This window comes from Coloeus monedula, assembly GCF_965178545.1.
Source record: "Coloeus monedula genome assembly, chromosome: 10".
NCBI lineage: Eukaryota > Metazoa > Chordata > Aves > Passeriformes > Corvidae > Coloeus > Coloeus monedula.
This window is the reverse complement of record NC_138790.1, coordinates 58,455-173,210: the sequence shown is the minus strand read 5'-3', so window position 1 is coordinate 173,210 and position 114,756 is coordinate 58,455. Positions and strand designations below refer to the sequence as shown.

The window sequence follows — 114,756 nt, the reverse complement described above, 5'->3', positions numbered from 1 at the left end:
TACGGTGCTGGTGTCCTGCCCCTTGGTTTGTCATACAACACCTTCATTTTCTAGGAAAATACAGGTCAGTGTGAGACAGATAGAAAACTGCTGCACGTGTCCTTTGGTGTATTTCTGAACAAACAGTGACTTTTATAATTCTGCATGCTACACTCTTGTTCAGAGTCGTCAAAATTTAGTAAGTTGAGAATTTGGGGCAGAAGAGGTCTATTTCTTCTGCGCTAGAGGCACCTTGCAGTGGATGACCGAGAGGTTAAGCCATTATTAACTAACACTTTCCGTCCAGGAGCAAGCACAGTTATATGCAGGGAGTTCAGTGTACCAGGCTAAACACAGCTGAACTCTCGGGACTGAGTCATTATTCAACATCTTCTACAGTGAAACACTTAGAAGGAGAAATTGGTAGTGGAGTCAGATGTTTCTCGGATACGATCCTAAATTCTTAGCAAAAATGCAGAAAACCTTTTTTCCCCCTGAAAGCAGCTGACATAAAACACAGATAATATCTCTTTGTTTACAGCTCTACTGGTCTTTTCCACATAGCCACAAAGTTCCTTAAGTGAGCCTCAGGACCATGCTCTTAATGGTATCATGTCCTTTTTTCCTGATCCCACAGGATTTTTACTGCTTTTAGGTCTTTGCACTCTGTGGTTTCACAGAGATATTTTCTGGAAGGAGCAGGCACGTATGCCAATATGTGATGGGAGGCTCCTGTTGTTGCACTTCTCTAGCTTCCATAAAGAAATGGAATGGCTTTACACAACTGACTAAATAGAAGGCAGGATGACAACTTTACAACACAATAAATAAAGTAATAAGGAAATAACTTGGGAGTAGTGTAACAGAAAGTAATGGACAAGGGAAAACATAATCAGAAACTAACATAAAAAAAAAAAAGGTTGGATAATGTGTACCAAGGTATGTGGAAATTGTACCAAGCTGCCTGGAAAACAGAAATCTATCCCATACTGAAGTTTGAAGAGGATCAGAGTATGATGATAGTCTGCCTTGGAAATTAGTCGTTTATAGATATGTGTCATGTTCTGCAGGGAGCCACTGTCCCAAATTCCAGCTGCTCTGAGACCGCACTGATGAAAGAATAAAGATTTTGTGCATTTACTGAGAGTGGAAGGAGGTACAGAGGTTCCTTCCTAATTGTTATGAATTCCCGTCTTTCTGAAATGAAACCTCCTAACCTAGTTGTGACATGCTTGTGCATCACACAGGGGAGGGAGCACCTGTGTGTGAAACAACCTCACCTCATCAATGCTGAATAACTGGGCATCCATCCCAACCCTCATTCTGCAGGTAACATGCGTGTGCACACTAACGTGCACATGCCTTTGTTCCTCATGAGCCAGAGACTGGCAGATAGCAGTCTGTAATATACTCTTGTAATACCATCCTGGCTGCTTCCCAAACGGAAGGATGGAATGACAGTCAGACCATAATGGGATTGCACAGTGGGGGAGAATGACCTGTCTTCTACCAAGCAGCGTAAGCAGCGCCCACTTGGCGTGTGTGAAGGTGCCCAGAGCCCCTGCAGTCTGCCTCGTTGTGCAACTCCGTGAACTGGCTGGAATGAAATAAGCCTTTCCCTGAGGAACAGAATGCTCAAGAAAACCATGCAATGCACTTGGAAATCCTTTACCGGTATGTGCTTCTTATTTAGTTCGCTTTGTTTCCTGCACTGTGCCTTTCAGAGTTAACAGACATCAGTGACTTAGAGCTACAAATCTGCTTAGAGGAAGGAAGGAGGTTAGTGTAGGCAGGAGGACTGCTGAATGAACAGTTTAAATTGCAAATTGTTATATCCAATCCACCTCGCTTCAGAAACCTCAGAGAAATAACTAGTTTAACATAAAATGGTGTTTGATATCCAGGACCTGGTGATGCAGAAATGACAAGGCCACTTTGATTTAGCTGGAGAGAAAATATGAAAGGTAGTGCCATGTGCAAATTAAACCCTTTGATCCTGACATCAATCTCTTAATTAGGAAGGTGTCAGGACGAGGCAGTTTTGTTAATACATGTCTATCTGGACAGACCTATTGCTTTGAGCAACAGCAGGATTAAATTCACCTGAGTTCGTCCAATTTTATTTTGTTGCTTTTCTCAATGCAGCATTCATCATAGAACCACAGAATAGTTTGGATTGGAAGGGACCTTAAAGCTCATCCTGTTCCACCATAGCAGGGGCACCTTCCACTATCCCAGGTTGCTCCAAGCCCTGTCCAACCTGGCCTTGGACACTTTCAGGGATAGGGCAGCCACAGCTTCTCTGGGCAGCCTGTGCGAGTGTCTTGCTACATACTTAATAATTTTTTGAGCTTTATTACTTAAGATGTGACTTCACAGTCTTCACCTTCAGCAGTTGCTTACAGGAAAGTTTACAACAATTAATCAGCATAGACCATGCTACAGATTACCCCTAATTACCACTACAAATGTTCCTGTGCTCTGCACAGTCCCTCACCAAACTCTGTGTTCAGCAGTACATTGCATTGCTCATTCCTGGCAAGTTCCTCTCCCGTCTTTCCCCGTCTGCACAGCTCAGTGCCTGCCCAAACCTGAGCTGCCCCTGTGCACCCACAGGCCCTTCTCTGGAGGCACCTTTAGCCTGCTCCTCTCTCATTAGCTGCATGTGCTGCACAGAGCATCTTGGCTGCTTCCCCTTGGTATATCAAGTCCCTGCTCCCTCAGCTTTTGTTTTCTACCTCTTGAATATATCAACTGTGGAAATCAATCTCCCTTCCAGTACATATTTCAACTGTACAATGAGTTGTACTTTTCTTTCAGATGACCTCAATTTCCCTATGATTCCATCTCATACAGTTTCTATAGGACATAAATCTTATACTTCTCTCTGAAGTAGCACAGGCACTGCATCTTGGGCACAAGTGTTAATAATGTAGTTATTTTTAGGATGAGATTCTCTGCCCCCAAACAGTGCTCCATTTGGAATTTTAGCAGGTATGTTTTGTTTGCTGAAGGAATATGCATGGCATTTTTTTGTCCAATTACACAAAAAGCTTTGGGTTTAGATATCTGCCTTGGCAATATAAAGGTATGTACTTTGATTTCTTTGCCAATATTTGACCTTTACCTAATAAAATCAGTACTTGGAATTTTGTTAATCACATACAGCATATAGACTTCTAAAAACTGAATCAAAAATAAGTCTGCTAAAGAACTACTTTGAGGCAAAATCTTTGAGTAGGAATGATTTGCAGTTAGAAACTTGAAGAAAGCTCTCTGTGGCTTTCTGTTTCTCTGAAAAAGTCTCTGAGCCCTGAAGGGCCTACACTCTGTTTCTGCACCTGTATCTGCTGCTATAAGACTTAAACAAAAATTCAGGTAAGGAGGCTGACATTAAAACACAAATATGTGACGTTGATAAACACATGCAACTCCTCACTAATTATTGCCATGCCTGAATAAGTATTCTAATTTGGACCTCTAATTTGGACATGGAGCTACAGCAGGGGCCCCATCATACAGTGCAGCCACACTGAACCTAGGAAACAAGAAAATAGGATATTAGGTATACTAGCACATGCTCACAATTATTGCACATTTACATTTGCATGTTTAATAGTGAGCACACAGACTAGTGCACAGTGTTGTGCACAGGACCCTGGAGGAAGGTGACACGGCTGGGTTAGGGTACATGGAGAAAATCTCATCCTCACTGTTTGGGCTCACCATAAGGGTTGGAATGTTCCTGACTCCTGAGTTCTTGCTTTGGCTGGAGAAACCCTGTATCTGCCTCTCTACAGATGTACTATACTTCTGTTTCTTTCCCATACTGGAATTTAACCAGATTTGCAAGAAGGACACAGAGAGTACATATGGAGCCAAGAGAAAGAGGAAAGCTCTTGGCCATTCTGTCCTATTTCGGAAAGAGAGAAGTGGACAAATAGGGAGTTAACATGCACCTAGATTGTGGAACACAAGGACAGAGTGTTTGTTGAGAGATAAATTAATGATAGTGAAACCAGGACGTTTTGTCCCATTATATGGGTGTGTATATGAATTTCGGTTAAGTGTGACAAGTTAATTTTGGTCTGAGCTGTAGATACTGTGAAACACAGACCACACAGGACACAGACGGATGGGCATTTTCTCGCAGAAAAGAGCTATGGAAAATCATGGGGAGGTTTTGATGAAGAGATGAGGGTCTGATTTTCTTCATACCTAACAGGGAGACAGACAGTTCCAGGGCAGTCAGTTGTATTGGAGCAGTGTAAGACCAGATGGTAAAGAATTTTCTTCTGGGAGTGCTTTCCAGAAATCTGAAAGGATACAGGCCAAATGGAGGATTGAAGTTTAAGGTTCACCCAAGCAAGAATTATGCTTCGTGCTCACTGGAACACCTGAACTGGAAATGACATATACACTGAACTGGGAGCAAAGTCCTGTAATAAATAACCGTCCTTCAGTCACTTCCTCCTTTGTGCAGCAGAGAACTGGCACTTCATGGCACCAGGGCCAGTTTCACCTTCCTTTCCCTTGTTACTCCAATGCTTATGAAAAAGAGGGAGCTAAGCTGCAAAAGCTACACAGTGAAGATTTCTTCTGGAGAGGTAAATTCCCATCCTGTGGGGTGTGATTTGGTTTATGGGCAGCATTACTTTGTCAAGTAGAGCAGCAGAGAGAGCCAGGCTTGGCCACGAAGTGGCCATGCAACCAGGTGCAGGGGGGTGGCCACTTACAGCTTCTGTGGGAATAAGCATTTTAAATGTTGGAATTGCATATCCTGGGATTATATGGGATCTCCTCCCTACACGTCTGCTCTTGGCTGCTGTCAGACCGGATCCAGAGCCAGCTGTCCCTTTGATGTGACACTGTGTGGCTGTCTCCGTGCATCTGCCACTCCCTCCTTGTTAGGGGTCAACATTTCTACTCTTTTGCCATATTCTGGTTTATGGTACAGGTGGAAAAGTGCCTGTCAGTTGTGAATCACTGACTGTGGCCCATCTTTAGCCTATGTTTGCCAAGGACTGTACTGCTGTGCCACCCTGCACCACTCACAGCAACAGGCCATCCCAGTGTTGAAGTTGATATGCAGGTCCTGTCTCTGAATCCTGAATAAGAACATGAGGACTTTGCCGTAAGAACAATAGAATATGAAAGACCAGCTGGCAAATCATCCTAGGCATGGAACCACTCCCAAAATTGAGCTCTGTCTGTGGGACAGAAAGTGGCTTTGAAGACTTCAGTTTCTTGGTTAGGACAGCCTAAACTGCATCATCCCTTAACTAAAGCAGTGCTGTAGATTTCTGGCCACTGATATTTTGACTGTTATGTTCTTGACAGTGAGTTCCTAATTTTATTATGGTTCCCTCCAGTCCCTTATTTTGCCGTTCATGCCTTGATTGCAATTCCTCCCATTCCAGCCAAGGTAGGTGAACTCTAGGCCTCAGTTTCTGTTTGGTGGTAGGTTCAAGCTGGAGGGTGTGAGGGAACTCAGCTCAGGAATATATGAATTAAACCTGTGCCTCTGGGATAGTCACTGAGCTGCTGGGTCAATGGACCAGCCAAAGGTAACTCTATTGTGCATCACATCACATTGCACTGTGGGGTCTTTTCATTAGTGAGCCAGCCTTGAAGTTCAGCCAATAATTGTGCCTAGCACTTGACTGAGAGAACTGTTTGGTATGAAAATGTGCACAGTGAAATCTTTAGGGCTGAGAGTGTCTCCAGGCTTATGTGGTAGAACTCAGAGCACCACCCCAGTGCTGCACATTCTTTGCTTTGTGTAGATGGTGTCATTGTTTCTACATTGGGTGTATCTTACTATGATCTCTTCTGCTTTAACAAAATTATTTTAAGGCATCTTGATGTTCTTTTTATGCAAGAAAACCCCGCTGTCTGTTCTCATCAAAGCCCTTTTCTGGCCTAACATTATGTTCTTGGCATGCAGGTTGCATACAGTGATCTGAAACATAATGGTGGTTTTCAGAAAGGTAAGTCCTACTCTTTGCTCTGATTGAGTGATTAACCTGAGGCACAAAGAGGAAAAAATTACCTTGCCATCATAATTCAGTCAAAAAGAAAGTAGCAATAACCCAGTATCAACAAGGTATAAAATAATTTCAGCCTGGATGAGGGAAGAAGAGGTGTCTTGCCTCACCAGGCCATGCTCTTGTTGTGCAGGTGACCTCTGTCACAAGGTGTGGCACTGAAACCACACAAGTTACCTCTGGAGTTTTATTCAACACAAATGAGAGCTGTTAGTCTGTATCATTCTTCATAATCTTGTGCAATGTTTATAGATGATTTACACTGGTTGGTTTTAAATGTAAGCCACAAAGCATTTTGAGAGGAAAAATAAATATTTTTTTCAGTAAAAATGTTGAAACTCTGACCATCAATGCTGCAGTGTGTAACAAAAGTTGTATATGACAAGACACAGCTAGAAAGTCCACCGACCTACAACTCTGTTCAGTTTTTATTCCATCTTTCTGTTTGAATCTGTATTAGGGCCTGGAGCAAGAGAAGGTGTTCTCAAGGGCCTGGAGTAAGGGAGTATAACCAGGACACTGGTGCAGGCAACACCAAGGTGCTGCTCATTCCTAGGAAGGGGCTCACCCCTTCCTCCAGGGACAGCAGAGCAGTTCTTGCTTGCTCTGCAGAGGTTCCAGGTGTTGCCAAGCCTCTACAAATGTGAAGAGAGGAACTGGACTGGATAAAGAATGTTGGTGGGTCTTTTTCCTAAGAGAGGTGCACTCACATTTCAGCTATAGCAGGAAAAATATAAATATAAAAATTCTCTAAACAGAGGCCTCTACATTTCTAGGCATCCAGTCTGTACATCCATTTGTTTGTTTTTCTTTTTGCTGGTAAAGTCTATGTTCTCAAGAATCTCTTCTGAGAGAATATCATAGCTCATGTGAAGCTGCCAAGGCAGTTCCCCAGCATTCCCTGTGCCCCCAGCCAGCCTCTGAGAGGTAGTGGAGCTGCATTATTGCTGTCCTTGGAACAGGTATTGCATCATTTCCTCTTGGGAGACAGCTGGGTTTGATGACTTGTCCAAAGTCATGTTCCAGATCAGCTGTGGAGCTGGGAGTAGAATTCAGAGGTCTGTGAATGTTCTGCCGGCAAGCAGTAAGAATACATCCAGATAAACACTGCTAAAGAAATCAAATCACTAAAAAAGGAAGACCAAGAGGTGTTTGCCTGTGAGCTACATGGCATCAAGTATGTCACTGTACTTGACAGTAGCTTTTTTCTCCCCAGGGTGATCACGTGTGGCTGGACACTCAACCAAACAGTGAATTTAATGTCCCTATCGGGGCAGTTGTAAAGGAATCTGACTCAGGACGGATCTTGCTGGAGGATGATGAAGGCAAGGTGGGCTATGCTATAACCTTCTGTAAAAGATGAACATAAAATTTAAAAGTGCAAAGTACAAAAGAAGGCCCTATTGGGTCATACCAAAGCTCCATCTATCCAGAGGGTCAGAGGGTCTGACTTTGATAATGTCTGGTAGGATATACTGAAAGAAAGACTATAGAAATAAGGCAAGTATAGGGTGGTCACCCATCATCTCCAGGTCCAAGCACTAAGAAGATTCAGAGCTTCATGAGACAGCAGTTATATCTACATGGTTAGGAAATGGAAATGGATGGGCTCCAATCCCTAAATCTGGTGAAGCTTTAGGTGGAAACATCATCCCAGTGAAATCAGTTAATCCCTACCTCATACAATGTTCTGCCTGTGATGACAGAGTTGCACTCTGAACAGTGTTAAAATTGGTGCTGTTCAGAACCCACCTGAATGGCTTCATTCAGTGTTTTTAACCATCTAGTCCTGGGGAGCAGCAAACCAGTTAATCCTTCTAGGCCAGTCACCTGTGTGTTAGAACATGCTTGCTTGAGCATGTGTTATGCTGAAGCTCACTCTAGTCTAACCCATCTCTCCTTTGCTTGCCTCTGAGCCACAGCATCACACGTTAAAGTCTGTGCCTTGCCTTTGTCAGGAACACTGGATCACGGCTCGGAACATGCACATGGTGCACCTGATGCACCCCTCCTCTGTCCAGGGGGTAGAGGACATGATCCGCCTCGGGGATCTCCATGAAGCTGGCATGGTGCACAACCTCCTCATCCGACATCAGGAGCACAAAATCTATGTGAGTGCCATGGTCGCTTCCAGGTCACCTCCAGGAATGGCCTCTACATTTAACAAGTGACTTGAGCAGCCTGTGAGCCTTTCACATGTGAGGCCCTCTGACTTCTTTACTGACTGAGGGTGCCAAAGAGACACAACATAGTTTTTATCTTCTTTCACTCGAGTACTTTGGCTGTGAAGAAGAGAGCTACCAGCAGCCCTTCAGTCACAGTGCTGGCACAGGTAGTGGCCCACTTACTTTCTCCCAGAGCAGTCATTGCCACCAGTTACTGACAGTGAACTAAATCCAGCCCATGTTACAGCTTAGTGCTGCTCTTACCTGGAGGATCAGCCTAACTAGTACACAGTGACATGATTTCAATTGTCCCCCAGTCCAAGCCAACATTTACTTGATTTTGATGTAATAAGATCGCTAATGAATAATCTGGATATTTTGTTCATTGAAAGTTTTATCTGTAACTGGGCAATTTGGCATTTTTATTTTCTTTTTTCCTTAGTTTCCAGATTGTAATATTATAATGAATATTCAAGTTTTTCCATGCTTTGCCTCCCATGTTATATACAGTACTGGAGAGAAGTTGCCTCGTACAACATAGGTGTGATGATATTTAGTGTAAAAAAGGACTGATTTTATAGATGCTGCAGTTATAGCTACCAAGGTGTGTGTATAGACCTGTTATATTAGACTCTAGCAGCCTGCAGTTGTTTCATGTAGTTTTTGAACTATATTATTGCCTTGCATCTCCACAGCCTTCAACAGCCTTCGTTTCACTGGTGGTGCTGCATACAAATGTTTCTAAATCACTGTATGAGTAGCACACCTATGACTTGGCCCATTAGCGAAGTTCAGCTACATCTACACTGGAATACAAAAGCAGCTTAACAAAACACTGCAAAGCACCTTAGGATAACACAAAAGTGCCAGGTCAAATTGGACTTTTGTGTATTTCATCTTGAGACAGAGAACTGTGATTTGGCAAGGAGATTACACCTAGCATTCTTCCTTGGGCAAAACCCTCCTTATCCTGGGATGTTTAACAGCAGCTGATAGCGAGGAACTGGGCTCTCAGCTCACCCAAGTGCTGCTATGATCTCCCAGGCACCCCTCCTGCCTCTGTTGAGATTTATACTGTGAGTGGCTTTGGTTGCATTCTTGTTTGCAGGTTCGCTGTAGCAATAATGCTCACAACTGTTTTCCAGACTTACACAGGATCAATCCTTGTAGCAGTGAATCCGTACCAGCTGCTGCCTCTCTACACGGTGGATCAGATCAGACTGTACTGTAACAAGAGGATTGGAGAGCTTCCACCTCATGTCTTTGCCATTGCAGACAACTGTTACTTCAATATGAAGAGGAATAAGAGAGACCAGTGCTGTGTGATCAGGTGATTGGACTCAGAGAGGATAATAGCAGAAATTAAGTCTGGCATGGTTTGGGGCACCTTTGTGGACACAGGAGACCTTCCAAATGGAAGGGCACAGATAAGACTAGAGACAAGAGGAGGGAAATATTTTCTTCCCTGCTTCTTTATTTTCAGTTAGGGCTGCAAAAGGTAGAACATAAGCAAAGGATTTCCAAAGTCCATTGTTTTCCCCCAGAATCTTTGAATGTGGTTGTACATTCTGCAGGTGGTCACTACACACAGAAACATAACACCTGAGCATGTGTGATATAGGGCTATCTCTTACCTTGGAGACAAGATATTTATGTTACATGTAGTTTCTGAGAACAGACATTTCCCAAAGTGAAATAACCCGAAGATGAAAGAAAGCTTTCTTTGTCCTATAAAGAATCCATTTTCTGTTTGTCATCAATGTGAAGAACCAGATAGTCTCATTGCAATAGTATCTGATTATAGCTGAGTCAACTCAGTTGATGTGCTAACACTGGCATTGACAATCTGGTAATGCAATAGAGAAGAAAAGCAAGTGGTCATTTAATTTGCACAGGTACAGAATGTCTTCCATGGATTTGCTTGTTTTTAATTAGTGGGAGGATTTAGTTCTCAGCCTAAGTCTAAAAAACAACTTAAATTTAAGCAGATAAGATGATGAAAGACTCAAATTTTCCAGCCTTCTATGAAAGTCTCATCTACCATTTACAGGGTAAATTTAGTGGTTGGGTTTTTTTTAAACTAGGTCTGCCATGTTACCAAAAAAAGTAAGGAAGCCTGTAATGATCTTGTTTCTTACTGCAGTGGAGAATCTGGAGCTGGTAAAACTGAAAGCACAAAGCTAATACTACAGTTTTTGGCAGCTGTCAGTGGCCAGCATTCCTGGATAGAGCAGCAAATCCTAGAGGCCAACCCCATTCTGGAAGGTGGGTTATTTCGCAAACATAGCTGATTTACCACATTTACCTCAGAATAAAAAAAAATCAAAACCAGATCTTTGAACCATTGTATCTGCTTAACTGGTAACCCCCCTGAAACACTGGTGATGCACTGTAAATGTTCTCTATACTTCTCTGCCATGTTCCCATGCAGTCCTCAGCAGCCTTGCTCTCATGCTGTAGGAGGAGGTGCCACTGTAGTATGTAACCTGGAACTGCTGGGAGCACAAGAGTCCTTGGGAATGCAGAGCCCAAGGCAAAGCCCCCTAGTTTAGCATTTACCCTAGACAGTGGCAAAGTGACTGGCCAAGCATGGATGTATCTATAGGGGAGCCTATAGATACATCCATGAGACAGCCTGAGACACCCATCTTTGTACAGGGATCAACATGTTCCCAGTAAATCCTTCTGGAGGTCTTCAGACTTGTCCAGATCTCTTGGCTGGCCAGATATAGACCACATTTGGATCATCTGAATATGTCTTTTAGGACCCCAATTATCTGGATGCACAGTATGCCTGCCCCTCTCTTCAGGAGGCAGACTGAGACAAGACATGCTCCAGTGCTTCTGAGTGCAGGCATTTGGAACACGTGTAAAATACTAGCAGCAAAGTAGAAAGGCAAAAAAATAGGCTTGATGATCATGAACTGCAATAATCCAGGTACTATCTCTGTCCCTTGACCATCAGCTTTTGGAAATGCCAAGACAATTCGAAATGACAATTCAAGCCGCTTTGGGAAATACATTGATATTCACTTCAACCAAAATGGTGTGATAGAAGGAGCCCGCATAGAACAGTTCCTCCTGGAGAAGTCCCGGGTTTGCCGGCAGGTGAGGGCACTGGCAGGTGTACATTCTGCCTGCTCTTGTGTTAGAAGCTTATCCTGACAAGGCTGTCCATTGGCCTATTTCTTTCTTTTTTAGGCTCCAGAGGAGAGGAACTATCACATCTTCTACTGCATGCTAATGGGGATGAATACAGAACAGAAAAAGATGCTGAATCTGGGCACTGCCTCAGAGTACACTTATCTCACTATGGTAATTATCTCTGCTTTATTCTCCATTATCCCTCTGCCATTTGCTTCTTCCAGTGAGGAATTGCAATCACTAGGAGCTGCAGATGGTACTTACCAAATATGAACAGTGCTTCCCTTAGAGTACCAGAAGCAGTAACACCAAAAGTGCTGTGAGCATCTGTTTCAGACACTTATTGTATTGTCCACCAGTGGGAAGCAGCTCGTGGCACATCAAAGCTTTCCGTCAAAGTCAGACTTAAGAAACATAAAGAAATGGGACAACATAAAGAATGTGGACAACATCCCCCACTTTCCCAGACACTCAGATTCCAGAGGAATGTAAGGGATCTCATGCCAGGGAGAATGGTAATCAGATATGTGTACCTTAGAGGAATATGAATAAGAATCCTAGTCCTTATATCTAATAGATCTTATATACATAATGCAAGCAGCTGGCATTCAGCGTAACCTCCCAAAATTGATGTTACCATGTCTGGGTTTATGATGCCATTGTGGCAGAAGTGGGATCTTCATAGGTGAGATTTTTGAAAATGGCTAATTGAATGGTTTAGGACATGAAAGCCATGATGAAAATCCTGTCCTTTAGCCTGTGTATATACCTCGTATTACATACGCCAGCTGGTTTGACTTGGGCTGTTCTACAGCTGTGGAAAAAATGCCTCTACTGAAATTAGCTGGAGCTGGGCATCTAATTTTTCGGAAATAAAAACAAGTCTATGATCTGTTTCTGGAGTCTCAAAAGCAAAACCATTAAAGTTGCGGAGATTTTTTCAAATGTAATATTTTCAAAATATCAGTGATCTTACAGCAAAGCTGATGAGTGCAATTAGTGCAATTAATCCATTGGCCATTCCATAAAAAGGCCACTGGGTCAGCAGTAGGGCAGTGTGATACTGAGATAGGAGGATTGGATTAAAGGAGAACATATCCATGGTTTTATAAAGGTCAGCTGTTGGCACAAGCTGGCATGTTTACATGCTGTAAACTGACATGTCTGGGAATATTTCATTTTTGTAATTATCATGCTATATTGTCAGAAACATCAAGGATAAAAAAGGCATTTCCCCATCTCCATTAGGGCTGAAAGTAGTTTCTATCAGGAGCAGCATCCTAGGACCTGCTGTGCAGGCTTTGATGAAGGTTCTTCTGATGCTGCCTTGGATGCTTCCATTTGCCTTCCATCAGGACCTAATATTTTTATTTTGAGCTCTGCCTTCTAGTACTTATCCAATTCAGCTTGCTTTGGTTTGGGATGAGGGCTCTTAATTTTCCATTGGCAAGGCAGACAGAGAAAACCAAAGGCCTTGTGAATGACCTTGTAAATGTAGGTAACTTTGTCAAAGCTTCCTGTCCTTTTATGCTCCAGAGCAGCCTTCCCCTCAGCTTTTCCTTTTGGCGTCCCCAGCATTCAGTCTAGCGCTGGAGAAATGCATTATTGAGCCCTCTGTTAATGGGTACTTTTTGAGAGTAAAGATGAAGGAAGATACAACCATGGGAAGAGGATATAGAATGTCTAAATAGGTTTTTACCTTGCGTCCTTGTGGACTCACAGGACAGCCACCCTGTGTACAAAGGCTTGTTAGTCTGCAGGTGCTTTCTTCCTTGTCTGGGTAGCAGGAGGATTTTCCTTACCTGTCAGTGTGGTGCTTGCAGGGCAACTGCATGTCCTGCGACGGCCGGAATGACGCCAAGGATTATGCCCACATTCGCTCGGCTATGAAGATCCTCATGTTCTCAGACTCTGAGCACTGGGACATCAGCAAGCTGCTGGCTGCAATCCTGCACCTAGGGAATGTAGAGTTTCAAGGTAAACTCAATATTGCCTGTGCTTACCCTTCCTCAGACTCGATGGTAAAGGTGCTTCCCTTGGGCGCTTCCTGCTTCCACCTGCACAGATTAGGTTGTGCTGCTCTGCCCTGTATTAACAGGTCAACAGACTTGGAAAGGCAGGCAGATAAGCACCATGAAATTCTGATTTGTGACTCCACTGCCAAGTGTTTTGAAAAACAGTATCTTATTATTATTTTGTCATGCTGTCAGGTCTCCATGGTTGTACATAGGCCCTTATCACACAAACTGAAACAACAGAGTATAATGCCATGTTACATTTGCTGATTGTTGTTCTACACAAGCCAGAGGACACCGGAGTGATGTTTGCCATGGAGATAATAGCAGTCATGCTCCTGCTTAAGTCTGCTGACTACTCACCTGCATAGGTGCACTTCTGGTATGGACAGGCACAGTGTGATACCCACCAGCACATGCCAGAAGCTCTCACATTTTAGAAAATAACTCCTTGTTTTGTGATACAGAGGGCCTGATACAGTGATGCCAGCTGGATTCTTTGGATTAATGCTGACTACTAAAATTAGAAATTTCTTTTATTCCCCTTTGTTGTCTAAATTTCCCTCAAGCCAAATACACAAGAAAAATTATTTCCAGAAACACATTTTCTGGAGTCAGATATCACTTCCCCAGATCCCCAGTAGTAGCTATTTTAAATGAATAGCCTTGTCAGTTTGGCTGCTGTTTTTAGCCTGATGTTCTAGGCATGAGAGCCCTGTAGATCCCAGGATCCCTGGGTGAAATCAGGACCCTCCTTGGTAAAATCACTGAACCCATCAGTTTCAAATGAGAACTGAGTACCTTGCCACACTCCCAGTGCTGTGGGGTCACAGAAATACAGCTACATTAACAACAGTGATGGTTCCCCCTGACACTGGCTGTTTCTTCCTTGCAGCAGCCGTGTATGACAACTTGGACTGCTCTGATGTGATGGACTCACCACACTTCTCCATTGCCACCAAATTGCTTGAGGTAATGGACTCTCATCTTCTCTTGCTGGTTCTCCCTTCCCCCTTGTTCCCTGAGCACACTGGCAGAGCACATCTCTGGAGTTTATGTAGGAATATACATTCAACAGGCATGCCCCCTCTCTCGCTGACACTCCAGTCATGCTGTTGCAGATGTCTCTCCAAGCCAGGAGATCTTTAACTGGGACAGCAAGTTGCCAGTGGATGCTGCTAGACATCACTAGTTTGTCATAGCCCTCCTCCTGATACAAACTTTGCTGGATCTCCTTTATCCACCTGGAATGACCAGGCTGCTATGACTGTCTCCAGGTAGACTCTAGTGAACTCCAGAACAGCCTCACAAACCTCTCCATCATTGTCCGAGGAGAAAGTGTGTCCAGGCCTCTGAATGTGGTTCAAGCTGCTGACGGGAGGGATGCCTTTGTGAAGGTACTGGTGCTCATGGCTTTCTTGTTTAAAGACTGGGGATGCTTTCAGAGCTGTCTTTCTTCCTGGCTGAGGAGCCTTATGTGATTGACCTTGAGGGCTCCAGGCCCTTGCAGTTCTCAGGCATAGCTTGACAGCACAATAGCAACCAGTAAGTTACATCTGAAGTCTCTAATAATGTGCTCCAATTCCTCTTCCTTTTTTTTTCTCAGGGTATATATGGACGGATTTTCTTGTGGATCGTGAACAAGATAAACTCAGCCATTTTCAACCCAACTTCTCAGAAGCCTAAAGACAGACGTCAATCCATTGGACTGCTGGACATTTTTGGGTTTGAAAACTTCAGCAACAACAGGTGGGAAACTCCAGATGCAATGCAATAGGAAGCTGAAAAGCTGCTGATGTAAAGGGAAAGAATGAAAAAACAAACAGACACATGCTCTTTCAACATCATCCTGATTCTCAGAAAAATGGTGAAAATTTCATTACTGGGTTTTCCCAATTTTGATCATGCAGATTCCATTTTCCTTCAGTCTTGATCATATTTCTGCCTCCTTCCCCAACCTTCATTTTAGTGCAGCCATTGCACTAAATGTCTATTCCAGAATGCACATGTCTATTCCAGAACCTGAGGAATCTTCTAAGGGGAGATAGCTATGGAGCTACTGTGGCAGGCAGCCACTATGTGAGGATGTAGTATATCCCTGTGTCTCTGTACCAAACTTTCCTGTTCCACAGCATTTTACAATGTCTCTTGGGATACATTTGGCATGTTGTACAAACTGGGAAACACTGTGTTGTGTTTCCCATTTCAGCTCATGCTTACATCTTTCTCAGTGTTCCCCCATCCTTTTTTTTTTTTTTTTTGACTGCTTCATTTCTGTACTCCTAAGGGCAGGTCAGCTAAGTCCCTGGTCCCCTGGTCAGCACACCACTGTGTCACTGCGTGTCACTGCTGTCTCTTCCACTGGTGTTTCCATTCCCAAAGCACCGCTTCTATTTGCCCTTCTCTCTGGGGGGACAGCAGCTCTCTCAGTTGTCAGGTACCATCAGTTCTCAGCAAACCATCAGCACATACTCTGCAATCTTTTGCAATCCATTTCAACTGATGCCTCTTGCCTTCAGCCAGATAATATTCCTCAGTGACTTTAGGAACAGAATCTGGGATCTCTACAGTCTGTCTTCTATCTTTTGTGTTCTCTCCTGTTATTTTGTGCTGTTCCCCAGGGTCTGCAGTCTCCATGGGTCCTCACTGTGGTGAGCACCCCAGAGGCCCACACAGTGTGCCACAGCAAGTACCAGGTAATGATACTCAGGTGCAGCATAAAGGAGTAACTAACAAAAGAAGCAGAAGTGCCACTGCAAGCAGAAACATGTCACATGCTCATAAGTCAAGCAATTTTCACAGTTACATGTTCCCTTTATCTCTAGAGTTTCTTGAAACACTTAAGAGATCTTTTCTTGCCTACTAAGCAACATTCAGGCATCAGCTGGCTCATTGCTGCTGGTCTTTGCCACAGCAGAAAATGCCTCCCTTGTATTGCTAAGATTGGCAATGTGCAGTGATGGTGGTCACCAGCACTGTGGAATATGGCAGTGGTATATCTGGATATGCCTTTAAAGCAGAGGCTAAACAAATAGCAGAGACCAGTGCAGCACTGGCCAAGGATGACCATGGGCTTTCATCTTGTCCTTCCCCAGCTTTGAGCAGCTGTGCATTAACATTGCAAATGAGCACCTTCAGCAGTTCTTCGTGCACCATGTCTTCAAGCTGGAGCAAGAGGAATACCTTGCAGAGCATATTGCCTGGAACAACATTGACTTCACTGACAACCGCCAGGCTCTGGAAGTCATTGCACTTAAGCCCATGAATATCATCTCCCTCATTGATGAAGAGAGCAGGTTCCCCAAGGTAAATTTCTGGTTTCACTTGTAATCCCTGGCTTTGCACACAGCTCACGGGTGACATTTGGGTTTAGACACACAAAAGTGCAAAAGTGGCTTTCAGATACGTTAGGAGAGGCAATATCTTCTCCCCATAGATGTTTCTTTCAAATTAGCTCACTACATGACTGCTTCACTCTCTGCTGGAATGTGCTCTTCCTGGTGCCTTGCTGTTGAAACTCTTACAGCTGTTCCAGACAGAGAAAGAAGGAGTCTGCATCATTTTACAAGGGCTTCTTTGGAAATCTTTGAATTAGTTTATTGTTTGAGTATTGCTCTGCTGTTGGTCTAGACTGCAGCTTGCTCTTTCTTCCCCTTGCTGACAGACTCAATTCAGCAATGTCACCATTGTGAGAAACTGAAGGGGAGCTACAGGCCTGGCCTGGCAGCTGACTTTGGTGCCAGGGAAAGTCATAAACAGATCATTTAGAGCACCATCACAGAGCAGGTACAGAACAAGTTGATCAGGCCCAGTCAGCAAGGGCCCTGCTTTACTCACCTGATCTCCTTCCATGACAAGTTGACCTGCTGAGTGCATGAGGGAGATCCTGTGGCTGTTGTCTGCCATGATTCTGTGATTCTGTGAAATGTTATTCTGCAAAGGCCAGTCATCTCAAACAGAAGAGCAGAGATGAAAGTACCATTTGATCTCAGACATCCCAACAGAGCATTTTCATAGTCTGCAGAGCATGGTGAGGCTAAGCTGGAGTGTTGGTGCAGAAATCAGATGACCATGGAGGGTGTCCAAAAAAGCAAGCCCCTGCCTCAGCTCATTTGTAGTCCTTCAGGTAACAATTTGAGAGGATCATGTACAGGCAGACAGCTTTCCCCTTTCTTGCCTAAGAAGAGGGTAGTCCCACAGTTAGATCAAGAAAGCACCTCTTCCATGATTCCAGGAGCACGTGACTTCTGAGAGCACAGCCCCCACTGCCCTGGGCATGGGCCAGTGCACAGAGCTCACATGGCCCATGAGGGGATGGCATCATGATGGCACCCCTTGAAGAGAAGCACCCAGCTGATTGGCTTGCCTCTGGAATTCATGGTCTGGGCCTGCTGACTGGGATCTGCTCTGGGATTCTTCCAGGGATCTCTGAGTCTTGCACCAGCTGAGGAGTGCAAGAACAACTGTGCCTGCCCAGGAGAAAGAGCAGGCACCCCTTACAGCTTCCTGGGTAGGAGGGCATGAGAAGGTTGGTGGGGGCCTTTGCTTGTGAGGTCCAAAGATCTGGTAAATTCTAAGTGCACCTGGTGATGTTAGTAATGATATGGGGGCTTGTGTACAGCCCTAGAACGCCAGGCCCTGTGCTTGATGGTGTGTTCTGTCATGATGCTTGAGACAGGAGTCTGTGTAAAAGGGAAGATACTTTTGGCACTACTTTCCTCCAGATCTATTCCACACATAAGGGCAGTATTTGAGCTTTTGTTATCTCTAAGCACCACTTCTGTTTGTTTGCTGAGCACAGACCAGTGGTGGGGACAATCTGCTTAACCATCCTTTTTTACCTATGTTTGTTTCTAGGGCACTGATGCCACCATGCTTGTCAAAATCAATTCCCTCCACGGTAAAAGTAAAGTCTACATCCCACCTAAGAGTGTTCATGACACCAAGTTTGGCATCAACCACTTTGCTGGGGTTGTCTTTTACGAATCAAAAGGTGAGCCTATCTCTGCTGGATACAGAGGGTGAAGGGAATATCCTGGAGAGCCACATATCCACCTGCCCTGGATATGTGGCTCTCCAGAGTAATGTTGATCTGAAGTTGATCAGAAGGTCAGGAGGATTACTCTAAACCAATCTGCAAGTTACTGTAAATTAAGTGGATTTTAGCTAGACAGAGTGGTGCTAGAGCCAGCAGGATGCAGAGGTGACAGGCTAATTTTGTTTCCATCCTATAGATTTCCTGGAGAAAAATCGTGACACACTGAGTGCTAATGTAATGCAAGTGGTCCATTCCTCCAAAAACAAATTCCTGAGAGAGATTTTCCAGGTGGAAACAACCCCACCTAGTCTGGGACGCGGGACCATTCGGCATCTTGGATCTGACCAGGTCTACAAGGTTGGCTTACTGGCACTGTCTTGCAGAAACAACTCATTTCTCCTCCCTTCTATAAAGCTCTGGCTGTTCTTGACGTCCTCTTTCTTTTGCACTGTCTCTGCAAATCCCTATCTCTTTCATTCAAATTGTCTCTGCCAAGGGGGCTGCAGGAAAAGTCAGGGTCTGGTGTTCATGCTGTAAACAAGTGCAATGTCAGCCCTGCCTCCCAGGTCTTCATCCCTGGACATGTGTGTAGCCATGCCTGCAGGCTGTCTCAGAACCACGAGTCGTGATGCCTCCCCACATGTTGTCATCAACTGGATGTCACTTTGTGCCAAAGTTCATGATGGGTCATTATCACAGACTCCACTGTGCCTGGTGTGTCTGTGCCTAGTGAAAATAAGGGTGTGAAGTGCAGTGGACTAGAAACAGTGTGGGGCACAGTTCAGGTTCTCTGTCCTGCTCCAACTTCCACATACCTTGAGTTCTGAACATTTAACTATGTAGTGTCACCAGTATGTGAAGGTACTTTTGCTTTTACTGTTTACATATTTGATTTTTCCTGTCAGGATACAGAACAGTCAGCTTGCTATCCTACCTATTGTCTGTCTGTTCTCCTGGCATTTTCTGATCTTGTCCTTTCTTCCTCTGTCTTTGTCTCAGTGTGGCTTTCTGCTGTCCAGAACACCTGGCCACGCACAGGTAAACATCCCAGGGGCAAAGAATGTCAGAAGTGGTATAAGCAGCAACAGAGAGCTGGCTTTGCATCTCTTAAATGCTATGAATACTTCCAGATTAAATATCCGGTGTATCTACATTGCTCTAATACTCTAATGGGTCTTGTCCCTATAAATAAGGCTGAACTACTGAAAAAAAAAGTATAGCAGCATGTCAAGAAAGGAAATACCAAATGTGGGCTACCCCATGTCAAAATGCACAGAAATTAGCTGTTGATGCTCAAATAAATGGGACCATCATTGGGAAGCCTAAGAAGCCGGCTACAGAAAAGAACAATGAATGATGTGCCAGAAGACACCTTTTTGTCCTGAGGTCTCAGAGTTCCTTTCCTGACACATCACAACAGAAAAGTCACCCTTAACTCAACAACAAATTTAAACTCTGCTTTAACAATGTTGTATGTGTGAGATCATGAAGGCATGAGCTTCAGCCTTGTGTGGCCATCCCACTGATGGTACAGCAGAAAGAGTCTGAGAGTGAAAATCACTTTTAACTCTTACAAAGCTAAAATATGTATATGCTGTTATCATACCCACTTTGGATTCTTGCTAGCCCTAAATGCATCAGAGCTGCAACGAGACATTCCCAGGAGCTGTTTTCCAAAGACACGAGTGATTGATCACTGGAGGGCGGCCTTGCCCTGTAGCTAAAGCAGAGGGTGGAAATCGGAGTGTTCAAAAGGGCACTTTAGACGTTAAGAACAGCAGGATGAGGTACCCTAAAGACCATGGAAGTGAGGGGAGCCACTCAACTTTAAATTATTTACTTAGAAAAATATTCCAACAACCCCACAATGGACCAACCCCCCCCCAAACAAAGCAGCTGTGTTGTGCTGCAATGATCAGCTCATTGCCTGTATGCAAAATGCCAGTGGAGTCCTTTTGTTATTTGGAATCTGTACTGTTGTCACTGTAATTTAATTTGCCCATACTGAGATGTAGAAACTTAGGCCTAATGTGATGATCTGTGTGAAAGACACAGGTGTAACTGTGCTGTCAGAGAGGCTGGGGAAATCTGAAGTACCTCATACATTATCGTGCAGTAAAAGTTTGCCTTTTTACTGCTTACTGTAGTATTAATGAGCAAGGCTAGTCCCTAAGGAATGGGCTGTTCTGGGTCTTTAGCATTCCTAGCTATGATGGCAGCAAAATGTCTTGCCTGGAGTTTATTCCTGCTTTGGGAGTGGCTGTTTCTCACCAAGCTTTCAGGCACATCCCCAGGAATCACAGCTTGGCACCCAGGCCTGGCACTAAATGCAGCCTTGGTTGGAAGAAAGAGGCGCATGTGGGCTTCTGTCGGTGGAATTACTTCCACCACAGCCACCCCCATTGCTAGGACTTAGTGCCCAAGTAGGTGAAAGCACTTAGTGGGGGGTTTCTTTACAAGAATAAACCCCAACTAATAAGGTGCAGATGGCCAATTTAGCTCCCATGTAGGCAAATAATGTTTTTCTGGTGGTTGTGTGATACTATTACGTTGTACAAAAATACAAAGGTTTACTAATTGGCCTCTGACAGTGAATGATGTTGCAGTCAGCATGTGCTTTCTCTTCTCAGGGCTTGGATACCACCAAGCGGCTCTCGACACTGGGAGGACAGTTCAAGCAATCCCTGGAAAAACTAATGAAAATCCTTGAGCAGTGCCAGCCGTACTTCATCCGCTGCATCAAGCCAAATGACTACAAGAAACCACTGGTAATGTTCTAACAATAAGAAGTCTTGCCTTTGGTCAAGTCTGTAATGAGAAAAGGCTCTCAGTTGCTGTGTAGCATTTTGTAGCTGTACTTGGCTGCATCCAAGAAGAGCTGGAGTACAGGCTATTCCTGCAATAAACATAGTAGGAGGATATAGCTTTGTTAATTTACAAAAGCATCTCAAAAAAGTACCATAGAGTAATGGATAGCAAAAAAGCAGACAGGTGTATTCCTGAGCAGAGTTACAGAAGCCTTTTCGGTAAAGATAAAGACGAAACTGAAGACTTTGTAACTCCTCAACAAAGGGACAAAACAAAAAACATGGTCAACAATGATCATACTGTGAAATAGCCTGAGAGAGAATAGGAAAGCTATTGGACTTTGTGAGAGGGGTGATGTGGCTTAATCTGACATTACAAGAGAAGAGAAATCAGTTTGTCATTAGGACATGTGGCTGGAACTCGGGGGATTTTTGACCTGATTCTACTCTGAAACTTTGTATGGTGTTGGTCAAGCGAGTTAAAAATTTTTGAAGCACTGCATGTGGCTTAGTGAGCCAGTTTTTAATCTCAGGTAAGATTAAACAATAATAAGAAGAAAAGAGCAGCATGCCTGCTGTGCTTTGCATGGCATGCCCAAAGGCCTAAGTTGCTACTGCAGTTATTCACACCTGCAAAATTGTATGATCAATTCACCATTCATCTGAAATTACAGTTCTAGAATGAAAAATGGTAGCCAGACTGAAGTTAATGGACTGTTTCTACTGCTGACATACACAAATTTGGTAGAGCCATTGGGGTGACTTGTTTATGCTTGTAATGAATTAATTTAGTGCACTAAAGAAAAACACAATTTAAAAAAAACACAGTAGGCCATTTTGCAGGCCCTCTGAGGCTGGAGGGTAATGGACATGTTCTGAGAGATACTGCATGTGTACCTTCTTTCAGTGCTAAGTCTCCTCATCTGCTTTCCCTTTCAGTTGTTTGATCGGGAACTATGTATCAAACAGCTGCGATATTCAGGGATGATGGAGACCATTCAGATCAGGAAAGCTGGGTACCCCATTCGCTACAGCTTTGAGGAGTTCTTTGAGAGATACAGAGTTCTTCTACCATGGTCTCTTCGACAACAGGTGTGCAAGTAAAAACATGGTTTAAAGCTAATCTAACTTTTCCTTATGAGGCTTTGGTCTTTCCCCTGCCAGAAAGGTCTTGAATTACTGCTGGCAGAGTTGAGAGAGCTGTCAGCACAGAATTAAAGCTAAATACTTAAGTTCTCTCTTCGACCTTAACTGAAAATGCAGAGTTGCTTTGAGGTCCAACTGTCCTTGGCCTGCTCCATGCAGACATCCCAGGCAGGGTAACATCCCCATTCCCATTGCCCTCAGATGTTTTTTTTCCATAATCACACACTTCTCAGGTCTCTGACAGCCCCCTCACACTTTGACTCTGGAATGCAATCACGTTCCTCCTCTTCCTGACCATTTGAGCTGAACCACTTTCATTCATTCTACTGTCAGCCCAGAGGTCTGCAAGACCTCATCTGTTTCTGTTCTTTGCCCTTTGGAATGCAGGGCAGTAGATCCTTGCATACTACAGCTGCTGTGTTTCACAGCCAAGCCCTAACATCATTATGCTTTTGCACATCAGCTGAAGAATGATGCTCGACAGAGCTGCATCAGCATCTCCAAAGAAGTGCTGGGCAAGGATGAAAGCTGGCAAGTTGGAAGGACCAAGATTTTCCTTAAAGTAAGTAAAAAGGACAGTTTATTGTCTTTTCTCATGAAAGACTGGATGCTTCACAATACAGCTCGGTCTGCTTGTGCAAGGAGGACTGGGTTATCTTACCAATTCTTCCTTGAACCTGAGGGTGGATCTTTGTTCTTGAAAGCCAAATAATTCAATGAAGGGAGTTTGGTGTAGGAGAGGCTGAGTTCTTCCAGCTCCCAAAGACGAAAGGTGAGGTGAGGCGTTGGCCTGTTTCCCGCCCCTCTCCCTGCCATGGGCAGCTGTCTCAGTTTGAAAGACAGGTGTCTGCCAAGGAAGGCAGGAGCCTCCCTTGGAATGGAAAATATGACACCCTTCCCTCTGAATTATTACAACGTGGAAATTTAGGAGCTTTCAGGCAAAGATATGGGAAAAGGAATAACAGTTCTTTACCAGTATGTGTATGTATAACAAGGCAAGCAAACAACAACAACGGCAGTGACAACAAACAAGAGCAGCAAGCCCAGTGAACGGGCTCTTCCCGCTGCTGGAGCGCTCTCCCCTCGCTGCAGCTCCGCTCGCGGCCGCCAGGGGCGCTGGTGGCTCCCGGCCGGGCGGGGCGGCTGCGGGGACTCCCCGCGCCTGCAGGGGGCGCTGTGCCGCGAGCTCGGGGACCTCACGTGGTCCGTGGCGGACGGGCTGGAGGGTGACAATGGCTGCGGCAGGAACCTCGGAGCGGGGCCTGGAAGGGCAGGGCAGCCTCGCCCAGGATAGCAAGCAAGAGGTGGCAGAAACTCCGCAGCTATTGCTGGAACCGCGGGGAGGCAGGGCTGGAACCGCAGGGCCTCCCAGGAGGGCAGGGAATGCAGAGCTACAGTGTAGCAAAAACTTGGAGCAGTGGGAAAAAAAACCAACCCGTGTGGCAGGGCAGCAGCAGCCTGGCTCCCAGCAGGGCAGGGAAAGGCTCCCTGGTGCGGAGGGGAAGAGGGCCCGGGATCCCGGGGTTTCTCACCTGAGGCACCTGAGCAGATGCTGAAGAGTCCCTCTTTTAGTGAAGGTAGACTGTTAATAAGGTTCCAATGCAACGGCCGCTCTTACGAACAGAGCTGCACTCACGGTAGAAGAAAGGCAGCAGGAGACGGAATCCTGCAGTGGTGACCAATTCTCCCCACAGCCACCGCAGCCTCTCTCCCCTCCGAATGCTTGAGAGAACAAGAGCTGGGGGCTGCATGCAACCCCGCTTTCCCAGTCCAAAGTTCGCTGTATCTCTGCCCTCTCGACCCTCAGGTAAAGAGAGAGTAGCCAGCTGCATCCCTCCCCTGAGCGGTGACAACTTCTTTTGTCTCTCATAAGTGTCCAGTCGTTATTCTCTCCTAGCAACACGTATGGGGGAAAGCTCCTTAAGAGAAAAAAAAACCCCAAAACCAAAAGGAGAACTACTAAAACCCCAACATACGGGTGATCCAGTTTCTGTGCTACAACATTGCAGCTGGAACAGCACAGTGCAACGTATTGGAGCACAAAAAAGAAGGGGATACCAGTGCACTGTTGCAGAGGTCCACCTTGCCTGTAGCATACCCTTGCCTGTAGCATACCCCCAGGTGAAAACAGTCTTGCTGCAGGCAGATTCTTGCTCGTTTATGGCTACAGCTAGACCTAGTCTGGTCAGGTGGTGTGCACTTTTCCTACTGCAGTCCCATAAATGCATTTTAATCACATTATGCTACATCATGCTGGTTTTGGGTCTTTTTTCAGATCATGTGTCCCATTTCCAGAGTTTGTAGGTGTGTCTGCTAAGCTGGCATATCCACACTTTCTTTTAACAGGATCATCATGACACTGTATTGGAGCTGCAACGCCAAAATGTGCTCACAGATAAGGTTCTTCTTATCCAGAAGGTGATGAGAGGATTGAAGGACAGGTCAGTCATCTTACAGGAGGGAATTCACTTTAGTTTAGAGTAGTTGATCTTTGTGGTGCAGCGTGACACACTCTGTGCAACATTTTTGGGTATGAAATGTATCGATCTATACCTTCCACCAGCCCTAAATTTCATGCTTGTCATGTAACAATGCACAGTGTATCTATGCAGATGTTGGACAAAGATTTGTTTTGGCTCAGTTTTGTTATTTTTGTGATGTTTTTCAAAATGCAGGGCTGTGGCATGTATGAAAAGGAAGGTTTGAAAGGAGGACTTGCTCTTAATTATTTTTAGTAAACAGTAGACATCTGGAAAGCAGGAAATCCCCATGGAATGTATGCCCTTCTCAGAGCTACAAGAATTCTCTTACTTAGGATGCTTCTTTGATACAAGATGTTGAAAAGAATCAGATAGAAACTAACTAGTCCTTCTCTTTGCCAAAGAGGCCTAATTCTTGCATTGTGTCTGCTTTAGTTTGAAATATCTTCAGAAATGAAATTTAGTCACTGTCAAATAAATGTTTGTCCTCATTAAATGCTTTACATCATAATTTGTACTCATTGATCTTGTATCCCCTCAATCAGAACCATGATATAGAACTGAGTCTTGGTTTGGTTTAGAAATACTCTTGACCATAGTGAAGGAAGAACTAAAAAATATGACACAAATGCCCCAAAACTTCCTTTGTTTTTCACACTCTGCCTGCTATCCAGAAGAGTATCCGAACCAAAAGCCTCAACTTGCTTTTACTTTTAAACCATCAGACCTACATGCTGCTTTTTCAGCTGCAGCATGACAGCTTGTACCTTGGGAGTTTCATCTTGCTCCGATGGGTTCCTTGTCCTGGCAGCAAAACACTGGGGAGCGAGAGGTTATTAGGTGGGGAAGTTAACTTATCCAGTCTTGATGTGAGAGGTTTTCAGTTCTTACAGAGCTCTCTGACCACAGCAATCAATTTGGTCTGCAGTTGCCATGAGTATTTTTGCAGCAAACAAGGCTGACATAAGACTGTGAACATCCCATAAAAGGAAAAAAAAGCCACCTTATTCTTTACTACTATCATAAGAAGCATCAGAGATAACGTACAGTTTGTCACCTCACATGTCTGTCTGCTTAGGAAGAAGTTCCTGAAACAGAGAAAGTCTGCTGTAGCCATTCAGTCAGCCTGGAGAGGCTACTGCTGCCGGAAGGAATTCAGAATGGTAAGGTGAAGGTATATCAATTAATGTATATTTGTGTGTGTGTTTTATATATTGTGCCCTGCCAGACTGAGTGAAGTATTAGAAATTAAGATATTCACAATTGAAGGGAGAAGAGACAAGATGACAGAGTGTAAAGGAGGATGTAAAGTCCAAGGAGGGCTCTGGGACCTCTCAGGGCTACCTGAACCTGTGACATTTCTGCTTTCTAGTGAAATAGGAACCCAACTCACCTTCAGCAGACCTTGCTCCAGAGGCCTAAGATATGAGTGGTCCCACACCTCTTACAGTCAGAAACCCAAGCATAGCCTTTGTGCATCACCACCATGCTATGAGCAAAGTGTCTTCTGCAACTGCTACAGGAAAACTGGGAATTTGTAAAAAATTAGCAGAAAAGTCATTATATCAATCTCACACTATTAAAAATTTTTCCAGGGGAGGTTCAGATTCAGATTAGATATTAGGAAAAAAATTTCACTGAAAGAGTGGTCAGGCACTGGAATAAGTGGTCCAGGGTGGTGGTGGAATCACCATCTCGGGATGTGTTGAAGAGGCATCTGAATGTGCCACCTGGGGATATGGTTTAAGGGTGGTTATGGTGGTGATGGGTTGACAGCTGGACAAGATAATCTTGAAGGTCTCTTCCAACCTTGATGATTCTGGGTGATTCTGTGTGAAAAATACTGTCTGGTCTTTCATAGATGGTGCATTTTCTGGGTGAGGAAAACTGGGGGCACTCACAGATTGTGTATTTGTGTGGGAGGGATTATTATTATTATTATTATTATTATTATTATTATATCCCATACATCCCATTTGAGATGGGCAGGAGGAGAAACTGCCAGTTTCAGTCAGAAACATTCTATATCCTGCATCAGTGATACAATTCCTGTCTGATTGTTTGTTCATTTGTTTCCATTCACTTAGCTTCATTTCTGCTCTGTTCCTTCCCTTGTTATAATCCCAGGCTACCATTGTCACTTTCTGGAGCCACTCCCTAGAACAGACCCCCCAAATAACTCTATATACTAGTTTTAAAGGCCTATTACTGGTAGAAAACAAAGCATAAAGTGTAATATTACATTAGACACTTCCAGTGTCTAGAAACAGTTACTGAATTTTGTTGTCTTCTACTCATCCCAACTTACATCCCAACCTGTCTCGATGGTTTGGAACCATAATGACGCCTTCTTTCTGCACCACCCGCAGGTGCTGCTGGGCTTCGGGCGCCTGCAGGCCCTGTACCGCAGCCGGCAGCTGGCTCAGCAGTACGAGGCCACCCGGGCTCGGATCATCAGGTTCCAGGCCATGTGCCGCGGTTATCTGGTGCGCCAGAAGGTGGCGGAGCAGAGGAAAGCCGTGCGTGTCATACAGGCATACGCAAGGGGCATGTTTGCTCGCCAAACCTACCGGAGGATAAAGGGGCAGGTAATGCTCACAGATACCTTGTGAACACATTGTTTCTATGAAATTCCAATAGAGATTTTATGACCAGCAAGTGTTGCCTTAACATAGCATTGGGTGTGGATATTCATTTTGGGGTATTTTATTTTGAACTTTTGTCAAGTACAAAAGCAGTGTGTGTTAAGCAGACTGATCTTGTTTACATTTGTTTTATGTGATCATTATCATGGATCAAAACTTCACTGACACAGTTGCAGTGGCTTTGGCAGAAGGGAGAAAGGATAAGATCTGTGTGTATCAGCCAGTCCTGCAAGGGGAGATCAATTTCTACAGCAGGGCCTGATAATGGCACTCAGGGATCCATTCAGAAGGGAATCCCAATGCAGTGTGTCTTGGTAGGTGCTACCAGCCCTTGGCAGTCCAAAGCACATGGGAGGCATCTCCCTGATTTCCTTTCTCTACTAATGCTGTACAAACAGGACAAAGCCAGTTTGCAGATTTCTGCCTGTGGCCTGTTCCCTAAAATGCCAAATCTAGAACTAAGCTTCTGTTGTGACAAAGTCCTGTTGGGACCAGTTTGGACAACAGTTTGGCAGAAGGGAGTTGGCTCAGCAGTTGTAAAAACAGTCACAGAATAGTCCTGTTGTCCACAGAACAAGTTGAAAGCCAGGAATATCCACTTGGAAGGAGAGAAATATCCAAAAGCAAGGGAAGAAGCTGTTAGATTACAAAAGGTAGATATGCTATGTGGAGGAACACTGGCCAGTGTTGCCCAGCTCACACCTGAGGACTTGCTCAAACCTCTGAGCACGGCTGTATTTAAAAAAAGAGAAGACATAGTTGTAAACCTATTTGTAATGATACTTTGAAAATAGAACACATACACATACACATTTTTGATTGCAGCATAAGCTGGCACTTTAGCCAAATATTCCAATGCTATTACAAGTCTCCTGACACAAAACATTTTTAAATTTTAAATATCGTGGGGTTTTCTGCTGTTAGCAATTCTGTGTTTTTCCTGTATTATCTCTTGTTGATAAAATTCTTGAATAATTCCACATTATTATCAATAGGCCAACAGTCCATAAAGACAGCTGTAAGAGCAGGGCCCTGCTGCTGACGTGCCAGGTCTTTGTGACTGCTTGACACAAGCAACATTTAACTTCCCGTTTCAACACTGTACTGGCAGAGCTGGACCTCACTGTCACACACCTTTGTAAAAGTGTTTCATCTTCATACCCCTTCACTCTAGCAGAATGATGTTCATTCATGATGTTCATGTTTAAGTCATGCCTAAGCTATTTCTGTGTTTAAAGGGACACCTGCCAACTCAGGAGAGAGAGGAGGCAGAAGCAAGACAAAGGAGGAATGTGCTTGCCCATAAACCAACAAATCATGATGTTATCAGCGACCAAGAAATGGTGGACAAAATTTTTGGGTTTTTACCGTCTATGATTGGAGGCCAAGAAGGACAGGCTCCTCTGGGTTTTGAGGTACAGAGCTGCAGACTGGTAACAGGTCATGCTTTTCCTTGTGTAAGCCAATTGACTGTTGGAATTCCATCAGTGGTCAGTTCTGTTTACTGTACTTCTGTACAGTGAAAGAATCCCCCAAATTAGTTATCCAGTCACTGAGGCATCTCTTGCAGAGGTCAATTCCCAAAAGTTTTTGGTCACATGAAGTTTAGGGACTATATAGCTTCAGACTGCACATTTGTTTCTTTGGCCCAGCAAAACAGTGCCACCTTCTGCATTTTGGCACCAACCTCATGCTCTGCTGATAGTGCTCTCAGTGATTTTCTGCCTGAAACAAGCTGAAAGTTCATGACCCAAGTTATATCATGTTCTTGAAAGTAAAATTTGGGATATACTTGTCCTGATAGCTGCAGAGGTTGGAATTCTGTAGGAAGAGGTGTGCAGAATAGAATTGTATGGATTAGTACAGGATGTGAACAATAACACCTGGATTTTCTAGCAGCAATATTCTTGCTGCTAGGACCAAGATGGGAAGACCATATGGAATGGATGCATCTCAGATGGACAAGCTCTGAGTCAAAATGATCTGTTGGTAGCAGCTGCAAATGGCTTTGGGGTTAGCTGGAAAGGCAAATTCTGGAAGACTAATGGCCAAGGGAAAAAAAAAAAAAGCAAAATTAAACATAAGAACATCAGAGTTCAGTAAAAGAAAATATGCTTCTTTCTCATGTTCTGCACAGGACTTGGAAACAAAGCTTAACAAGCTGGAGGAAGTGGACCTGGACATGGTTCCCATGAGTGTGGAGCTAGAAGAGGAAGCAGATGGTTTGGAAGAGTATACCTTCCCCAAGTTTGCTGCTACTTATTTTCAGGGGTCTTCTACACATACACATATCCGGAGACAGCTGCGGCACCCACTGCTCTACCATGATGACAAGGACAATGTCCTGGTATCTTGCTCCTTGTTGTTGTTGTTGAACCTGCTCTCTCCACAGCCCTGGCTTTTAAGGTCCCCTCATCCTTGGGTCCTGGCTCTGGCACAGCCCTGGGAACAAGAGACTCCAGAGCCAAGGAGATAGTCCCGAGCCTTTTGTATTGAAAGTAGCAGTTCTCATCAGCATTTTTTGGCACTTTGCACGCAGGCACTTCACACAATCACCTGCCCAACACAGGATCTCTGGTCACCTTTGGTCTTGCCCAAAGAGAGAACTCGGAGGTGTGTTTTGACTTCTCCAGACATCCTTTGGGGGCAAAAATGGACTGGAGAGAAAAAGTGTGAGAGCTTACCCATCTCTCTGCTCTTGCTAGGGTTGCTTGATCTGTGAGATAGGACAGAAGGGGGAGGGCCAGGCCTCCAATGTCCTGTTGAACCAGAGGGGGATTGAGGAGGGTGTTTTCCTTGATTCTAAGCATCCTGGCAGAAGGGAGGACCCCATGCATCAAGAACTTTGCTATTACTTGGCTTTCTAGTTCTGGGCATGAGGGGTCCTGGCAGACTCCACTCCACTGCTCATCAGGTGAGCAAATGCAGAGTGCAGTGCAGCCAAGGCTTCTCCACCTCCCTCCAGCCACAGCACACCTCCAAGGTGCCAGTAAAGGGAATGGTGAGGGTTCAGCAATCACAGAGGAAATCTGACCTTCCCACCAGAGCTGTACCCTCTTCCTTTAGCAGGAAAGTGCTGTGTGTTGCTGTCATGTGGTTTGGTATGAAACCAAACTCTTCATGTAAGTAGCCAGAGGAAATGGGAATTTTAACAATTTGGACTGGGTAAAGAAAGAAAATGCTCTTAATCTAAACAGGCAGAAATGGCATGAAGCCATCGGTTTTGTTGGCACTGTTTGACTATGCTTTCTGCTACTATAGGCTTCTCTAGCTGTGTGGGTGATCATCCTGAGGTTCATGGGGGATCTGCCAGAGCCAGCAATGTTTGCCAAGAATACCACGACCAAGAGCAGCTCTGTGATGACACAGATATATGACACACTTGGCAGGAAAAACCAGGTCCAGCTGAGGAGTGACAGCCCAAATATGGTGAGAGAAGCAGGCTATGTTTCATTTCATTCAAAGTTTTCATTTGCTTTCCTTGGTTTCTGTGCTGTCCTACCAAGAGTGAGAAAAGCAATGGAACTCTTTCATGCTACTGTACTTGAAATGTCACAAGTGCAAAAGGGCACCAGTCAGTCCTGGCAGGACACTCAGCTCCTTCTGGCAGGAGAGGACAAAACAAAAACATCTTCACTTGAGCATCTTTCTGTCCTTAATGAATCATTCTTGCTGTGCAATAAACTGATTTTCTATAATGGTAATGTGTATTGCAGAGAGAAGGCAGAAGGGATAACAGGATTTCTAAGGGAATTTCATCCCTGAAACTGAAACGGTCATCCAAGCTGACAGGGAAGGTAAGAGGTGGAAATAAATTGCCTTCCTTTCTTCTTGCCTGCAGTCCTGTCTTCACCTTCTGGCAGATGTTATGTGAGCAACCTCCCAGCTGAGAACTTGTTCCCCTGCCAAGCCAGGGCAGCCCCGTGTGGGACACCTGGTGCAGTGTTCTTCGGAAACAATCCCCATGTGCACTGATGTCATCTGTTCTCTGGCAGAGAACATAGGGAGAAATTTATTACTGAGAATTGTTGGCATTACAGAAGAGCTTGCCCAGCGGCCTGAGCAGACTGAGAACCATGTGCTTAGGGCTGTACAGGACAGTACAAGAAAGTTCTCCTAGCCAGTGATAGTGCTGTAACAGCACGTTTAATGAGTTACCTTGAGAAGGAAGGGGGCAATATGGCCTGGTTCTCCTGCACTGAGCAGGAAGAGTTTTAGCCAGAAAGATAGAGAAGGAATGTCTCTCATTTCTGGGAGAGCTGCCTGCTAAGAGGGAGATTTCTAGACCACTCTGGGGTTCCACTCTGTTTCTTTCAGGTGACAGACCAGCTGCGAAGTGGAGAAGAGGCTTTCCAAGAGGATACCTCAATCTCTCAGAGACCTATGTCCAACCTAGAAAAAGTACACTTCATTATTGGCAATGCAATTCTGCGTCCTGCCATCAGGTAGGAAACGTGTACCTCCTTCCTAGGGCCGGGTGCCCATTACATCGAGGAAATCCAGCATCCTTTTTCCACAGTCCTGGAGAATGACTCCCTTACTGCCTTTTCTGGTATTTTCATGTTGCAGTTTAGGCCAGCTGCCTCCATGTATGGCTTTCTGAATACCCCACAGGTATGGAAAGGGGCAGAGCTCAGGGCTGTGACTTAATAACACTTGAAGATGGAGCACAGCCCTTGAATGAGGGAAAAGAGTCACTCAGAGGAGTAAGAAATACGGAGTTAATGGATGAGAGGTTTGCCAATAGCCTCTTGCTGAGCACTCAAGCAATTGTCCCCGCATCGGAGATGGTCGAAGGTCTGGATTGCTGAGTGTATCAGACACTAAGGAGAAATCCTGACCACAAGCAGTGTGAGGCTGGACCTTAGGCCAAGCATGGTGTGAGGATAAGACAGAAGCTCGTTGATTCTGACCTGATCCCATGAATCCTCTCCTTTGTTTTATCCTAAGCACTTTTCTGTAACAAAGCCCACAGACACAGGCCGTGCCTTGACCCCAGTCATGGGCTGCATTCCTCTCTCCACAGTCACTTTATTTCAGTCAAGACACTCCCTAGAGCAGATTCTCAGCCGGCAAAAATTGCATGCAATCCATATATCATAATAACCACAGGCTAAGTACCTATTCCCTTAGTCTGTGTTTCATCATATGTCCTATCAGGGAACAAAAAACTCATGAAACTTATGTCCTCTTACATCAGATTTGACAAATGTGTGTTCCAAGAGTCTAGAAAAAATTAAGATGATTTTTTAATAGCAGTTTTCTTTGTATGCAGATTTTTGCATCTGTTTCCCTTAGGTCCTTGTTTCATTTTCAGAAGCTTACTCTGAAGTGTTCCATTCTCCATTTCTGTACCAGGATTCACTCCAAGTTTGTATATAAAGATAAATAAAATATATAAATATTTTAAATATATAAATTTATATATTTATATATTTAAATATATAAATATATATATATAAAATTAAACAGGGTGTCCCCCATCCTTATCCCCAAATTCACCTACAAGCAGACAGACAAGAGCCATGAGCTACAAGCCACATGCTGTAGAGAGCTCAGAGCAAGTTACACATCTAGACTCTTGGACAGCAATGCCATTTCACAGCTGCATGACCCAGCAGTTGTTTCTCCTCCACAGTCCCCTGCTTGTCGCAGGAGTTAATCCAGCATGGGAACTGCACTTGAGCTGCTCGAGTAAGAAGGGGTGGCAAAAGACCCTAAGCATGCCCGGAGCCTTTTCCATAACAAACCTATTTCCTGTGGTGCTTTAAAGGTGCTATCCAAGCTATTGTGTTTAAACCTAGCTCAGATCTACTTCATCATGCTGCAATCCTGCCAAGCTTGCAGTTGAAATGTAGCCAAAGACAGTTCGGACAGTGAATCTGTTGTTCTCACGTGTTTCATTACAGAGATGAGATTTATTGCCAAATTTGCAAACAACTCACCGAAAACAACAACAGGAGCAGCTATGCTCGTGGCTGGATCCTTCTGTCACTTTGCCTTGGCTGCTTTCCTCCTTCAGACACGTTTGTGAAGGTACACTGCTAACCTTTCCTACAATAGCTCACACGCCTCAGCTGAGCTGGTGTCTTGTGTATTTTGATGCTTTGATGCTGACAGCCACATAAAATGTTTGGCTTCCAGAGCAGCTGGTGCTGCAGTTTCAGCAGAAACTTTCTCATCTCCTATTCTTATCTGGGAATTTAAATAAATTATTGCTGCATTCACATTTATTTTTTTTCATTACGTGTCATAGAGTCTGGATTCTGCTGTTCTGTTTTAGATCTATAATCTGCAAGGGATCTGGCAAATTTTAACCTCTCCAGTTCTGCCTTTCTAACCAAAGGCAACCAAAAGGTGTCTCCAGTTACAACCCCAGTGATTAAATATACTCAGGAGGGCAGTATAAAATCACACTCCCAAGTTTTATCAGTCCTTACCCTATATCTCTTAGCCCTAAAAAGTACAATAGATATTTGGACTTTTAAATTATTCATTAATTTCCAAGTTTAAATGGATGATAAATCTACTTCACCACAGGATAAAAACTCAATCTGTGGCTCCAACTTGACATCAGGCTTCCTCCTAAATCTGAGAGGCAAACAGATCCATAGATGTGCATGAAACTTCAGCCTTGCTTTACTAACACCCCAGTTCAAATGATCAATCAAATCATAAATGCTGATAAATGGACACAAATCAGTGTCCAGTGTTGATTGGAACAAATCAGTCACAAGCCATAGGCATCTTTCAACACCAGTCTTTGTCCAAGGACTTGGAACCATACAGAATTAATGAAAGACATGACCATACCCTACCTCCAGGAGTATTCTTAATCATTAAAATAACCAGGTGAATGACCCATGCTTGCACTAAATACAGATATGTAAATACAAGTCCGTGTCATCCAAGAGCCATAAAGACTCCAAAAGCTCAGTTTATCCAATTAATCTCTTCAAATGTCCAATCTTAATCATGGACTTAAGTTATTGATATTGCCAGAGAACTTGGTAAAACTAAAGGTATCAATCATCATTAGTCCTAATCTGCCATTAGCCCTCTTCCCAGCTCTTCCATTCATACAGAATGTCAGGCTCTTGGTTGAAAACACTAACTCTTGCTCTAACCTAAGCATTAAGAATAAAGCCTCCACTACTCATGTAGTTAAACATGGTGAATTGACTGACACAAGTCTTCTCTCCCTTTGGACAGAAAGTTCTGAAGAATGAGTGAAAACTAAGTGTCTCAAGCCTCCTTTTTGAAGACATTAATTCCAACCCTTATCTTTAATATTTTCTGGTGAATCAAAAGCTAATGGATCACTCTAATCTAGTGTATCAGCTGCAGAAGGTTTTTATTGTTTTCTGAGGACTAATGTTTCCTAACTCCTTCCCCTGCTCTGTGCATGTAGTACCTGTTGAATTTCATCCACCATGGGCCCACAGGCTACGCTCCGTACTGTGCTGAGCGTCTGAGACGTACCTACAGCAACGGGGCCCGGACTGAACCTCCCAGCTGGCTGGAACTTCAGGTAGCAGCTCCCTTTTGGCTTAATTATATTGATCTGGGACATTTTATACTGGTTTTTGTAAGCATACTACTTACTTTGTAGTTATACTACATTCATTAACCTGTAATAACAGACATTCCTAAATCAAATCATGGAAATCAATGGCACAAGGAGATTGAAGACCAGCCACCTTGGATACACCTCTTCTGGCTATTCAGTTACCCTAAATCCAGAAGAGGATGTAAGCAGCAGCAGATGATTTGCAGGGAGATACCTCCATCCACTCAGGAACCACAGGCCAGAAACAACCTCCTGAGGAAAGCTCTTACTATCACTTTTGGAAAGAACTGAGCAAGGCTTATGCTTTTAAAATGAAAGGAAGAAGGGAGTAAGATGGTGCTATATTGTCCTCCCCTTCCTTTAAATGTCACCCTAGTAATTAAAAAACACATGCCCCCCCTTTCAAATAAAGACCTCAGTTCAATTCCTCCCTAAATCTCAGGGACCCTATTACTTAACACTCGTCTTCCTGGACAAAGTACTTGCTGCAGGCCATCTCTCCACTGATGCACGTAAGGCTGTTCCCACAAATCATCAGGACAAATGTGGCTCATGAAAAGTCTATCAGTTGGCACTGTTATGTGATTATCAGCTCTCCTGAGCTGTGAGGAGGAGAAAATTTGAGTCCAGTGCTGCTCCAGGGATGTAATTTATGTTTATGACTCACCATGTTTTGAAGAAACTGTGTGAGTGTTGGAGATTCACTTAAAGATTGTTGACTGGGTTGTGCAGTGTGTGGAGCTTTTACATCTAAATGCCTTCTTCATTCTTCAGAAGAGAGTAAGGTTTGCCCATAATCTGTTTCTCTCATTTAACTCTGACTTACAGGCAACAAAGCAGAAGAAACCCATTATGCTTAATGTCACCCTGATGAATGGCCAAAGCATCACTGTCCCTGCCGACTCTGCTTCCACTGCCAGAGAGATCTGTCAGTTCATAGCAGATAAAACCAAACTGAAGGATGCCTTTGGGTTTTCGCTCTACATTGCTGTGTTTGATAAGGTAAAGTGTAGAAAAATAGAATGAAAGCTCCCTTCTCTTTCTGTGGAGGAGTTGCTGCTGCCCACCCAGACTCACTGAGGACTCCCTCTGAATTCTGGAACATCCTCAAACCAGTCCTGCACTGAAACCAAATCAGTTCTGAATCCCAGCTGGATCTTGGGACCTGATAATTCTTTTCTGCCTTTCTGTTGGCTCATCATTCAGCAATTCCTGCTGCAGCCCTGTAAGGCTTCCTTTGCCACATAGCTGACTAGTAAAAATACATCCACTTACCACATACAGCTTGCATATTCTGCTTACCTTTTGGGAGTTTTTCTTGCTGTCAGGAGACCAGGAGCTTTGTGTTTATTGTCCTTCAGGCAAACCCAGAGCAGGCATGCCAGTAAATGCAGGGTCCCTTTGTGGCAGGTCTGGTCGCTGGGCGGGGGCCGAGACCATGTCCTGGATGCCATCTCTCAGTGTGAGCAGCTGGTGAAGGAGCGGGGCACACATGAACGCCACGCACCCTGGCGCCTCTACTTCCGGAAGGAAATCTTCACCCCCTGGCACAACTCCCAGGAGGATCCTGTCAGCACTGATCTCATTTACCACCAAGTCATCCGTGGCATCCGATTCGGAGAGTACCGCTGCGAGAAGGTGGGTCTCCTGATTCATCCTCCCAAAGAGACAAAACTATATTAATACTTACCACATTAAAAAGCAGGAATATGAACTGAGTTTGTAGTGGATGTGAACAACCCTTCCCCTCTTAATGAACAATCCCTGTCCAGGTGATTGTGCCAGCTGTTACACTGGCAGCTCTAATGAATAATTTTTCTTTCCCAGCAACTTTCAGTTCACATGGGAACTTGGAGGCATGTCCAAAGGGGCAAATTGGGTCATACCTTAAAATGTCTTTGCTAATAATCTCTCTGATGTTATGACTGCATGAAGTTCATCCCTCCTTATCCTGGATGACTATTAAGAGTTATCCAGACAAAAACAGAGAAAGCCATTTGAACCTAAATGGTTCAAAGATTGAAAGAGGCTATCTATAGCCTTTGTGACATCCTTCTAGGCCTCTTTTAATGTGTTAATTATTTCAGGAGGAGGATTTGGTGGAGATAGGTGCAAAATATTGTTATATCAAATTTGGAGATACCATCCACAACGAACTTGTGCAGAAGGTGCTCCATGACTGTATCCCAGTGAAACAGCTGAAGTCCAAGCCCCTGGAAAAGTGGGTGAGCCTTATAACCTATGCACATGCTAAGGTAAGAGGTTTGTCTGGCACTGCTGGGTAACTACCCTTGAGCACCAGTTTCTGCTTCTTTCACCATTTCCATTTATGAATAGTCTGTAGGGGAAGAAGGAAAACCAGCTCAGTTTGTAGATCCCAAATAGCTCATTAGGTCTGGGGGATCAGAAAACCTTTCCACCGCTCTTCTGTATGAAGAGCAGGGGGGAAGAATGAAAAAGTACATTTAAATCTCTAAATAGAGTAGCTTTTAAGGCTCTATTTACCATCTGACAACCAAGTCAGGATGGGCATGGGACGGAATATTGCTTTTGATCTGGAAATGGATTACCTGAATGATTTCCATGCCATCCAAAATGTGTTAGACTCTGAACAGGTCAGTGGGGATTTGAGGGAAATTTGGAATCCAGATGCCTGTGGGCACTATTAGCTGCACATGGGTCCCTGGAGACCATTCCTGATTTACTTTCTCCAAGTTCCCTTGACGCCAGTAACAGCAGAGGATTGTTGGGATCTCTGGGGTCAGGCTTGTTCTTTATTGTCTGCAGATGATGCAAACCAGATTTTACTGAGAAAATCTTGGGTGTGTTTTTTTCCTGCAGGCCCCATACACACAGGACCATCTCTCCTCTCAGACTGTGAAGGAGCAACTTGTAGATTTTGCTCGCTTTCAGTGGCCTTTGCTTTTTTCCAGATTCTTTGAAGTCACTAAGTTCTCAGGTAATACCTGGAGCCTGGGAGTAGAGGACAGGTATAAGATCAATAGGGGAAGACTTGTATAGCATTGAAAAGGAATTTTTTTCCGTATTTTCAGGACCCAGCTTGCCTAAGAACCACTTCATCATTGCTGTAAATTGGAAAGGCATCTGCTTCTTGGATGAGTCAGAAAAGCGGTTCCTTGAGCTGACCTTCCCAGAGATAACTGGCATCCACACCAACAGGTGAGGGCCCCAGAAAGACAGGATCTGAAGAAGGTATCTCTTCCATACTCAGAAAGGGTATACCTTCTCTGCCACCTCCTTAGGTGATTTGATCTGTCCTTGGAAAGGTGGTTTAGCCTAGGTCTGGGAAACAGAAACGGAAAACTTCTGAGCAGCTTGTAAAGGAAATACTGAAAGGACTGGATCCTTCCAGCTGGTGGAAAGGGATCCTGCTCAGTCATAAAGGTGTAAGGAAGCACAGACAGGCATCGAGACAAGAATGGCCGAAATAACTGACACAGTGAAGCCATTGTCTGTTGTGTCTGCTGGGAGTTCACACACTTCTCGGGTGTCATGGACCAGAACAGGATCACTGAGAAAAGAGGTTAACCACTGCTTGCTCACGGCACACATCCTTGCATCAGATCACTCGGAAAAAAGAGTCTTACATACACAAAAAAAACCCCCTGTGAGGACTGCCAGAGATTTAATTAGTTGTCAAGTTACTCCAGAAGAAGGGTGTTCTTTTGTCTATATGGAAGCACTTTTATACAAAACATGGTGGAGTCCACGGTAAAGCTGAACCACTTCAGTCCTTCACACCTACCAGTTCATGGGAAGGCAAATTAGGAACTACCAATATTCACTGAAAGGGAGTTATCTGCAAGGAGGTGTGGGTGCCTTGGCTGTATTTACAGATAGGTCTGTAAGTTTTTCAGATGCTCTGGTAACAAATTGTTTGATAATATATAGGGCAGTGAAGTCATTTGGACAGAGTTGCACTCTTATCACGCTTCGTGCCGAGGAGTTTGTTCTGACATCTGTAAATAGCGTTGTCATTGCTGAACTGGTGGTGATGTTCCTGGAAGGACTGAAGAAAAGATCACGATTTGCCGTGGCAATGCAGGAGAAAAAATCCCAGGGTAAGTCTCACAACTTTTCTACAGGGTGGGGAAGAAAATCATGAGAGAATCCATGGCACTTGTTTGAAGGTGCTCAGAGAGGAGAGGGGGAATTTCAACAAGAGTCCCTTTGCTCCCAGGGGGATGCACAGCAATGCCAAGCATAAGGCAATTGGATTCAGTACACACAAATAACCTTTCCTTCCTCCTTCTCCTTCTTTATATATTTTATTTAGATAGTATAGTGTCCAGGAATTCAGTTTGTTATAGTAGGAAGCTGGATCTGGGCTCTCTTTGCAGAAGAATTTCACAGAGGCAGTAAACTGGAATTTTATGTGGAATACAGGCTCAAACAGACATATATGTTTAAAATGTAAACATTAACTTCAGCTACTTACTACTACTGAGTTCCTTTCCATGCTTTGCTGCCAGTCTAGACACAAAGTCAGCATTCATGTGAATCAAACGGAGTTCTGCCACTGCCCTCAGTGGATCAAAATCAGGGTGTCAGAGGAAACAGAAGTGATTTCTCTGAAGTGTTACTGGAAAATTAGCCATATTTACACAAATCACTTTCTATTGCTAACTGAATTCAGACCTTCAAAATACAATTCCCTTGTCTTTCATGTTGCAATCCCTTTGCATTTTCTTGGATTGTCAAGCCAGAACAGTACTCCCTTATTCTGTTTTCCAGAAGATCCCAGCATCCTGTCCTTCAAGAAGGGAGACTTGCTAATCTTCACTGAAGACAAAAGGCTGGATGCAGACCCTGGCTGGATTGGTGCCCAGAATGAAAGGACAGGCAAAACAGGGAATGTATTTCTGGAAGACATCTACATCATTCCTTCTCTCACAAAACCCTCTAGTCAAGTGCTGGTAAGGAAAGCTAACACTCTCTGTGAAAAGACTGGAAGAAGATAAAAATGTTAAATATGGTTGAATTTATAACTGGAAGACAATTGTCCCTCCAAAGTCAGACAAGTTCTATACCTCCCATTGAAATAAAACATTTCATTCTGTCCTGTCTGAATATAAAACTAAACCTAGCCCAGACTCTAAGGAGAAGACTGCAGCTGCACAGAAGCAATGACTTAAAAAACCCCCCAAAACCCAGTCTATCCACCATGGGAGATTCCAGTGCCTGCAACTGGTAGCAATTAATGGGTATGGGTGCGCAGTTGAATTTTCCTGCATTCACTCTGGGCTTGAGTGGTGATCACATTATGCCTCAAGGGAACCTTTGAGTGCAGCAGGTTACTTTAAGAGAATATGGTCTTTGAGGGAGTCAAGGTTTCTCATTAACGCCTCTGCTAATAATTCTGTCTTCAGTTTTGGGCATTCAGTATATTGGATGTTGTGCTAACAGGTAAAAAGCAGAAAAACTGGTGGCAAAACACACTAGAGAGAAGCAGGTGCTTTGTAAAACATGTGTTGTGCTTTGGATAATCACATACATTTCAATGTCCACTACTGTTGGGTCTGCGTAAATTGTTTCTTTGAGTCAACTGTTCCCAGGTCTTTCTTGAGTCTCTGGAGATGCTGCTTTTGAGACAGAAGGTCTCAGGCACCACAGAGTACTACCTGCACATATACGCTGAGTAACACCTGACAGTGCATGCAGAGACCTGTCTCCAGGTGACATCTCTATGTGGCTGTGTTATTCCAGAGTTTGCTGATGATGTCTCCAGACCAGAGGAGGACAGCTTCACAGAACTCCTTCATGGAGGAACCTGATGAAGAGGATGTCAAGGTGAAGCCTTACACCCTGGAGGAGTTCTCCTACGAACACTTCAGGTGAAGCTCTGTGTAGAGTACGCCCTAGAAAAGTTCTTGTTGATCCGTAATCCTTAAAGCCTATTATGTAATGGCATCTCCCACTTCTGATTGGGTTTCTTCTTTTTGTTCTCTGTGACTTTGGATACGCAGAGATTCTGGCCTATTGTATCTTAAGTCTGCAGAAATGAAAAGGGGAGGGTAGAAGAACCCCAGTTAGACTGACTTCTTCCAGCAGGCCCTATTCTTACTTCTCACCTCTTCTTCAGCACTTACCAGCTAGTGAGGATATACAGCATCTCAGGCCTCAGAAAGTAAGGGGAAAATTAGTTTTCTGGAAAGCCCTCTTCTTTTTTCAAGCCTCCTACCTTCTGGTTATAGAGGAAACTACATTTCCTTGCTCTTGTTGACCTGCAGAATCAAAGATCTGAGATCACTGTCTTGAGAAAGAACAGGTCTAGAGATATGACTTTGTGATAACGACCTCCTTTGTTCATAGCAACACTAATCCAGTAATTTTGTATTGCCTGCACTTGTCTTCATTCAGGACTCCTGAGAAGGAATCCATCAGCAAAGCTGTTCTTCAGAAATCCCGTGGGCACAGTCAACTGTGGGCACACTCTAAGGAGCCTCTGAAACAGCCATTGCTGAAGAGAGCATGCACAGACCCTGATCTTCGGGATTTGGCCTGTCAGGCCTTCATTGATATCCTTTCTCTCCTTTCTTTGGGACCTGAGAACACTCAGGAGAAGGAAGAGTTAGCTAGGTCCACTAAACTACCTCTATTGAGATACCTCAGCCAGCTTACAGGGGATACGTTCATATAAAGATGGAGTGGATTGAATCTGTTTCCCTTGTCTACAGAGGAAAGGCTCCTATTCCCTCCCAGTGCTCCACAACTACCAATGGCTCGCTTAAGTGAGAATGTTGCTTTAGGAGTGAGTGAGATTTACTGCACATGCCCAGAGGAAGCACCTACTAGCACAGTACAGATCACAGCCAAGCAGCAACTGCTGCATAGGAAAAGGGGGTAGAGGACAGACAAGGAACATGCTCCAGACCTTCCTCCCAGTATTTGCCACTTAGACATCAACAAAGTCACCAACATGTTAGGATCCAGATGAAACTTCCCATTTAGCTTCAAAAACTGGTCTGCTTTTCCCCTTAACAGCACATTCACCCATCATGAAATTCATGGGAGACTACCCCTCAAAACAGGCACACTCCTCCGTGGAAGTCACTGACCAGATATTCGTGCCAGCTATCCAGGAGGAGGTCCTGCGCGATGAGATTTACTGTCAGATTATGAAGCAACTGACTGAGAACAAAAACAGGTATTTACCTGGGTGCAAACCCCCTGCTCCTGCAGAGCAAGGCCTCAAAGTGCAAGGGGCATCAGGAACCCTGCTGCACTTGTGATGCAGTGGGGGCACTGGGAAGGATAAACAAATGTTGGAGTAACAGCTTGTCCTCCCCCTTTTGCCAGCTAGTGCTATGGGGCTCACCTTTGTGGAGCGCTCAGGACCACTCCCTGGCTCCCATCAGCATTCCATGCTCATCTCCTTGCGGTGTGAGGCAGGCAAGGTGTCACTGAGGCTCCCCTGCTCCTGAAGCAGTCTGTAGGGGAAACGGCACTGCATAGTCCTTGCATCCTTTCAGTGACCGGCCTGACAACTCTCCACTTAAGTTTCCCAATGGCAGCATTCCCCTCTCATGAAAACATAGTTCACACTGGATTTTTACCACCAGTGAATAAATACTTTTGAGTAGTTATATTAATTACGTTAATTAACTGCCTTGCAGATTGGTTACAGAGGCACCTGCCCACATAAAAGTCTCTGAAACAGGCTAGTGTTTTATTCCCCACTCACAAAATGATAATTTGACCTACTTCCAGGGAAACTGAATTGCAAAAAGCAGCTTAAAATAATATTAATTATTAACAAAATTGTCTGTTTCTGGATGCATTGTGTTTATTTCTTTCTTACTGTTCCACAAATATTACATGTAGTGGAACTTTTATCATGTGTGTCAGTGTTGAATGGTAAATTCCCTTGCACGCACTGAATCCTACAGGCTATTGAATGCATAGTCTGTAACCATGGTGCCAATGCCACGCCTGATGTATTCCACCAATTTAGTAGCTGTTGTGAGAGGGATAACTGATGTGAAAAAAGCAATGCTTGAAAGGTGGCTATTTCCATATACTTTCATTAGAACAGCCAGAGCAACGAATCTTTCATCCTTCCCAGGCTGCTGTGTTGTGGACCACGTCCCAGTCTCACATAGACACAAACACCACTGATCTATAGAGTATAAATGGGATTAAAATAGTGTGTCTTCATATGCAAAATTAGAACAGTAAGCAGGAATAAAGAAGCCAGGACCTCTTTATTCAGTGAAGTCTGATGCCCCTTCAGAGCTGACTTTCCCAACCGAAATCACTTCACACCAGTGAGCATTTCAGAGCGATCCTGGGACACCACTGAAGTGTGTTCTGCTCCTGGCTTTAAGGCAGAATGACTGACCACCTCAAGGCTGCAGAGCCCTTCTTAATGGTGAGGGCAAGGTACCAGAAGAGCTTCAACTGCCAGATTTCACAGATGCAGAGGCTGGAAGAACTGGATTGCTGCCTGAAAAATAGTACCAGCTTGACCTGGAGCATTTAAGAACTGCACCTACCTCACTACATAATGCTATTGACATGTTCATTTTTCAGAACAGGACAGGAGTACACATAGGGGGAAGCCAGTGCATGCAAAGTGCTCATACCCTGAGCACTTCCATTGAGAATACATCCATTGAGAAACCACAATTTGAATACATGTGAGCTTGAACACCAAGTCAACAGTGTCTTTCCAAGAGGATGGCACCAGGGTCACTCCTGCTAAGATGTCTGCTAAACTGAAATTTATTCATGAGGTTTGCATCTGTCATGGGTATTTCTTATGCAGGACTTGGCATTGTCTTCACATGCAGGCTGTGGTTGTTGCACAGCAAATGAATGCCAGAGCCTATGTTGATTTGCAGTTCTCTGCTGAATGGGACCATGATGGGAGTGTATTTCTCTTCCCTGTAGTGGTGGGTGTGGTAAAACAGAGTGTGTGTAGGTGCGTGATCAAACAGAGAATTATATGTGGCTGTAGCAGAACTGTTGGCTTTGTGTTCCCAGGTACAGCGAGACCAAGGGCTGGCAGCTCCTCTGGCTCTGCACCGGCCTCTTCCCACCCAGCAAGTCACTGCTCAAACACGCCCAGAAGTTCATAGAGACACGTCAGAAAGAAACACTGGCCCTGGGGTGCCGTCAGAGGATTCAGACGGTAATGAGGTAAATAATCTGGCATATAACCAGCTCAAAGTGTTCAAATATCAATAATCAGGTTCCAAAAACCACATGGGCTAAACTAGTGTCACTCTCACTCCTTTCCCTCTTTACATCTTGTTTTGTGTTTTTTTTTTTTGTGATCATTATTTTTAACTTTCTTTATGAACTTTGAGCCATTAAAGAGAGGTCTATGCCACAGTTTCACTTTTTTCTTTCACAGAGTTAGCAGCATTTTTAAAAGTTCATCATCACACATAATCACTCCCAGAGCTGGGTATTTCAAATATCCTAAAGGGCATGCAGCTTGGAATGATGTCATTGATGATATCCTGACCTTACTTTTCTTTGGTGGGGCAGCATGTCCTTGTTGGAAGGATCAATACAATCAATTCCTATTCTTTGAAAGAACCCAAATGAGCAAAGCCCTCTTACCTGGCTGCTCACAGCAAGGCACTTCTCCATCCACTTGGCATTATAACAGGCTGAAGCAACAAGACCCCCAAACCACAGGGCTTCCTGAGCTTCTGAATGAGTTGTTGTTCTAAGGGATATGACACAACCAGAGAGAGGGGGAGGGCTAACAGAACTTCAGGAAGGATCAAATGAACTGCAGGGGAAAGGTTTCCCTAGATTCCTCCAAGCACGGGCATTACCCAGCTAGCCACTCTGAGAACAATGCTTTGGCAAAGGTTGAATCCAGCCTGCTCCCTTTTGATGGGTGCTGTGATTTACCACCACAGACCTCATCAGTAAAGAATCTGCCCAATGATTTCTCCTTCCAGCTCCTCCATCCTCCCCTTTCTCTCAGGCTGGGCCCCATTTGGTCTGTGAGCCCCACGGGTCAGGCTCAAGGGGAACACTAACACAGTGGATATCCCCCTTGCAGTGGATGGGGTTTGGCACTGCTGGGGAAATGTCACCACACATTGAACTCACTTTCGAAGTGCCTGAAAAATGCATGGCAAGGAATGCTATTCATTGTTTATTTCTACGGAGAAGACTTAAAAATTCCTGCCTCTCTATATTATGTGATATTCTTGCTCTAAGCCCTGTTGAGCTGTACAGAGCTTCTTCAGAGAGAGCAAACAGGAAGAGGAAAGCAGAATGGGCTGTTTGGAAGGAGAATTTTATCTGCTAAACTGCCCCAGATCTGGAGCTTGGGGGATGGGAAGAGGAACAAAGACAAATCTTGTCTTCTAAGAGAGCTCTTTTCTTTAGATTAAACTTGCACCTGCTTAGAACAGAATAGAACAGAATAAAATATAATAGAATAGAATAAACTATTTTAGTTGGAAGGGATCGTCAATGATCATCTAGCCCAACTTCTCCCTGTAAGTAACCTGGTCTCTTTGGAAAGGGGAGAGCAGGCAGTTCAAAGGATTGACCTACAATACATACCGGGGAAGCCAACTGAGCCTTTAGGTACACACCTTTTCCTCCATAAACCACTTTACAGCTTCATCCCCAGAATCCTGGACAATGAACCACCCTGATGGGTGTTAAGCAGCTCTCACCTTGGCAGTGAATTCCTTGCTCAGGCTGCAAGGAGAGGTGGGTAGCCCCCTATGCCTCTGCAGCCCAGCTGCTGCACTTCCTTGAGCTCCCAGGGCCTCCCTCTGATGCCAGTTCAGGAACAGATGACTGAGTGGGGCAGGTCCACACTTCATACAGTGTCTGCACAGTACAAAGCATGTGCTGTTCAGCCTGCTTACAGTCAAGTTTTCCTTCTCCAAATGGAAACGCTCCTTTATTGAATGGAAAAAAATTAGTTTTCAAATCCACACAATTAAAGCTTGGATCCAGACTAACCTCCTCCTGAGAGTGATCCAGTGTGAGAGGCCCGTAACCTTGGTTGTTCAAAATATCTGAACCGCCTGCTCTGTGCCACTGAGGGCAGGAACTTACCGGCCCCAGGAGATAATTTGCTAGATTTGTTCTCACTTTAACTCAAGGTTTTGGCATGACTGAGACTTCAGGACCAGTTCCTTTGCTTTAAAAGGCAGCTCTGCTCTGAGGTATAATTTTGAAGAACTGCGTTTGTACAGCTAAAGCACCTCCCGAGTCAGTGATTGCACTCCAGCTCTTTCTATAAAATGTATAGAAAATTTTCAGCAGCCCTCCAGACCTTTTTGATACTTGGGCTCCAAGTAATTTTGTATCCGAATACGTATCTTTTTGCTGATGCAGGAATTAAATAAAATGTATTTCTCCTTATACCCATTATATTCACACTTCAGTAAGGAAAAATGCTGCTGAATCCATAGAAGAGGAAATGGTACTGGCTCAAAAGTGCCCTATTCATGCAACCACCTTGCAGAGTAGAACAGAGTTTTACTTTACATGCTAATAAGACCCTCAGTTTCTTGCTGTTAATACACTGAATTTGCACTGGGGTGGAGGTCCACTGGAGCCCACCTCATCACACAGTACTGGCATTTTGGAAGGTGTCTGCTGTTCAGCTGAAATACTGTGATTAAGCTGATCTCTCTTACGATGGTGGTGGCATTTTCCAGGAGTGGCTGCAGGAAGTGGGCACCTCATCCTGTGGAGGTTGAGTCCATCTTACAGAACAACACTAAGATTTCACACAAGATTTGCTTCCCCAATGAAACAGAACAGGTGAGCATTTACTTATTTTCCCAGCCTTGACCATTTTTCCAGCCATGATGTGTTCATCCAGGAGCATGTATGAAGACATTCAGTATTCTTATTTCTCCCTCTCCTCTGTGTAACAAGAGTCTTGTTATCTCATAGACATTTGATGTGGGAACAAACACAAAAATCCGGACTCTGTGTCAGAACATCGCTTCCAAATTGCAGCTGAACTCCTGGGAAGGTTTCAGCCTCTTTGTGAAGATTGCAGACAAGGTAACTCCTTCTTGACTCTGGCAGGGTAGCCAGACTGCCCCTCCTCTATTACTTATTCACCAGACCACCTAAGCAACCATATGAAGCCAAGGACCAGAGCAGGTGATTACTGCTTCTGTCTTACTGAGGGTATACAACCTAAACTAGAACTTTTAGTTGACAATTATTTTCAGTCTCTTCAAGGGGCTAGATGGAGATGCAGAGTTTCTATCAGTCTGTCACTACCCAGGTGTCACTAAAAGCAGAGAAGATGTAGGCTTTCTGGCAGCTGCTAGGATGGTTGCATACTGCTGGATTCAGCTGTTTTTCACTCAGGCTTTGCCCAGAAGATGTGTTAGGGAATGCAGGGGCAACCACCCCCAGTCGATTACTCTGGTTTGTTGGGAGCCTACCTTGCCTGAGCTGAAGCTTGGGCTGGCTGTCTCGCTGAGAGGCCCCTTGAAACTGTGATCAAGGCAAAAGCAGCATTGAGCACTAGCACAGGGAGTTTCTGGTGTGCTGCCTTCCCAAAAAGAGAAACCCAGTATATAACAACACTTTACAAAGAGAAAAAGCCTGGGAATAAAGTAGGGATCTTCAGCTTGACTTCAGTAAGCAGCTTGGAAAGCAAAAAGCAACAGAAGATGCAATAAAGATCCCCATATGAAATACAAGTAATTTGAGCCTTTCTCCTCCTATTTTTCTACTTCTTTCCTGCTGTAATTCTGCCCTCTCACTGTAGACAGGGAAAGAAAATTCAGCCCGGTACTTGGATATGTGGCACAGCTAGTATTTGGTATGATGTGCTAACCCCTCCTTTCTCTCCTTCATTGCTTGGCCTCTGCAGGTGATCAGCCAGAATGAAGCAGACTACTTCTTTGACTCACTAAGGCAGGTGACAGACTGGAACAGGAGGAACAAACCAGGAAAAGATGGTAAGGAGAATGCCAGCATGGCAAGAAGCTGCATGAGATGCTGTGTTGAACTGGAAAGCAGCTGATCGATCCAGTAGGATTCACTCCATGTTGGGAAGTGTTTAGCAGAGTCTTACATCATTTTTGTTTGTACATACATGGTTACTGCCTGCACCAGCAGCACGATCCAGTGACTTGATGCAGCCAAGCACTGGCTATCAAAAACACCAGAACATTTCTGTGGAAGGATCTCTCCACAAATTTTAAATCGGTAGAAAAGATATTTTTGGCCTGTTGTATCCAAAACATGCAGCTGGATAGATGCAAGTTAGACAGGTTGATCCTCAAATATTAAGAATCAGCCAACACATGCAAATAGGTTCTTTACACAGTGTCACTCACATTCCTTGGGTTGTTAGAAAATTTTTAACCAGGTTATTACCCGGTGATACCCAAACACAAATTATGTTGTCAAGGGACCACTTGTTAGACTAAAACAATGTAACACTAATAACAGCAATTCCTTGCACTTACCCTCCCCCCCACCCACCCACGGATAATATACATTTTGAAATCTACATCAAACTCAAACTCCACTCAAATTTTGTATCAATTTGTCCTGACCTTTGTGTATTTCAGAACAGCTGAGGTTCAACTTCCTGAAGCTCTATGTATCTAAGACTTTCTAACTTCTCTTCCCTCAGCTGATGTAGCTGCTAGGAGCACTGAAAATCACAGTATAAAGATGTGGGTGCACTAAATCACAGTTCATTTGTAGAAGCACAGCCATCAGGGGATGTACTCACTTCAGTGTAAGAGCATTCGGGTGTGCTGCACACCAGCAGGCAGCTGTCATGAGCACCAATAACAAACACTCAGTGGCAGTCCCTCAACTACTCCTCCATCTGATCATTGCATGAGCAGTGTCCAGGAACTGAAAACTAGTAATTTCTTTTGTCATCTAAAATGGCTTTTTGTGTTGTTTTGTTAGTAATTTTGTTTGTTACCATTAAAACCATAATTACTTTTCTGAAGGAATTCACAAGCCATTTAAAAACTGTAGAACTGTCAGTGACACAGAGAACACTAACAAGATCTGGTCTCCTTAGGGGCTGCTCTGTCTGTAGCATATGAGGTGTACTTCATGAGAAAGCTGTGGCTGAATGTTGCTCCTGGCAAGGACCTGAAAGCTGATACCATTTTCCATTACCACCAGGTAAGCAGCTCTCTAAAGCTGAGATCTTGTGATCCAAGAAAGGGTTGGAAAGGATCTTTAAAGATCACCCAGAGAACCTTCAGAAGGAATCAAAAGTTCTTGGGATGTCCTTGGACTGTGTTTGGCAAGACTTGCATCCTGACCTCACAAATTTAGAATGCTAAAGTCAGTGTTGCTTTGGCCCATTCTGCCTGGATTCAGAGCTGGTCTCTTCCAGGAGCTGCCGAAGTACCTCAGAGGCTACCACAAGTGTTCCAAGGATGAAGCTGTGCAGCTGGCAGGGCTGATTTATAAAGTGCACTTCAACAATGACCGCACACAGCTGGCAGCCATCCCCAAAATCCTGAAGGAGCTGGTTCCAGAGAACCTGCTCCGAGCAGTGTCACCAGATGAATGGAAGAAGGTAAGAACATCCGCTTTCATTAGTCATATTTACATATACCAAGCTTTAGTAGACAAGACACATTGAGCCACACTACATTTTTGATCTGATGGTCTTTGAAAATTCTGTGGAGGGACAGTATTGGATATTGCTGGATTTTCCAGCAGGATAGCAAGAGGATTTGCCTCTTATAATCCAGATTTTACATACTCTACCAAAGTTCTGAAAGATATCCGCAGGCCTGGATGGCTTATCTGAAGTGTGCATCTTTCTCAGAGATACTAATCTATTTCCAGTGCCCAGAAAAAGAGTTAGAGATAGGAGAGTCAGTGATGTGACTCGGAAGTTGAGGATATTCACAGAAACAGAAAAATTCAGGTGCCTCGTAAGGATTTCCTGGCAGCAAATCAATCTCCTTGCACCGTGTCCATGCTACTTACAGCAAAAGGCTCTTTTATCCACAAAAAGGGCAAGGAAGTTTCAGTGGGTACTTATCACTTAGTCTGCTGAGGGAAACACAGGTCATTGTTTCAAATACGAAGGGCAAATTCACCCTACGTTTTTCAGCCAAAGATGTAATAAGTGTTTGTGGGTGTTGAACACTGGCTTTCTATCTTACATTGCCCCTCTGCCCTGAGTCCATTTCCTTCGGCTGCTGGGCTTCCTTCACCCAGCACAGGAAGAAGGAACACTGGAGGGTGCTGGCTTCACCTTGCCCCATGGCATGGCAGCTGCTTTCATTTTCAGTCTTCTGTTGCTGGGGCAAAAAGCCTGATGGCAGTGATGAGCTGATGCTGTCTTTAGTGCTAATGCTAGGTATTGGAAACCTGCCTGTCTCCAACTCAACTGGCTTTGTATCCTCTTTTCCTAAACAGAGCATTATTGCAGCATATAGTAAACATGAAGGAAAAACTGTGGATGAGGCCAAGATTGCCTTCTTGAAAATGATACAGCGGTGGCCAACGTTTGGATCAGCCTTTTTTGAAGTGAAGGTAGGTTTGAAGCCCTGTGAGTGGATTTAGTAGTAATTAGTACTGAGGGATACAGACTGACTGTAATTCCATATTTGAAAGTAAAAATACATTATAAAGCTGGATTCCTGTCATCTATTGAGGAAAACTCAGATCCAAGTTGGGAGATGGATTCTTTATCCATTCTGAACTATGCTTGTTGCTTACTGACAATGTTGTTCTAGTTATAATACCTCTATTACAATTGTGTAGTAAATGTAGGGGGTTAATTGTCCTGTCATTGCTCTCCACAAGAAAATGCTGCCAAATTGTATCTCTTTGGGGGACTCTTCCCTCAGAACAGAATTGTACCAATGCTCTCATTCTGGAGTATCTCCCAAGAATAATTTCCCATGTGTTACCTTTAATTTCTCCTCACTAGGCTCTTAATTGATTTGCAATCAATCATTAACCCTAGTATCAGACAGCATAGTAAATAATGGACCTGATTCTGCTGTCATGTAGCATTTGCTCAAGTCAGCAATGTATGCCTAAAATGTTTCAGTGTTCATTTGGGAAAGAGAACACGAAGCACTGGACACTGTTAAAGCTCACTAGGCCCCTGATACAGATAATTTCTCAATTTTCTGCTTATCTTGCTGTGTTACTCATTTACAGCAAGCTTCAGAGCCCAATTTCCCAGAGATTGTATTGATTGCAATCAACAAGCAAGGAGTCTCGCTGATACACCCGAAGACAAAGGTAACAGCTGCTTCTCAAAAGTCCATCTAAGGAAGGATTGAATGGATCCTGCTAATTTAGGGACAGTGATAGGACCAGGAACGGTAGGAGAGGATAGAGGCTCTCTATTCATTTACTGTAACCAAAGCAAATGTTACTGCCTCCAATCACTTCTTTGCATTTTCTGCACTGGAAAGGAATAGGGGTAGTGCATCTCTGAAAAAAGACATAGGAATTACGATAGATGTGGCAAGGTGGTAAGATCAGGAAGATGGATGGGCAGTGCACCTGGGAACCTGCTTCAGAAAAATGCTTTGCAGGAAGCTCCAGCTGGCTAAAAGATTAGGCTAAATGGCCATGTTTAGCTGCAGTCTAACCCCAACAGTCTGGTCATACCAAGTTCTCAGGAAAAGGGAGTATCACTATTTGCTTTTAAATTTGCTTTTAATAATGAAACAAATTAAAAGCGAGTTTTAGATTATTGTAAATCTAATGGCAGTGTGCTAAGGCAAAGATCGATATGTAATGAAAGGAAGTCTCATTAGTGTGATTAAGATTCACCTGTTTGGTGAAAATACAATATACCTTTGTAATCCTGATGCAAGAACTACCTTGATCCACTGTTTTTATATATGAAGTGAGAAAGAACAAGAATTCTCTGGGTCTACATGTAACAGCCTGCTTTCATTTGAGAGATGTTCTATGGTTCAGTTTGTTTCCCCTTACAGGATATTTTAATAGTCTACCCCTTCAATAAAATCTCCAACTGGAGCAGTGGGAGCACGTACTTTCACATGACAATAGGGAACCTGGTACGAGGAAACCGGCTCTTATGTGAGACATCTCTGGTAAGAAGAGTTTTGCCAACTTAGATGCAACAAAATCCTAATTTTTCCTTTCCAACCAGGATTGCTACAAAAGATGGTGCAAAACCAGATAAATACCAGTGCAGATACAAAAAGCATTCACTGCTGTGTCAATAAAATTGCAATTTTCATATATAATGCTATCTGATGCAAAGATGCAAGACACAGGACACAAGGGAAAATAGTTATTTCCCAAATTCTTCCCATATATCAAAATTCTATCCATCTGAGAAGCTAAGACTGCAAAACTACAGAAGAGGCTTTTTGTCTTGCATGTCTGCCTCCAGTTATGTAGTAATGCCAGCCTTGTAAGACTTCGTATTTTCCAGGGAGTGGTACCACCTTTTTAACAACTGGTTTCAGACTATTCACAGTCTCAGAGAAGCGTCACTGTATTAATATTTAAAGGTAGGTTTGTAAGGTAACAAAAACATTTAAAGGCTATCTTCTCTGACAGAAAAGCTTGGGTTCTTAAATACAAGAATCTTAAGTACAAGTCAAGGTACAGAATGAATACCAAGGAGACAGTAGAGCTATGCTCTGTAAAGTTTTGGAAATCTATGAAAAGCAGAGGGAGGAATGGATAAATTATAACTAAAACAGTGACAGCTATTGAAAGAGGAGATGTTCATGCAAGGAAGAACCTGAGAAGATAATAAATGAGGGAGGAAATGATAATTATTTTTGCTTCTGGAGCTCTCTTAGAGATTTAAGACTCTTTTCTTTCCTGACAGGGTTACAAAATGGATGACCTGTTAACATCCTATGTACACCTGCTCATGAATGCTGTAAACAAGCAAAAGAACCACCCAGCCTGAGAGTGGATAGAGTCCATGACCTGTACTTGTGCCAAACTACCTGTAATTTCATATCCCAGAAGAAATGCCATTTAAAAAATATTAATCTTGATGATCAATCTTCTGATCACATACTGAATGAACTGAGTTGCTGAAATACTACTACAAGAGAAGCTCAAGTAAGCATGTGCTTTCAAACATCTGTAACTTTTCTGTCTTAGATGTAGTATGAGAATTCTATTCAGATTTTGTATTTAGAGGAAGTTTAGATGGACTTTAATGTTCCGTGGGAGTGGGGAAACCCTGTGAGGGCCCCTTCTAATAGCTTGAATCTCCTCCATTCAAAGACAGACACACATTAAGAGCTGTCTTTCTGTTGGAAAGAAAATCCCCCTTATTGTATATGGTCTTACCAAATGCACAAACTCAAAGAGTCTTTGGAAACAAAGGTAATGTAATTTTTTTCCTCCTGTTGGCAATTCTAAGAGTGGAGAGATGCCCTTTAGTAGTAGATAACTGGACACTTTGAAAGGTAAGATGCATGGTTTCATCCTCTGGTCCCTAGGTTACATGCTGCACATTACAGTAGACAGACAGCCAATTACTGTCCCAATGTAACTGTCCTTCCTGCATGTTGCTAAACTTGCAGGCTGTCCCCTGATTTACCACAGCCTTGCTTAAATTAAATAGTCTTCTTTCTTCCACATGTTATAATCCTCTTGGAAACTAACAACTGCTTGCAGTTTCTAGTAAGTGCTGAAATGAGTCTGGGGTTTGGGTCCATGACTTTTAGTTGCTCCTATTTCAAGATATAGATGAGCTATTCATTGCAAATCAGAACTGAAGAACTCAGTCTAACAAAGTTCTGCTGAAAAGAGACTTTTCTGCTCTACAAAAATGTTCTGTTTGGAGTTATGCAGGCATTCTTTCACAAGACAACAATAATAGCTTTAATTGCTCCTGATCTTTTCTGTTTCCTGTTTAGCAGACAGTTTGAGTGGTAAAATTTGATTCAGCACTTGTTCATCTCTCAGAGCTTTGTAGAAACACAGCTTTGGTGCCACAGGAACCAGCGTGTGCTGTGAGTGTGTAAAGCAGATATGCACTATGGTGGGAGTAAGCTCAGCTGCTTCCCCCTCAGAAAAAGTACTCCTCCCTCACTCCCAGTGAAATGTGGATATGTCTTAAATCATTTACACCAAGTTCCTTGACACACAGTCTGGCAGTGCTGGAAATGCAGCTCTGCCTGAGCTCTCAACTTTGCCAATGGATGCACAGTGGTTCTCTTGTTCCTTCTGACATGCATGTGCAAAATTCAAATGCTGGTGGGAGTTTTGTATATGGGTGGCAGGCAAGAGCCCCACTCCCTTTGTGCATCTAAATGAGTGCCACACCTGTCAGAATAGCTGATCCTTTTGCAAGCAGTTAGATGTTCCTGCTGTAATGTCCATTGCTGGCAATGGAAATGCTGGAGTCTAATTGCCCAGAGTGGTTTTGTCACCCAGTGTCTGATCTACCTACCTACCTATAAGTGAAAAATGTTCAGCACTTCACCTGTACAAAAAGAAATTTTGCGGCCAAACTGTATTGTATCTGTTTTTTAAATAAAGACTTCAGAAAATCAACCACAATGTCCTTTTTTTACCAAGTGAATGTTTGCTCCAGATCCATGTAACCCAGATCTACCAAATATCCACTATATCCTGTAAATGATCATAGCATCCCATCTGCTCATTAAATACACAACACAATTAGTACAAGACAGCTGCTAAAAGGATGATCCCCCTTTCTGCACATCCTCATCAACCAACACATCACCACAGAAGCAGCACAGGTCCAAAATGTGAATTCACCACAGCAGTTCCTAAGGTTTGGGCAAACCCAGAGCTCCTCAGAGTGGGTAATGCTCTCTGGCTAAGCACTGAAAATATGGTATTAACTGTACACTATACAAATTTTTTTCCTTTTTTTTTTTGGGTAAAGATTTAAAATGTATTACAGTAACTTTAATACAAGAACATACAAAGGCACAGTATTACAGCATTTCAATCCACAATCGTGTTTTGGTTAGACAGCTAAAACAAAGTGTGATAAAATGAGAGCTCTACACGGTGCAGAACCCATCAAGGCCTGAATCAAGGCAGGGAACTGCTAATTCTTTTCTCAGTCTAATACCCTCAGCACTTAACAGTGCTTTACAGACTAGTATAACCATGTTTATTACATGCTTGCCTGCAATTTATTCCCTCCCCATCCAATCACTTCTGAAAGTGTGTCAGTCATATCATCTAACACCAATCATGCCACATCAGGAATTCTCTGTACAAAAGGCTGACCAGGGTTTGCCAGCATTGCACAGACTGCTGTAAAAACATCAGACACAAATCCTAGAGAGCAGGTTAGTGCCATAAAGAAAGGCTGCAAGTGATTAGCATGTCCTTTGAATACAAAGAAGCTTCACATACCATGCTTTCTAAAAGCAAAACCATTTTCAAGTGTACTCAGTGAGTGTTAGTGCTTTTAATTATGTAAAAATATGAATGTAAACTATAAGTGAATAGTATGAGACAACACCTTTTAGTAAGTGTAGATTTCTGAGCCAAGTTCAACCTTGATATTAATCTCTACTCTCCAGTGGTGTGATACTTAGGAAGAATTTGGCCAGCAGGTCTATTTACAGCAATGGAAAAAAGCATGCAGCCTATTTCTGACTGACACCTTGACTATATTTATTATAAAGAAAACAAAACCCAACCTGTCAGCCTACCAAGGCACTAAGGAGAACTTGTAAGTTTGCACTATATTCTACTTGGTTTTTAAAATGTAGACTGACAGAAGTAGAGGAAGATGTATTTTTTTAAAACATTTATAGTTATTTCTCCTACTCCTTCAATTCCACTCTCACACAAAAGGTATGTTGGTAATATAAACTACTGTAACTCTGCACATTGCAGGCTATGGGCAGCAGATGTATAAGAAAAATAATTGTGAAAAAGTAATAATTTATGAGAGTATCACCCTCCACTAATATAGAGGTCAGGGATTACAGTGATTTTTTTCACCAACTAACTTTACGAAATATCTTGAAGATAAGGACATACTCCAAATCTTAGAGAACTGAATAGAGAATTATATCAACTCTCCTTTGAACTCTGAAGCTTTCTAGGTCTGCCAAATTTCTAACATGAGACAAGGCAAGAGCCCATACTAAATCTTTACTGGCAGCACAGAAGTAAATCCATTCGCCTTCACATACATGCACTTTCCATTGCTGAACGTGAGAGTGGCTGCTGAAAGAATATTACCTGCTGGCTGCTAGTTACTCAGTCCTTCTATATTTACCAGGAATGTGTGACTGTGTGTTCCTCCACCACTTCCCAGGAGGCTGGGGTTACACAGCTGCTCAGATTCAGCATTAAACATGGCCTGGGACTGAGATTACAGGAACAGACCAGAATGCTTTATGCTGAGACAAATCTGCATAACATACTGAGCTGCACCTAGGTTAGAACTTCAAGTGTTTTATGCAATGACAAAATGCCAAACAACAGGTTTCATTGCAAACGGGGGTCTTTGCAGGGCCACACTACTGCACCAAAAGACGTGCTGTTCTTCATGCCCTTAACTAAAAGACCATTTTAAGGCTGGTGAGAGAACAGTGAATAGCCAATGTGTTCTCCTAAAGCAGTGACATAAGCAGCTACTATTATTGGAATCTACAGTGCAGGAAAAGATGAAAGAGTTTACTGTTAAAATTAGGCCTGTCCCCTCATCATTATTAGAGTGGATACACTGTAACCCAGTTAAAAGATTATGGTAACTTACAGCAACAAAAAGCAAAGCAGCTGATGGAAACTGAGTTAGCAAAGGCAGTGAAGATCTAAGATGGTCTCACATGGGGGATTCTGATCTGCACGCAGTTATCCAGGATTTCTCACCACTGCTGTGCTATCACTGGTGCAGTTCCACGGGCAGCAGATCCAGCAAGCATGGTAACACAATTCTAAAGTAGATTATTGCCCCTATCCAATTGCTGCTCACACATACATGAAGTGGGGAAGCTTTAACTTCTTGCTACCTAATTCACCTGGGGCTGCAGGGTGTTGTCTAGGCCCAACTGCTGTGTTCATTTGACTGACTAAACTAGCCATTTTTCGGAAGACTTAAACCATGCAAAGGACAGTAGTCCTCCAGTGCTTGTCAGCCTTGCAACAGTCTCACAACTGTTCATGGAAAGGGATTTTCAGGCTGCTCAGCTTAGTTCAGCACAAGGAAGTAAGGGGGTCACCTCCAGGGGCCTCCGAAGCTCACAGGGATCATACATTGTGCAGGTGGGCTCAGAAACAGCACTGCTGATGGCTCACCTCTAAAGAAGTATTGAGAATATCCAAAACCAGTAGATATCTCAGCACCTAGGGTAGTGGTAGCAGAGACAGTAGACCACTGAAACTTCACTGGTGACAGGCAAAATTACAGAGGAGGACTATATGCTTGAGAATGTTAGAGTCATGTCTGAGATTCTTTCCTTAAGTATACTCAGGTCTTAAAAAGAAAGATGAATGGGAAACTCTTTTTTGGGTAAAAATTTAAAGAAAAATGGGCTTTTTTTTTGGCCTAGCACCACATTTGCTACAAATGGCAAACATTAGAAACTCCATGATGTAATTGGGCTTTCTGGAGCGTGACCAACAAACATATACTTGGCTTGCAAATAAAGTGAGAATGGGAAAACTGAAGTGCTTAAATTGGTACCATATTATCCATTCGATTTCCTTATGCAAAAGAGTAACCAATGCTCCAGCCACACTGCCTCAATAAATATCAGCTATGCCAGTGGACAGGACTCACTTTGTATTGACCACTAGAAGCTCTACCAGCCATGTAGTAGTAGAGAACAAAGAAATTTAGTGTCAGTTCTAACAAAATGCTTAGTTTCCCACAGCCACCTTCTCCTTAAGGAGAGCCCAGCTATTCTGAACAGGCTCACATGGCCTTGACAGCTGAAATGTCCTTAGTGAGCAGGGAAGCAGCAAAGCAAACTTCTTACCTACCTTAACACTGGGCCTAAGTGGGCAGTGCAGCTGCCATAGCTATTGGTTCCTGGGCTTGTCCAGTAAACCTACAAACCAGAAGGACTGTAGGGCACCCATATTCTCTGTAGGAATCTGGAGAAAGACCAGAACGTTTTGCTGGCAGCAAAGAGTGATAACTTTCAGAATATTTGCCTGTATACTAAAACCAAAAAAAATTTCTTCACCCAGAGTAAGAAGAAAAATTTTGATACTCTGATTGAAAAATAGAAAATCTGACATTTCTTCCAGCCCTACACTCAACCACTTTTTCCAAACTCCTTAGACTAGAGGAGTGGAAAGAGTAGTACAGTTCAACTGAGGAACGAAAGACTGTGTATAACTCCACAAAGGCAAAATGCAGTGTTAGTAGCAAATTAATAATGAGCCTGCACGCTGCTCAAGCAGAAATCATACTCCTCTTCCTGCCAATGTTAACAGACAATTGCTTGAGAAAAGGGACAGTCTAGATGCAAGAGACATCACCAGAAGCAGGGAAAGGTACTACTTATCTTTGGTTTCACTTCTTAGTAATTGCTTCTGTAATCAACAGCTGCAGTGAGCAGCAGCTTGTGTTAAGAGTGCATCAGGAGACTGACAGATGTGTTTAAGCAGAGTTTAAATCTAAAGCTTTAGGATGGGTCTTCTTGGATGCCAGCTCTGACAATTTCTTCAGACGTTTCTTCAGCTCCAGAGGGAATTTCTCATAGCACTTCTTGCACACGGGCTTCATGTCAAACTCCACGAATTTATTCCTTTAACACAAAGAACAGTCACTAAAATGGTATTTGCAAACTATATGCTTCACTAATTCAAATCTTCATGTACCTACATCAGTGTTGTTGCTAATGTTCTACTCCATTTATAAAACAACTCATTTCCTCAGCTGGTGACGCAAGTACAGAGACTGGGTTATCAGTGAACTGAAATCTTTAGTATTGCTAGGTAAGTAAGGAGCAAGATTTTGCTATATATTTGCATGTAACAATCTAGAATAATAGTTTTGTTATTGTAGAATGCAAGAGGTCCCTTGCATTTCAGAGATCCCCTCTGGGATGAATCAGAGCTCCTTCATATGGTCAGCAGAGCCAACCCAGTACAGTAGGATAAGGGTTTGAACCTGAGAAAGGAAAAATGTAGGATTGCTTTTTTTTTTTTTGCTGTCCCTCTTCTAGATATTTAAGGTAAATAGCATAGTATTTTATTTCAAAGTCATCTATGCAATAGCAAATATTGTCATTGAGTGGAGCAACCAGAGACATGGAGGCTGCAGGCTGTTCAGGACAGGCAAAGTTTAGAGCCTTCCCTCTGTACTGCTGGTTGAGTTTCCATCTTACCCAACCTCCTCACAGAATAGATTAATGAAGGGAAATAAATCAGAGAGGATGCTGAATGTCAGATCCCTTTTAGTGCTGAAATCAGTGGAATTATAAGCCCCTGCTCCCACAGAGAAGACGTATACTGGCCTTCAGAGAGGCACTGGCTCATGGCTCCTCCAGGCTGGTACCCTGCCATAAGGGCAAATGTCTCACATGGTCCAAAATATAAACACTGACTTACTTCAATGTGAGCTTGATGTTGCAGGTGGAGCAGGAGAAGCAATTCACACACCAGGCCTTGTTAAGAGCTGATACCACTGCAAAAGTAAAAGCACCAAATAAGAAGAAAGTGATGGGTTACTTGAATTCAGATTTACATCCAAATTCAAATGAGGCCAGATGTGAAAACAAACACTGATGTCTTGCAACTGTGGGACTGCAACAGCTGCACTAACAAATGAAACAAGGACAGCAACCAAAAACAGGGAGAGAACAAATCTTACCATCTCCCTCTATCACGTGGCTGCAGTTGTAGCAAACATCTCCAAAGAGCTGCACAGAAAAAGAAATAAGAATAGGAACTCATGTTGCTGACTACTCATGCTGCCCAAATTCCACAGCTGGTGTGAACATTAAATGCTAATAACCAAAGAATTCCCAGATACTGCAGCGGCCCCCAATATACCGATTTAAATCCTCTGAATAACTTCTCATACACTTGCCAAATAGGCTGTGTTCCTTTGGATCTCATACCAGTAAATATTACAAAACCTTTTTTGTTGATGCCTCACACTCTAGTACTGTCATGCAATCTTCAAGTCCTGTATATGTGTCAGTTGGAGAAGGAAGGATGGGTACAGTATGATGCTTACTGTAGACAAACATCTCCTGATGCTTAACTATAAACACCAAAATAAAACTACTGCTACTATCAGAACAGCAACACTTCTTATGAGAGAGCCATTTATCTGACAGAGGAAAATACCAAACCAAAAAGTTGTTCAGTCAAATCATACCCAAAAAACAGGGTTTGATTGGCTTTTCTATGGGTTTTTTTATTGATCAATTCTTCTAGTTTTAGATATCACAATAGTTGCCTCAGGCCCACAGAAGCAAGCAATTACCAAAGAGGCCCACAAAATACTTTAGAAGTACAATTACAGGGATTTTAATCACAACCCATGGCCAGTGATTTTCTCTCAATGGCATAAATTAAAATCAGTATCCCCAAGATATTTCTATTCTGTTTACAGCATCACTTTTCTACCTACCATGAAAAACTGTCCTTTTTCTGTTAAATCTGACTAATTTCTTAGTATTTCATTGCCTCTACAAATTCAGATTATGCAAAATCTGCAGAGCTTTGCATATATAAAACATAAAAAAGCATTTGCCAGTCACACCTACAGCACAGATGGCAGAATTTACCTGATTATAATGAGTCTCACAATAGGCCAGCCCTTTTTTTTCATAGTGTCGGTGCCCCAAGAACGGCTTCTCACATTTGGCACAAACAAAATGCTGTAAAAAAAAAAAGAAACCATTCCATGGCAGGCAAAACAACTTTCCCATCACCAGGGAAAAACATGGCAATACATTGTAGCTCAATACATGACACTTGATCACAGAATAGTTTGGGTTGGAAGGGACCTTAAGGCTCATCTCATTCCAACCTGGCCTTGGACACTTCCAGGGATGGGACAGCCACAGCTTCTCTGGGCAGCCTGTGCCAGGGCCTCAGGACCCTGACAGGGAAGGATTTCTTCCCAATATCTATCTAAATCTACCTCTTTCCATTTAAAGCTGTTACCTCTTAATGCTTTAATGAAGCACAGACAGGAAAGATCTTTATGGAAGCAAAAAAAAGAGATATTTAGTCTATTTATAGTAATTAAGAGTTGTATTAAAGATAGGTGGAAGACCAGCTGGATAGGCAATCATCTTATGTCTATCCTGGCAGATTTGTGGACTATTATCTTGCTTGTTTCAGGGAAGAGAAGCAGGAACATAAACATAGTTGGTATGAATACACTTTAAATGAGCAGCAGCATCTCTCTCCCCTAGGAGGCATAAATGACTGAAACAAAGATCACTAAAAATCTTCAGAGCAAGTTGTGATGACTCAGCTGAAAGTTACAGAAACAATGAGCTGAAAAGGCTTAAAAAGCACAAATTGCACTGGCTCAGCCTGCAGTAAAAATTCCAACCCTGTATGTGCCAGGTAACTGGAATTGGAGAGGATAACTCTAAGTACACCATAGAAAATATGTAAATTTATTAGTAAGTAGATGCTGTTCAGTGAACCCTATTCTGCAAGAATCTTTACAAATTTTAAAATTAAGTTTATTGCAGTCGTGAAAACATAGCTTTCTTAGGAATCCTGATGGCCCTGCTGTCATTCATTCACTCACAAAAGTGAAGACAATCTGAAACATAAGCAACTGGGTTTTGTCTGAATTCATCTATTACAGACCACCTTCATGTCTACAGCTTCCAACCAGCACTAGTGCTCTTCCAAAGCAGTTCTTGAAGGAAGTTTGAGCTTCAGACAGGCCTCACCTCAACATGCCATTGCTTCCCCAGAGCATTGACCACCCGGCCCTCGATGGGCCTGCGGCAGGCGCCGCAGATGGGGATCCCCATCTTGTCGTGGCATGGCAGGCAGTACAGCTCCCCCTTCAGCTCCCGGGCCTCGGCAGTCAGCTCCTTCCTGGGAACACAAACATGTCCCTGAAGTAAGAACACCGAGGGAAACTCTTCAATGCCCAGGAGGAAGTTTTGGAAGACTAAATTTGGAAGTTAACTTAGGTAACATTCATGCTACAAATGCAGTCATTAAGTTTAGCTAGTGAAACACAGTTATTGTCATCTCATCTTTCTAAAATTGTTTTCTCAGTTTGCCAGACAAGAACATATGTGGGACATCCTGTCTGCAGCTGCACAGTCTCACAGAAAGATGAGGTTCACTTACAGGGAACATTGCACTGTCATGCTAAGACTTGAATTACCTTTGAATGGGAGAGCTCAGGTACAAGAACCATCCTAGCAGTGCTCAATACTGAGACATTTACTTGGACTCTTACCCATTCTGGGGCAATACTGTGCCCAGGTAAAATGCCTTTGTGGTAAGTAATTCAGGTCAGACAGGTATCAGCGTGGTAATGGACTGTGCCACACAACTGACACAGCTCATCAAGCCATCTTTTTTTTCTTTTCTATCTAGGAATTCAAAGTTAAACTATTTTGGACAGCCTGGTATCTACTATCTTTGGAAAACTCTGCTATGGTAATCTGCACACAACCTTTCAGGTAAGTTCATGCTCAGGAACTATTTTCACTTTCATTATAAACTAACATTATCCAATGTTAGAATAAGAGAACGTTGAATGGCAAAATAAAACTAAAATTCCTGTATTTTTTCCAAACTTATTTCAGTTTCTCCTCACACAGTTTCTATTTGCTCAACAATGTGAAGGCAGCAAAGTTTAGACTTTGGGAAGGACTGCACTGCTGACTGAACTGTTTGTCTCTCTCCTTTTTTGTCAGAGTTTACAGTATGACAACATACCCACAGTGGGTGCAGTTGAAGTGATCTGGATGATAGGAATCATTCCTAAACATCAGAGGCTGCTCATCAATTATCAAGTGGCACTTCTGACAGATGTACTTGCCCAGTCCCTTAGCTTTTTCACGGTTATGGCATGGCCTGCACAGATGCCTGGTTGAACAAAGTAAAGGAAAGAAAATATTTAAAAACTCTTTCTCCTAAAACAACATATAGTGCATACTGTGAGCAGTACTTTATGTAACAGAACTGTCTTCTGAGGTCAGACTAAACATAATTCAGTTTGGTATCCAATATTTCACTCCAGTTGCACAGACAAGAATATGAGTATGAAGCAGTCACACAGTTGTATTTCCTTAGAATACTCCTCCAGCATTCACTGATTTATATGCCATCAGGGATATCACCCAGTCATTCTTCTAGGGATCCTTTCCAACCCTCTAGATCTTTTCTGATAGCTGGACAAGGAAAAGTGGCAACACCCTCTCTCTATTACTAATGGATCCAACCATAACAGGGGCATTACAGCACTGGGAGGGAGTCAAGGAGAGAGAATAAAATGTATCAAACCAAAGTGTACTGCTTTTACCATGGCTGGATTCCTTAGTCTTCAATATCTAGGGTAAACAAGAGACCTCTTCTTGCCTACAAATTCCTTTTACTCCTAAGTCAAAGAAAATTAAGAACTATGCAGCTTTATGTGGTAAAAGCCGGTGTGTTCCTAGCACATGTTCTTGAACACATTACAAGTACACTTCTAAACAGGCAGATAACCCAAATTTCTGGCAGCAAAGTTCAGACGAAGGTGTAAAAAACTTGTGAAGGCTGATGGAAGCCACCAGCTTTATCCCAATATTTAGGAGCTCTGATGAGAAGCTGTTCAGTTTAGTTGCCTATTACCTATCCCTCTAGCTGCAATGCTGTGGGCTGGGAAGAATTTATGATAAAAGAAAAATGACAGAGAATGACTTCCGTGGGTTGCTTTGTCCCAAAACCAACAAGTCTGCTTAATTCCTTTCACTGTATCACTATGTCAAACACTCACTGAGATTCACAGGTCATTCTCAAAACACATCAGACAAAAGGAAAAGTTCAAATGGAAAAGGCAGAGTTGTGGATGAAGTATTAGGTTCTTCACAGGGCCCATTTCAAAATTCTGCCGTGATGAATCACTCACCCTTCGATCTCTGAAATGGGGATAAGAATACAACACAGATGTTGTTGTGAGGCCTCAAACATTTATGACTCTCAGCTGGCAGGCGCCTAAGTGCTAAGTATCATTATTATTCTCTCCAAATCTGAGCCCTCCTGTCAGCAAGTATCTCTGTCCAGGGCTGGAAGTACTGTCCGCCCAGACGGAGTCCAGAAAAAGCAGACAGCACCCCATTATAAGGAAACATGCAGCTGTGCTCATCTCAGCATAAAGGCATCAATTTTATTCAGCACTATCAAACGCAGAGTAATTATACAGGGCTGGACATGGAGACCCCAAAGCAAGTGTCCTGAAAGAGACCCCTCTCATCCAGCTGAATGAGACGCCTTCAGCCGTTTGCACTGATAAACCATTATCAACCCCCTCCCCACTCACAAGCCCTCTGCCCTCCCACAGACCCTCTCTATTGGAAGCAAAGGGAAGTGTTGGACAGGCTAAGCTGTTACCATAGCAGCCTCCCCTCTCCCTCACCCTCCCCCCTCCCCACTCCCACCATTATGGAATTATCCCGTTCTGAAATGTCCTGTTGTGCCTATTAATACTAGATTGCCCTCAAACAATGCATCTCTCCAGCCTCCTAAAATAACCAGGGGACTCCAAGGATTCTGTGTTTAGGGCTGGGGGTTCAGTAGCAGCCTTCAGTAAGCACCATGAACACTGGAATATTCATGCAGGATACTCATATCTATACCAACAGCAGCAGCCCCAGTGCCAAGAGCTCAGCTGGGATGAAGACTGCTCCTCAGTGCTGGGGTGTCCTCTCCCCTGCTCTGTTGTGTGACTGAGCTGATAATGTGCTATCAGAGCAAGGAGGACTCTATATAGAGGGGCTCCCCTCTCTGCCCAGAGCAGCTCTGCAATTGTGCACTCTCTTGGGATCATCTTGTTTTCTCTGCTCTGCTTCTACCTAGTTTGCTGTCATCAGAAGGAGTTCGTTGAGATATTCCCCAAAAGGACCCTATACTCCACCTACAGGACTGCATTGTAAAGAGGTAAGAGACAAACTTTTGTTACTAGGGGCTTTAGGAGCATACTTTTTTTAGGAGTGCTCCTTTTTTAGGAGCCTTCCTAATGGCATTAGTTTTAGCTGGTGCCAGTGAGGAGCAGAACACATACCAAAGTGGATGAATATAACGGAAATGTCTGAATCTAAGAATAGGCAGCATTTTTTGAACTTCAAAGAATAATTTCCTCGCCTTTCTTTACATCACTCCTTCAAAACAAAAAAGGTTTCCAAACTTTTGTATCTAATGTATATCCATTTGTGCCAGTTGTAATGTTATGTCCAGTGCTCTCTGACACTGCTTTCATGCTCACAAAAACCAAGTATTTCACCTAAAATACAGGCTCAGCAGAGAGTGATTTTCAGGAGAATAACTTCAGCCAGACACAGACTATTTCTAATGAAGATACTTTGAGTAAAAGATAGGAAATGCTCATTTGACAGAACACTAAACTCATAATCATAAAAATGCACAAACCAGTATAATCATACCAGAAACTGCTCTAGCTGAGAGCAAGAACAGCAGTTTCTGACACCCACCACAAACCCGAACATATAGGTCAAGTTTATCTGCAGTGGGCAAACAAAAGCTCCTTGCAAACTAGCTAGGTAACTGAGTACAAGGAGCTAAAGATTTCTCCTGCTAGTTCCTTCATTAATGCCAGACAGAGCATCTGCTGAAAGAGTGACTGCATTATGTCCATACTGACAGCCTTGTGGATTGTTCTCTTGCTTGTTTCTGAGCAGAAGAGAAAAAGGGCATGAAATATGGTCAGAGTGCATGCATTTCAAATGAGCAGTGACATCCCCATTACAGCTCTGCCCTGGGAGGCCTGGGATAATGGCTAATTCCAGAACAGTGCTCTGTTTAGCAATACGTAAATCACTAAATATTCACACAGCATCAAGAGTGCAGTCCAAGCGGAAATTGTTGGATAATGAGCCAGACTCCTAAAGGAGTTTTCTGTCTGTGGAATGAAAGCCTCTTGCACCATACAGCTTAACAAAAACTACATATTCTAGGTTATTTGGAACGGTTTCTAGTTTGCTCTCAGCATTTATACAGACTATAGGAATTCCAGTGCTTTGTCTATAAGCATAAAAAACCTACACACATTTATTTTAAATTTATAGGATAAACCTGAGGAGAATAGGCATGGAATTGCAAATAACAGCAAAGGGCTTTTGACACCTTCTAGAGAACACACTGTCAGAGAATTATTACTTTTCTAAAGCTGTAGAATTTTGTTGAAAACATAAAAATTCTAAAAATAAGCCCAACAATTAATTCTAGTGACATGTTGGCTTTTTTCCGAACCTACTCAAGTGCTACACCACTGTTTTCAACCAATAAGTAGAATCACAAAAAAAATATTAAAGCTGTAATTAAAATTTCCTTCTAACTTAAAACATAAGCAAAATTAGAAAGAGGACCACTTCCCTTTTCTATAACTTCAAACCAGGTATCGAAAACCATCTCACTGCACCTTGCTCTAAAAAGTAAATTAGATAACAGCAGCTCTCCTATGAAGGCCGTCATTTGCAAAGACTGAATCTATTTCAATTCTATCATTAGTTCTAAGCCTCTCTCTTCCTGACACTGACATACTGGGCTTCCAGATAGCTCTGACATTCCCCTTTCTACTCCAACCCACAGCATTTTGCACCGAAATCATGTCTGTATAGAAATCCATAGCACACTCAGTGCTGTCATCAGTGAGGATAAAACTCTCAACTTTGAAGTCTTGCCTATTCTAGGTCTGGCACTGACACGCAGCTGAATCTGAATTTCCAAGATCCTCCTTAGGAAATCAGCTCAAATAGAATTGGTTCAGTGTATTATGCTGCTAAACCCTTAGTAATTAGCTTGTAAACAGGGAAAAGTCTGCCTAGTCCTTCATTTCGGGAACTGATTTAAAGCATTATCAGTAAGACAAGAGCCATCCCAATCTGTTCTTTTGCCTTTTCAGCTGCTCCAAGGCAGTGTTTACTGCTTGCTCAGGTGTCACAACCATGGATAGAGCAATGTTTAGCCATCAGACCACCCTGTCCCTGACATAAAGATCACCTGATTTACACTTTTTGCAGATGAAAAGCATAATTAAACAATGGGCCTGACACCAAGAAAAGGCTTAATAGCCAGAATATGAGGTGATATGCACCACTGTAAATTAACAGCCAATAAAAAGGCATGGTCTGGCGTGTTTCTCTTTTGGTATGCAACAGAAAAATACATATTTAAACTAACTCTTTCCAGGGAGGGCAAGTATGTGAGTCAATGTTACTATTCCATACAAACTTTAAACTCTTGTGTTCAAGAATACTTGCAGGTTTTACTTTGTAAGGGACAAATGAACACTATTAACAAAAAATTGTGGCCTCCTCTGTAAACTTGCGACCTTCACAGAAAAAAAATGCAGCAGGGCATTCTCCTTTTGTATGTGAAAGCACAATTTCACATGTATTTTTGTAGATAAGGACATAAGGGCTTTACAGTCTTCCTTGCACGTGCAATTTCAAGTAATGGCAAGATAGCACCTTGTTACAAATACTCAAATCCAGAAGGGTATTCAGGCAATGTATGAAGAAGTGCCATAGAAAGAACTTCCAAATTCTGAATTTCATCCACTCTCCCTGCTGTTGACTTTGTCTCTTCAGCTGTGAACCAAACAGAAGTGATCCAGCACATTAATCTCCAGCTATTCCAGTTTTCTGTTCACCTGAAAGTAGCAGCAGCCAAACTAAAGATATTAATTATCTTGAATTTTCTTACATTTTCCAATATATTTGTTTGTCCTTAATCCCATTTCGGTTTCTCTGTGAACCCAATATTTTTAGACATCTGAACAATGAGTTCTGTTGGGGAGTAGGACACAGTGCTTAACGGATGTATTTAAATATTTATTGACTATCATGGAGAAATGGTCAGTCAGTACAAAATGCAATGGTCAGCACAATGGAGGTACTGCTGCACATATTGTAACACTTCTGAGGAATCCAAGTAGTAGAGACAATGCTGGAATTTCAGACTGCCTGCATTTCCCTACCACCTATACCCACAGATGAGCAATGTATAAAAAGCCATGGGTAGGTGCTCAGAATATCCTATCACACTTCTTGTTGATGCTGTTCAGGACATTGCAAACAGAGACCGGCAAAGCTAAGATCAGTTTTACTAAGCTGCTATTTGGAAAAGGCCCTGGATAAGCTACAGGGGAGCTTGGGCTTTTGAGGGAGGAAAGAGAGAGCTATGTTGGAAGATAAAAGCTGCAGGGAAGGACGACACTTTGACAGGTGACTGACAGCATGGGCATTATTTAAAATCTTCTCTGAGCCAATTCAGTGTCAAATGAGATGCTTGCTACCCATCTGAAAAGTTTCCTCCTATATTGGAACTAGGTGTATTTGCCTTAAACAGAGGATTTTAGACCAAAATAACGTTCAAATGTTTTCAGGAACCCTGTGGATTTTTAAAATAACAGCAGTACTTGACCTGTCTTTTATCTATTCTAAGAACAGGACAGATATTCTAATCTAGATCACCTTACAACAGATACCTGTGCTCAGAAAAGCTAACTCATCAGGAACTCCTCAGTCCTCAGGCTTTCAAATCAAAACACAGCAAATACTTTCTAGTTCGACATACAGAACTCACTCCTACTCCTCTTAACCAGGGACACAAGCATCTCACTACCTGGTTATACAAGTGACCTCAGCACAGGTTGGAGACAAGCTCATCACCAGCTAGCCAGCTCTTCATTGGGGTTCCTTCCACAGAAATTACTGCTGTGGTAAACCCAGCTGAGCAGAGGGTATTCAGAATTTTAATGTAAGTTTTAAATTCAGACTGACCTGTATACTAAACACTGATGCCAGCAAACAGGAGACATTGTTCACTTTCATGTATGGGTTTTTGGGTCTTTTGTTGGGGTTTTTTGTTTGTTTTCCACAAACCCAGGCTCTTTAGTAATATACTGTCTTAATTGTTTCAGATTTAGGGCTTTTTTCTTCAAAACTGTGGGGGAAAAATGAATGGGCCAGCAGATTCAAGCCTGCTCTTCAATTGCTCAAATCAATCAAATTTCACTTTGGAAACATCAGAGCAATGTGGCAAAGAGACACACCTTGAGAACATGCTTTTCGCCACTTTCTACTTTCTGGACTTCATCCTGGCTTTTGCTGGCAATGCCCTGGCTCTTTGGCTTTTCATCCGGGACCAAAAGTCAGGCACACCTGCCAACGTTTTCCTGATGCATCTTGCTGTGGCTGACCTGTCCTTCGTGCTGGTACTTCCCACCCGGCTGGTATATCATTTTTCTGGTAACCACTGGCCATTTGGTGAGATCCCATGCAGACTCACTGGCTTCCTTTTTTACCTCAACATGTATGCCAGTATCTACTTCCTGATGTGCATCAGTGTTGACCGTTTCCTGGCCATTGTGCACCCTGTGAAGTCCCTCAAGCTCCGCAGGTCCCGCTATGCCCATGTGGCATGTGTCTTTCTGTGGGTTATCGTTGGTGTGGCAATGGCACCTCTGCTGCTCAGTGTGCAGACAGTCCAGATGAAAAACACAACTGTCTGCCTGCAGCTCTACAGAGAAAAGGCATCACGTCATGCCCTCGTGTCCTTAGCAGTGGCATTCACCTTCCCCTTTGTTACTACTGTGACTTGCTACTTACTCATCATCCGAAGCCTGAAGAGCGGGAACAGAGTCGAGAAACACCTGAAGGAAAAAGCTGTCAAAATGATCATCATGGTCCTGATGATCTTTCTGATTTGCTTTGTACCTTATCATGTCAATCGCTACATTTATATTCTTCATTACATCGGGACCAAAGCTTCCTGTGAAACACAGCGTCTCCTGGCCCTCAGCAACCGCATCACTTCCTGCCTCACCAGCCTCAACGGGGCGTTCGACCCCGTCATGTACTTTTTCGTAGCTGAGAAATTCCGTGAGGCTTTGTGCAATCTGTTTTGTATCAAAAAGACTGTAATGTTGCCTCAAACATATGAGGGTAAGACAAATGAAAGCTCACTAAGTGCTAAATCTGAACTGTGAACATGACTTGTCAGTTCTTGTGAACACTCTCGTCCACCAAAACCAGTTGAGAACACAAATATGCAGCAAGACAGTCCACCCAGAGTCAAACTCATCCTGGGAAGGGAAGTTCTGTTGTTTTTATGGGACTGCCATAACAAGAACCCCTTTGACCATAGAGAACACGTGTGTTTATATTCCTGAAACTGCAAAGAGAAGGACAGTTCTATTGATTTCCAAGAAATGAAACTGGGGTTGAGCACTTAGAAATAGGGAAGGGGGCAAAGAGGGAAATGGACCTATGTATTTCTTTTTTTTTAAAGAACTTACTTCCCAAAGCACTCAGTGCTTCCTCTGCACAATGTATAACCTTATTTAAAATTTCACATTGTGCCAGCAGTAGAGATGCGCTCCTGAGATAGATCTGCCTGATGAAAAAACCCCACATTTGCACATCTTGTTCAAGTCCCTGCGTTCAACGTGTCTACATGTAATAGAAAATTGGTACCAAATGGTGACAAGAAAAAAAAAAAGACCAGAATGATGCAATGAACCCAGCCAGGACTGGAATTAAGACGGAAAACATTCCTAGCCTTAAGATGGTTTACAGTTCTTTTTTGTGACTTATCTAGCAGGACTATTCCTTCACTATAGATAAAGTAGGGATTATCTTGATTCTTACTGAGACAAATTGCATCCAGCGGAATATGCCTGGAAGTGACAGGCAGACTAGGGTAGACCAGGTACAATGAAAAGTGCAAAAAAGAACTCAAGAGTTTCCAACAATATTTACTAGAAGACTGCTTCAATGTTATGGAGATAAGTATTATAGGAAATCATGTGACGGGTGAAACATATTCTTATGTAGATACACACACCTATCTCTCTGCTATGCTTTTGGGAACAAGTTCCTTACCATTTTAGATTTGGTCCACAAATTACAAAATCAAACATACTTTATCTTGCTTGAACTGCTTTTATCCTGACTGCTTTCCCCAAACACCTTAAGCTATTCCAACAGCCCCTTCTAGCAAGCTTAGGCACCAAAAGAAAATCAGTTATGCCCAGCTCAAAAAACTAAGGCACAGAGGTTGCATGCAGTATGAAAAAGAAGAGGGAGTTGATAGGACTCTCTGCTGGACAGGTACAAGTATATGACCTTTCCTTCCTTCCTTCACCATTTAGTTAGTGAAAATATAAACTCTAGGAAACTACTAAACTTTGCTCGTAACATGAAAGCCTAAAATTCACTCTGAATTGTGCAACACTTTCTGCTAACTGCTGGATTGTTTTATTTTCTTATAATGGTATGTTTTTGTACAAACTCCCTTTTGTGTTTTTATTTCTTATTTCTGAATTAAATGCGATAATCAACCTCTAGGATTCATTTTAATATTTCTGCATTTAAAATGAATGATTTCTGAAGACAAGTGGAATCACAGGCTGAAAAGACTTTGCTGCAATCATTGTGCTATTCTTTTGGCCTTTTGCTACATCTTGATTTCCTGCTCAGCAGTTCACTTGATAAACAGCCTGCCTGAGATCATGTAATCCCTTTTTCTCACTTACTATGCACTCTTCTGCCTGAAATCCCTTTCTTTTCCAGAACCCATTCACTAGCCACTAAAATTTGAGGTTTCTGCACGTTTCATTGGATGAAGAACTTCCCACCTAACAGGTTATTCCTTAAAGTTTCTTCTGTACCTTTTCAAGCTTTCCTTCTCAGTGTAAAAATAACTGACCACCCTCAGCATCTCACTGCTGTATCAATAACACAAGGATAAAACTTTCCGACCTCCTGCTCCATCTTACCTGCCAGCGTTCTTCACAAAACCCAGGTCAGCAAGGGTTACATCGCAGAGCTCACAGCGGAAACATTCTGGGTGCCAGTTGTTGTTCATTGCCTTGATAACACGCCCAATAATGAACTCACCTGCAAAAGGAAAGCATGAGATGCATGCAGAAAATAGTCTTATCAAAATCTACTGTCCTTCACAGTCCTTCCACTTTAGTTCCATTAATACTATCACAGTCTAACTTTGGAAAAACCCCAATTATTCCCACAACCTGGATAACCCCAAATCACTCCTGGTATCATGCTTTGTACCCATCCAGAGCTCCTGGCTCCTTAAAACGACCCTAACAATTCCAGCCCAAGGCTGGATGTCACAGCAATGCTGCGGATTTTGCACAGCCCTGTAGTTGTTACCCCTTAGTGTTGTTATTTGCCACATCTTACCACATTCCCCACAGCAAGGAGCAAACAGCATCTGGAAGTCATGCTCACAGTACTTCCTACCTTCAAACTGCAAACAGAACAAGAGAGAAGGAGGCATCATGAATAACGAAACTACTTTTACATCTTGACATGTAAATCATGTTCGGCATGATTTTCCATTGATATGACCATTTAGTCAAGGTCAGTCAAGCTGACCAGTTCTAGCACCCTACACACCTGTTTTTCAACTCCTAAAGGTTCTTCTTTAAAGAAATACCCACATATGGTTTCAGCCTCATGGTGAATTTGCACAGCTAAGTTAATAGCAATGCTGCTACAAGACAGTAAAACTCCTGAAGAATACCCCAATCCTTTTCCTATAGTTACCTTTAACTTAATTTTTGCTTTAGTTTAGTTCAGAACTACTACTCCTACATGAGGCTAAAACTCATGTCAAAATAAAATACAGCAAGTTTAAAATAATGTGTTATTCAAAATATGTGTTTGTGCATATTCTGTAAAAAATATTCAACCTAGCTTTTAAATGGGTTCACTTATTTCAGTTGCCCAACTGGAACAGTTTGGTACAATATGTCTAAAAATAAAGACAAAAATTCACTTATGTCTAATGAAATATTAAGGCCAGGTTGGACAGTGCTTTGAGCAGCCTGGTCCAGTGGAAAGTGGCCCTGCCCACGGCAGGGTTTGGAATGTGATGATCTGTAAAGTCCCTTCCAACCCAAACCATTTTGTGATTCTGTGATGATTAACAAAACACTTTTAATTTTCTTTTTGAAATACCTCTTATCCAAAGAGCAGCTTTTGCTGTTACTAAAGGAATACATGAGAAGAAAAAAAGGGAAATTAAGTTGGAAGCTCCTCAAAAAAAATGCCAACAAACATTTACAGCTAAGAAATTAAACATGCAAAAAAGATGAGAATTCATATTTCTGCCAGAATCTTCACTTAATTCCTTGCACTTTACCAGAGCTATACCTCTGCCACCCAGTCTGAGAACTCACCTCATAAAAGAGTCCCTCTGGGAACTGCCGAAAGCACTGAGCACAGACAAAGCAGTTCTCGTGATAGAGCTCCCCATTGCTGTTCACAATCCTCTCCGCAGGATCGAACCGCGTCTGGCAGCGCTCACACACCGCATTTGCCAGAGCATCAGACATATTACTGGAATAAAGACAAGAGTAAGAACACTTATGAGCTCAACATTCCTGCTGCTTTAAACTCCCTTTTACATGAAACAAAAAAGATCAATGAGTCACTGACATTGGTTAGAAATAAGGTTCTGACAACTCATATGTGGCAGATGAGGTCATGTAGCAGACTTACCGATCGCACACGTGTGGCTACTTCACCATTATTTCACCCCATTACATCATCCTGCTAATAGCTCATAGCAAATATCCACAATTTTTCACAAACCAGTCGTTTGGAGAGCAGCAAACCCAAAGATCCTGACTTCTCCAGCCTTCTGGTCTCAGGATGTGCACCCCTGTGGATTTTCTGATGTGTAATAAGCACTGGTATCCTACTGCACTCTCCCCTTCACTGTGAGCAGTAACAATGCATTTCCCTCTCTACAGGCCCCTGTCCTCCTAACAAATTTGTTGAAACTGTCAAAGTGTTACAAAGCTTTGGGCAGGCAAAAGCCCCTCTGGCGGGCTTGGCCAATACCTCAGCTTCATTTCCTCAGAAAGTGAGGCTAAAACCCCCCCAAGCCACACTTACAAATCACGTAAAGAACATTTCCTCTATCTACCCTAAAATATGGAATCACCCTAACCTCTTTCACAAAATTTACGTGCTTGCCATCATGCAAGCTAAGTTAATGCAGTTTTAAAATTGTATACCACATGTGCAAACTGGGAGGGAAAAATTATAAGACACATCTCAGCTTCTTGTTGCAATGTGATCTTTCTTTTAACCATCAGACTATCCAATAGTATAAAACCTCGATATTATTACACTTTTAGATATAGAAAAACTGTTTTATGCCTTCTGGGCATCTTTTGAATTCTATGATTGGAAAGATCGCAGTGGAAGTATAAAAAATTGCCACCATGTTTAAAAAATCTCCAAACTATTTGTATAGTACTTTTCCTGAGGTATGTAATGTATGCATAAAATGAAAGATAGCTGGGTTTACAAGGTCTTTTTTCTTTCTTTTTAGATTCAAAATTACTCTGAACTGAATTTCCATTGTCAGTGTTACTCAACAACCCAACATGCTACTTTCCCCACCTCTTCACGGAGAACAGTAATTCAATAAGCTTTTCCAGGAGCAGAAGATTCTCTTTCCTCTGGTCAGAGGCATCCCCCTCAAAAACAGGTCTGTATTCCAGGGCTTCATGTCCTGAGCACAACTAGAATGAGCAGGGAGCAGTCTCACACTCGTGAGGCAGTGTCGCAGTGACCGCTGCTGCCCACTGCCCAGGCTGGCTCCAGCGGTGTGCGGCAGCAGTGGGGAGCAGCCGGAGGTGCAGAGCTTTAAAGCTGCTCCTCTGAAGCCTCATGCTCTACCCTGGGGAGCAAAGGCTCCAGGCACTGTAGCAGTCAGCAGCCCTCGAGGAAGGGAAAGATAAAAAGTAGCAGGGAGGCTCGCCACTGAATATAACACAAGATGTATTGAAGGGATCCACGGTGAACGAGCAACAGCTGCAGTGCTGCTACACCTTATAAAGGGGGGTGGAACAAGGGGAGTAACCCGACTAGGGACCAATAGGTGGATCAGGAGGGAGGGACGCTGGGGGGGAGCACCCACACCTGGTCCAATGGTCCTGGTGGGAGGAGGGAGAGGGGTCACATGCCCCAATGGGGCGTCAAGGTTTAGGGGATTTCCAAGAGGGGCGGTACCTGAGGGGGCAGGGTCTTGAGGGATTGATGGGGACCATATAAAGGTCATTAGGGAGGGAGGGCTCAGGTGACAGACACAGAACAGTCCAGAACTCCGGGAGGGGTTTGGGTGATTGATAGGAAGGTGCCAGAACAAAGGGAGGGGATAACCAAATTGGGATAACCATATTGGGATAACCATATTGGGAACACCGGGGGAGCGGCTTGGATCTGGGGCAAACCAACTGGGAGTAGAAGTGGGGAAGGTAGGGATGAACTATTGGGGTACAAAGAACATACAAAAATACAATAAAACATTGCACCACCACTTCGCAACACAACCAGCCCTGCGTTCCAGCTGGCTGAGCTGAGCCAAGTGTCTCCCCTCTGCAGCCTGCACTAATATCCCAGGCTGTAACCTGGCGTGACCCCTCAGTAAAAACAGACTTTCTTTCTACTGCTGCAATTCCAAAGGAGGCAAAACCCAAGAGAGATCACAGTAGTTTAAAGAATGGAGTACTAATTTAGCAAAAATTTGTTTCAACTTGTTTCCTTATTGCAGTACAAAGGAGATGTAAAAAAACAGACATGGACTGTAATTACAGACAAGAGGAAATCCTGCAATTTCATAAACTATAGATCATAAGTTAAAGAAACATTTTTTATCCTGACACAGTACCAAGGGAATAGTACAGAAACATCAGTATTTGCAGCAAAGCCGACACCTAATCGGCTTGGTTTTCAGTCACCACTCTTTCAGCTGCACCACAAAAATCTGTACCAGGACTTGAAAATATAATCTTCCCTTCAAGTACTTTTTCTCTGTTGAAAAATTCAGTTCATTCAGTAAATTCCAAGATTTGAGCTAGCCAACAGCCCAAATAATAAAAACTGACATCATGGTGAAAAATCTCCTCTGGGAAGAAAACCAGGCAAACCAGCAAGTATTACATGCTAGACACTAACAACAAAGCACCATCTCATGTTGTGCTTGTTGGGTTTTTTTCTTTATAAATATGAAATCAACATTTTAAAAAATCCTAATTTTCCTTCTTTTTTCTTCCTCCAAAGGGACCCGCCAGTGCCAATGCCAATGCCAACATGCAGGGTGAACTCTGCTAGACCAGAGCGGCCACCTCCACAACAGCACTTTGCAACAAATAAAGCCTGCAACCTTCACAGCCACGTTACCGCATGAAATGCAGTGCAGCCATGACACTTCACACCAGACACTATGGAATACACTTGTCCTGGGAGAGACACTATGGAATACACTTGTCCTGGGAGAGACTCCCACACAAGTCCCATGGCTGTCCTGGCAAGAAAAACTATGACGACACAGGGACTTCCTTGTGATGCTGCTGCTGCTAAGATTTCCTCAAAGGCGTAAGAAAGATTAGCATGATAAAGTCTGAGCTGTCCATGCAAATGAGCTAATGAGTGTGACTTATTATGCAGATGATAGAAACTATTAGTCCAGGAAAATATAAATGAAAGAACCAGTACAAAAAATGACTCAGTTCTCCACCGCTAAAATCCAACTGAAACTTTTGGGAAGAGCCAGACTACCAGGAGTCAACTGAACGTCATCAGCTCCTGACCAATGTACCTCCTGTAATGCAAACCAGCAACTGCGGCTCTTTGACAATCACAGCAAGAGTTTTGCATCCCTGCTCTTTTTCCATTTATAACTCTGCATCCGTTTTCACTGAAGACATTTTATTGTTTTGTACTCAAGCTACAATTTGCCACTTCAGCCTTGCCCTAAAGATATGACTTTGCATTTATTCAAAGGTTTTACTTTAACATTTGCCAATTTCTTAATTTCCCCCAAGTACACACCCGTGTGTGCCCTCTTGTTTATACAAAACCAAGCGTTTTTTCAACTAGCTCAAGGTTAAAATTAACCAAAGCTGGAAGGAAGAGGGAGCACTGTACCAATTCAGAGCAATTTTATCATTCAGTTTACTACACTGCTGCAAAAGCACTTCTCCCAGCAGCATGGGGAGAGGAAGAGTGTAACACTATCACCGTCCTTTTGATAGTGGCACCAGGAGTGACCACAAAAGTTTGACTTGCTGTGCCACTCATCATATATTTACACCTTAATCTTTCCCTATATTGGACAGTCCCCAATATACAGTGCTTCTTCTATTCTGTTTGCTCATTGGTTTTTTGCTATTCAGTAAAATACATCTTGTTTTAACAATAAGCTGGTGACACAAAGACAGGAAAGGCTAATAAAACACAATGAGATCAACATCCTGAAGTTATCCTGTCCTGCACAAACCCAAAAAATACCAGCATTCAAACAACGCTTTTCCCAATCTTTCATCATTGTGTGCTGTATTTTTAACAAATTATCTTTGACAAAGTACCTAATTTACAGAAATTATGTTTTTACCATTATAACTAGGTTTCTCATGCTTTGACTTCTCAGAAGTATTTACTATAAAGTACCACCATTGCTTTCAAATGGGAATAAAAAAAAAAGAAACAAAAAAGAGAGAAACAAAAATCCTTCTTCAAAAGTGGACATTATCTAGGAGACCCATTCTGTGCCACATGTACAGGTGCTATAGAAGTATTTGAAAGCATTTTACCTTCTTCTATCACTGAAGTCAATACTACCTCTTTTTTAAGACACTTGTTCCCAGAGATCTACCACTGGTGACAGATTAAGGAAAAAGAAGCAAATTTAATAATTCGCCTGCTAAGAGATTAGAAGAGGAGCTCCAGCCTTCGCCATCACATTTGCAGATTTAATTATCTTAAATGTGGCTGCAAGACAAAATGAACCAGACAACTGGACAATCAGAAGAACAGATGAAAAATCTCAGATTTTGCCTGAGAAGGCAAGGAACTGCAGGAGGGTGGAGTGCTTCTGTCAGAAAAGCCCAGTTAAAAAAAAAAAAAAGTTTTCTTTAATTGGTTTTGAAAGCTTTTTGGTTTTAGTGTCAAATAGAGTTCTCCTTCATAACAATGCTGAACGAAGATTTGCTTTAATAGTGACCAACAACCTTGCAGATACTACAAAAAGAAAGCAAGACAGTACTTCGAGATACAAGAACTCAGGGCATTATCCAAACCTCAGCAGACAGCAAAACCTATGCTGGAGAACCCTAAAAATGTATTCTCTGCTCATTCTGGTCTACCAGTAGGAGCAAGTGTATACAGAAAACATCACAATATGATCACATGTCTAGTATGTATGCACACACAGATAGGACAGTGAAAAGTCAAAACTGAAAGAGCTACCACCACTTGTGTGTGTCACAGATGTCAGCAGCCAAGGTAAAAATCACAGCACTCCAGGAGAGGAGCTGGTTCCCACCCCCATAGCACAGCTGAGAATTAGTGGCTTTAAGTCCTCAATGTTGACAAAGACACAAATGAAATCAGCTGGGACAATACCAGACTTTATGATTAATTTCACAGATAAAGATTTATGCAAAGACAAAAGAAAGAGGAAGGGTGTCAGTTCACGAACTAGTACTGAAAAACAGCCCTCAGCTACCCTTATCATTTCAAAATCTCTTTGCTGCAATTGTCTTATCAGGACAACTTTCCCAAACTGAATTAACTTCTTTAGTTAATTCTTTAAACTTGTCATAAAGTGTTTGAAAAAAGTAATTCCCATTTGTTTAAAGTATGATTTGTTGTGCATTTGTTAAACTATGCACATAGCTTAACATTTCAGCATTTCTCCTTCTGCTTGTATTGAATTTTCAGTTCCTTCTAAATATTTTTTTCACTGACTAATTAAGAAATTAATAGTGTTTCTCTCAGTATATTTTCCTTGATCATGTAGCCCCCCAAACTCTCAGTGAAATAAACATTTTTCTTTCTTATTTAGAATACAGGGACAACCAAAATTAAGAAGAACATACACATGCAACTTATGGCCACAATATGGAAAAAAACAATCTCTCCTTGGGCCTACCAGCAACAGCAATTTGTGATTAGTAGAAACTGGGGGGGGGGGTTTAAAAAAAAATTTGCAGATATTGCAGCTGAGACCAGAGTACAACGTCCATATGGTTGACCTGCAGGAAGCTGCAATCAGGCAGACCTTTAAGACCAGCAGCAGTGAAAGTCTCTTGGTATTCACACAGAAAAAAAATCTATGCTATGGGTACCTGGGAGTCCCTCTCAACACCAAGCAATACTTATTGCCAGTAAATCATGACCAATTACTTAAAAAGACACACAGTTAGCAGTGTTCACTCAGAACAGGCAAACATCAACAACATAAAGAAATGTACAGAAATTAAACAAAAGAAACAAAGAAATTAAACAAATTATACCTCTTGCACAGGAAACCCACCCTTTTATTATCAAGCATGTACCACTTCACCCAGAATATCTATTTGACAAATAACTCCTTACGCACACTTACTCTTTCTCTTCTCCACTTTCATTATCTCAGAGGAGTTTAAATGTGATGTTTGTTTACCAGCACTGGTAACACAAATCATTCCCCACATGTATTCATCAATTATCACCAACTAGCAGCAGCACTACTGTTGGATTACTCTCCTTTGCCTGAAGAAAGGACATCTCCTATCAGGGCCTATCAGAAAGGAGAAGCAAAAATTATCACTAGCTCAAACCCCATGGATAAAATACAATAATTCAGGAGAGAAACTTCTCAAAGGGATTAAAGTTTTCAGCACTGTCACCTGTTCAGTAAAACCAAAATATATTGACTCTACGTTTACTTTTCTTCAGGAACTATGATGTGAAAAATGTACTCAATTTAGCTGTACATCTGCTTTTTCAGTACTTTTCTTTCCCCTCACAGGTCCCTTCCATGCTTCTCAATACTCCTGAACAGCATTGTCTCCACTCGATGGCATCACCATTTCCTTCACTACCTTGTTAGTCCCCCTCCTCATTAAATTCTCATACATTCACACCCACAGCTTTGTGCAGGAAAAATAGAAAATTTACCAACTAACTAAGAGCTATTAGCTAAAAGGAAAAGAGCTGGGAAAGGAGGGTTTTAGCAAGGGATGCACAGTTCATATTGAAAGGCCAAAATAATTCCTCAGTTCCAGGTAAGCATCAGGCCTACTTCCTGCTAAGAAAAGTCTGAAATTCAGAACTCCTAACTGCTAGAAGAAGAAAATCTCCTCTGGATGCTCACTGCTCTCTCCAGTGACACAGACTTCAGATCCAATATTGCTGCTGCAGCTCACAGTTCTCCCAGAATGCAAGAAACTAAGTTTTATTTAACTCCTGTTAATTTACCTCCTGCACAAAATTAACTAATGAAAATTCAAAAGTAAAATTTTAATGTGAAACATGGGAAAAGTAATGATCATATCAAGCAATGGAATTGCCTGGACAGATTCAAGAATCTCTGGTTTGCATGTTCTCATGAAGCAGCTAACTTGAAAGCTTTAGTTTCTGCTGGATTGGAGTTATTTACAAAAACTAAAATCAACAAGTTTGCTACTAACAGTATAGGTAAAGAATTGACTACTGAACCCTAAAACCCAAGGAATGATAGAATTTTATCAGCATTTTTAAAAATTACTGCATTTCACAATTTTTTACTCCCACAGTGCTCAAACATTTCACCAATAACACCACTAGCACTGTCATGGTTTGACACGGGCCAAACACCAGGCACCCTTGACAGCCACTCACTCACCCTCCCCTGCCACAGCTGAGAAAAGGAGAGGAAAAAAAAAAGATTAAACAAAGGGTTCATGAATTGAGATAAGGACTGGGAGAAAACACTCCAAGGGAAAAACAGGCTCAACTCAGAGATAAAAAGTGAGTTTATTACTAACAGAGTTGGAGGAAGATAATGAGAAGTAAAATAAGCCCCTAAACCACCTTTTCTTCCCCCAACCCCTCTCTCCTTCCCACTGACAGCAGCGCAGGGAGTCAGGGCACGGGGGTTTGGTCAGCTCATCACCCGAGTTTTTCTTCCGCTGCTCCGGGAGAGGAATCCTTCCCCTGCTGCACCATGGGGTCCCTCCCACGGGAGACAGTTCTCCATGAACTTCTCCAGTGTGGGTCCACTCCCACAAGCAGCAGTCCTGCTAAACCTGCTGCCACGTGAGCCCCTCCCACGGGCACAAGTCCTCCCAAAACTGCTGTGCCGTGGGTCTGTCTTCCATGGGGTGCAGTCCTCCAAGGACAGGCTGTCCCAGCCGGGAAGCAAGGACCTCTCTCCGCCAGATCTCCCACTGGATCACAGCCTCCTCCAGGCATCCACCCACTCTGGCATGGACACCTCCCCCAGGGGCTGTGGGTGGATCTCTGCATCCCCTGTGGAAACACAGCTGCTTCACCAAGCTCTTCACCATGGCCTGCAGAGGAACCTTGGCTCCAGCACCTGGAGCACCTCCTCCCCCTCCTTCTCCACTGACCTTGGTGTTGCCATGTTGTTGTTCCTCACATGTTCTCACCTCCTCCTCTTCTCTGGCTAGAAAAAACTGTGTGCCTTTTGTTTTGATTTTCTTCTTAAATCTGTTATCACAGAGGCATTACCAATATCTCCAATTGGCCCAGCTTTGGCCAGTGCCATGTCCATCTTCAGAGCCATCGGGGATCGGCTCTGCCGGACATGGTGGAAGCTTCCAGCAGCTTCTCACAGAAGCCACCTCTGTGGCCCCCCCTACTACCAGGCCATGCAAAACCAACACAAGCACTAATGCTGGTTCTGAACAGTCTAGCACAGAGCTCGAAATGGGAAAGGTTCTCCATTGTTGCTTTCCTGTTATTGTTAAAAACTGAAAGCTTTCTCATCAGGAAAGTCCTTTCCTTCTTAATCTACTTGGAAATGAAAAAAAACAGACCTCATCCCCTCTGGCTCTGTGCAAACAATTCTCACTTTAAATAAAACCACCCCACCACCAGAACCGAAAATCTATCAAATCCTGGCAAATGCTTTAACAATGCCATTCCCTTAATCTCAGAGACATACCCATGAATCCCGGCTGCCACGTCTGTCCTGTGAGTCAGCAGTGACCCTGTGCCACTCAGCCGATCCTGCCGGCGCTGATAAAGCTTGGAGGCTGCCAGCCCCCGGAGCCTCAGGCCAGCCATGGCACCCAAGGCCCCTCTGCAGGGGAATGCAGGGACACAACTGGAGCAACACAAGTACCACCGATACTCAATGAGTCACCTTCCTTTGGGGAGTTGCCTTTACATCTTAGAAGAGCTAAAGCAGGATGCACAGACCCCCAATCCAGCACTGTTTTTTACAACCCGTCTGCCATTTTGCCATATTCTTAAAGATCTGACAATCTCTTTCCTGTATTCCACTAGTAATTACCTATTTAATGCAGCACTGGGGGCTACATCAGCATTTCATTCTGTGCTAGCCTTGCAGAATGCATCTGTAAAAATGCATAAGTGAGGTAAAAAAAAAAATCCTGAGTCCTCACATAATTAAGCCACTTAATTAAAGAAAACTTTCTGATCAACGCACAGAGAAATGCAGAAAGGCAAAGCAGATTACTAGAGCTCTTGACAGCTCTTGTTTGCAGCAGACCAGTTTCTGACCCTGGTAGCTAGCTCCATGTGCTTCCCTGCAAGCTGCTGTACCACACTGTTGGGGTTTTAGGAGTTCTCCTTTTGTTTTTCTTTTTCTCTTAAAGGATTTTCCCCATACTATTGCCACGAGACAAATTACTGAGTACTTAAGAGAGACAAAAAAGACCTGGCCACAGGGGGAGGGGTCCAACTGGCCACTCTTTCACCTGCAGTTTTCTGTGTAGGGTGGGGGACTCCACGAGATTTGAACTGGGAAAAAGGGGTTGCGTATAGCCCCTAGCTCTGTTGTTCTCTCCGCGTTCAGAGGGAGAGGAGGGCTGCGTTGTGGAGAGGATTCGTCACCATTGCAGGTTTCTGCTTTCTGTTGCCTCCCTTCTACCGTGAGTGGAGCTTGCTCGCTGGGGCGGCTGTTACACTGGGACCCTAACACCCTGCCTCACTAAAAGAGGGACTTTTTCACCATCCGCTCTGGTGCCTCAGAGAAAAAACCCCAGGATTCCCAAGCCTGCCTTCCCTGCCCTGCTGGAGGCCGGGCTGTGGCCGCCCTGCCCCTGCCGCTGCTTTGAGCCTTCGCTGCTCTGTAGCCCTGCTCGCCCTGCCTGCCCAGACCTCCGGGGGTTCCCACCACAGCTCCGGAGTTTGATACATCTCGTCTGCCACCTGGGATTTGTGCTCGTCCCTGCCGTTCCAGACTGCCATTCCCAAGGGTCCGGCCGGACACCGGGATCGGCTGCCCAGGGGTTTGTGAAGCCTTTGTCCCATCCCTTCCCGGGATCCCAGGCCGCCATTGCCGCGTGCTCCCCGAGCTCGCTCCGGAGCGCCCCCTGCAGCCGCGGGGGAACCATCGCACCTGCCCTGCTCACCGGGAGCCGCCAGCGCCCCTGCCGGCTGCGAGCGGAACTGCACCCGAGGGAAAGGGCCCGACAGCCGAGAAGGCTGGCACTGGGTTTGTGTGTGCTGTTACTGCCAGAGTTGTTGTTTTGTTTGACTGGTTATACACGTATAGATATATAATAGTAAAGAACTGTTATTCCCGTGCCTCATATCTTTGCCTGAAAATCCCTTAATTTCAAAATTGTAATAATTTGGAGGGAAGGGAGTTACATTTGCCATTTCGAGGGAGGCTCCTGCCTTCCTTGGCAGACACCTGTCTTTCAAACCAAGACACACACCATGTCCTAAGGATACTGTAAACAACAGAGCTGTTTCTTCCATTTGGACAAAGCATATTACAAGAAACAAAGTTGCGAAGACTTCTGCTCTTCGGATTCACTGCAGCTGGCAGCACCGGCAGGCAGCAGAGAGTCAGGAAGCAGGGAGAAAGAACATACTTGGCATTCCAGTCTCCAGAGCTCTCTAGCCTTCAAGCATTACCATGAAAAATAACATAAGAGTCATTACCAACAAATCACTTTTCAGTAAACTGAAAAAGGAAAAAAAACAAGGAAAGAAAAAAAGGAGAGGATTTTTGTAGCATGAGCATGAAATACAGCTTGGCAAGCTACAGAGGAAAAAAAATGAGAAGACTGATGACTTCATGAGTTCTAAATGAGTATTAACCAGCAGGAATCTCTTCTGACTCTTAAACAGAAAGGTTTACTGAGGCCCAGAAGAACAGGCATGAATAAAGAACAATAAACTTTCAACACCACAAATCAGCAACCTTAAAATCTACAACGCACCTCACATTTCCTTGGGAGTTTCAGCTCCTGACCTGACAGCAATCTGCTGCTATAATTTCTTTCAGACTAAGTGTGGTTTATCCATTTCTATTTTATAATATAAATGGAATAAAGAAAAATATCCTCCATACTGCGTGTCTCTGCTGACCTTTGAAATTTTAGAGCAATAAACCATTTTTTAAATGTAAGATTAAATCACCTTTTTACTTCTAGCACAAAGCAAAACATTAAATCACCAAAACATTAATCTCCCTTATCCTTAAGCAATCTGACAAAAACCCTCCTTTCTCAAATACTTAAGCTTTTACCTGACTCATATGACATGATTTTATTGGTTTTCAAATAACCACTCTTCCATGGAAACTATGACCATCTTCTTCAAAAGGGAAGATGAGGGGATTAAAGAAAAAAACAAGAGCACAGCAGCAAACATCCTGTCTTTCCATCCCTCAACACAAGCTTGCTCACTCATTCCTCTCTTGCCACTTTACACATGAAGAGTGAAAATGCATGGGTTTGTTTTTTCTTTCCCTCTTGATAGATTGCTTTTAGGAGACAGGGTTGATGCCAAAATCTTACAGGTGGTTACTTTCTGGGCCAAAGCAGAGAAGAAAGCAGCCAGACTTCTTTCAGGCATTTTCAGGTTCTTCCTCAGAGAAGCACCTCTATGGCCCCAGAACAGACTAAGGACCTTTCTATCTAGAGAGCCACAGAGAGCAGATTTAGATTGAAAGATTAAGATTAAAACCACATTTTCAATCCAGAAGAGCAGAAATGGATGCTTCTAACTCAGAGAGACAAGGTATCTCTTTATTTGATACAGGTACTTTCTACTCAGCGCCAAGAACCTTTTGTAATGTTGTCCTTTATACTCCCTCCTTCTTCAAACCATTTTACTTGCAACTGCTTCATGCACAGCAGCAGCAGCTCTCTACTGAATTAAAAAAGCATCTAACCAGCTAGCCTAATGGAAAATAATACACTGTTATTTCTTACCTCCACTGGATTAGGAACAGTCAGTAAGCGTATCTGTAAATGCAGCTGCTCTTCTTTTGTTAACTACAGGAAGTACATAGGCGTATCCAGATCCCAATTTGACCAAGTATAGTGATAACAAAAATGTCTTACAAAAATAATTATGCTCTGAAATATGCACCTGGGAAATGTTTTTTTCTTGGGCTTTGTATTAGATTGATTTCTAAAGGCAACACAAACCAGTCCAGGCATTTTTCACCTTTGGGTTTTGTAATCAACACCACAGCAGCAAAATCTTAAAGGAAACTCTCTTCCATTCTTGTTTAGTTTCTACTTCGGGCATTTGACAATATTTTGCTCACTGGTCATTCACAGATCCTCTTTCTTAGGAATAAGCCCATCATGAAGACAAAGAAAAATAAAACCACAAAATCCAGCCAACCAAACAAAAATAATCAACCCCACCCCAAACTCCAACAACTGTCAAAAAGGCAAAAGTTAAAATGAACAAATGGACTAAATACATCAAATACAATTCTAGAAGCAGTCTTCCCTTATTTATTGGTAAGAAGTACCATAGTTAACTCCTAAATGCTCCAAAAATCACATCAACTGTATTTATCAACAGTGAAAAATACAGAAAGACTGCTGAGAAACATACGGGTTTTACATCTAACACACTATCTCTTATACACAATTTGTTTTTAAATGTAGTTAAAACAACATGTAACCTCATAAAACTAAAGAGTGTGACCAGCAGGTCAGGGAGGTGGCTCTCCTCCTTTACTTCCCCAATAGCCCAGCCCAGACCTGGCAGTCACAAACACTATTTCTAAAATCCAATTATCTCAAAACACAATCCTCACACTGTAAGAATGTAACTAGTGATATGTTTAAGATTTGCATTTCACTTGCTAAATAGTCACCTAATTTTAGTAATTTTTTTCTAAGAGTACACAAAAAGAAAGATGTGCACTTCTTTTTCCTGGAGTTATATTTATCCCTAATGCTAAAAGTCAATAAATCAAATCACCGCAGTTTTTTAAATTCAGGACATGCCCTCTGCAGCCAAAGGAGACAGAACATGATGAAAATTGAGTTATTTTTAATGTATTTTAATACTAATAATGCATCGGTAATCACAGTACCTAGAAGAGAGTCTTTCCGTATTTCTACTTTACAAGAAAGGTGAAGTGAAGAAGAATACTGTTTCAGCACCTCATGTTTTCCAATCTTCCTCACTTTAGCACACTGTAAAACAACACAGTCATTCTCTGTGTTAACAGTTTCAAGACCAAAGGCATGTTTATGTCCCGTTCCTGGCTCAGGAAGGTTCCCACTGATGGATATTGTGGGGATGCTCCAGCTGTGAAGCAGTTCATCTCCTCCCAGAGCCCTGAAAATCCCAAGTCTCAAAAGCCGGAGAACAACCGACCACATAATGTCAGCAGACTTGAAGAATAACAAACATGGAACAACATCTGGGTACCACTCAGCAGAGTGACCTGTAGCTGGATCTAAGGAAGAACATTCTCAACGCTGAATTCTTTCCAATGCCATACGAGTCTGTCCCAGCCTGAAAAACAACACTGAACACAGTGCTAGTCAACGGCATTGGCCAGGCAAGGTGCTGAGCAGTGCAATGTTTCACAGATGCTGTAAAGCTTTGCTGGGAAACTACAACCCTGAATGGACGATACTATTAACAAGGAAACAGTCAGCTGAGTTACAGCTGCGACAAACAACTCGGATGGAACAGTTAATTGTCCTGTCCTGGGAATGACAGCAGACATAACTTTAGAAATGTTCATAGCTCACAAACTTCCCAGGACACACATTTCTGAAAACATTAAATAATATCCGTGTTCACTTTTCACAAGCTAAAGCCAAGGCCTGCTCATTTTAACAACCCTCTGAAGTAAACCCAAGGAAAAGGAGACAGAGGTCATGCATCACTTGGAACGACACACTTTGCAGTGTCTCAGCTACCTTGGAACCTCCCCCCACCCCCTGCCCAGGCTCACACTTCACATCCAAGCTTCTCACTGAATAATGTTGCACTTTTAACAGGCAAGTTTCAGTGGAAGCATGGAGAGAAGACAAGGATTACTGTGCACCAGCACTTCCCACTGTCCTCCTGAGTGATTTCACCCAAGCCTGTCATTCTAAACAGTATCATGCCACAGTTCTGTAAAAATAAAATATGCTGGGTTCATACAGCCACAATTCTTGCCAAGTCCTCCCCATCTTGTCTCCATTTAAGACCTGGATGGGTACCCATAACCTGTGAACATTTAAGGCTCCTGAGTCTTCCACTAGTTGTAAGAAAATGAATGTAAACTTGTAAATACACACCTGTTTCACGTGTCAAAAAAATTAAAAAGGGACCATTAAAGACATGAGGCAAAACCCAGAAGAGCATGTACAATCACCCACAAACATCAATTTGTCATCACAGAGACCAAAAATAACACATTCCCAAATCATAGATGAGCATTCACAATTATTCAGCAGGTTCTCACACCCAACTCACTAATCAGGATCCCCTTTGAATAATCGTTAAAAGCTGCATAATACAAACATCAAAACTTGACACAAAAGGAAAGTGAATACTTATACACAAAGTGCTCTGGATCCATTTCAGTATTCCTAATCATGAATAGCAATGCTTCAGAACTATAGTAAGATAGCATTCGTGAGGATGAGTATCCTAAAAAGGGCACCCTGCTAATTGTAGTACTGCTTCTGCATGCTTCTCATCTCCAAGACACTTCACAAAAGCAAGCTTATTTTTACAAACTGCTTTATAACATCTGGGTTTTATTTTACAGATGGGAGAAAAAAGTGACATTAAAGCACTTGTGCAAACCCTCGCAAAAAGCCAGTAAATGCCTTTCTCGCTCCTCTTCTCATTTACAATTGTCAATTAAGTTGCTTTACAGTGCTCTCCACTGTCAGATAGCATGAAAGGAGAATCAAACTCCAGATTTAAACAGCTCCCGGAACTTGTTAACTCCAAGGCCAGCTCGAAGAAGAGGAAAGTGAATCTGTGGGCAGAGGGGCTGCGTGTAGATCAGTGAGAAGGGCCCGACGGGGCAGCGGTGCGGGGCACACCGGGCGCAGGCTGCCAGCCTGGGTCACACCATGCGGCCACAGAGAGCCCGGCTGCTAAGCAGGCACTGCTCACATCTACAGCTGCTCCCGCCCAGTTCCGCCTCTGGTCTGCCCTCCGCTGTGTCCCCGTGCAGGGTTCAGGCACAGCGGAGCAGCTCTGCGCTTGCACCCCCGGCCGGAGCGTGCCCCGCTCCGCCCGAGTCCCACAGCAGCACAGCGTCCTCCCCCGACCCTTCCAACCAGCCCCCCCATGGCGTTACCCAGGGCGAGAAGGAGCTGTTCCCGACACGTCACGGCCTGCCCAGGGCGATGAAGGCTGGCACGGCCCAGACCCCCGCCCGGCTCCCTGTGCCCGGCCTCACCTGCCCGTCATGGCGGCGAACCCCGCGCTGCCGCCGAGGGGCCGCGGGCCGGGACAGGCGGCTCGGCCCCGCCGCTGCGGCCCCGCCGGGCAGCTCTGACCCCGCCCCGCCCCGGCGGCGGCCCCGACCCCTTGGGCGTGGGCGGGCACCGCAACCCGCGGTGACTCAGGGCAGCCCCCCCGGACCTGCGCATACTTTTCCTATAAAGGGAAAGAAATACGGAATAACGAGGCGACAGAGCGGAAGGAGGAGGGAGGAGGGAGAAAGAAGGGAAAGGGGGAGGAGGCACGGCGCCTGTCTCTGTCCCGCCGCCGAAGCTGCGTCGCCCCATCTGGTAGTAAACACATTGCAGCCACTGTGAGTGTGGGATGGAGGGGGCAGCGCTGGCCGAGCCGCTACGTGGTGCGTAGTGACATACACCGCGCTGACGTGATTTTGTTCCTGCTGTCAGGAAAATTAATCCACCAACACCAGAGGTTTATGTCCAAAGAGGAGACAGAGGAGTCCCGTTATTTTATTCGAATAAAAGGAGAGGCCATGGGCATTCCCCTGGGATCTCTCAAATTTTTGGAGGGCACAGCCTCCTTTTTATCCGAATTTCCCGGCCGCATTTCCCTTTCTCTTTCCCCATTGGCTGAGGTACTCGAGAGGTACAGACTTCCTGGAACGCCTAATACCTAAGGTTCCCTTCTAAAGTATAACACACTCCCCCCCCCCCCCTTTATTTTTAGTTCTTATTGAATTTTATGGTTTTCCCATTGTTTCTTTCATCTCTCAATATCCAATTTCATTTATCAGCAGACCTACAGTTTGTTTGTAGAGACAAATCCCTTTCCATTTATCAGTCAATGGAACCCTTCTCATTGTTTCCTTTATCTCTCAGTGCTAATTTCATCAACCAGCAGGCCCAGAGCTTGTTTGTAAAGACAAGTCTCTCATTCCTTTCACTGCAATCAAAGCAGTCGTGCTTCCAGCCTGTTCCGTGGGCTGCTCATCCCTGCACACACCCCTGCGGCGAGGGGAAGCGGCTTCCTAGCGTTTTACCCTTCGGGTCCAGAAGACACCTCTGGAAGCCTTCTAGAAAGTGGTCATGGCAACCATTGCTCCTGAAGGATGAGGGACTGCACTCCCCAAGGAGGGCCCCTCCAAGTGCAACGTTTTTGGTAACATGTAATCCCTTCTTGCCCATGGTCAACCATTCTCTGACGTAAAGTGATCCACCAAATGTCATAGAAAGCTTCTGCCCAAAAGCAATTTCAGACTTTGTTTTTGTCTTGTGAAATAGTCTGGTATGCTGTGACTCACTACTGCTGCGTGTATTGTTGCATCTTGAGAGCGATGGTAGAAACTCCGTCTGTGCTCTCTGTTTTCTGGTGTCCAAAAAATCTCATTTTTCAGCCCTACAGTAAACATTTAAAATCGTACAAGTTAAATTAGCATCTGGTGGTTTTATTTCTTACTTAAACCAGGGTGAAGAATTGAGTTAGATGGTTTTATTTTGGTTTAATGTTCAGTTGAGGAAAGGGTAATAGATACTACTACTAAGAACAATTTAACAAGCTCTTAGTGGTTCTCTGCATCCCTAGTCCCTCTTGTAACAGTTTCTGAGTGCCGATACAGCATCTCTCTACCCTTGCAGTTCTTCTTGAGGGAGAAGCAGAGATTACTAAGATTGGATGTGCAAGGGAGACTCCAGGTGTTTCCAAGGGTGCTTAGAGAAGCACAGCACAGGGCAGCGCTCAGCCTTGAGCAACCTCCCAGCTACTGGGCCATCACCACAGCCGTTCCTCTTGCCTCCTACATCCGGGCGGGCTTCTGTAAATTGTATCAATCTGAAATACCGTCTTTTTCTTACTGATCTACAGTTTGAATGTGACACAATCTTCTTTCCAGCTGTTAAAACCAAGAACTATCATCACTCGCTACTGCTGAGCTCTTGCAGTCATTCCACAAAGCACAGCTGGAGCAGAGACATAACTGTCCCCCCTCCCCAGAGACCCCTTGTCTGACAGCTTTCCCTGTTCCCTCTTCAAGCAAATATGCCTGTTATGAACTGGTTTAAACGCAGAAGAGTAAAGAAAACTAAGTCTCTGTGAATAAAACAGATCAAACCCAGAAAGGTTCAACATAAACCCAAAAAGCATGATTAAAACCCAACGAGATTAGATGTTGGTGTCAAAAAACTTGATATATTTTATTTAATAGTAAAAGAGGCAAAGAAAAAGAAAAGAAAGAGAAAAAGAGGCATGCATGGGTGGGGGGACAGGGAGAGAGTGACAGGGATTAAGTAGAAACATATCACCCTTCTTAGGGTCCCAATGACTTCTTGTTGCTCCCCTCCATCTGGTCTTCTTGGTGGTGAGGGTCCCTGCACTGAAAAGTATAGAATCCAATGGATTAATATACGTTTGGGCCAGGTAAGAACACCCACATGCCTCCCTGGGGAGAGCAAGTTTGGCACTGTGGGTCTATTGCATCATGTTGCAGTGCTCTGATGCAGGGTCTGGGGACCCTTTGGGGGGGGAGGGGGGGCCTTTGATGGGCCATGATACCCCTTCCGCTCTCCTTCACATGAATGCGGCTTTTCCCAGGGTGAAGGAGTCCCTGCAGCTGGACTGGTCTGCACAGTGGATGATGGGTGTTCACTGCCTCAGACCAGAGGCTTTTTCACTACACATCCAAAACCTCTCCTCCACCCCTCCTTTGGTGTGAGGGTCTGTTCAAGCCTGGCAGCTAATAGCCCCGGGGCTGTGGTCTCCATCCCGAAGGTGATAAGCTCGATCCCGCTGTGAATGTATCTTTTCCCCCAGCCCAGACTTGAGTTACTTTATCTTATCTCCATCAACAAGTAGTCCAGGGCCCCATTCAGGGTTTTGGTGGTTTTCTCTGCAGCTTTTGTACAGTTTTGCTATTATAGGCAAAAGTCCTTAATGAAGATGTTTAAGCCATAAATTATAATATTTCAGTCTCCAACAACGCCTTTCCTTGAAAGTTCTTTTGCACCTCTCTAAAGATGTGAAAAGCAGCAGCTACAGATGGCAGAGTGTGACAGGGACCAAAGCTGTGTCTAAGGCCTACCATATTTGGTCTGCTGTTGTGCACATCAACAAGATAATGTGGAAGAAGACCTTGTTGTTAGTTGGTAGGACTTTAACCTTCTGAAATGAAGTTATGTATCGGTCACCTGGTAGGATTCAACCTGTGAAAGGAGAATAATACACGATAAAACCGTTGTTAGCATGGAGGTGTTATCATGGGCCATTATGGCCTCATCGCACGCACTGGCCCCACATGAGATGATTTTGAAACTGGCCACTCTTGAGGAGGAGATGTAAGGTGTGGTCTTGGGGTGGAGGGGAGAGGAAGACAACATGCATGCCATTTTCATCCAGGAGACGCCCTGAAGGTGTGCTACCTCCCTACCCCTCCCTCTCCATCTCCTTCTCCTGCTCAGCAGCTTCTCCAGAATCCAGGGGTCAGTATGTATTAATTGCTAATGAAACTAATAAAATTAATTTTCTTTGCAATCCTGAGTGCGTCTTGAGTTTGTTGTGCACGGGCATCCTCCTGAACCCGTAACAGTACTAGCATTGAGGATGGGATGCCCAGAGCACAAAAGCTGACAGTCTTGAGTGTGCATGTGTGGCAGACTAACACTGGTGTGCGTGCACATTAACACGGGTGGGGCTTGGGCAGTGAGGCACGTAGTTGCACCAGGGGAGTGGGAGAGCAGCTTCTCCAAAAGATGCTGTTTGTGCGTAAAAAACAGGGCTTGGGCAGTAAGATGCGTAGCTGCACCAAACGATGGTGTTTTTGTGTGGCTGCTAAAAATTGCAATCCTGTTTAGTTTATGTGAGAGAGCATGGTCAGTGGAGCACATAGCTGAACCAGGAGAGGCTGTTCTGTGGTCAGTGGGTTGTGTGGTTGCACCAGGGGACTGAGCGTACCACTGTTCTCTGTGTGTAGAGCGTAGTCAGCGAAGCGTGGGGCTGCACCAGGAGAGTGAAGCACGTCACTGCACTGAGAGATGCTGTACTATGTGTGCGTGTGGTATATGGGAAGTCAAGATTTAGTCCAGGTACCCAGTCGTGTGAGAACTTAGTAGTGTTTATCTGTGTCTGAGGTGTAATTGGTGTCATACAGTTGTGGCTCAGTGTAGACTTTGTAGACATAACTGAAATACTTTAAAAGTTGAGTTAAAAAATCCCTTAGTCCTCTGTGTTTGTGGTAAAGCCAGACAATACCAATAGAACAGAGTTATTGTCCTTACTATTTTTGTTGTCATTATCACGATCTTGTGCAAGTGCAGTGATAATAATGTTTCAGAAAAATAAGCCTCAGGCTGTGGCTCCCTCACTGGAGTGACCTGGGTAGACCCAGGAGCCATGGAATACATTATGACAGAACTTGTACAAATATCGGACCATGGGAGGCTAAGAACCCCTTGGAGGTGTTAAAATACTGGGGAGAGTTTGTGCAAACTTCTCGGACATGGTTTAAAGAGCGACTGATTCCTGCTAGCCAAATGACAGGTTGCCTGTTATTTGCATACAAAGTTGCAATGGAAAAAAATAAAGAACTAGAGCAACAGTTAATTGAACAGGCCAAGGATGCAGAGCAGCTTAGAGCAGATATGATCTTATGAAGGCAAGTGTTTGTAACTGCTGTTGAGCAGGGTAAACGATTGAGGAAAAAATGTGCAGTTTTAGCAGAACCGTTTGCAGTTTGGGTTACTAAGAAATGAGGAAAAAGAAAGAGAGAAAGGCAGCTGGCCCACAAGTCCATGCAATCATTGCAAACCCAGGATCTGGAAACCTGGGATGGAAATATTTGGAATTTTGATTCCTCTGCTGAGGAAGAGTCTGACGCAAAAAAGAAAGGTGTTCATACTGCTCCTGTGTTTAAAAAAAACTAGTAACTGGAAAAAATAAACAGACTGTTCAAACAGATGAACTTACTAATTATAGCTCTGAAAAAGTTGAAAATTTACTGGAAAAATATAAACAGAGGCCATGGGAAAATCCCCAAAACTGGCTGGTATGTCTTGTAGAAGAAGGAAGTGATACCGTGTTACTAAATGGTAGAAATGCTAAAAAGTTCATGGGACTTACCTCTGACAAATACGTGCAATCTGCATTATGCCATATTGAGGACAACAGTGTCACTCTGGTTAGAGTTGTTGAAGAAAAATTTTCAGATCAGTATACCAATGATGCTGCTTGGCTGGTCATGGCCAAAGAATGGACAACTTTAAGACAAGCATGCAATCTGCTCAAAGCAGAAGACATGAAAGTAAACATCATGATGGGGTCTCCTGAGCTTTATATGGCTCAGCCTCTAACTCCTGGAATGCAGAACACTCTCCTAGAGGGATGCCCAAAAGGGTGGAAAGCCTATCTTATACCTGTACTCCTAGCTGAACAAGGGAACCCAATTGAACAAGTTATTGAAAAATTAAATCAATTAAGTGAGTTACCAGAACTAAACTCAGAGGATTCGGTCCAGGCTTAGAGGAGAACTGAAAGTGGCAAAGGGGAGCCAAGTGAACAGACCCGATTATTCCATTTACTCCTTAACAGAGGGGTAGATAAGAAGGAAATAGAGAGACTACCTATACAAAACTTGCACCACGTGGTAAAGGAATCCCAGAGTAGGAGTGTGCAGAAGGTGGAACACCCAGGGTTGGGAACACCAAAAGTCCCAGCGCTTACTCTGTCTACACTCTTTTATCCATGGGAAGACACTAAAGAAGCTGTAGCTGCAGCAGAAGGACAAAAAAAACTGAATAGGGAATAGACCAAGCCCCTGTATTGGACTGCAGTGTGTTGCGACAAGACCCCTGTCCCTTTACTAGATGTATCATTTGGTGGTCAAATGTAAACAAACAGGGAGTCCGTGCACTTGTGGATACAGGGGCAGAGGTCACTATCATACATGGTAACCCAGACAAGATACAGGGGACGACTGCTCACGTGGGGGTTAGGTGACCAACCTGTAGTGAGAAAAATGACCAAATTAAAATTACAAATTGGGGACTGGGACCCTCATACCTATTCTGTTATGATTACTTCAATCGGTGAATATATCCTAGGCATGGATATGTTATGGGGTGCCACATTAGAAATTAATGGTACATGTTGGGCTTTTGCTACTATGTGGTGGCTACATGCCAGAGGCATCACTGGGAGACTTACACAACATGAAACAGACATTCCAGTAGCTACAGAAATTATAAGGATCAAGCAATATAAGATCCCAGGAGGAGATGCAGAAATCAAAGCAACCATCAATGATTTACTACAGGCAAGAGTTGTTCATTGTACACACTCTCCTTTTAATAGTCCTTTCTGGCCTGTAAAAAAGTCAAATGATAACTGGCAAAAGACTGTGGACTCTAGAGCATTGAACAAGAAAACACCCCCCATAAGAGCTGCTGCACCCGAGGTCACTACACTGGTACACCAAATTTAGGCACATCCAGGAGCGTAATATATGGTGACTGACGTAGCTAATGCGTTTTTCACGATTCCTATTCCCCATGCTGCTCAAGATCAGTTTGCATTTACCTGGGGAGGAAACCAATACACCTTCACATGTCTGCCTCAAGGGTAAAAACACAGACCTTTTGTCACCAAGCAATACACCACACTTCGACACAACTGCACATACTGCACCTGCTGAGGTACAGATTTTACAATACATAAATTGTATTCTCATAAAAGGACTGCATATGAAACAAATGCAACAAGAACTGAATGCCATTATTGCATTACTGCAGCAGTGTGGGTGGGCACTGCTAGGGTGCCTCAGGTGAGAAACCCTGGGATCCCCGAGTCCCTTCCCCCTCCAAGGGAGCCTCTCCCTGCCCTGTTCAGGAGCCCGGCTGCCACTGCTCAGCCCCGCTGTTTCTCTCCCACTTTTCTGGCATTTTTGCTACACTGTAGCCATGCACCTCCGCCTGCTGGGACACCTCCGGGCTCCTGCCACAGCTGCGGAGTTTCTGCCACCTCTTGCTTGCTATCCTGGGCGAGGCTGCCCTGCCCTTCCAGGCCCCGCTCCGAGGTTCCTGCCGCAGCCATTGTCACCCTCCAGCCCGTCCGCCACGGACCACGTGAGGTCCCCGAGCTCGCGGCACAGCGCCCCCTGCAGGCGCGGGGAGTCCCCGCAGCCGCCCCGCCCGGCCGGGAGCCACCAGCGCCCCTGGCGGCCGCGAGCGGAGCTGCAGCGAGGGGAGAGCGCTCCAGCAGCGGGAAGAGCCCGTTCACTGGGCTTGCTGCTCTTGTTTGTTGTCACTGCCGTTGTTGTTGTTTGCTTGCCTTGTTATACATACACATACCGGTAAAGAACTGTTATTCCTTTTCCCATATCTTTGCCTGAAAGCTCCTAAATTTTCACATTGTAATAATTCAGAGGGAAGGGTGTCATATTTTCCATTCCAAGGGAGGCTCCTGCCTTCCTTGGCAGACACCTGTCTTTCAAACTGAGACAGCTGCCCATGGCAGGGAGAGGGGCGAGAAACAGGCCAACGCCTCACCTCACCTTTCGTCTTTGGGAGCTGGAAGAACTCAGCTAAGATGCCAGGGAATCGCCCCTCCTTGTTGGTAATCAACATGACTAGCATGACATTCTGGGAGGACAGGAAGGTCAGGTTCTAAGATGGGGCATAATTCCCACAAAGCCTAGGAAGCAAGGGACAGAATCCATGAGGCACTGCTGCACATCTCAGGATCACCCTGGACTCAGTGTTGTACAGGAACACCCACCTAACCAAGGTGTGGGGATCTGGGCTGACAGAGTCATACACCTTGATGTAGTCACTGTCATCTCTGCATGGCTCCAGCTCCAGGGTCTTGAAGGTGAGGCTGATGCTGGAGCTGGCATTTTCCCTCAATGCCCAGTTACAGAGGGCATTGTTGGGGTATGGGCTGTTGGTGAAACTGGTGACCTCCTCTTCCTTGGTGTGGAGGGAGAACATGCAGCTGTCTGCCTGGAGAGTAGGGAACAGTTAACAAGGCAAACAAGGCTTGCCCTGCCTTTCCCTGGGATGCAGAGAATAAATCCTGCAGGCTATCCCATGGCAGATGGCTCTTCCTAGATAACAGCAAGTGCCACAGTCTGTCCAACCACAAAACAGTTCCAAGGAGCACACTGGGGTCTTCCTTGCATGCAGAGCACCTCTCTCCAGATCCTTCCCCATCCTGCAAGAGAAACACCACCCTAAAGAGGCCACTGAAATGGAAGAAGAACTGCACTTACAGTCCCAGGCAGAGTGAGCTATGCTGGGGTTCACAGCTGCAGGAGAAAAAAGAGCTGGCATCACCCTTTGGGCTATGCAAAATCCCTGGGCACAAAGACGAGGTTGTTTCTTGGACCCTCATTGATCGGGCCTTGCTTGAGGAGCCTCTCCCTGCAAATTGACAGGGGAGGCTGCTCCTGCCTGGCCTCTGGGAACTGAGGGATCAAACTCTGTTGGGGCCCTCCCCCCTGCCGTGGGGTCCTGGGAGAGGGGCCCTGGGGGTTTCCCCGCCCCTGGTCAGCCTCGTTCCCCACTGGTTGTTTTGTGTTCCCCTGCGCGGGCAAGGACCCTCGGGTCCCGTGATTGCCTCAGTTCCTCGGCAGATCCTCAGCCATGGAGAAATAAACATCTCTCTAAAACATCTGTCAAGAATCTGACCATATATATTTCTTTTCCATGGGCCTCGTTGTTTGATACGCATGTTGCAGCGTATCCACACTGTAACAAAACTCTTCTCTGCAGAGGGAGAACTCATCCCTGTCCCTCTTCCCTGGGCTCAGAGGAGAACAAAGAGCATTCCAGCAGAGGGGAGCAGGTCCATGCAGCCTCCTTCAGGCTGTACATCCCATTAAGCTGTGCTGTGACATCCTTACCACCACCCTCAGGGCTGGCTTTCCCAAGAGAGGGCTGCTACCAGCATCTTCTCCCTCCAGAGAAATATCCCACCCAGTCCCACACAGAGGCCCAGGGACAACGGAGCCAATACTCATGGATAGCGATGACTGACTCCACCTTCAGCATGGGGTTTCTCAGGCAGGGGTTCCACCTCTGCACCAGGCTCTGCTTGTCAGCCATCGCCCTGTCCAGGCTCTCCTCCTGGTACTTGGGCGCAAGGAATTCTGACCAGTGGTAGTCACTGACACTGCCTTCACTGTGGGAAGGGCAATTGTGGCGTGAGGGCAAGGACAAACATGGGAGGATTCAAGTACCACTAGAAGATGGTGCCAGAGTACTTGATGAGCTATTTTTGGAGCCTAGCCACAGGGAAGGGAGAGTTTCAGTGACAAGTTAAGCAAACAGTGCCCAGCAAAGGCCCCTGCCAGCCCCAGGAGTCCCTCTCAATGCTGCCAGTTACCAAACACTGCAGTTCACTACACCACACATTGATTTTCTGAAGACATCTGATAGAAAACAAAATGTATTTTCAGGCCACTTTTTACTGCTCACCCTTTCCTGTGTCATTTAGGGTGTCTACTGGGGTTCTTCCATCCCAGCATCTTGGGAATGAGAATAAATGGCTGTGTGATATCCTGGCACCCAAGATGGGGCTCAGGCAGTGCCTAACACTCACCTGAAGGCAGTGATCATTGTCTCTGTGTATCAGTGTGATTCCTGTAGGTCTCCTCCACCTGAAAGGGTTAAAAAGGGGTGTTCATCATGTCCAGAAGTGAGGAAAAGGGAAAGGCTAAAGACAGAGGCCCTTTAAGGAAAACCAGGGCACATACCTGGCATCCCTGGGTGCTGGAATCTGCAGAGCCAAAGAAAGGAAGAAGGAGAGTTGAGAGCCCCAGCACAGCCCAGGGCTGCCCATCACAGCCTGCTCTGACTCAGCTTCCCTGGGAGAAGTGAATCCCCAAGTCTGAGGGAAGAGGCAAGACCAGCCACAGCTTCAGCCTCCTTCAGACACCCTTCTGCCTCAGTTCCTGGCCCTGACTCATCCAATGATCCTGGGACATGCCCTGGCAGCTCCTATGGCACAGGGAGATGCCGTGGCACTGGGCTGGAGCTGGGATGTCAAGATCCAGCTCCAAGGAAGGTCCCTGCTCCCAGCCAGTGTGTCACAGTGAGCAGGGAAAGCTCCAAGAAATCTTACATGACATATCCCCATGGCCATGGAGCAAGAGAAAAATTCCTTGCTTGCAGAAGGAGGTAGGCAAGAAACCTCTTACCATGCTCTTCACCTTCTTGGCCAGCACACTGAACTCTGGAGAGCTGGAGTTCTCATAGGCATCCAGGAATTCCCAGTTCAGAACCCGCAAGAGGCCACTGAAAACCTTCTGGACAGGTGTGTACCTGTCTGGAAGGGAACTGTTCAGGGTCAGGAAGTGTAATGCTAGGGAGCAGCAAGGAGTCCCCAGGCAGGTGCAAAAGAGGAACTTTATTTACAAAAACCTGGGCTTTTTATGCTGTTAGTTGGTTGTTAGTTTACACAGTTTTAAGGCACAACAAACCAAATTTAACCAACCACCATACACCATGGTGCGGGCACAAGACATTCATGCAGCATGCCTCACTACCTCTATTCTAGCTGAGTCATTCTCCCACAGTCCTCTTCTACTTACACTAAGTAACAGGCCAGAGCCATGATTTTACCAGGCCTTCCCTTTACAAAACTTTACCTATCAGTGACACTTCCCCCTTCTTTGTTTTTTAAGTGTTGCACAGCTAAAACTGTCTGTGCCAGTATGGCCATTATCTTATTAAGACTGTTATTGATCATTTGTTGCACACAAGATAAAATACATGGGATACATAGCATAATCATTAAGAACACACCAAGGATAACTATGCCACACATTGCTAAGAGTTTTAACCATGCCCCAAAGCCAAAGTCAAGGTAGTTGAGCCATGAAGACAGCCCCCACCAATCACCCTCATTATGTTGCTGTAACTGTTTAATGAGCTGCTTCAGATTACTGATACTGTTATGGATAGACTCTGAATGATCACTTAAGTTCATGCAGCACAGGCCGTCAAAATCTTCGGATCCATGGCCTTGAACCAACAGCAAGAAGTCAATGGCCGCCCTGTTTTGCAGTGTTGCATGTTGCACCGATTTAATGTCCATTAGCATAACTGAAAGAGTGGCACTAGTGGCGTTAGCTTCCTTTGCGAGCCAGCAGCCAAGCATGCTTAAAGAAGCCAAAGCGTGAGCAGTACCAATTGCTGGTACTAAACTGGCAGAGATGCGCTCTGCGGTGTTCCAGAGAGTTACCATCGGATTGAACTTCTCGTTAAGAACCTGCGTGCTGCGCCTAACGCAACGCTGTGCTGCAACAATTAGAGCAGTCTGATTTGGATGAAACAAGGTTAGTTGGCCAATGGTGCAAGGTTCACCAACAGCTTTGCCTGATATACCTTTTCAGACGCTCTCCCCACATATTAAGAACAAGTCCGTGGAGAGCAATAGTGCTTATGCTGGATGTCAGTTGACTTTCCACGGTCCGATTACACCACAAGGAAGCATTGCTGAAAATACCTTTAGGAGAGACATCAAAGTTAACACTGTTCATATAAACACCGAACGTACCATCAGTGTAAAAGCACAGCAAAGCATGCAAAGTCCCTAGCATGTCTAGTTCTTGTGGCTGTGAGGGCAAAGCTGGAAAGTCATGCATTCTTCTCAGATCTTTATACCATGTCTCATCCTGTCCTGCGGTCTTCCGCCAGGGGTCCTGGCACCACCACATAGGCTGCAATATACCTGGGGCCGTGCAGTTTTGCTGCATGCTTTCATTGTACAGCTTACCAAAGCATTTCTTGTCAATGGGTACCCCTACCAAGCACGTGCGAAAAGGATCACTAGCAGTTGTCATAGAGGTGCACATAGCATCAGTGTGCATAGCATTTGCAAGGGTGATCCATACATTTGCGCTGTCCAGTGTAGGGAGTGCGACACTTGCAGTGCCTTCACTGATCAGGATGATGCAACAAATGGTTGCACACACCATGTAGGAACCTATTTCACGTGGTGACCTGTGGAGACACAAGCATAACCCCTTCCCCATGTTAACAAGTCTAAAGGTCCTGCCCACTGCCCTGTTACTGAGTCCTTTACCATCACCCGAGGCCTGGGTGAGCCTTTGTATCAAAAGAATATTGCCTTTTGCATGCTGTTTGGCCAGCTTCATCTCGATTCAGGAAATTGAGAACATACAGGGTTTTTGCTAACCTATCGTGGGCACTCCAACTCCCCCTTCTTTTGTCTCTGAAGCATAGTTTTCAGTGTTCTGTGGGCACGTTCAACAATTGGCTGGCCAGTGGGAGAGTGAGGGATACCTGTGCTGTGGGAGATATCCCATAGCTGTAAGAACTGAGTCTGCTCAGAAGCATAAGCAGGGCCATTGTCAGTCGTTATAGTGTCTGGGAGGCCCAAAGTAGCAAAGCATGTGTAGTGGTTTGGTCCAAAATACTCACTACTGTTTACCTTCTGTGTGATAAGAATTAGGAGAAAAGCAAGGCAGGCACAAAACATGAAAGAATGTAAAGAAGTTTGTGAATAGACCTAAAAGAAGGGAAAAAAAATAAAATCATACCACACCTTCAGAACACTTCTCCTCCCCCCACCTTTCTCCCTTCTCCCACTGACAACGTAAAAAGACAACCCTTGAGATGTTCAGTCTGTTTACCACTTCCATAATAACCTTGTTCAGTTCATTTAGGAACTGCTCATTTGCTCATGCTATGGAGACATTATCACAATGAGATAGCCGCCCGGGTTGGTTCTCTGCTCGCTTCAGTATCACGAGACAGCCGCCTGGGCTGGTTCTCCACTCACACCATGTGAGAGTCCCCTCCCACGACTTGCAGCTTTTCCCACAACTGCTTTCGAGGGTCCAATCTTGAGCTAATGGTGTACAATTTTAAGGTTGAGCTGTTCAGAAACAAAAGTTCTCTTCACCCATCTCTGGGAGCATTTTATCTCTAAGAACAGAGGCCCTCCCCTTCCCTGGAAGGAAAAGGGTCCTCATCATCTTCATCTCTAGGACTATCTCTGGGAGTATTTGTAGGAACAGATGTCTTCTCCTTCCAACTGGAGCAAGAGTCCTCATCGCTTCCATCTCTCCCTGTTCAAACTTCTCATCAAATTACAGCTGCTTCAGCATTTGCTTATTCCAGCACAAGTTGAACGCTCCACCCCCCATGCTTTCATGAAATTACAACGGGTACTCTGATATATCATAGTCCATCACCACCATAACTTTACAACAGAATTTCAGCTTTAAGCATCTCCTCTTTCTCCTCCCTCAGGCTTTCAACTCTTCACAGCACTAAAAGGGTTAATCTCACCTGGATCTTGCAGCTGGAATTTTGCTTATCGCTGTTGGTCACATGATCTCTGCTGGGCAGCGGGGCAGCTTCAGCTGAATTCTTCAGCCACACTGGAGAGGGGGGCCGCGCCATCTGCACGTAGCAGGGCTGTGGGGGGCCACGGGCGGAACAGGGCCGCACGGCTCCAGGCCCAAGCAGGGCCCAGCCTGGGCCCTGCAGGCCCTGTACGGGCCCTGCAGCTACCTGTCCCAGCACCAGAAATGAGACAAAGCTCCCCCGGGCTTTGTCCATTCTTAAATGTGGACCACAGAGGCGGTCAAAATTCTAAGTGGCTTAAAAAATTGTCCATATTCAAACTAGCCAGCTGATGGGTTCTGTCAGGCCATAGAGGAAGCTGTAAGCACATCTTTGCAAGAAAATCACTTCCGCGACTATGCTTGTTAAGCCATGACAGCATGTCAGCCAGTGTCGAGTAACATCACAAGCCTTTTCTCCTGTGTGGGCAGTTGCCATCAAAAAAACATGAGAAAGTGTCAACAGTTACATGAACATACTTCAAACGACCAAATTCTGGAACATGAGTAACATCAGTTTGCCAGACAGAATTAGCAGTTAGGCCTTGAGGATTGACACCTTCTGCCAAAGGAGCAGAAGCAATTCCACGGCAAGAGGGGCAGGAAAGCAGAATGTCTCGAGCTTGTGAGGCAGTCAATTGGAATTGCTTTTGTAAAGAGCGTGCATTCTGATGAAAGAAGTCATCAGACAGCTTAGCCTGAGCAAACTTACTAGGCACAACATTTGGCATGACAGTAAGATCAGCACAAGTATTACCTTTCATGACAGGTCCAGGTAAACCTGAATGAGGATGGACATGAAGCACATAAAAATCATGTGTTGCTGCCTGCTCCGAGCTTCCCTTTCCCCTCTCCAAGACAAGGCAGGACTTGCCTCTGCCATGTGCTCTGAACTCCTTTGTTCCAAGCGCGGGCAAAACCAAATGTAACTCAAACTCTTTAGCAGTGTCTGATTGGCCGGTCACCCCAGGTCCGCCCCCAGTTCTCCCCTTTCCCCTTTTCCGGGTAAAAGAAGGACCTGAGAGGGGACCCGCCCTTTTGGCTTTGCATTCCTTCTGCGAACATCTGTGTGTCTCTGTCTCTTATTGAAAGCAGAACTATAGCTTAAGCTGAGACCTATATTTCTCCCTCTTTGCTTCTGCTAGTGGTATTAGCTTTGCAGCTACTATTTGCTGCTTTTAGAGCCACTGAAATGCTAGATTGCCCGTGCTACCTCTTTAGGCTGCCCGAGGCTTTCTAAGGCATTGAACTACGAGCGCTAGCCAGTAAAAAGCTGTGAGTATTTCACATTTGGCGCCCAGGGTGCTATCTCTGAACTCTGGTTCTGAGAGACTTTCAGGGTGTCACAGCAGCTGTGTGTCTGCTGGAGTTAGCTCTGCACGTCCTGCTGTGCCAGCTCTGTGTAGCGAGCTGTTACTTTTTGCGTAACAGCAAGCCCAGAGTCTCAGCCTGTACCCTCCCCCACACCACATGGCGAGGGAACAGCTGGAAAGTGGAAGACCCAATTTGCTTTTTTTTTTTTCTCTGGACCTGCTTTCATGTGGTAAATCCAGAATTCTGGTGAGTATTTCCCTGCTGGTTTAGGGGCTCCTGTCTTAAGCTGGTTCCGGTGCAAATTTTGCCTTTTTATTTTTCCCTCTTTTTCGCGATTTGGGGCTGAGGTTTGTGGTGCTGCATTTGTCATGGGATCTGAGGTTTCTGCACACCATAGAGAAATATACTACCAAGTTCAAAGCTACCTTTCTTGTACTGGGCATAAATATCCTAAAAATCTAGTTCAATCTTTTGTACAATGGCTTTTCCAGTACTTTCCTAATCTGACCTCCGAAGATACGTTCTCTTCTGAATTTTGGGATAAGGTGGGGAGAAAACTCTCCTCTCTCAGAGGATCAGGAGATGAAACAGTTTCAAAATTTTTTCCTCTCCTGTTACTAAGTTATACTTTGCTGGAGAAAAAACCAGTACATGAAAAGCCACTGCAAAAACCCTCTTTTAATTCCCTTACACACTCTTCCAGCCCCTGTGTCCCTGACCCCTCTTCCCCTACGCTGGAAAACACAGCTAGAGCAGACTGCTTTTTAGCACAGGAGAGTTATCGTCCTCCTGGCTCACCCGTGTTTCCTCAGCACCCTGCCTTGGACGGGAATCCGGAGCCCGTCCCAGGACCTTCCCAACCCCTTTTCTCCACTCCCTTTTCCCCAGTTTCTAGCCCTCATGTTTCAAGCGCGCGTAAAAACCCCTTCTCCCCTGACCTCTTTGTTCCCAGGGACAGCCATTGCCATGCGCTTGCATCCCGTAAAAAACCCCTCCCCCCAACCCCGTTTCTCCCAGTTTGTTTGTCTCCAGTAATGGCGGATGCAACGTTTCTTCCTCTCCAAACTACACCTCCCACAATTCCTTTCTCCCCCAACCCGACAAATCCCCTCTTGTCCCCTCCCCCTCCCGTGTTGGAACCTGTCCCCGCCCCCAACCCCGCCCCCACAGCGTTGCATTTCGCCCCTCCCTCTGTGCCCGCCCATGGCTCAAGTACCGCCCCTGCCTCCCACAGCCCCGCCCCTGCCCCTCCCCTCCTCCCACCACATCCCCGCCTCCACTCCCCGCCCCTGCTTCCCATTGTCCTGCCCCAGAATCCCACAGTCATGTGACTCCTCCCTTAAATCCGGCAACCCATGGCTACTCGGAAGTAACTCCAAATGCTTCTACTACACTCTCTCGTACTAGCACAGGAGAGAAACCTGGCTGGACACCCTTATTCTAATAGTAAGGATTTGTGCAAGGCAATTAAGGAGTTTGGGATGCATAGTAACTATTTTAAGAGCCTTTTAAGTGCTACTTTTGCAACTCACTTACTTGCACCTCATGATCTAATTACAGTAATGCAAACTCTTCTCACACCTGGTGATTTTGTGTTGTGGAAACAACAATGGAAAATAATTTTATCTGATTTATTGCAAATTTTGTGGCAAACTCCACATAATTACCTGGACTTTGACAACAATTATATCACATTAGACCTTTTATCTGGTGACAATATGGCAAATCCTCAAAAACAAGCAATGCTTATCCCTCGTCCAGTTCTTACTGAAATCACACGTGCTGCTGAAAAGGCCTTAACATTACTACCATCTCAGACTCCTGCATCTCATTATACCAACATCAAACAATTGCCAAATGAAAATATTATTCACTTTTATAACTGTTTGCGCAAAGCTATATTTCCCAGATCCCTAATCCTGACCTCCAACAAGCGCTCCTACTCGAACTGCTCCAAGTGAATATAAATGATGCTTGCAAACAAGTCATTCTGAGTCTTCCTCTGCGCCCAACCCCGACTATTGAAACCATCCTTGAAGTCTGTACAAAGAAGGTGCAGCTGAACTCAGCTGTTCCCTTTTTGAAAAAAGTGGGGATGGTGGGGGAGGTTGTGGAGAATCTATGGGTACAGGGGAAACTCAGTCTCGAGGTAACCTTATATGCTATCGTTGTCAGAAAAAGGGACATGTAGCTCGCAGTTGCAGAACAATTATAACTGCTGATAAAAACTCTGCAAAGACTGTTTCCCCAGGTTAACAGCAGGGAAACTAGTGACTCAACACGTCACAGTTCCATGTTCAGACAAAAAGAGAGCTGCAGACAAAGCAACTTGGACTTCTGGACTCAGGTTTAACGTAACCTGTGATAAAGCACACCATTTCAACAACAACAACCAGACTGTAATACCCATCTCATTCCAGAACGTGGACCACATGCAAGACTTTACATACCTTTTTGTTACTGGGGACACGCGGGAAACACCTGCTGGGATAGAGGTTACACCCACACTCATGCAAATGGATCAGAACGGGTGTTCTAACCTAATTGTGCAATGTATATATCCACCGTACTTTATGCCAAAGGGTCAAGTCATTGCACAGGCCTTTCCACTGCCCAAATACCTGCCCACAGATGGTCATATCCCAGACATCTTTTGGACTGAGGTTTTGGGAAATGATAAACCTGTAGTAGAATGCAAGCTCCATCACAGATCACATAAAATCAGTATCATGGGAATGACTGACACAGGTGCTGATGTGTCTGTCATTTCATTTGATAAGTGGCCTGCACAAAGGGAATTGCAGTCTCAGGGTATCACACAAGGGATTGGAGGTACCCAAATTGTGAAGCAATCAAAAAACACCATTCAGATTGAAGGTCCTGAAGGACAAATAGCGATACTTCGTCTATATGTCCTGGACACCAAATTCACCCTGTGAGGAAAGGATGTCATGTCTCAGTGGGGAACAAAAATTGATATCACCCCTAGACATCAAAATTTTCCCTTGAGGCTGCTGGAGCTGAGTGCCAACCACAAAAGCTAACTTGGAAAACAGATGAACCAGTGTGGGTTAACCAGTGGTCGCTAAAAGAAGAAAACTTAGAGGCACTCAAAACATTAGTAGCTGAACAATTGGCTAAAGGGAATATTGTACCAACTAATAGCCCCTGGAATACACGTTTTTTTATTACATGTTTGTAATAAATAAAATGGGAACAAACAAATATAGGCTCCTCCAAGATCTTAGAGAAATCAGTAAGGTTATTGAAGACATGGGACCCCTTCAACCAGGTATGCCATCACCTTCAATGCTCCCACAACATTGGCATTTAGCTGTTCTTGATATTAAAGATTGCTTCTTTCATATTCCGCTCCACCCCTCGATTTGCATTTTCTGTGCCCTCTGTTAATCGTGAAACTCCCATGGAACGTTATCATTGGCTTGTGCTTTCCCAAGGTATGAAAAATTCCCCAACTCTCTGCCAAGAGTATATTGCTAAAATTCTATCTCCCATACATGCCAAAGCAGAGAAAGCCATCATCCTACATTGCATGGATGATGTACTGGTATGTACTCCCAATAATCAGTATCTTGAGCAGACACTTAACATGGTGATTGAGGCCCTAGAGGCCAAGGGCTTTGAATTACAACCAGAAAAAATGCAGAGAACAAGCCCTTGGAAATACCTCGGACTCAAAATCACAGAAACCTCTATCACCCCAACACCCGTCACCATTAATAATAACCCAAAAACACTAGAGGAAGTGCAACAGATCTGTGGGACACTGAATTATTTAAGGTCCTGGTTAGGACTCAACACAGAAGATGTAGCTCCTATTGCAAACCTGTTAAAAGGGGAAGGCGGTCCAGCATCCCCCCGATCCCTGACACAAGAGGCAAGGCAGTCTCTCAAAAAGATACAAGAGATCATTTCCACCAGACTTCTTATGGATGGCTCGGGGAGTTCATCCTCCTTATTCTTCCCAAATCCCAAATCTACCTCCTCCCAGCCCCAGGCTGTGCAGGGTGTAAGAGGAATGGGGGGTTGCAGTCTGTTCATAACAGTTTGCCTCTGCAGCTTATTCCTCTCCACATTTTCCCCCTCCTGCTCCAGTGTCCCTCTGGGTCTGCAATCCTTCAGGATGAACCTGCTCTAACGTGAGATTTCCATGAGCTGCTGGTCCCACCTACCAAAACCTCACCCTGTACACCCAATACACAGAAAATACATAGTGGTTTTTTGTGTTTGTAGTACGGTGTCTTTATTACTTCTAGTCTAAGAGACAGTAAAATAGGTTTTAGTCACACAAACTGGAAGAGAAAATGCTGCTCAGATACAAGCAAGACCAGAACTGGCACTGAAATAAGCAGAGGGAAAATAAAGATAGGTCACATTTTGCTTTCATGAACTCTCCATCTGGCAAGCCAGGAGAAGGATCAGTCAGAAATATCAGGTTCAGTGAGTTATGAACAGTCCCCTCCCACAGCTTGCTTTTAGTCTACATGAGAGGGGTAAAAATTGAACAAAGCTACTGCAGGTATCTGGCAATGTTTCACTTTACCTTTTCCAGTTTGAACTGAGCAAGTTACTACTTTGTGCAAGAAGTCTTTGCTCTGAGAGGAAAAAAATGAGATGAAGTCTAGACTTGGACCCAGTCTCTCACATCAGTAGGAAGGACACACCAGGAGACACATCTTCTCTCCAATCATAAAGTTTCAGCTTGTTTCTAAACTCATTCCTGAGTTTTTTGAGGGCTTTTTGGGGGTGGAGATGGTGGTGGAGGGAGTTCCAGGTTATCCCTTTTGCTTTGACAGAGAGGAAAACAAACTTCTTATTCCCATGCCAGAGATTTTACGTACTTAGGGAGATAAAAGTATAATGATTGGTGGGGGAGGATAAGAACTTCATAATCCACTTTTGTAGTGTTCCTACACTGATTCAGGTCTACTCATTTGTTTGCAATGTCAGAGGTACAGCTATACTGTATTCTAACATGCTGAGTAAAAAGAGGTCAGATATTTTATGGATTTAAGAGCAAAGGATTGCTAAAATAGCAGATATCTCTTTGAAAGGAATTTCACTTAATTCTTAGATTTCATTTAACTTTTTTACAAGGGGAACTCTCATGTTCTGTGCAGCTACAAGGAATCCATCACCTGGACAGTGAAAAAACAGTCACCTGCTTCCTAAGGAACCACTCATCAGTGCATCTCTTCAGGTTTTGCTTGAACTCCTGATTCCTCAAGCTGTAGATAGTTGTGGCAGCTGGTGAGGGGTCAGTAGCTCTGACCGAGGAAGCTGTGACCAGTCCGGAGAGATGGTCCCGAAAGGAATCGCCTTCCTGAGGCCCGGTGTCTTCCCTCAGCTGCTGGCAGGAGGGCCCATGCAGAAGCTGTCAGCTCTTTAGTGATTGTTAGCTCGTGATTTCAGCTGAGCTCTGCAGGGCAGCCTCCCAGGCAGCCAGACCAGGGAGAGAAGAGAGGCCCGTGTAGCTGGTTCCGCATGAAGTAGCTTTATTGCTGGTCTGTACTCCAAGCAAAGGGGAGACCTGGGATGTGCTCTCTCAGTTGCAGGGGCAGAGGGCTAGCACTTATAGGGATACAGGGGGTGGGTGTCAGAGGGAAAAGGCCAGTGGGTTACAAAAGATCTGCATAGGGTCTCCCAGAGGATTCTGGGTCTGTCTTCTTCTCGCCATAACTGCAAAGTTAGCTGCCTTCCCGGAGGGGGTCCTGCTGGGAGATTGCTCAATCTCCTTATCTCAGCAGACGTCCCTCCAGGGCAGTGGCTGGGCATACCCTACAGTAGATGATGGGGTTGAGCATTGGGGTGATAACTGCATAGGACGGGAAACCATTTTCTTCATGTTGGATGAGAGGCTGGCCTTGGGTTGCAGGTGGATGATGCCAGCTGTGCTGTACAAAAGAGCCACCACCAGCAGGTGAGCTGCACATGTGGAAAAGGTTTGTCTCTGGCCCACAGCTGATGGTATCTGAAGAACAGCAGGGATAATGTGAAGGTAAGAGATGGCTATCAGAGAAAAAGGAATCATCACTATTATGACAACAGCAATAACAATCAGTAGTTCAAACAAGGCTGTGTCTGCACACAGCAACGTTAACACAGGGAAAACATCACAAAAGAAATGATTGACCATGTTTCTCCCACAGAGGGGCAGAGAGAACAACCATGTGGTGAAGCACAAAGCCACAGGGGCACCAGACAGCCAAGACCCAAGGGTCATCCTGACGCAGCGATCCCTATTCATCATGGTGGCATATTGCAAAGGATGACAAGCTCTGAAGGAAATAATTTTTTCCTCCACCAGCAGAATCATGAGCATCTTGGGGATAATGCTCAGCCTGTAGCAGATCTGTCAAGGCAAGGTTCACATGAGCATGTGTAGGACAGAGTCAGTGGTTGTGATCACAACAGTTAGAGAGTTCCCTATCAAGATGGCCACAAATGTGATGCAAATCAGTGTGAAGAGCTGGACCGGCGTCTTGCCATGAAAAGCAAACCCCAAAAGTGTAGGTACAAAAATGCTACTAGCAAGGATTTTCTTGCTAGTTTCTAAGTCCATGAGAGACTTTTTTCTCTCACAGAAGAGGTAGCAGGGAATGTAAACAACCAAACCACCTGCAACCTTGAAAAGTCTTGTTTATGGTACAGTAGAAAAATATTTTGACAATGGATGTTTTAGGATTTTAGCCAATCACCCCCAAGGGGTGGCTGATCCTTGTCCAATTAGACTATGAAGAAAAAAGTCTTTAGCGGGGGGGAGGGGGGGGTTCTGAGTGCAGGGGAGCCGGCCGAAGTCATGATATGAAAACCAATACGATTTGAGCATCGTGCTCCTTTATTGTTTACCTACCCTTATATCTACTTTACAAAGATGATTCACGCCTTATTCCCACGGGACAGCCTCTAAGCAGCGGGGGAGCCGACCAGTGTATATCTTTTCCCAAGGCTGTTCAAGGCTGCCTGCTGCCAGGTGTCTTTCTGGCCTATCTGCAGTCTGAGGCCCCTGCAAGGGTGCTTCTGCAGCAGCCCTGGGTTGCCCAGAGTCTCCTGGGGGATCATATGCCCCTGTTCCACAAGGAATCCCTCTACAAAATCTATAAAAGAGTTTGTATAATAATTAAATAAATCAATCTTGCTGCACAGTTCCTGCCTGCTGGATCTTCTCTCCTCCTCTTCCCTATGGCTGTGGGACACGGTGATATACCCTAGGGCCCAGGCCCCTGGTAATACAAAAGTAAGAAGTGAATAGTGTTGGTTTGGTTACCCGGCTTCATTTCCTCAACAGGTCTCATCCCAAAAGGGAAAAAAGCAGACCACACTACAAAAGGATTAGCAGCTGGGGACAGACTTGTGGACTAAAATGCAAAATGGGCAGCAAAATGAGGTTTAAAACACATCATGAAACTTGGGCTGGATATGACAGTGACCTCTGTGAAAAAAATCTCAGCTGGAGAACCTGTTCAAGATCATCTTTAACAGTAACAGGCTGGGATTTGTCTTCCTGAAATTAGGTGAACAGAAGACAGACATACAAATTTCAAATGACCATTCTGTGTTAATTTTATACAGAAAGAAATTGATGCCACCAAAGGGCAGCTCACCTTAGAGTGACAGAAGTATCTTTGATGAGACAGCAGAATTTCACTTTGGATGGGCTGGATTCCTCTCAGTTAACTTCAGCATCTAAATGTCTATAGACATCTAAGCGGGAGCCAGTGATCTTAGAATCACTTCATATTTAATGATGAGAAAGGTACCATAAGACAGATGCAGAATTTCTTTCCTTCTAACATGGATGTTCAAAGATGCAAGGATCGGTGGTATAATTATTAATGAAGTGAGTATGCAATATGCAAATACTAGATTTTTGGATACCTGGAATTAAGTGAAATTAATTTAATTTCTCAGGCCAGATGATATGGAGATCCTGTGGCTTTCTACCTGCTGGGTTGACTCTAGCAGAAGTGACCTACATACATTATTTCATATTAGCCCTGCAAAAGTAAAATCCAAACCTAAACAAGTTTAGGCTGCTAGAAGTGTTTGGTTGTTTGTTTTGTCAAATCATATAAAATCCATATTCTGAGTTTTTATATAAAATAAGCTCTGGGGAATAAAAAGATGCTCAGCATAGACACAGCTGCCCACATAAAAGTGGTCACCAGCATCTACACCTTGCTGCCTTTTTCTGGGAATTTGCCATCTCATCAGATCTGCTAAGAGAATTATTTGTCTGGGAAACGTCCTGGACTGTTTTAGCCAAAATATACTTGACTGATTTTTGAAAGATACAGAAAGACAATAATAGAACCATAACTTTTTCTATATTTACACCATTGGGATTAAGATAATGTGGCCCACAAGACCTGGAGTTTAGTTTTACTCTAAGAGAACTAAGGATTAACATTTTCTTACAGGGTCACATGTATGAGATAAAAATATATATATGTGTGTGAGAAATGAGACAACTCTTAAAAAGATTAATTTATTGAAAACAGAAAAATTGAAAAATTACAGAAATCAGAAAAATATAAAAATTTGGGATCCTATGGCTCGGTAGATGGTATGCCCCAGGAGCGCAGGGATTTGAGATCTTCTGGCTGAGACAGCACTAGACCTCAGGTAGAGAAAAAAAACTTGCAGTGCTGGGTTGACTTAAAAAAATTACTAAAAGCCCCTTAAAAAGGGGTAAGGCTTTTAATGCCCAGCACCGATGTCTCCCACAGCTAGTCTGGAGAGAGCAAGAGGGGAAGAGAGAAGAGGGCCCGCCTCTCGGCTTCGTCCTTTTTATAGTTTTTGCTCCGCCCCCAGTCCGCCCACAGCCCGCCCCTTCGGTCCAAGGCGATTGGTGCTTTCCCTTTGATGGATCATCTCCGTCCACCAATGGCTCATCGTTGTCAAGGGGGGTTGGTGGTATCAGTTAGAGATAAGGGAATACAATGCCTTCATTAAAATTCAGGTATTCAGGTTGCCATGGAACTTGCCTGCAGAGTAATGGCTCTGTAGCTAAAAATAGCTGCTGGCTATTAAGACTGGGTGGGGGGTTTGGCCTTGGAATCAAAATGCAAGTGAAACACCTACAAAAAGTATTAAAATACATCCAACACACCTCAAAACACTTGTAAAAGTATACAGTAAACACAGGAAAGGTAACTCTTATGGTGTACCAGTGGTTTGTAGCTTGAAAAGGGGCAAGTTTGTGATTTTTAACTGGGAAAATTTTAACTGGGAAGGGTGCAGCTCTATTAATAAACTTTAAACAAATGGAAACACTGATAATGGAACTGGATTTTTGTACCTGGGCTGATGGGTTAATTGTAACATTCAATTTAAAAATAATTAACTCAAAATTAATTATTTAAAGCACTTAATATGCAAAGACCAAGCACAAATAGGGATTTCATGTATGACATGTGCAACAAAAGTTCCAAATAAATAATGAAAATAAATTGCTTGGACTCTCATGAAAATATCTGTATGTCCAGTGGGATTTGGCTTCTATCCAGATGAAGGAGAACTCTTGCTTCCTACACAGCAGCTATACTGCATCATTAATAACAATAAAACAGCTTGAGATTTTGGAATCTGGGTTTTCAGGATTTCTGAAAATGCCTTTTTCTTTTCCTTAACAATGACAAAATAGAAAATGAGGAGAAAGTATAGACACTGTGATTCATTTGTTCCACACATTTATCAGCAAAATAAGTAGCTAAAGTTGCCAAAGTTTTCTATAGACAATAGAAATAAGCAAGTGTACTGTCAGTATAATTAAAGTTTTTCCATCATAAACACTGAAAATAACATACTGATGCCAGAGATGTTTCTGTTGCTTTTGGATGAGTGAGTAATTCAGATGTAAAAATCCATACTGCTGGTGCTTAAAGGCGGAATAGATTTCTCTTGTAGAATCTAATAGCAGCTCCATGCTCCAATCAGAAAAATAAACCATGGAAACACATATGTGTTTTGGTTTTGCCTTAGGAACCAACTAAGAATGAGGAACGGAAAATTAAATATTACCTTATGTTACAAAAAGTGGTGGAGTTTTGTCTCTGTCTTCAAGAGGAGAAATAATTGCTCCTCTTCAAGGAGCAATAATTCTAAAGGCAGAGAGGAAGAGAAATTATGAATAAAGAGAATGAAAGAAAAAAACCCCAACTCCCTTCATTTTCCTCTCTAAGAGGAAGCATCTCTTCTCTGATTCCAAAGGCTTCATAGCAAACTGGTGGGGCTATTTGAATTTTCATATGCTCCCAGTAGGATCCGGTCTCCAGACAGCAACTTGTTGGTATGATGAAATCGTATATTACTTAATCTTTTTTTTATCAACGGTTTTAGAACATACTAGCAGTCTAAGTGTAGGATAGGCAAAATTCCCTTATTCCTTATGCATGTTGAGTTGAAAGTGATATAATTGTTAAGAGTAATAATAGGATATTCTTTAACGCTTTTTCTTACAGCTTACTAATCTTAGATAAATATGGCAAGAAATAGTATAATAAATACTTGTCTTACAGACCTGGGTTTTTTTCCTTCTTTTGTCCAATTTATTCTGGAAATGGGAAATTTCTTTTGGTAGATGTCTGCTTGTCTGCTGCTTATCTGAAGCACTTCCCATGATGGCATAGAAACTCAGTTTAAAACACAGGCGAAAAACGAAGTGACATGAATTCAAGACTGAAATATTCAACATTGAATCAACTCCAGCAAAGTCAAGCTTTGTATCCTGGAAAAACAAGTCAAACTAGCGGTACAAAAGAAAACTCTTGTACCAGTGCATCACAGCTGGGAAACGTCACAGAGAAAACCCTAGTGTTCTCCTATTGTGAAAGGTTTGACTTGCACCCACCTCCCTGACGGTGCCCCAGGCAGGTCTGATGCTGCTTCTGCTCTGTCCTGAGCTCTGGCTTTCTCATTTGTGTGAATTCTCTCATTTGTGTAAATTCTCTCATTCCTGTACATGCAAATGTCTGGTGGCCTGGCTTTGCTGGGTGCCAGGCTCTCACCCAGTGCTCTCTCACTCCAGCTCCTCAGGAGGACAGGACAGGGGGGAAAAAATGAGATGAAAATCCTCATGGATCAACATAAAGATAGGGAGATCATTGACTGATTACCATGTAGGCAAACCAGACTGATTTGGGGAAAAATTAACTTACTTCCTTGCCAATCAAAATAAATTGGACGGTGAGAAACAAAACCAAAACTACATCACCTTCCCCCTACATTC

General features: G+C 43.9%; 3 protein-coding genes across 7 annotated transcripts; 2 read left to right on the top strand and 1 right to left on the bottom strand.

Moving 5' to 3' along the window:
- Positions 1 to 5,951: 5,951 nt before the first annotated feature.
- Positions 5,952 to 52,929, top strand: MYO7B (myosin VIIB; the record flags this gene model as incomplete). Its single annotated transcript, XM_082287945.1, has 48 exons — positions 5,952 to 5,969; positions 7,243 to 7,356; positions 7,985 to 8,137; positions 9,337 to 9,521; positions 10,335 to 10,456; positions 11,157 to 11,299; positions 11,393 to 11,506; positions 13,159 to 13,312; positions 14,246 to 14,322; positions 14,628 to 14,747; positions 14,957 to 15,099; positions 16,446 to 16,656; positions 18,208 to 18,343; positions 18,585 to 18,745; positions 21,019 to 21,156; positions 22,135 to 22,287; positions 22,805 to 22,903; positions 24,688 to 24,782; positions 25,900 to 25,984; positions 27,191 to 27,409; positions 28,039 to 28,119; positions 28,705 to 28,881; positions 29,604 to 29,813; positions 30,728 to 30,895; positions 31,183 to 31,263; positions 31,784 to 31,911; positions 33,376 to 33,502; positions 34,878 to 34,997; positions 35,865 to 36,038; positions 36,447 to 36,674; positions 37,124 to 37,291; positions 37,878 to 37,995; positions 38,090 to 38,216; positions 38,949 to 39,118; positions 39,792 to 39,973; positions 40,764 to 40,891; positions 41,418 to 41,575; positions 42,042 to 42,204; positions 44,043 to 44,198; positions 46,709 to 46,814; positions 46,950 to 47,063; positions 47,890 to 47,977; positions 49,066 to 49,172; positions 49,390 to 49,575; positions 50,430 to 50,546; positions 51,183 to 51,266; positions 51,974 to 52,093; positions 52,846 to 52,929. The coding sequence occupies 48 exons, from the start codon at positions 5,952 to 5,954 to the stop codon at positions 52,927 to 52,929; spliced, it is 6,510 nt and encodes a 2,169-aa protein (XP_082144071.1).
- Positions 52,930 to 54,850: 1,921 nt separating this feature from the next.
- On the bottom strand, positions 54,851 to 88,947 carry LIMS2 (LIM zinc finger domain containing 2). 5 transcript variants are annotated; one of them, XM_082288049.1, is made up of 11 exons: positions 88,830 to 88,901; positions 79,581 to 79,754; positions 73,357 to 73,516; positions 72,356 to 72,422; positions 71,929 to 72,049; positions 62,865 to 63,014; positions 61,856 to 62,006; positions 60,725 to 60,817; positions 59,800 to 59,848; positions 59,538 to 59,613; positions 54,851 to 58,732 (listed from the first exon to the last, which is right to left on the bottom strand). In XM_082288049.1, exons 3-11 carry the CDS (start codon positions 73,510 to 73,512, stop codon positions 58,585 to 58,587), a joined length of 1,011 nt encoding a protein of 336 aa, XP_082144175.1. In that variant the 5' UTR covers positions 73,513 to 73,516; positions 79,581 to 79,754; positions 88,830 to 88,901; the 3' UTR covers positions 54,851 to 58,584. The 5 variants fall into 5 exon arrangements, with proteins under 5 accessions (XP_082144175.1, XP_082144174.1, XP_082144176.1 ...); XM_082288048.1 differs by lacking the exon at positions 79,581 to 79,754 and having other exon boundaries at positions 88,830 to 88,947; XM_082288050.1 differs by lacking the exons at positions 79,581 to 79,754; positions 88,830 to 88,901 and adding an exon at positions 88,728 to 88,748.
- GPR17 (G protein-coupled receptor 17) lies at positions 69,106 to 70,137 on the top strand (the record flags this gene model as incomplete). The annotated part of the gene is made up of 1 exon (XM_082288347.1): positions 69,106 to 70,137. One exon carries the CDS (start codon positions 69,106 to 69,108, stop codon positions 70,135 to 70,137), a length of 1,032 nt encoding a protein of 343 aa, XP_082144473.1.
- Positions 88,948 to 114,756: the final 25,809 nt, after the last annotated feature.

What these genes read in the sequence shown, in the direction of transcription:
- LIMS2 (XM_082288047.1), bottom strand. An exon ending in TCCTTGCTGTGGGGAATGTG is followed by an intron (nt 72,050 to 72,355) that starts GTAAGATGTGGC and finishes TTCCTTTTGCAG; the next exon opens with GTGAGTTCATTATTGGGCGT. An exon ending in GTGAGACTCATTATAATCAG is followed by an intron (nt 59,849 to 60,724) that starts GTAAATTCTGCC and finishes TTTTCTGTGCAG; the next exon opens with CTCTTTGGAGATGTTTGCTA.